The following is a 144,179-nucleotide window of genomic DNA, read 5'->3' as shown; positions in this document are numbered from 1 at the left end:
GAAAGAAAAATTGAAAACATCGGGTTGCTATTATAATTACTCAAGTTTGATTGACGAAAATTTTCGACCATGATAACACAGGCCCACAAATAAAAAAAATAAAAAAAATAATCCGAATATGAAATCAGAATGGGGGATTTTTCCGGGGCGATTTTCACTAAATGGCTCTTGAAAGTAAGAAAATATTGATACGCAGTCGTATGAGTTTTCGAAATTGCAATCATTGTAACTATACGTTTTTGGGGTCGCTGAATCCGAATCTGGTGAATTTAAATTTAAATTACAGATTAGGTGTTTACATCTGATTTTCGGAATTTTGTCGCATTTTCGTATAGATACGTTTTTGGGGTCGCTGAATCCGAATCTGGGGTCGGTTTGACCCTGTCAGGTTGAAATCAAGGTCGTTTCAAGGTCAAAAGGAGAAATAACCGTTGAAGCCGAGACGATCGCCATAACTATACGTATGTGTGGGGTCGATGAATCCGAATCTGGGGTCAGAATGGGGCATCCTCAGGTTCGATTATCAATAAATGACTGTTAAAGGTGAGAAAATTCCAACAATCAGATGTAAACACCTGATATGTAATTTAAATTCAAATTCCCCAGATTCGGATTCATCGATATTTTTTTTATTTGTCCTCGTGCACCCGTGCAATGGATTTGCGCCTCTGGATCTTTTGTCCGACGGGAATATTTCCTCTAAGCTGTACTCACTCGGCACGTGAATATAATTCACTTCTCGGTACCGAAGGCGACAAGGTTAAGGCGGGACTTAAACTTGGATTTGCTCGTCAACGGTGCGAGAACTCGGAACCTCAAGCGTCTGCATCCCCGCAGAGACGTCAAAGTATGACTTGCGTATGACGCCAGTTATACGGCTGTATATACCTATGTATCACGCCATGTATTATGTATACTGGTAACGGGTGGTGGAAATTGTCAGGTCGAGAGTCGCGCAACAAGACGAGTGAGCTGCTCCTAATCCCCTTGCGGGTCTGGTAACCGAGACTAATAAGCAACGAAGCCGAAAGCGCTTTGCCTGCGGCGAAACTGTCTATTTCGATCAATAATAGGTACTAATAGTCCAGTCACCAGGTGAGTCTATCCTACGATAATAGATAACCAAGCGTATATATACTACAATCCTATTCGCCAGCCTACTAAAGAATTTATAGAGGTAATATGCGAAATAGCTGGGAAAATTAATGATTGTTCCGCAGTGAATCGTTGGATATGGCAGTTGAAGAAAAAATGGATTCACCAGCTGGGAAGCTTATGAAATTTTAAACAATCTCGTTTCTTCAATCACATCTCTACGGCCAATGGTTTAAGAAACATTCAGGTTTCCAACTAACGCAAGAGAGTGGAGGGAGCGTATTGTGCAACTAGTACGTAAAATACGATTTTACGCACGGTATCGAAAAGTGCCCATTCACGCAGTAATAACACTGCACGGATCGTTTGAACGCTGCCTAACCCGAATGTTGTGGCATTTGTTGGTTTTTTTTTCTGTGCAAAAAAATTCCCTGGGGTCTCAATATTGGCAATGTTTTTTTTTTTTTTGTTTTCAATCGTACAAACGAGTTATTCTGTCTTGCGCGTCGAGTTTTGGAAATTGAATGGTGTTTTGAAGAAAATTCTTTTTCTGACATTTGCCTTCGAGGTTGAAAGAAATCTTGGAATTATATCGTTCCTTCCCTAAATTGCGTTAAGAAGACTGATACGGAATTTTGATCGATTGAATCAAATTTACTATGTAAGTTCATTCTAGTTCAATAAAATATCTTTCAAGCCGCCAAATTTTTTCATTGCAATTCAGTTGAATAAATTCTTAAACGATTCGAAATATACATCCGTTCACCCTTTTTCTATGTAACCTAAACAAATCTGCATTTTGTTCAGCAATACGGATTATTATAATCAAGCTTGCATCGTAAAAAAAAAAATAACTGTTTTTCAGGTAAGATTTTCACTCGATAGTTGAATCCGAAAATTATTTTCTACGTCCAATAAATTTTTGAAAATAACACTTTTATCAGACACGACAACAAAGCTGAGATTTTTGCACGTTGTGAGATCAAACAGATCTAAGATTACTATTCAAATATATCGTCCCCTAGAGAAAAAAAAAAAAACAAAAAAAGGACGAAGGACCAACTTTTTTCTCTCGTCGTCAGTGCGTGAACCTGAGATACAAGAAGAAAATCGTTGACTTTGAGGTCTGTTTATTTTGCGTGAGTGTTCCTCACGTAAGCACAAAGGTCCTCCTCCTAGCCTTTGGTAGCACCGTTCAAATTCCGTAAGTTTGTTCATTTCCTACGAGATTACACAAGGGATGTCCCCCCGAGGAATTCAGGCCAAGCTTTGATAGCCTGAATTCGAATCCCGATAGACTGTCGCCACTATTCGCTAATGATTCCGCAATCATTGATGCGGCACGCCGTTTTGCAGTATTGATTCAAAATTACTGCGGTTATGTCGATTATTCATCGAGGGCCGATCCGTTCGTGCAGATATTAACCCACGAACCATACAAATCGGATAACAATGGACCTTGGGAAATAATTTTTTTTTAAAAAAGTAACTTCAGACGAAATGTTTATCGGTAAATAACTATTTCATAAAGTTTGAAAGACATATTTGAACGATCTATTAATTTTCAAATAATTGCTGTAATTATGCCAATGATAAAATCTCACGGTTTTGTCAAATTAATTTGATTCAATTAAATGATTGTCAGAATTCCGTGAAAATCTGGGTGAAAGTATAAGTAAGATTCTGCAGGGGGGATAAAAATGCCTGAAGTAATAACATTGCTGGAGATATTTTGACCGCGGTCATTTTGTCGAAAAGTCCTTTTCTACGGAGTCATTTTTTACGAAGTCATTTTGTCCCAAGTAATTAAGTGCGTTGACCGTAAATTGAGCACGATACTTTTGAATATGAAATGAATTTTTAGAATCTCTGACATACTCGTAAAAAAAAAATTCTTTGATTTGATAAGAATTGATTGTTGAGATTCGAGAAACTGCATTTAATTAAATCGAAGCTTGTTCAGTCGAAATAATTGTTCTTCTCTGAATGCGCGGTGATAAGAGAAGGAAAATCTGAGCTTGAGGGTATCGATTTTTCCGTGCAGTGAATGCGCGGGTAAAAAAAACGTCTTAGTTTTTGAACTAATTATCACTTGCCGAAAGGTGAAAAACCAGTTTTCAAAAAAAGATCAAATATAATCAAAAAATTTTAATCAGTGGTTTTCTTTTTAGTTTTTCTTATTTACAGCATCAATGCTCCGAGATATCGAATGGTTATATTTTTATTACAGACACGGTCGAAATGAATTTTTCATATTAAGGAATAGATTTTGCCTAATGATCTTACCTTTTTTTTTCCAACTATGACTGTGTAGTGATATTTCAATTGAAACGTTCGTGCAGACAATTAAATGTTTGAATTATTCCAAACAAAAGAATCGAAATGTACCTAGCAATAAATTAATACATTTTCAAAACATTGCTGATATCCGAAATTATGCACAGTTGATGCACTGGATTTACTCGGTAATAACAAGTATAATGAATAATTTATCTCTGCGTAAAACAAAATTCATTTACGCAACGTGAAGGAAAAACAACATCGAGAAATGGAATTTCGAACGTTGAACCGAAGATGAAATACATTTCAATTATTACCACGAAGTGAGTTTTTTTTCATCCACTCGAAACGTAACTTACACATTTAACGATTATACACTGAGATAAATTTTTAGTTCCGGTTACCGCTCAGTCCTTAACTATTTTCATTTTTTGCCACAATCGAAAAATATAGTTCTTGGTAGAAAATGAAAATTAGTTTTCTAGCCAATACCAGAAAATCTAGTATCCGCTACGATTCTTTCTCATTACGATCACAGTTACAATATTTCCTTGCAACTGTTGCGAAAATTTAATGCTTGCGCAATAATAAATTGACGTTGAAGCCTTGTTTAACTAAAAAAATAGAGTAAACCTCTGTAATGATTCAAATAGAACCGCGCAATGAACACGGCACGAGTGGATTAGGTTAGACCCAAGGAGTGGGGCACCTGGTCGCAAATTTAAGGAGAAAATTAAGAGGCTTGGTCTACATCTCTCCAGGAAAAAGGAGGTGCGGAGGTTTTCCTCTCTGAAAAGAACTCGTAATTGATCCAAAATCGACCATTTCAAAATAATAAAGTAAATCTAAACTACGAGGACATACATATTAAATTAAAAATTAAACACTCCAAAACCCAAGCCCAAATTTAAAAAGAGACGATATAGAAGGAGAAATAATAAAAGTGTAATAAACAAATATAGTGCCTTGACGAAAGACGGTCATTGACAATTATTTATAATCTCAAGAATATCCACCAGTTTCAACCATATACACTGTTTTAAACCATATACACCTGGAATGAATGAATTGTGGAATGGATGAATGAATGAATTTTAAACCTAATGACGGCTCAGGTGTGGATATATTTATGAATAAATTAAAAGTTTTCACTCTACTACTCATAGTTTATAAAAGATTTTCAATATTGATTTGGCACAATTTTTAATTTTCAAATAAACTTATAAGTTTCTACTGAATTTTTCTAGTTACCGTAGCAAATGAAACTTTCCTCGGTGTAGAGAATTGATTCGTCGTGAATGTATTATCGAACCGAGTCCATGGTACAAGGCAATTCGAACTATCTCTATCCGCAGGGCGAATGTTGTTTACCAAAGTTGATAAATTTTATCTCCGCATGTATAAGCAACGATAGCTATAAGGAAAAAGGAAAAGCTTTTTCTCCGCAGCGGTACCTGCAATGTTTTCTGGTTTCAACTGCAGGCAAGTCGGGTAGGCATAAAACTCCTGAGAGATATGATCCCCGGTACGTGCAGCACGTATCGTCAAAGGACCTCTTATTTTCAGGTACGGATAAAACTCGCCGTCTCTCAACTGCCGAGCCGATTTTTTTTTCTATGTGGATAGCTACAACGTCTGGTCGGGTTCAGGTCCGTGTTTCGGTACAATTAGATCGATAATTTTGGCGATACAACGATATTTGTAAACCAAGTCAAAACGGAATTACACGCTCGAGCGAACGCCGAATGAAGTCTCCGGGATTTATAAAGGAGTAGGATGTCCGTTATTTTCCAAGTCGATTTGTTTTTTAGCAATCGCGCCCTGAATCTTTAGTTTATGTCCTAAAAAAAAAAAAAAATATCGACCCCAAACAAGCCCTTAGTTTTCACTTTAAACCGTGCCGAAACCGTGATACATTTCCCATTTAAGTAACATGGGATTTTGCAACTTTTTTCATTTAATTTTTTTCCGCTACGAAATAAGTTAAAGTACGACAATGAACGCCACAAATTTTTGTAGGAATTTTATTACCCTACAAAAAAAGGTCTCTTATAATTTTTTGATAAAATTACTCTTTCGAATGTTATTCAACGTTAAACTTGGGTTTATAATTAATTTTATAATATTTTCAACTTTATTTCTATTTTTACCTTTCCTAACTGTAAACTTGTCAAAAATATGAAAATAATTGTTATCACTGGAGCACTGATGGCCATTTGCGTTTATTCTATGAGTAAAACTAGAATTTGAACAGAAAAAAAAAGAATCATTTTTCGAAGAATGAAAGATATAACATAACCCCGAATTTATAATTAGCGTGACATAAAATTTACATAGTATAAATTCCAGTTCTTAAATTGCTATTTTCTATTTACTTAATTAATTTAATGCCAATCAACTAGAGAAAATAAACAAAATTTCAATGTATATTCAATTCTTCACTATTTCACCCAAAGCCATGTATAAGAACTTCAATGAAATGTGTCACAGCTTCGTCACGGTTAAAAGTGAAAATTAAGGGCTTGTTTAGGGTCGTTATTTTTTTTTAAGATGTAAACTAAAGACTCAGGGAGCGATTGGTAGAAAAAAAAATCGATTTGGGAAATAACGGACACCCTAATAAAGATGTATGTTCGAAAGTTTTTGAGATCTCGATGAGTTCGCAAAAAATTCCAAAAGATCTTGTGATCGTGTATAACAGCTTCGCCGCGAATAGCATTTGAAAATATTATCGAGCATAGCTGCAATGGGCTTCCAGTTACACGTACTCGAAATGAGAAAAGTTTATTTGACGGATTTTAGTCAAATGCGGCTAACAGAATAATTAACTTGATTAAACAAAATACTTTTGTCGGGCGAAATACTTGTGACGACTTAATGTAGAATGATCATGCTTATTATCAATTCATTCAAGACAACACGGCGTGACGTTGTTTACAATAATCTGAATTTTTTTATCAAAAAAATGTGCGATTGAAATGACTAATCGCTTGATTGAACGCACCTCAAATCGTTTTTTTTTTTCTTTAAGAAATATGAAATTCTTGTACCAAAGCAAATCAAGTTCGCTCTCTTTTATGTATTGTCGAGTGAACAGTTCAACGGTTGAAATCATGTAACGAAATTTGTTGTTACAAAATTTTTTCTCATCGACCGAACATCAGAGTTATTCAAGCTCGCAAAACTTATTCTTCGAATTATATCATTTATCATTCTGTTAACTGAATATTTTGTGGTATTTACTCGATATTTAATGGACGAAAATTTGAGAATCTGGCGATTTTCGGCTTGAAGACCCATTTTCAAAAATTCGTACCTCCGGTTGTAATTGAGCTAGGAACTTCTGTTCTTTTTCTATCTTGAAGCCAAAAAAATGAATTTTAATATAAAAATTGTCTGATTAAAAATTATTAACAAATTCATATTGTTATAAACAATTCAAATGTTTAAATCGATTTTTAACAATTGCCCCCAACTCTTAGCGAGTTTTTATTATAACCATCGTATTCTACGTTAAATTTCCTATCGAAAACGTATTTTTAATCAATGGGCATATCATTATTACTAATGGAAAAAAAAATTTATTTATCTAGCGCGGCGCGTGGGTTTCATTGCACGCCTCATTTTCGTGCCTCGTATCGTTTTCCTCTGTAATACAAGTAATTATTCTATATTTTTAATAAAATAATATTATTTGTTAGCAAACAAGACTTTATAAAAAATCCAACGAAAAAATAAATAAACAAAAAATATTACTGCATCGAATCAAAAATTAATTTACGAAGATTTCAATATATTATATTATTGGTTAACAAGTACCTGGTATGCGCGGTATTTTTCATTTAAAAATTTTCACATCACTTTCGATGACTCGAAACTTGGTATTAATGCTTTTTTTTATTGCTTTCAAAGTCGGAATTAATGTCATAGAAAAAAAATAAAAAATAAACACATTGTTCCATTTAAAAAAGTGACGTTGGCCTCGACGTAGCTTCAGCGCCTCCACCGAAAAAGAACAACGTAACTTTCATCTGAAACTTTTTTGACTTTCGTCAATAGTTCGAGTACCATTGTTCTGTCACACTTTAAATGCCCCGCCCTTTGTACTAAATCAATGCATATTAGACTGGGCCAAAAAAATTGACTATTTTTTTTTTTGAAAAATATATTGAGAATATCATTCAGTATGGCAAAAAAAAAATTTCACGAAATTTTAAGCCCTTAATATTAACTTTAAGAGGTCTATCATCGCTATTTTTGATTTTTAGTCATAATTTGATGTTTCACGTCAGAACTGTCGAAATATTGAAGTGAAAAAATTTATGTTCACTTATCCCTTTATAAAATTAAATTCCCTACAAAAAAGGTCTGATTATAGATTTTTGTCAGACAAGCCGTTTCCGAGTAATTAAGCTTAATAAATTGATATAATTTCTCGATTTGACTTTTTTAATTTGGAATTTCGTGACTAACGAATCAATGAATGTATAAAAAAGATCATGACAGATTCTTAAAGGAAATTTAATGTTCTAGAAAAAAGATCTCTTAATATTTTTGCCTCAGTTTAATTTTTCAAAAGTTATTCTCAATTAAAATTGAAGAAAAACTTGAAATTTCAATTTTTTTTTGCCATACTGAATGATATTCTCAATATATTTTTCAAAAAAAAAAAAATAGTCAATTTTTTTGGCCCAGTCTAATGCATATACCCGGAGGTATGATATGTAGTAACTACACGAAATTTTGTCATTTCGAATATTCGCCAGAGTTCCCACGTGCGAAATAACTCCGCGAATTCAATTCACCTCTCGAATTCCTCCCGGCGTGTATGGAAAGCGAGCTTTTCGCTCTGTTTTTTTTTTTTTTCTCTCCGTTTAGTTACAACACCGCACCGACTGCCTACTCAACCTCTGCACGAGCTATCTATCCCGCAACAAATCGTTTCATTTCCGCTCACTCGGACGCGTATCCGTTCGACTTTTTTTCTCCCTCTGGTTCTTTGTTTTCTTGTTACTTTTTGAAAACGCTGCTCCTTGTCGCGAAATCGGGTCTTATCGAATCTCTTGCGAAATAATCGATCGATCTAACAGGTTTTTCATTTCGTTTCAGGTTTCTATGGATTCGAAATTTTTGCACTGTCGCTAGTTCCGAGGGGAAAAAACAACGCTGTTCAAGGATTTTATTCATTTCTTCTGCGGAAAATCTTGCAGATCAATGAAACAATGTATCATATATCGAAGTACATGTATACACATATATATATATATATATATATATATATATATATATATAGATACGTTAGGGTGATCCAAAGAAAAAAAAAAATTTTTTTTTCTCCCAAACAGGCTCAAAAATTTCGTTTGGATGTAAAAATTTACTGTGAAAAAATGAGCCCTTAATATTAATATTAAGATAGTCCTCGTCGCATTTTTTTAATTCCCATAAGAATAATACGAGAAAAATTATTTTCGCTTCTTCTGATTTTTATACTTTTTAAACGACCAGTCGAATAAAAAAGCGCCATTCTGATCTTTGTAGAGAATTGAACGTTCTACAAAAAAGGTCTGAAAACATTTTTTGATTAGTCCACTCGTTAAAAAGTGATTCAAGATCAAAGTTCAATTTTTTTTTCTTCTTTCTTTTAAAAATTAACATCGGTTTTTTTTAGCCCACTTTGGTCTTAATTATTGTTTTCTTCGTATTGTTCGTCAAATTTGAGATATCCCACGTTATTACCAGGCAATCTCCTTTCAATTATATCGGCACAAGTTGACTTTGTTAATCTCATAATTCTCTGTACAATATTAATTTTAAGCAATTCACTCCTGTTACCAATTATTCTATTCTCGTGTCAAATATACAATCGTTTCGAGGACGGGCCCGAAATGTAAACAATTTTTTCTGGATGTCGTTACCGACCTTCATTTCCAAGGAAAATATTTACTTCAACATTATCGAGGTCAAGAAACTACGATTCGTTATGTTATAAAGACGACTTGAAGCTCGAAAGGGTCATATAAATAAATTCTATACATTTTTGTCATTTTTCTCGTGTAATTTTTTTTTTTAGAGAGTCAAAATATAAGACACAGTAAATTAGATATGTGTATATTTATATGAAAAAAGAAAAAATATGTCACAAGGCCTCGCCCTGCTAGCTCAGAGTCAAGGGTTCGACCGCGCCTGAAATTTCCCTACAAGTGGCTTTTATGGCGGAAAGCGAGCTTGCACTTTTTACATTTTAGAGTAGTCTTGGCCGTGCTCTCGCAACATACCCATCAATTATTTAGCTTCATTCGTTTCTCTTCACTATCGTTATTCATTCGTCTAGATTAGAGTACTGTAACTGTTGTTCCGTGGCTTTTCTCTTTCAACGAATCATCTATTTATTGTTCGTTATCGTTAACTATAATTTCTACCGTCAATCATTTCACTAATCACCCCTATAAACTCCACGATCGTTATTTTTAATCTTGAAATCAGAGGTGCCAGGTCAATTTTTTGAAAATATTTCAAATGTTGATACGGTGGAACGAATGATTTGAAATTTGATCAATTCTGAATTTTAATATAATTCTTTTGCTCTATACTTGTTGAATTCTTAAAAAAAAAAATATCTTCAACTCAGGGTAATCAATAAGGCATTTACCACTAATCCGATGACAGAAAATCGCATTACCAAATTTCATACCTAATCTCCAGCTGCGATGAACTTACAAAAACTTGAGTCACGGTATGCAAAATAAACAAAAATTTATTTTCTAACGTGAGAGAAGCGCTTTATTTTTTTTTTTTTATGAAATCCGCGATGTTTTTGCGTCTAATAATAAAAATATCCTCAATCCAGCATCATTCCAGTAACTGAGTACATTGTTTTACGTTTTTCGAAATCTCTCGCAGCAATAAATAAGCTTCACACAGCATGTGAAATTTTTATTAAAGTAAGTGTCAAAAAATCTAACTCATTGTCAGTCCAGTTTCCCCGAAGTATTTAGCAAAATAATCGTGACTACGTTTTTTTTTTTTTTTTTTTTTGTTTTTTGTTTTTTTTTTTTTTGTTCTTTTTATGATGACGGACTGAAGCGTGCCTACGAAACGATCTCCGAAAACAAAATATGTTATCATTCATATTGAAACGTAGCTAATCCAATTGTTAATAATTTAAATAATTGTCAATAAATAAAATTGTCTCTCTGACGGAATCTTCCAGATCTATATGTCACTCAAATGTGTCGTCATCTTGTACGGGATGTTAGAAAAAAAACAAGAGGAAAAACAAAGTAGGCAAAAAGAAACAAGAGAAAAATTGTTCGATCGAGCGTCAAAACGGATCATTTCTTCCAAACCGTCGACGTGAAAATCGTTGCAAGCTCGCAATTTATTGTATTCATCTTTTTGTTTCGTTTCGTTTGGTCACGTCACATCTTTCTTTCATTTTATTCCATCCCTTTTGTTTTGTATCCAGAATTACTTTACAAGGTCGAAAAAAAAAATGTGCGATGTGAATTCGATAGATCGTTTTCACATACGAGAGTCAGTTTTGAATCGCATTAGAGAATCTAAAATCATATCAACAATCACGCTTCTAATGCGTTAAATTTTGAGCGAATTATTCGTTACTCGATACACAATAAAATTTGAATTTAGAATATTTCAACTCTTTTGAAACCAATTTCTTTACTCATCACTGGTTTACGGTAGAGCGATTTTCTGGAAAATAAAAAAAACCGAATGTAAAAAAGAACGATAAACTTGTTAAACTTGGTTTTTTATTTTTGAAGGCGTCAATTTCCTGATAATCCATCATCGTAAAAATATCGGTTCATGTTTTTCGGGTACGAAACACTTACTAAAAAGCTGGCCAAAGTTTTGAAATAACTTTTCAGATTATACAGTCACGTATAAATGTCGATAAATCTAATTTTCCTTGCATAAATGCAGAGATTATGAGTCAAGAAAAAATATTGAATCGCAATTATGAGAAGGAAAAACGTCAAGTAGGTTCAATTAGGCACGTTTAATAGTTTTTTCATCCGTAATAAATTCTTTCGTAAAAAATCCTGAATCATTATTTATTGAAAGGTCGTAAAGTGTAATGTATCGCACACTGAGAAAAATTTTATTTCTATAGTGATTAGAAAAATTCAGTAAAACAGGTATCGTTGAAAAAATATTTGAATATTGTTGGAGTTAAGAAAAACGAGGTAGGCGTAACCATTTTGTGCTACTGTCGATTCTTTTTTGGTAATTGCAACGGAAAATCAGTTTCACAGGTTTACTATGCTTTTTTAGTTAAACAAGGCTTTGACGTGAATTTATTTTTGCACAAGGATTAAATATTTGCAACAGTTACAAGAAAATATAGCAACAGTGATCGTAATGAGAAAGAATAGTAACGGATACTAGACTTTTCGGTAACAGCTAGAAAACTAATTTTCATTTTCTACCTAGAATTGTATTTTTAAATTGTGGTAAAAAATAAAAATCGTTAAGGACTGAGCGGTGAGTGGAACTAAAAATTTCTCTCAGTGAATGTTTAATGGCATAAAGGACGTACGCTGTATTATACAACCTTCTACCACACGTGAGGGTGAAAGAAAATATTTTTTTCCCTCTGTATTTACGTGAAAAACATCGAAGCCACATTCAACAACGTTATTATCTTTTTTTGAGAAATAGAAAAGATTTAAACTTTCTTCCCAAAATCAACGAATCTCCACGTTTCAAAGATTTGCAAAGCGTTTGCGAAAAAGAAACAAAAATTGGTGGAAACGATCTGATACAGTTACGTGGGATATCATTTTTTCTTACCTTGTACCATTTCTAAATGTAACAAATAAATTAAAAAAAAAAAAATAATTCCACCGCTTTTCACCGTCAAATTCATATTTTCGACGCGTACGTCGTTTTACCATCAGACACGCGATATGTTACTGAAAATTAACTCTAAGCATGGATTAATCGGGAGTTAGATTCGGCTGAACAAAGGATCGACAGAACCTCTCAGTCTTCGCATGAGATTATCTAGACTTACCGTTGTACTTTGAGCATAACTCGAAAGTTTTCTCGGTTCAGGCGGCTCATCCACTGCAGACATCTGTTCGAGATTTGGAGGTAAAAATAGGGAAATGGTGAAATAATACGCGACCAGTTGAACGAGTGCAAGGCCTTGCGAGTCGTTTCATTGTAGGTAGATTCCATTCGCTAATCTCGGTGATTCTGAGTCGACTAACTTAATTCTTCGACTAAAAGGTTACGTTGGCAATGCTGAACCAGCACGCAGCGCCACTGGCGGCTAACAGTGAAACAGGTTCAATCTATGTGAACATAACATAACCTATAACCTATGAGCTTCGAATTTGATATTTTTGGGTTAGATTCTACGGTCTTGAATTATTTTTATCGACCTATTATGTTTACTAGAGCGGTCCTTACAAAGGTTATGTTTTAATTTTGACCGGCTCACCTCCCAGTTTATCAGTTCCAAATAATTCAAAAATAATCTTCTAATTTCTTCAGATTTTCATCTAAACTCTAACCCGTGCCTGTAAGAGGGTGGATTTCACCGTTTAACCCATTCAGGGGTACGTTTAATCCACCGAACGATCAAATTCGGTGCAAATGGGTTTCGGGGATCGCTGACTACGAATCTGAACTCGAAATTTGAAAATTCCAAATGGCGGATCCGATATGGCGAACCAAAATCCAAAAAGTCATTCGATTCCGCTAAAATTCAGTGCCTAGCGGTTTTTGAGGTCGCTGAATACAAATACGAACTTAAAATTACAAAATTTAAAATCTTGGATCCAATATGGAGGCATTGGTCCACCATATTCGATTCGCCATTTTGAATTTTCAACTTTTGAAATCAGATGAGCAGTCAGCGACCCAAGAAACCCGTCTGTTTCAAATTTCATGGAAATGCGTTTAGTAGATTTAATGTCCCCTTGAAGGGTTAAATGGGGATATCCACCCTCTTGCGGGCAGGGATTGGAGTAGAGATAAGAATCTAAAAAATAAGGGAATTATTTGTAAATTATTTGTAGCCGATTCAGGAGGTAAGTTGGTCAAATTTCAAAAATTACCATTTTAAGGACCACCCTGTTATACACACATACACACACCACAGTATGTTGACAAAGATTAAGTTTGTTTGAAAGCTGACCGGTGGTGGCGCTGCGGTCTGATCGGTATTGCCAACGTAACCGACTCACCGTGAAAATTAACCATTTCAGAAGCACTGCGGCCAAGTGTACGTGAAAAAAAAATTTGCCCGCAGCGAATGGTTATCTTCTCTTCACGGTTCAATGCCGGCACGATTCCGACCTGAACAAAATCAAACCTTGCTGATATAACTATGCTGGTTGGTGATCGTGTCCGTCCAATGTGTGTTTACATCGTCAAGATCACTCGGAAGCATTGATTAGATGATGGAGATAAATAATAATTGGTAAGCACAAGTCTTGTCGCGGAAGCGGCTGCGCTGTGAAAAATTTAATTTTTTATGTTTGGTCAAAAATTTTAGTAAAAAAGGGTATCGTTGCGATAACGGTTAAAAAATTGTTGGAATTGCGAGAAAACTGTAAAGTTTCTGGCATACAGCTATGAAATTCTTTCGAATTTCGTACCCCGAATTATATTTATTTTCGTTTTGGTGAAAAATTGAACTAGATCAGGATTAAAATCCTGTAATCATGTTGTTCAAATATTTGTACAAATTCCAGTAGAGAAGATGGAAAATTGTTATAAAATCTAATTCGATTCAGTGTTGTTCGAAAAAATTCTGATGTTTAGAGACTTTCGAAATAATGAATGAAGATTTCAGTAGAAATAAATGCGCTTCGATAATTTCTCAAAAATTTAAAACTCGCTAAATCAAGTGAAAAAAATTGCAATTAACAAGCTTTTCTGAAACAACCAGGGTTTTCTTGAATACTTCTAAGCCTCGTTTCGACCACCTCGTTTTCTTTTCTTTTGTTTTTTCTTTTTTTTTTTCAACGATTAACGTGTTCATCTGAAAATTTTTCCAAAATCCATCGTTGTAGGATTTCTCGAAACGAATTAGCGTATTTCAAAGTAGTGAATTGTACACCATGAACCAAATACTTTACAATACTTTAGAAAAATCCTCGGTAATATTTCCTATAACTGATCTGTTGTATCAAAGATTTTTCAGAGATTTTCGAATATTTTTTTAAAACCCTGGAATATTCCGAAATATTCAAAATCATGAGGTCTTCATGTTACGTCCGATATTAAATTCTTTGACAACGATTTTTCTTCAAATGTTTTCGCGTCAGGCCGAAAGTTTACTGCGAGCTTCCTCAAAGCTGAAATATGTTGTAAGCCGAATTATACGTAAACGTGCATACCTGTGTTCCACTTTGATGCCGCGCTTCATATAATTATATTAATTACCCTCCATTCTAACGGTAAATTCTTCGACTTTAATTAATTTTCACAGCGCATAATAATTATACATTCATAACATACCGTCGAGGTTACGGTACGCGCGTAAACAATTATGCGTGTATAAATACGTTGTTTATGTTTTTTGGGGTTTCCATGCGCGACTCTCATTTATAATACTCGTTCGTAACAATGAAAAAAAAAAAAAAAAAATTTCACGCCCCGTATATCATTGCGAGGTATAGTAACAGGACTTATTCAATTGTTTTTGTAATATTTCACTAAATTTTCAACATATTCCTTGGAAAATTGATATTTATTTTTTCGGACCAAAACACATTCGGTACAAAAGGTCAGGTTATTTTCGATAAAACTGTTCAGATACCGCGATATTCTCTCACCTCTGACGTTCGTTTAATTTTAAATTTGAAAAATTTTATTCGCAGATTACTGTGCTGCAAATTGAAATTCCTCGGTTCACTGTGCAATTTTCATCAAAATAACCACTGCTAGTTTTTGTGATAATTGTTGCTTCAAGTATCGTTTTTCAAGATACTTTCGCAAGGACACGAACGAACAGTCACGGTCTAGTTTATGCGCAATCTACATCAAAGCTCCATAAAATTCTCGTCAATAAACCTGCGTGGTTCGACTATGGGTAATATGTCACGTAATATGAGAGAACCGTGTGCAAGGAGCGTTTTATTTTCATTGATAAAATTCCTTTCAAAATTGATCGGTATTCATATTTCGAGGGGCGCGCTCGTTGAAACAATTTGAATTTTATCTCTGTTCGACGGATTTTATATATTATATATTGTATAAACCATGTACCTAATATTATGCATAATGTGAATAATGCCGCGGGTTTGATTTATAATAAGATTTATCGTATAACACCTGTAATGTATTGCACTGATTGCGGCTTTGTACATTTCGCGAATTTTGCACACAATGGAGTATCGATTACGCTCGAAGCTGATAAGGGAAGACCGAAAATCTATCCTCCCTCGATTCGGACTACATTCGCCCCTTTTTGCGCCCTTGTTACTGACAGAGGGTCGAATGGATACCGTCGCCCTATTTTCGTATACACAATACGGATAAATGGCGCTCGGTTTTCACCAAATATACCAAAAAACGAAACTATTTGTCTCTAGTAATAATTCGGGTATTAGACTCGAACAATGGCTTTACTGCTCTCAGTTTTGACGTTTAGTTAAAGGTGAAACGATATTTTACAAACAGTGAACTTTGCCGAATATTCAGGCTGTAGATTATTCCCAATATCAACGTAACTTTTCAACCAATATGAGAGCAATTTTTTAGATTTTCTTCAATCTCGTTTGGAGAGTTTTCTGCGAAAGTTCAAAAATATAAGCTTCGTATAGTCATAAATTTTTTATTGACACCCGTAGCTCGATGAACGTATGGATTTTATTGACACTCGATAACTCGAAATTCTCGGTCACCTTTCAGGAAAATAAAAAGCCGCACGGCCGTTTGATTTCTAATTCATTTTTCCGTTCGCTGAACGAATGACCGAAAAACATGTCTGAAAAATATGAGGCGTAGTAAAAAGAGAGAAAGGCAATATTATTTGCTTGTAAATATATTTTTCACTTAAAGTGATTGACTCGAGGAGCTATTCACTCATTCAAATCAGAAGTGTCTTGCGATTACATTTGCTTGAAAATTACAATCAATCGCTTTAATTTGTTTGCAATCACTTCTGAATCCATTATAATTATTTCAAAGCGTTTGGCAGCGTTTCAAACCACTTTTAAATCGTTTAAGACTTCTTTAAATTAGTTTGAAACCATTCCTAATCATTTTAAAATCGTTTGCGATCGTTAAAAATCACTTACAAATTATTCAAAACTCCTTTGAATTAGTTTTCAACCAGTTTTCATCATTTTAAAATTATTGCCAAGCGCTTGAGATTGCTGAAAACCACTTTTGAGTTGTTCAAAACTCCTTAAAATTAGTTCGAGACAATTTGTCGTCAACCTGAAAGTGCCTGAAATCATCTCTGCATTCTTCGAACCCGTTAAAACTAGTTGAAAGGCACTTGTAACAATTTAAAAATCACTTGAAACCGTTCGAAATTACTTGGAAATTGTTCTAAGCTTCTTGGTATTACTTTCCAATCATTTTAAAACCACTAGGGGCTTCGCCCCTGCGCGCTTCGCGCGCCAACCCCATCTCGGCGCTGCGCACCTCACTATTTCCTTACGCATTGTCTAGTAGACAGGCGAATTCCTTCATGTTGATTTAATGACAGGTCCTGCACTTGCTGTCCACTTCAATTCCTTCTGTGCTTACTTTTCTTTTTTTCATCAATCTAAGCTTCCATTCGTTGGTTGAAAATTGGTGTTCCTTCTCTATTGATATCTATCTATCTCCTTGACTTGCTGAATTATTTTTGCTAACGCTCTGCCCGTTATTCTCCAAAATCACCTTCTTTATATTATTTTTTTCTCTATATTTATGTTGCTGTTCACTCCGTAAAACACATCTTTCTCTTGTGGTCAACATCGATCATGGTCGTCCTCTTGCCTGGTTATAGGAATATTTGTTTATTATTATTCTCTGGCTTATTTGGTTCTTCGCACTTAAAATTTTATTTTCCTTTTTCCTTTGTGATACTTCCGACCATCCACCATCTTCATCGCCTTGTCTGCTGGTTGAAACTCCTCCTTTCTGTTCGTTGTTTGAAAAGCCAGTATGATATTTTTTGTTCGCTTCCCTATATTTTCGCTGCTGTTCCCGTCGTCTAATTTTTCGCTCTTCTGTGTACATCACATTGGTTGGTCGTCCTCTCGATTTATTTTCCGAATCAATCATCGCAATCGATTCTTCTAATTCTTCGACACCCTTCGTTGAATTATTTTTACTGCCGCTCTGCCGGTTATTCTCCAAAATCACCTTCTTTATATTATTTTTTTCTCTATATTTGCGTTGATGTTCATTCCGCAAAACACCTCTTTCTCTTGTGGTCAACATCGATCCTGGTCGTCCTCTTTCCTGGTTATACGAATATTTGATGGATATTATTCTATGGCTTATTTGGTTCTTCGCACTTACAATTTTATTTTCCTCTTTCTTTTGTGATACTTCCGACCATCCACCATCTTTATCGCCTTGTCTGCTGCTTGAAACTCCTCCTTTCTCCACTGTCATCGTAAATCCTGGCTGTCCTTTTGACTGTTTGGTGATATATTTAGATTTACTATTATTTGATTGTTACTTTTCATACTTATTACTCACTATCTGGATTTTATTTTGGTTCTGCAAGACATCAAAGTGTCCACTCCTCCGTCGCCGGTGAAGAGTAGCGAGAATTGTGTTCCATTTTGTGATCCGATCCGGTGTGGATGAATTTGTTCTTCGCGATACACGATTAAACATATCTTAAAAATATCCGCAGCTGCATATATTGCATTTTTATTCATATGTGATTTGTAATCACCAGGTCACCTAATCACAGCACCGTTTGATTCATTACCTGTAATAAAACCCGCAAATGTAGACCAATTATCCACTATACTTGAAACGATACTCAGTCTCACCTCTGCGTGTCGATCTTGAGTGCCGTATACACAATACGCCAACGCGCGAAAATGACAATTCCTGTCGGGAATCATCTTGATAATTTTCGTTTGCATGTTCATTTTTTGCGCGTCAGAAACAGATACCTATAAAGATATTTGTCAAAGACTGTCATAAACCGCCGATGACAGCTGTCAAAGGGTTTGCTAGATGCTATTTGTTTTGTTTTCGGGATCTCACCCCACCGCCAACTTCATGCGTATATATACTATTGTTATTATAATCTTTTTTTACTATTGTTATTATAATCTTTTTCTACGTTCATTTGTTTGAAACTTTTTTATTAGATAGAGAGACTTGAAATCACTCCGAAATCCATTATAATTATTTTACACCGCTTGAAATGGGTAGAAACGATTTTTAAATCGTTTAAAATTCGTTGATATTAGCTTAAAATCACTTGTAACAATTTAAAAATCGCTTGAAATAGTTCGAAATGACTGACAAGTTGCACGAAACTCCTTGATATTAGTTTCGAACCAACATTCATCATTTTGAATCCGTTCGAAATCACTTCAAACTCGTTCCAAATCGTTTTTTTTTTTTTTTTTTTTTTATTATTATACTTGATCTGTAAGTGATCGACAGTTTTCGCGTTATAGGATTATAACAATCAACACGACTAAAAATTTCTATCTACAAAAGTCAAAGATAAAGAAATTAAAGACACAAGATCACGTTTGTGCAGCTTGAGTTTCTTAAATTTTTCTCTATCGAGACTCGAATTTCCATCGAATAATATGGATACTTGTTTCAAAAAATGAAATCAACACAGAGGCTTGACGCTTGAAAATAACTAAGCTTCAAACCCAACAAACTCGAAGCAGCACTGGTGTGTAAAAATTCTCTGATGAAAAGTTAGTCAAACAAGTTACAAGGTGCGATATATCGATGCCAGAAATGAAGGGAAGTACAAAAAAGGCGAGTTTTGCAAATGCGATGTATTTTTCATTCGTTTTTCCCGCGCGCGGCAAAGCTTCATTCAAACTTTCAAATCGCGCGCTCTTTCATACGTCAAGTGCCGTTAGGTATAAGCGGAAAAACGGGCGCTGGAGACAATTTCGAAGAGAGGTGGAGAGGGGAGGAGTGTAAGGACACTGGGTGAAAGGATGTCGCCAATACGTCGCCTCACGCGAAATTGCCGAGAGCAAGGGAGAGAGAGGTGAGTAGCGTCTAGGTGCTCGTCGACAAGATTACGTCAGATCCGGCGAGACTCCGAGCGCCAATAAACGCGCGACGCCTCAAGCCGCAAGCTTTTCGGTAGCCGCCTGCAGCTGCTTTCTAGTGGTTCGTAGTGGTTCGTAGTGGTTCGTAGTGGTTCGAGTCCGACCGGCGAACTCCTCGTTTATATATAATACTTATGCTGAGACGCACTTTAAACTCAATTTCACCCGCTCTGAGCGAACCTCGTTCACCTCGCGATTATTCCGGAAGAAGCGTTACGCGCTTGGGGAAAAATCTGGCAGATCCTCCGCTAGGAAAATATTTATCGTTAATACTTATTCACGAATATATCGAAAATTATTAACCCTCAGCGGCACAGCGTCTTGTATGTGAGACACCGTTTTTGAATTTTCTAGATATCGTTGTCATCTTTTTTTTCCGCATATTTGGACTTCTAGGATGTCAATGTTGATGTTTCGAGAGGGATCATGGTGATTCATGTTCGATCGGCTATTTTGAATTTTGAAAATTTCTCATATCTGACCTCATTTTTTACATCGGTGACATCGAAAATCCTTATATACACAGTTTTAAGAAATTTTACTGCAAGGAAAAATATACGCTTGAAAGTTTAAAAATCTGTTATGAATCCTGATTCGAAACCTTTTTATAAATTTCGACTTCGAGTTTCAATCGAGAAATTGATATGAAAATTTAAATTTCTTCAAAATATCATTCAGAATGAATGCACCAAGTTCTTTGATCCAATACCTAAAAGAAATACCTTTTTTCCTCTTGTTTTTAAACAAATATTAAGAACAATAATGATGTGTGGCACGATTTACTAACTCTGCTTAGCTCAGATTTCACAAATTTTTTTGATGGTTTAAATATCGAATTTAAAGTTGAAATTGAAATTTCATTGAAATATTTTGATCCAGAATCCAGTCAGTACACACAGCTAGATCCACGATTGATAAAAATATTTCATAGATTTTCCGGAGAAGTTCAAGGTTTTCTCTAGGTTTTTATAATATCGGGCCATGAAATTTCTATTTATAGCAATCATACAGCCCACAAGTATTTTCACTTTTCACCGTAATTCAAAAATACAATTCTGATTAAAAAATGAAAATCAGTTTCGTTATAAGTTGAATAGTACGTGTTTAATTTTTTTTTTTTTTGATTTTCATCACTTAAACTATATGTTTTCACGTCACTATTTCCATAATTGTATTTTAGTGCAACAACAATCTGATTTTAAGGCCTTATTCCAATAGTTGCAGGTTTAAAATTTTCTTGAACTCTACCGTGGATTTTTATTGTAACTCGGCCACCCAAAGGAGCGAAGAACTTACCTTGCGTATAATAATTTGGCGACCCGCGATGAAAGCTGTAAAATAGATCTTGTAAAAGATATCGCAAAATTTTGTCGGGCGTCTTACGTGATAAACACGCTTCTCTATCGTCAGCTTCTCTATTCCTCGGCTATTTTCTTCCGGCACTAAATAAGATGGGATCATTTTTTGGAGAAAAAGAACGGACGTTCATACGCTACGAAATTTAACAAAATGAAATGAAATAATATATTCTGTATTAGAATTATTACACACTAAAAAAAGAGATATTTTCCAAAAACAAAAATATCGAAAACAAAATGTCGAATAAATCTTGAAACTACTTTCCCTAGTCGCACTCTTAGTATGAAAATCAGATTAATACAACCGAAAAGAAGGAGAGTAATAAACGAAGGCGCTAATCGCCACGGATTTTGAGTCAATATTAATTACGATGCTATTTGCCAAACATAGAAATAAAAAAAAAAAAAATTAATAAAAAATAAGCATATAGAGAACAGAGTCAAATTTTATAATTATTTATGGCGCCGCTACTCGCCAAGTAAAAAGAAAAAAAAAATCAGAGAACAATGTCAAATTTAACAACTAAGTAGGCTGGAACTAGTCGATAAAGAAAAACTAATAAATGTGCTACAAGTTCTGAATGACTAACGCGTCAATAGCACAACTACTCAATATCGGAAATAAAAAATAATTCCTAATTCAACAATCTTTATTCAAAGCGGCCAACCGTGATGCAACCGAAACTTGAATATCACTCGAGCAACATCCAAGATTACACGATCGTATCGCTAACCTGAGCACTCACACACAGCCACCTAGATGAGAGGTAATCCTTCCCAAACACTCTAAAGCGACTAGACCTTGTGCAGCGGAATTTGCTGAACGCAAATTACCGAGATAAAAAATCTGACTCTCCTAAAACCCGTGACTGGACTATAAATTTCTGTAGCCTTAGGCCCTCGAAATTTTCAAAATTAAAATTTTCAAAATAGCACCTAGATTTTAAAAAATTTGGGCATGTGAACTCTTAATATCTTTAATGAAGACGATTTATCTTGACCTTGGAGATTTGTTGATTAATGTTATTCTTGGATATGAAGGTCACAAATCAAAACACTTTTTTATCGTGTTAACGTTTCGGCTCTGGTGGGGGCCCTCCTCAGAACATTTTATTTAAATATCTGTCACGAACAAAAATAAAATAATGTACAACTAGGTTTTAACAAAATTAGACATAGTGGTATAAATAATATGCAAGGATGTTTAAGCAAGTATAAAAGAGGAATTACCTAGTATGAGATGACACTTCCAATTACATAGAATGCGTGTTGGTAATTGATGAATAAATAGAAACAATAAAAAACAATAAAAACAAAAACCGAAACACACTGCGTTCGCGACACGTAATTCCCACGAATTCATATTTGTTGTTAGTTTGGTAAAATGAAATAAAACACACCGCCGTTATAGGTTGAATCCAGAGCACATAAGCACAAGTGGAACGTCCAGTGTGTAGTGGTGGGAGGTCGATCTCAATAGTTATCAGAGCAAACGCAGAGTCAACGGGTTAAAAGAAAACCAAAATTTTTTTGTTAAGGAGGTAAAATCGAGAGCAAGCTCAGTCGGTAATGGACAATTACAATGGTCGTATCACAGAGGTGTAAATATTACTTAGATGTTCTATGTCTTGTTTACGGTTGACAGAATTGGGATGTGCAACAATATTGCACATTTCTAACAGTAGCCTATTGTAATACAACGGTTCGACGTCAATAATGCTGGCTTGAGAATAATTAAAAGAGTGGTCGAAATCGATGGCATGTCTCGTCAATGCAGTATAATTATCCTCGTGTTCATGGATATTGCGTTTATGCTCGGTTATCCTGGTGTGTAGTTGCCTACTAGTTTGGCCTATGTAAGACATGTTGCATTGGTTGCAAGGTATTTTGTAAACTACACCAGAGCGTATACACAGGGGTAGAGGGTCTTTACCCGAATCAAACATCGAGGATAGATCATGTGCACATTTACCCACAAATTGAATTTTGTACTTAGAGAATGTTCTGTTGAGTGACTCAAACAACCCCGCAACGTATGGGATGGAAATATAGCTTTTTTGATTGGTTTGTGTAGTAGTAACATCGATATTATTGTTAGGGCTGGTCGATGACAAGATGGAATCGTATTTAAACTGTATATGTTTGTTGAGCAGGCGAGGTGGATAGTCGTTTTTACTTAGTACCTGCTGAATCAAGGACAAATTTTTTTTGTGATATTCCATACTTGAGAGTCGGATCGCTCTGTCAACTAAGCAATTAATCGTTCCAATTTTGTATGATCTGGGATGGTGAGAATGGTAATTTAAATACCTTTGTGACCAAGTAGCCTTATGAAACCAATCAGTTTTAATGAGCTGGTTATCATTGATGATCAGGACATCTAAAAAGCTAATTCGGTGATTAGACTCTAATTCAGAGGTAAATTGTAGTCTCGGATGGAAACTGTTGAAGACTGAAAGCATTTCTGCAACTTTATCCGAAGGGACAGCTGTAATTATGTCGTCTACATATCTGAAAAAGAATGAAGGCTTGAAGTCCAGTTTGTTGAGACAATATTGTTCAAGATCATCCAAAACCAAATCCGACAAAATTGGAGAGAGCGGTGAGCCCATCGGTAAACCATAAGTTTGAGCATATATGTTATGGTTAAATTTAAATATGGCAGCCTTAAAACATATGTGCAATGCTTTTAAGAGTTCGTTAAGTGGGACCGGAATTTTGTCCACCAACTGATGCCAGCGCTGTTTAACAGCGTTGATTGCAAGATCTTGTGGAACATTAGTGAACAATGACACAACATCCAGCGAAACTAAAATATGATCAGGTGGGAGACGAAAGTCCCTAATAGCATTCACCAGAGCAAAACTATCTCTTACACGTGACAAGGGAGGTACGATGTTGTTACCTATACATTGACTGAGGAAACGAGCCAGTTTGATAGTCGGACTATCAGTGAAAGAAACTATAATTCGTACCGGTGTATCCGGTTTGTGAATTTTCGGTAGTCCGTAGGCTTAATATCTTTACTTATAAAGGATCGGATGAATATCGATATCTCACTGCGATCAGATTCCGATAAATTTCTCGCGTAAGGTTCGAGAACTTTGCACGCAGGTGTTAAAAATATCGTAAACCCGCAAATTTTTTTCCTAGCATTACAAGAAAATCCAAATGCTTCGTCTCTGTTGAACATAAAGAGAGAAATTTTTAACATGTAAAGGATGATTTTTCCAGCGGTAAGGCGCGAATAAAAATATGAAATATAATCACCCAATATCGTATTACAAAATGTGTTTCCCTTCCAAATACAATTTTATGCAAACTTAACTTCATAATTAGTTGATTTCATTTTCTGTCACCACTTTTGAAATTTAACCCATTGAACCATGCTGCAGCCTAAGAAATCGTGCCCCTTTAATCCGCAAAAATTCTGCAGAGCTTACTGGTTCTCAAATTACGCAATTCTTAAATCCTAGCTGATCGCTAACGTCGATTTCTGCTGTCGCGGAACGCTGATTGGCTGCCGGGCTCGCTGGCGCTCCCCCATTCGGCAGTGGCGTTGTGACGTAATCGCATCCGCCTCGGTTTCTCTCGCGGCAGAGTTGTTCATTGGCGCGCTTTTCCTCGCTTTCGTCGCTCCTTCGTCGAAATTGTCCGCAACCGTTGTCCGAATTCTCCGCCGATTCCATGCCTGGTGTAGCGTATACTTGAAACAAGAATAAAAAAAAATCCTAAAACATTTCATTAGCTGACCTGTAAAGTGTCCCCTTCTCGGAGTTTCGGATGAAATTACCAGCGATTACTATACAGGGTGGGGCACTTAGAGTGTGACAGAGCAATAGTACTCGAACTATTGATGACAGTCAAAAAAGTTTCCGGTGAAAGTTACATTGTTCGAAAAGGCCGTCATACCGGAACATCTTGTTTCTTTTTCGGTGAAGGCGCTGAAGCTACGTCGAGGTCAACGCCACTTTTTTAAATGGAACGATGTGTTTTTTTTCTACGACATTTTTACCGACTTTGAGGCAAATTCAGTGATATACAACACAAGTATCGTTCTAGGCACGCGAAATATGAAAACAGTCGAGAAATCGAATAAAGTCAAGATAATTATTTGCAAAGGATTTACTAACCTCGGTTTCTGTCTACCTACGGAAGATGCTCCAAGTGATGACCCTCGACTTGTAAACAATTGTGAATTCGCTGATGAAAAGACCGTCTAACTTCAGCCAACATTTGTGGTGTAATTTCAGCACATGCTCGGTGCATTCTTTCTTTCATGTCTTGAGGCGTGGGTGGTGCTACCGCCATTACGCGCTCTGTGAAAAAACCCCGTAAAAAGTAATCAAGTGATGTTAGGTTAGGTTAGGTTAGGCATCATCGGTAGGTAGACAGAAACCAAGGTTAGTAAATCCTTTGAAAATAAATATCTTGATTTTATTCGATTTCTCGACTGTTTTCATACTCCGCATGCCCAGAACGATACTTGTGTTGTAGATCACTGAATTTCCCTCAAAGTCGGTAATAATCTCGTAGAAAAAAAAATACATTGTACCATTTAAAAAAGTGGCGTTGACCTTGACGTAGCTTCAACGCCTCCTCCGAAAAAGAAACAAGATGTTCCGGTATGACGGCCTTCTCGAACGACGTAACTTTCATCTGAAACTTTTTTGAGCATCGTCAATAGTTCGAGTACTATTGTTCTGTCACACTTTAAATGTCCCACCCTGTATATCGCAAAATTCCTACTTCAGGGTTCCGCCTAGAGTTCGAGGAGCCAATTTCAACGCGTATCAAAAATCCCACGTTACAGTTACACCTATTTACAACAATATCATATAAAGCTATCATACGAAGACGCTTATTTTACTAGAAATTTCTACCAACTGTAACGATTGAATTTTTTTCTGCCCAAGACGAAAAGGGGGAAATATTTTCAACTTCCGAGGTAGTCTAGTTTTATTTTCGATCTGGAACGTGGTTGTTAAGTGGAACCCAATTTCTCCAGCAGCGATTTTCTCAGGACACTTTTGCGAAAGGGATCAATCTATTGGGCAACCTGTGGGAGCATTAAATGGTTTTCAAGGGGGAACTTTCGCGCTATTCGAAGGAGGGCGTCGAATCTCTTGGCCCGGTGAGTCGAGTTTTGTGAGAAAATTCAGTAAACGTATTCCACCTTATTTTTAATCTACCGGCTGCAGGCTGCGCTCGAGGGCTCTCAAGGGCCCTTCCGAAATGTTTTACTCGCGAACCAATCGGTAAAAGTAATATCACACAGCCGCCCGAATCGAGAGCAAAAATATTCTCCCGATTTTTAAAACGGCGATGATTTCAAAAAAAAAAAAAAACAATATTTTGAGTGACTTAATTTTGACGGAACTCGGAGAAGTTGATTGCAAAAATAGTTATATTATTTTTTTTTTTGAGATACTTTATACGACGTCGCGAAAATTTTGACCAAACTGTTGAATCCCGTGCTGGTAAAGACTTTTGTTTTCTCGAAAACAAAGATAAACACGTTTTATTTGTTAATTTACAAAGAATGGCACACATTGAAGAAAACGTCTCTTTCTTCCTTCACATTTTCAGTATCTGATTAACGTTTGGAACAAGAAAGAATAAATTTTGAAATGCTGGTTATTGAATGAATTATTGCACAATTATCGATTCATTGAAAATGATCCAAGTTTTTAACTGAAGAAAATAAATACAAGTTCTGTGAAATAATAAAAATTCGTAAACACGAATTGCAATTTCATATTTAAACCCGATTCAACGACGAGACCCAAATTTTAACTTCCATATATTATAAATTTTAATCGGGGTAACATTCTAAATATTCACTGTCACGCAATTATCGCTTGTTCATATTTCGATTGAAAAAAAAAAGAAAAAAGCTTACGAAATTGATCAAATTTTCGCACATCTTCAACTCGCAACTGACACAGAGCGTCTATTTTGCACTTGAAATATTAATTAATTCCTCTTGAAACCTGATTATTGGAATAAAAAGTGTACCCTGTCTAATAAAAATCGTTTCGAATAATTTTAAAGTCACCGTGTGAAATATGCTGAAAAACGTTTTTCCGACTAGCTCGAATTCAGTTAAACAATTATGGACAATTTTTCAACATTCAAGCGTTACAAAACACACATAAAATTACCATCTATCAGCCGTCTCATCTTCGGTTATTTGCAAACCTTCTCCCATCAATAAGACCAAAAAAAAAAAAAATACAAACAACAACAACAATAATAAAATATATGTTTTGAAAAAAATTTCCAGACAAAAAAAATCGATATTCAGACAATAACGAAGAACGAGTTCTTTTTAACGTGAAAAATATATTGTTTCTTTTTTCGCGCCACAAAACGCCCCGCATTCAACGAAACACCGAAACACGGATCTTTTTACGATGGTCCGAAAACGCGTTGAGATTTTTCTTCGTTTCGTAGTTTAATCGATCGTACCGATATTTTTATCTCGGTTGAGGTGCATTTTTTTTTTTTGTTTTTTTTCTCACTTCGAGAAGTAAACACTCGTAGACGACGGGCGTTTTGATGACTGAATTTTTTGAAATCCATTCCCGCATCTGCAGTGCGATCGCGTATTTCCGAGATGAAACGGCCCGGTTTCCCCGCAACGAATTCCGTGGGCAGATATTGGAATAGCTGACATTTTTGAAGGGGCCGGTTTACGCGCGGCTTCCGGTCTTCGTGTTAAATTTACTAAGGGGTTACATCTGTTTGTGTGTCTGTGTCTGCGAGCGATTTTTTCATCTCGTTAATCGGTTGGAATTTTTTTTTTTTTCTTTTTTTTTTTTATTCTCACGAGAGGCAAAATGGCTATCCTAGAAAACTAGAAAAAAATCTGATGCGTACGCACAACGTTGCTCGTTATTTCCGCATAGTTCGCCGGTCGCGATGTTCTTCGCGTGAGAAATGGGGATACAGCGATGCGTGCTGGTGACATTTTTTTTACAGTGAAAAAAAATCACGACAACGTTTCATTACGCTTACCGTACACGCTGGGGTGGCAATTGATATTGGTGAAAACAAATTTTTTCTTCTCTCACCACTTATTAAGTTGACTCGAAATACTGAAAAATGATTTTTCAACGCGAAATCAACGTTAAAATCGATTAGGAGTGATTAACGAGGTGAAAAATTTGATAAAGAATAAGATTTACATAGTTTTTTTGCTGCGAAAATCAATGCCGTTATCCGTATTTCTACAGCGTTACTTTTTTGACATGAAATAAATACGAGATAATCGAAAAATAATCAGAGCAAAAAACCGCAACGTTTATAGATCGGCAATAATTGTGGTCGGAGATTTTCACATCGATTTCCGGCTCATTTTTGTAAAAGTTTCACCGTTTTTTCACGTTAAAAATTTTCCTTAAAACATTCCTTATTTCTGCTTCTTAAATTCAAATCAAATAATCTCTAATTTTATCCAATTAGAAACGATTGTTTCATACGTATTTATTAGCGATTAATAACATATCAAAAATTCAGTTTTTTATCTTTACGTTGCTCTGATGTCCGTATCACGTTAAGAAATTCAGATAAATCTGCGGAATGCGGTGAAATTACTTTTACATTAGTTCAAGTTGCCACTCAATGTTATTTCATTGTTTATACGCATATTGATCGAAAAGTTGACAAAAAAAAAACAAATCCATTTCGAATCCTTCAAAGGGCCTTTGGGGCACGGGTTAATATTAAAATTACGATCGGATTTCAATTTTAAAAATCATTTTTTTAGTATTCCGAGTCGATTTAATATTAGACTTCTATTTTATAACCAAAAAATTTCAATTAAAAAATTGCCTTCGTACTTTTTACTAACATTGAAATAAAATGCAAAATACATTCTTAATCAAGTAATTAATTCTGGTTTGCTAACAATCTTTCCAAGTGGTTAATATTTTTATTTCATCCAGTAATAATTGTTCAACGGAATCGCTTTGTTCAATGTAAAATTTCAACGACTTTACAAATTTCTACAAATCCGTTTTATACAGTTTATTTCCCCTCGAGTTATGAAAAACCGAACAAATGATTTTCCTTTGATAGCGGTTAACTCTTGCCCACGGCTTTCCACGCACATAGCTACAATAAATTTATATCCGCTTTAATTACCGTAGTGTTTAAATTTCAAATTAATTTCCAATGCGAGCGTTCAAAGTACAAAGCGAAATTTTTCCCCCAAGTAATGGGAAAATATTTGCCAAAACAGCGGCGCCGAACCGAAACGCGGGTAGTGGAGCAAAAAATGAGCACCAACGACGCGAATCGTGTTCCCCTCGTTTATCTACATGCACGCATATCTGCTTCAGAGATAATAGAAACCCACACGATATTCCCCGAATACGCGGGTGGTATTGGGAAAAAAATATATATATATATATATATATATATATATGTATGTATAAAAAAAATGAAACTCGGTTACTACGAATATGCAGGTATCATACATATATATATATATGTATATATATACATCCTTTTTATTCATTTTTTCCATATCCGAGGACAAAGAAAAAAAAACAACGACGAATGAAGCAGGTCAATAAAAAGAGTGTCTCGTTTTTTTTTTTTTGTTTTTTTTTTTTTTTTTAGTTTATATTTATGTACGTATAAATTTTTATTCTATATACATCGAATGATAACCAAAATATTCATGACTATGTCCGCCAAAAACTTCCATGTACGTATTTGTCAACGTGAAAGAAAGACGAAAGCAAGCTTCGCGAGCAATGAATCATAATTTTGGTTAACATTCGATGTCATCGAATCAAAATTTATTTATTTAAATATAAACTCGAAACAATCATTTTTTTTTTTTTGTTTTTTATTTACGTCGGCCTGTGATTAATTGTTATTTTCGAATGAAAGTTGGATTGAAATGCGAAACTGAAGTCTGTTCAATTCATTTATTTACGATAAATGTTTGAGAAAATTAATAAGTAGTTTTTCTTAAAGTCCGAAATATCGTTGTGGTTTGTAGAAAAACAAACTTTGTCTAGTTAGACGGTTTTTTCTTTTATTAGTTACGTGAATGAAATCAAAATTTGACATCTGGGACCCAGACTCGAAATTCGTGTTGACCGGTGTGATGAAACTTGTATACATATATTGATATGTTACATATGTTAATATTGAATCACGGATTCCGGTGGCAAAATTTTTGTCGATAATGTATTTAACGAATGAAAATCCCGATTCGCCTGTCAGATTTTTCTGCACGACATATCTGAACGCTTTTTTAGCACCGTTTCAAGATATTTTCCGAAAACAATTAATATCGTCAGTGTACATGTTGCCGGCTATTTTAAATATGTTTCACAGAAAAATTCGAGCGCCAATTATAGTTACTTATTTACGGACTTGAAGTTGAAAAAAACTGTGACTGCATTTAGAAAAATTAAGAAAATTGTGCTTTTTATTTTGGAGACGTTAAATGTTTTTTTTTTTTTTTGTCAATATTACGTATCGCAAATTTTTGCTAATTCACAAAGAATCAATATGCAACAACCTGGTTAAAAAATGACTCATAATCGGTTTTCTAAATGGAATTCGTTTACATTCGCGTATCGTGTGTTTGAGAAAAACATGAGAAAATAGGTCAAGAGTCTGTAATTCTTACGAATCGAAATTGACGATCGGATATCGGTGAAGTTAGTCACTTAATCCTGAGATTTAAAATAAAGACTCGAAAAAATACGTGCAAAATTATTTGCGCAAGTTATATTCTATGACGGATTTGATTTTTTAACGAAAAACTAAACTGTTTTTCGGACGAAAAATTTTGAATCTCTCTTTCTCACTTCTTAAATTTGCTTCCGTATTATTCCGGCCAAATACGTCTAAGTTCACGGTTGATTTATTAGGCACTTAATTTTGATTCCACTTCGTTCGCAATTTCCGAATGAACGCACATATATAAAAGGGATATTAAACATCATTAGTACCAACCGTAAACAAAATTAAACGATATGAGAATTTGTGTGTGTATATACAAAGCGCGCAGTGGGTAGAAATTGAGTTTTCGAACGAGACTTTTTCTCCCTGAAATTACTTCCACTGCAGGATTGTATTATTATACAAGTTGATGAACTGTAATTTCCGGTCCTTTCTTTTTTTTTTTCTTCCTTCTTTCTTATTTTCTGTTCAACCCAACAAAGGCTGCCGCGCCAGCGTAAAATTATGCTGACAAACGCGAGGCGCATCGGGAATTCTGGCCATTTAAACACAATCTCTTGTGATTCCGGTTCAGTGACGTCACGCGTCTTTTGCACATTTCCGACGTATAAATGTCGAAATTCAAAATTCCGCAGAACTAGCAAACAAATTTATAGCAAACCAAAATTGTTTTCGCGCAGCACAGTTTGCGAAATCTTATTTGTGGACCTGGAATTTGAAGGATACGAATCTTATTGAATTCTACAATTCACCGCGAAAAACGTTGATGCTTTTTTCCATTTAAAGTGTTATTCATACATTTTTTTCCTGATATCTTTTCCTCAGGTTTTGATATTTCTTCGAAAAATGTACGGTATAACTTTTCAATGCTTCATGTTTGCGAAATCTCTAACAAGATTGGCAAAACGACGGTTCTTATTAATTCTTTCAAATTTTCCATTTTTGACAAAATTACCGTCTGTATTCAACAGATTTAATCGAAAGTAGTTAGTGTATTATAATTAATTAATCACTGAATCGAATTCGACCGCGATAAATTCCAATCACGATTAAATTAGCTCGGTATCTATCTGTGTGAATTAGTCGAGAATTACCGATACGATTGAGTACACGTTGATTTTCAGTTATTATTAATATATCAGCGAATTTTCATAAATTCATATTTGTTCATCGAATATCGGGGAGTATGAAAACGTTTTGCCGGTATGAAATATTATTTGGGTGACACAAAATTAGTAATTTCAACGAATTGAATTGGAAAATTCTCATTTAGAGTCAATAAAGATATATATATATATATATAATAATATATATCGATATAAATTATTTGACAATTATACACAATTATATAAAAAGTGAAGTGAATTGACATCTCAAATTATTATTGTATACATATCTATATTAGGTTATGTTCCATATTTCGTTTGCAAAAAATTCATAAAGTTTGTTTAAACGTCGCTAGATATAATTTGGAAATTATGAAAAATTTTATTTCAATAGTTTGTCTTAAAAAAAAAAATCAGAAAACTTGAAAAAAAAAAAGAACAGTCGTCTCGCCGCCTTAAAGTTACCTCGAAATCGACTAGATATTAAATTCGATAACTGCGGTAGTTTTCGAAAATCCAAGCATCAAAATCGAACAGAGGAACATTTCTCAGCTCGAAACGAACCGGAACGTTAATTTTGTATACTCGCCGATCAAGGTGATCCAGAATATCACCGCCTTTTTGAAAAAGCGATTCATTGTCGCTCCGGGGCGGCAGAATAACAATAATAAACTTTCCGATTGGAATCGCGGGATACGTTTGCGGCCGTAGTTTTTACGGGGGGCGGGGGATGAAAACAGCGTCGCATCACGTCGCGTCGTTCCTCCTTCCAGGCTTGTAGTGCGCAGCGGCTAAGAGAACGAAGTTGGTAAAACAGGAGCTTGCGACGATTCTGACGACTGAAGGGGCGGGGGTGAATTCCTCGTGCAGAGTGGGGGGGACTCCGTCGACGGCAAGAGAGAGGGAAAGAGAGAGAGAAAGAGAGGACAGTCACCCGTCAGCTTTCGGCGTCGTCGGGTCGACGGTTCGCGATGTCGAAAGCTTCCTCGATCCTCGGGTCGTATCTCCACGCCGGAGAAAAGTAGAGAATTAAATGGCAACTAATCGCCCCTGAGACCGCGAGTTGAATAATCAAAAAGGCCAACCGACTCGAATGCAGCGTCGCAATGCACGAGAGATGACATTTGCCATTGACAGTGGTTAATGAGAGTGATTAGCAGTGAGGATTGTTTGTTTCGTCGAATTTCTTCCGCTCAATGATGGGTAATTAAGTGTTCGGCAAGCTATTGAAATTTTACCGCACAGCTTTGATAATAATTTATCATTTATTATTCGAACACAGCTGGTACGGAATTTGAGATCTTTATTCAGTCGCCTTTGTGGGGCTTGTTGTTTCTTGTATGATAATATTGACTGCGTTCCGGAGTTTACTTTTGGCTGGTGAAAACGCACGGCGTACATAGTGGGGTTCAACCACGGTGTATAAAGTTCTGTCTATTTTGTTCAGCTTTTTTGCAAGTTTCTCGACTCTTTGATATTTTTTCTTTTCCTTCTGTACCTTAGTCTTCTATTTTTTGGCTCGACTCACCGGAGGTGAATAAAAGTTTTGCTTTATCCGTAGGGATTATTATGTCGGTAGGAATGATGATACTTTTGGGAAAAGTTGTTCTTTTTTGCCCCTAGGACATTTTCAATTCTAACTCAGTTTGCAGGTTCGAAAGTTGAGAACTGACCGAAAAGAAGCTTTCAGAAATGTCAAAGTATGTATCGAGGACTCGAGACACCTTTCGAAAGACCAGCATTGTGTACCGAACGTGGAGTTTGGCTGTATTCATATCCTTGCATGTGGGACGCAATGAGAACCAAATTTTATAAGCAGAAGGTGTTCGAACTAATAGGAATAAGTGATAAATATGAAATATGAAAGGTGAATTGAAGTCGGAAAAATTCGTATTGAACGCTAAAAAATATTTCAAATTTTATGAAAAACTTTCACCGAATAAGGTTGGTCCGATCATAATGAATAAACGAAAAGCACCGATCCGTTGATTTCGGTTAATGACAGCTGATGGTTATACTTTCGTAAAAGAATTGTGTGAAAATACCCTGATTTGAGATTTTTCCATTAAAGCTTTTTAATTAATTAAAAAACTGTACGCAAAATCGATATCGGTTTGTATTAATCAAGTATCGCTTCAGCAGTAAACCTGTATCGAGGTGATTGAATATTCATTTCTGGAAATTTTTGAAGAATCAAATTACGAAAGAAATAATTAGCTTGGATCTATCAAAGTATAAAAAATACGATGTTTGTATCAAAAAAAAAAAAAAAAACGCAAGGATGATTCGATACTGATAAAGTTAACAAACACTCGAATTATTTTTTATAAGCGTAAACGCGGTTCATTTAATACAGTTAATTTATTTTTTTCAATTTCAATTATAGTTTTTGAACTTCTGATTTTCTTGGGGCATTGGATCCCACGTTATCATCAATTGTAACCTTGATGCGTTCCTATCGATATTGAAAATCTCTAAAGTTTCAGAAACTTTTCACCAAATTAGTGAGAAGAAGAGAGTCTTGAATGAGTTTTGCCTCTGATCTTTGACTTAAGGTCCAAAAAAATATACGAGATTTCAGATTAAAACACTCTGAAATAGATTTCAGTTTCACTTGGGGAGATAATAAGTTTTATATGAAAGTTCTAGGAAAAAAGAAGGAAAAATTTAACGTTTCTACCATGAATAAAATAACGTATTTCATTCTCTCGTTATTTCACCACTGCATGAATTTTCAATCCTTCTTCACAGATACTAGTCATTTTTTTCTGTCGACATTCGTCGCAGTAACGTCAGAAGCTTGATTAGAATCCAATATTCAACAGCCAACAGTGAATTCCGATGTAACAAAATATGTTCGAAAATATTCTCACGGACGAAAAATGCCCCGCATATCGTACACGATGACGCATTGAGCGGATAGAAGGAAGGTGGGTAAGAGTACCGTGAGAAAATGGAACCTGTCGACCATAGTGAGTGAATTTAAGGTGCAAGCATGTGCTGGAGAATTGCCACGATTTACATAATGGCTCACCTCTCGAGCATTCGTGCTGATATGGATTATATGGGTAAGCCTGTGAAAGTTTTATCGAGCCAAAGCTTGACGGCGGCAACTGATTTGCTTAATTATGATCAACGTAGGATAATTGGCATTAATGCGCGATGCGAAAACTTTATTCAAATTCAAAGGAATCGAAATACGACACTGCCACTAGTTCACTCGTCAGGGAGGCCACAAATTTTTTGGACAACAAATTCCATCACATTTTCCAAGTTTGCCAGCACCTGAAACCTAGTTTTCCCTCATATTTCCCCAGTTCTAGTAAAGTACTAAAGCCTAAATCGTTCGGCTTATCAACTCTGTATTCGGTTCGAATTCAATTCGAATTGACGAACAACATATTGTACAAAAAAGTCAGTATAAGCCAGTTTATTTTTGTGACAAAAAAAAAGTAAATTTGTTACCTCGAAAAATCGTTTCCAATTCCCATGATAGGAAACTGATATTTTCAGTTTTTTCCAATTCCAGGTTTTTCAGGTTTTTCACGTGTGTGGCCGCTATCTTAGTGTTGCTACGATCGTTTTGCATTTGAATTCAACAAAATGTCACTTTGTATCCGAATATACTAAAAAAAAATTATCATACGTTACAAATTTTTACAGATTTTCACTTTTGCTCTGGTCTTTATTTAAATGAGTACTTTTGTCCAAATTTTCCTGGAGAAGGATGAAAAGAATACAGAAGTTAATTTTTCTTCACTTCCTGCTGTTACCTATTTTTACGATTGAATTTTAAGCAATCAACAACATTCGTGAAAAATTGCTTTTCTGTGTCCCCGTTTGAGTAACCACAATCTAGGCTTCAGAAAGTTGTGTAGAATGAGGACGGAAGAATTGATCAAATAAAAAAATTTAGTCTCCTATTAATAAGACGAAATATGAAAAATCCAAAAAGCATTTTTTTCCAAATGGTATGCGTAATTTTTCGAAAAAAATTAAAAATACCATAGTAGGTAAATGTATTGATTAACTGGATAGGTTTTGTTTTATCTTTTTTTTTTTTTTTTTTTTACTGCGTTTTTCTATCAAACTCGTTAAGATTAAAATAAATCCGATAATGGTATTTGATACCTCAAAAATATAGAGGAGGTATAATTCCGTACAAAATAATTCTGTTTCCCAATGACCGAATACACACGAATTTCAAAATCAATGAATTATAATGAACACTCAAAGAAAATGGTAGGAAAAATTTCCGTTGAAGAATGAAAAAGGAAAGAAAAAATTATCAACAAATTCGCGTACTTTTTCTCAAATGTAACTAAATGTAAAAAAAAAAGAAAGTAATTCCATAGAATTTCAAAGAGAGGCACATTGGTGAATTTTCTTTCTTTGCGAAAGACAGATAAAGAAAAAATCATCCCTACAATTAACTTCAATTTTCGTTGACAATCACGAGTCGGTTTGAAGGAAAAAAAATCAAAAAAAAAAAAAAAAAAAATGTTCAAACACCGTCAAATCCAGAAAACAATGAATCGTCAAGGCCGAATCTTTATTCATATCACGAATTTTCATTTTCCCTTGAAGATAACGTAGCGGCAGGCTTAATAAGAGCGACAGTTTTTCTTACTCGTATATACTTTGCTTCGTTCTTGAATCGTGTCCGGACTACCGATCGGACAGGGAACGAAACCCTCGAAGGTCCCGGAGGACACAATTTCTCGTCGATTTTCAATCGAGTCACTGAAAATTCGGCCAGTTTTTCACAATGAATACGGAAAAGAAGAAATGATAATAATAAACATGAAGCCTATTCTACCTATGGAAAGAAAATTCTCCCAACTCTGAATTCACGAATGGTACCTGCGATATTTTTTTTTTTTTACACCGAACGAAAGGTAAAGCGATCATCGAATTTTTATATGGGGAATTCCATGCCAATCCAACCAGCGTCTGACCCTCATCATTTCTGATTTTGTTCGAAATTTTTTGTGCAATTTTTCCAGCCCTGAAACAGTACCCTGAATTTTTTCCGACTTTTTCATTTCACTGGTTGATTATTTACGAATATTGAGAGTGATTTTCAAATTTTTTTTACAATCTTCCAGAAATTCTGTAAGACTATATTTTCTCTTTCAAACTTTTCATATATCATTTTTCTTTATCAATTAAAACGATGTTTAAACAATCTGAAAATTTCCAAAGACTTCTATTCCTCGCTTAGAACATTTCTGGACTGGTTTCATTATGAAGTTGATAAAAAAAAGTTTGAATATGCGAAAACAAATTGACAAAAATTGCTCCATAATGAACCCGGTCTAGAAATTTTCCAAGTGAAAAATAGAAGTTTTGAGAATATATCAGGATAATCGTATAAATAATATTTTTGATGAGCGAGAAAATTAAAAGTGCGGAAGAAAATGAAAAAAAATTGGCCCATTATGGCCCGGCTTGAAATATTTGGGATAAGAAATACAGTTTTTCAGAGTTTTGCGAGAATTTTAAAAAGGTTTGCTTTAAAATCACTGTGAATATTTATACCTATCCAAGCAGTGGAATAAAAAAAAATTTTAAATTCGGAGTGCTGTTTCAGAGTTCGGAAAATTTCAGAAATTTTTTCAAACAAAATCAGAAATCACGAGGGTCAGACAAATTGGTCGACTCGGCGTGGAATTACCCATATAATGATACGCTGATTGTATAATTCAATCAGGCATTTGAAGCGGAGTACTTCAATTTAATGAATTCGTTACCAACTACAAGTTAGTAGGAAAAGGTCCTTCCATTTTTTGGTAAAATTTTGACTTTCCGGACGTTTGTTTTCATAAAATGGCAATTGAATTACTCGGTGATTTTAGAAATAAATTACACGATGAATCGGGCAAGCTAAACAGTGTTACAGAGTAGATGAATTAATCCTCGTTCTAGTAGGTATATGAGTTGAGTAAAATCTCAAAAACCAACTCAACGTTAATTAACAATGCCTCGCTTAGTCGGGCCCCCGTTAATTTAATTACTAACAGGCGCGTAACAACGAGGTGAAAATTTCTGGAATACGCGTGACGAGCTTCAAGTGAAATATGCGCGACGGAATGAATAAGTGGTTGAATTTTTCAACTCGTTTCAGTTTATTCTTTTCTCATATTTATCTCTCAACACGTCTGTGCGTCGTCACGCTCATTAATGAGATTACTAATTATAACCCGTTTGCCGAAGACTTACCCGATGAATGTACATCTGAATAATTTAGAGAGCGAAGCTCATTGAAGTTGATCGGTCATTTTTAGAAAAATCATTACTTCGCAAATGTAGGATCGTCTCGAAACGACTGATCTATTTTTAACAAGCAAAGTCTATTCAGAGTTTGGAAAGTGAACTCCTTCAAAGTCGTTCTCAACTACCGAAACAATGATTTTAGTTTCAATATCCCGTTACATTAACGTTACTAACTTCATCTGGTGAATTTAGTAACCTTTAAATTTCTTTCATGTATATTCAAGAATAAGCACGAACGATGAGAGAAATAAACCAAAGACGCCCGGTTACAAATTTCGCTCAAAATTCAGAAGTCTCGTATAATATTGACTGGCTGGATTATTAAGGTTCGCATTGGATTGAATGGATGAAAATATGTATTACGAATGAATAGAAGCAACGAACCAGCGTAATTTTTAAAACAGGATATCGGTATTCCGGTTTTTATCATGCTGTGTAGTGGTGAGATAATAATAATGTTACTGTATATTGACAATAATAGTTTTTGTAGTTTGTTGAAGCTATTCGACTCTGCAGGCGTAGTTGAAACGCGATATTTGATAGCGAAACTGTTTCAGGTGAGAAAAGATAATAATTAACGAGCAGGGTAATTAAACCGGACTAGCCTGCGGCATAAAAAGTGCGTTCGCTGTACAACCGGGGTAAATCATAACTGTGGAAAATTAACGGGGTGAAAGAAAGCTCTAAGCTCACTGCAAACGATCGTCAATCAACGTTACGAGGGTTTGTAATGCCAGTCTACTTGAAGATTATACAGAGATAGACAAAAAGATTGCTGAATCGAGGTTTAGAAGAGGCGGCTGAAATTTATTGAGTCGCACTTAATTCGACATGGTTTGTTTGAGTTATCATTTCTATTTCTCGAGTGAATTGCACTGATTTTCTTTATTTTTCTGTACGTACGAGAAGTTCGAGATGATGTGAAAATTTTACAAATTTAAGGTGAATGAAACACGGATTCAAGAGAAGAATTAGAAAATTCTTAACTAATCAAGTGTAAATTTTCGCCCAAGAATTCCGTGATTTTATGAAGGAATTGCGCGAATTACAAATTTATTTCAATTGACTGATGTAGAGAAATGAATTTAATCGCTTCGTGCAGAAATTTTTCCTTACATGCGATTCACTCGAAATTTTGCACTAATGGACTTTTGGAGTCGCTGATTACGAATCTGAACTCGAAATTCAAAAAATCGGAATGCTGGATCAAATATGACGAACAAACTAAAACAACGAGAAGAAAAATTTTATGACACGTATGAAGTTTGTGTCAAAACTGGCATTCGGATTTTAATGGCAGATTAGCAGAAAGCGCTTTTTTCATAGAAAAGTACAAATTTCGACTCATTGTTCACATGTGCTAATTTTTAAATACATAATTAAAAATAAATTTCGTATTCTCTTTAGACTTGGAAATATTTCAGGGACCATGTGAAACCAAAAAATTCTGCAGTTGTTACCAAAAAAGTAGTTCAATAAGTAAAAAGCTCCAAAAAAAAGGTGGAACCCTAATCGTTTCAGTGTGAATTGAAGGGTTCAAAGAGAAAACAATTCAAAATACCGCGAAACCGAAACATCAGCTCGAAGTTGTATTTCGTAAATCTGTAGTAAAAAAAAAAAAAAAATGGAAGAACGCCGGTGAATTCGCAGAAAGGAAAGTGTAAAAAATCGTTCTCATTAGAACTCTGTCTGACTAATTATATCGTTGAAAATTAATGAAAACCTCCGAAAAATATCCGGGCAAAAGTTGGGGATAAAAAAAAAAAAATCGTCCACGAAAGGAAATGTGAGATTCATATAATTTGAATAACAATTTCCCTCGGGGCAATATTCGCTCAGAATCAATGTCAAAAATGGTAATCGTAATAAAATTTCAAGCCGCACGGTTATATCGAGAACTTTACGTTGGCTCTTCAAGCTTGCGCTCAACCCCCACACCCATTCGACAAATTACCGTCTTTCGAAAACGGAGCAGAAATGACAAAACGAGGGGCAAAGTTGAAATTTCGAATTCGAAGGTTAAAGTAAAGAAATCAAGCTCTGACGAAACATGAAAGTTTTGAAAGGTCAGAAACCAGACGCTCAAAATTCCGAAAAAGCAAAATTTCGAAAGTGCAAAAATGAGAAAATTCAGAAAAACCGAAACATCGAAATTCTGCATAATCGTAGATTTTCAGTTCTGTGAATTTCTGGCTTGGTAAAATTTTACCACTTTGACATTTCTGTTTTGGATTTTCGATATTTTTACGATCGGAGTCCCGGTCATTCTGATTGTCAGGTTTTTTGATTATCTACAGCCACTCGTAAATTTTAATTTCTGGAATTTCACTCGGTCGAAAGTTTATTTTTCAGAATTTTTCCTCCATCAGAACTTCACTTTTCGGAACTTTGCTGCATCGTAACTTGAATTTTCGGAACTTTGATCCGTCTGGTTTCCGATCCTTCGATACTTTGTTGTTTCTCCAAAGTTCGACTTCTTCACTTCAAGTTTCACCACCAAATAATTGGGAATTGGCCGCTTTCGGAACTTTTTAATTTCGGAACTTCAACCCCGCCTCCAAAACGAAAATAAATACACGCGTGTGATTCGGTAACTAGAAAGCGCCGAGCGATTTGCTCCGCGGTATGTAAAAAGCAATTTGATCGTTTGATTGATGCCCTGCGGAATTGTACGTACGAGGATGTAATATTAAACTGCGCACCTGGGGAGCTTTTTCCATCCCTCGTTTACTGAAAATTCTGAATCATCGCAACCAAACACAGTTCGGCTAATTTGACACCGCGTCGAATAACGATGGAAAAATACATTTCGCATATGACGGAAGAAAATCGCTTCCGCGGTAAAGCGAGTGTTTCGATTTTTGGTCAATCAACTCTCCTAATATTTATCAGAGACTTTCAAGAATCTAGTTTCGGAGAACAAACAGGGTGTACAGAAGAGACTTCGCTTCTGTCGCTTTGTTCTTACATTTTTTAAAATTAACAAAGAATTAGGAAAATTTTTCATGAATTATCTGCACATTTCGATCGACGGAAGTGATTTTTTTTTTTTTTTCTCCCAAATATCACGAATACTGATTTATCCAACCTTGAGAACATTATTTCGAAACTTGACTTTGCGTACGAAAATTTTCTTGTGAGAAAAACTAAGAATAAATGGTAAATGTTTACTTGACGCAAAGAATAACATTTCTATCAACATTTGTCTTGGGTTTTTTTTTTTCGGGATCTTTCTAGTTTTCTGAAATATCGCAACGGATTTACATAAATTGAAAACAAAAAAAAAGGTAAAAGTCTGTCATTAAACAGTTTTAAAAGCATACAAGAAATGGAATTTATTCTTTCCACGACAGCCAAAATAAAAACAAAGAATTAAAATCTTGTTCATAGCTTGTGCAATATAAACTCGAAAGATTCTATAATACGGACTTCTCAAATTCTGCCGCGATATCAAGTTTTAAAAATAATACCAAAAAATTTACAAGGATTTACTTGGCTAAGGAACCGAAAAAAATTTTGTCTACGAGGTCAGAAAAATCACAGTTATTAAAATTTAAACGATTTTGAGGCAATTTTGAATCCAGATCTACAGATAATAAGACTATTTTATTGCTTCTAATTTTTGTTTTACGTTATATCTTTTCCGTATATTCGCGAAAGGAATTTCGTTTGGCGAATGTTACATTCTAAAAAATTTGTCACCTCACGGATGTTTAGAAAATGTGACAGACACATTTTTCAAAACTTTTTTCAGTGTAATTGATTGAAGGGGCAGTCAAACCGTTTATCCGAAATAAATGTTGATCGGAAGATTCTGTATCCCGAAATTTCGATAAATTGGTTACTCGATTCATGAAAATAAAACTAAAAATTATCACAAATTTTCAACTCGCCAAAATGATAAAACGTTATTTCTACGCCAATTAAAACCGCGATATTATCCGCGTCTTTTCCCACTTGACCTCCGTTCTGAAATTGGACGGTAAAAGTCATCGGCAGAATATTTCCCGTAGAAATAGATTGGCGTATTCAAGTGCAGATCGAGAAGCGTTGATTGGAAAGCCATAGACGACGGGTTTTCGCAGTTGTGACGAGGAGGATGATTGTTTGATTGAAAAATATGAGACGGAGGGAATTGGGACGAATTGCCGGCTCCGCGGAGCCGGCGATCGCATAAAATTTGAATATTGTTATCGGCGAAGTTTAATGATCGTATATATAATAAGGAGACGCGGTGGAAGAAGCCGGCTTATTGGAAACGGACGTTAAGGGGGATGGTCTTCGAGTCGTTGATATTGATACGCGAAGCTTCGCGAATAACCGACGATCGAAATATACCGCTTTCATCTTTCTAAACCTAACCTTGGATTCAGGAATATCATCCAATATCCCTTAGCTATGTATTCCAGGGTGGCGACAGACGGCACTGAGAAAAATGTCATTTGTTACGGTAACTAGGAAAATTCAGTAAAACAGGTATCGTTAAAAAACAAACTGTTTGAATATTGTTGGAATTAGGAAAAACGAGGTACGCCTAACCATTTTGCGACGTTGCCGATCCTTTTTCGGTTATTGCAACGCAAAATCAGTTTTTGAGGTTTACTCTACTTTTTTAGTTAAACAAGGCTTTGACGTCAATTTATTCTTGCACGAGCGTTAAATTTTCGCAACGGTTGCAAGAAAATCTAGCAACAGCGATCGTAATGAGAAAGAATAGTAACGGATACTAGACTTTTCGGTAACGGTTAGAAAACTAATTTTCATCTCGTACCTAGAACTATATTTTTCGATTGTGGTAAAAAATGAAAATAGTTGAGGACCGAGCGGTAACCGGAACTAAAAATTTTTTTATTTAACAAAAATTATCGCCACCCTGTATACTCATTCCACTTGAAATAACGTTTTTCAAAACTTTCGCACTGTAATTTCGAAACCGTTTCTACGGTTTCAATGAAACTCTGTATACACGAGGAATTCCATACGAACCCAACCAACGACCGAGCCTCGCCATTTTTGATTGTGTTCAAAAATGTTTCTGCAGTTGACCCAACTCTAAAACAGTAGTCTGAATTTTTTTCAGATTTTTTACTCAACCGCCTCACTATTTATAAATGTTGAGAGTGATTTCGAAAAAAACCTTTTTTCAAAATTCTCAAAAAATTCTCAAAAACTGTATTACCTTTTCCAAACATCTCAAGATCGGGCTCGTGACGGGCTGATTCTTTTACCATTTTGTTTTTTTTTTTTTTTTTTCTTAAAGAATTTTATTGATCTACTCAAACATTGTTTGAACGCTCTGAAGAATTCCGAAAAATTCTCAAAACGTTTATTTTTCACCGAGAACATTTCTAACGTTTGATTTACAAAGATACGGCCTGAAATGTGTCACCGTTTCCTCCTCATCGCTTAAAAAAAAAAAAAAAAACAAAGGAAGAAAAAAAAAAAAGGATCCAAACCGAGGTTTTTTATCACGGCAAGCGCATTCCTCGAAATCTCACGCGCGTCGAAGATCGAACGAGTAAATAAATTGAAATAAAACAAAAAAAAAAAAGTAAAAGAAAAAAAGAAACAAAGTAATACATGTTACACAGTGTGTAAAAGAAAAGTATATTGGCGCGGAATTCCCCCGCTTTTATTTACTCTTTTCACTTTCACGTAACGATACCGAGGCAAAAGGGATCCAACGTCGGATTGAAGGGTCCCCGGATACGTGAGATGGTCCGTTGAACGCGGATCAAGGTTTGCATGCCTTGACGGTGCAAAGAGAAAGAGGAAAAGTGGATCACTTTCTCTGCACGTGACCATCCACCACCAAGCCTAATCTCTCACCTGTCGTATCGATACCTTCGCCATTAGGGCGATTTATTCCTACTCGAGCAACGATACGTCTGGCTTGTGAGAGGAAGAAAGAGAGAGAGAGGGAGAGTGAGAGAGAGGGAGAGAGAGGGAGAGTGAGGGAGAGGGAGAGGGGATAGATAGATAGATAGATATATGTTCATTTAGCTTCCTCAGCTATTTGTTGTACATTTATAATATTATCTTGCACACAAGTGCATACATATACATTAGACTGGGCCAACAAAATTGACTATTTTTTTTTTTTTTAAATATATTGAGAATATCATTCAGTATGGCAAAAAAAAAATTTCACGAAATTTTAAGCCCTTAATATTAACTTTAAGAGGTCTATCATCGCAATTTTTGATTTTTAGTAATAATTTGATGTTTCACGTCAGAACTGTCGAAATATTGAAGTGAAAAAATTTATGTTCACTTATCCCTTTATAAAATTAAATTCCCTACAAAAAAGGTCTGATTATAGATTTTTGTCAGACAAGCCGTTGCCGAGCAATTAAGCTTAATAAATTGATATAATTTCTCGATTTGACTTTTTTAATTTGGAATTTCGTGACTAACGAATCAATGAATGTATAAAAAAGATCATGACAGATTCTTAAAGGAAATTTAATGTTCTACAAAAAAGATCTCTCAATATTTTTGCCTCAATTTAATTTTTTAAAAGTTATTCTCAATTAAAATTGAAGAAAAACTTGAAATTTTAATATTGTTTCGAAAAAATTTAACGGTTTATTATTATTATTATTATTATTATTATTATTATTATTATTATTATTGATAGAAGTTGGCACCTCGAAAAAAAAAGCGCGTGGGTGGCCCCGGTGATTTCGGCTCTTGATGTTATCTGAAATCAAAAATTCTCGACGATTCTTGATCTACAGACATGTCATTCTCGTCGGAACTACTGAGGTTAAATTTTGTGGATAAATAACGAAATGGCGGACTTTGAAAAAAAAACGACCATTCATCTTAGCGAAGAAGGGGTTGTAAAATAGAAAGTTGGGGGTGAAAAAGTTTCTCGGTAGTTCCGACAAGAATGACACATGTCTGTAGATCAAGAATTGTCGTGAATTTTTGATTTCAGACAACATCAAGAGCCAAAATAAACGGGGCCACCCACGCGCTTTTTTTTCGAGGTGCCAACTTCGATCAATAATAATAATAATAATAATAATAATAATAATAATAATAATAATAATAATAATAATAATAATAATAATAATAATAATAGTAATAATAATAATAATAATAATAATAATAATAATAATAATAATAATAATAATAATAATAATAATAATAAACCGTTCATTTTTTCAAAAAAATTTCTTTTCGTATCTTTAATATGTAAATAAAAACATCCTAAATATCCAAAACGATTAATTTTTATTTTCCTATGAAAAAAACGCCCTCCAAAAAAGAAATGAAAATCGGCTCAAGTTAGCAGACTACTACCTTAAACTGTTCCAATTTCTCACAGTCTTTTACCTCTGTCGGTAGCGCATTGTACATCCTTACTCCTTCGTAGTACGTACATACTTTTTCGGGGCATTTTTTGTCCTCCTAAATGGTAATGCTATACTCCCAACTCGACTTGTCCCTCTTCCACTTCTCGTTCCGACTATCCGCAGTCGATTTTTTATTTCTTTTGGAAGTAGGTTATTCACCGTTTTAAATGTAAATATATATATATACATACATTGTAATATAGTCTCTGTCTTATCGACGTGAAGTGTAACGCATTGGGAATTTCCTCGACGAATGAGGGAGACAGGGAGAGATGAGGAGGAGAATGTAACAAAACAGAGATATTTATTGGTTTCCTGGGACCTGCGTCCCTTGTGTAAACAATAGTTAGTATAATATAATGCGTTATACGTATATATTAAAGGGTCAGTTTCGTATTATTAGGGCGTAAAAAAGCCGGTCAATTAAGATACGAAATCGAAATAGTACTGCTGTTGCGAACTTTTGCGTCGGTGTAATTTTTGCGACTCTTTGGATTCGTTTTATACTCAATTAAATCGTGACAATGTGACATAGATTGCAGAATTTTTGTTAAAGTAGCAGTTTGAAAATCAGATGATCGAAAAAATCCTTGCTTTGCAAGTTCTTTTTTTTTTTTTTTTGTTACAAATATTACAACGGATAGGAGATCCCTGGATTTCATAGATTCATAGAAGCTTACGTTGTTTCTGCAAAATCATGAGTAACAAATAATTTTTTCCATTTTTTACCGATCTGATGGCTATTTAAAAAATTTACCCGTCACTTAAAGTTTCCATTGAAAATGACCGATTCCTGTTCCGGCTCTTTTTATACTCACTCAGAACGATCGATCGAATTCTAACGACGTTCCAGAGTCCATGATCGCCAACGTTATGGAGTATAGACTTAAAAAAATCATCATTCTCAATTTGAGAATGATTTTGTAGCATTTGTTACAAATTCTTTGTTCTACTGAAATGGTAATTTACAATTTGATACTGTATTTTCAATTTTTGAACGATTCTGCATTTCCGAATTGGCGATTCTGACATTGAAAATTCTAGCATTCATCCAACGCGAAAAACTCTTCCGATAATTCGGTCAGTTCGGATAAATCCCTAACTCTCAGCTCTCCGCAGATAAGATTCAAGTTACGGTTTACGAGTTCAAGATGTTAATCGGATTACATGCAAGGAATATAAAGACGGCAGGTATAACGAATCGGATCGCGTGTATATTCGAAGAATAAAGATTGCAGCGAGTAAGGAATACCGAATATCGGGAGGATAAACCGATCTCGCGGTGTATCAGAAGCGAAGGATCGAAACGCGAGTCGAGGAAAATACGCGAAGCTCGGCGAAATTGGCGTACGAGAGTGAAAAGGGGAGGGAAATTAAATTGGCGTACAGCAAAAGGTCGAAGGTTAAAAAATGTATACGTGCCTGCGTACATACGGGGTGTCCGTGCCAACTCGACCAAATTTTAACCGCAGCATTTTCAATTTGATCTAAGCTTTTCAGGTGCTAAATGATATTCGTGTCTTTGCAACCATAAGTTTTTGTTTTTTTATTTTTCACACTACCACGCAAAGGTTGCAGTTGGGTTGTGAACGCGTAAAAAATTTTACGACTCCGCCTATGTTTATTCTTTGAAAATCTCGAATTTGCGCGATTCGATGTTCCAAAAACGTTCCTGAATATTTTTTACCCCGTAAGAAACTTGTTAAAATTATAAGAAAGATGAATTTACCTTATTTACTATTTTTATAGCGAATAAAACGCGATATATTCCGTAATCTCAAAAAGTTTATCGTGGACTCAAAAATATCACAGAATATTTTTTAAATTCTCTAAACGATTGGACGTCGATTGTTGAAAATGAAAATTTTCCTCCAATGTTACAACGATAAGACGAAGGAAAAAAATGATTCCAACATAAAACCGATCTTGAAATAATTGAAATTAAATCTTCAAATTTCCGACCATTTCTTAATAGTTCTCCAAAAAAGGTTGAACCGCGAAAGTGTTCAAATATTCATAACCCAATAACTGTAGATTAGAAATTCGTTTGAAGAGAAACTTGCGCCACTGGATAAAACTTCAAAAATTTCAACAAAATTCAAAATGGCGGCGTAAAATCTTGGTCGGGTGACAAATCTCGATCCATCTTCCTCCGATCTCGATATTTCTTCAACATCGTATTCGGAGTGTCTCCGCCTCTTTCCTCAGAGGAAGAAGATAAGCAGCTTCCGCAAATAAACCCAGCAACGAAAGAAGAAAGTAAAACGAAGGAAGGAACGAAGAGAACATGAGTGGGAAAATGGAAGAGAAGAAAAGAAAAATCATTCGGAAACATAATACTTGTGACGTTTGCTTCGCCGTAGTTCCGAAAGCTGCGCAGCGATGCTTTGGCACAAGAAAGATCTCGGGGCGATTTAGGGTTGAAATACGGGTTCGTATATCCCGGGTGTGTATTTTAATATAAGGGTAACGCAGGGCCGTTCGAGCCCTTCGAATGGGGCGGGTATCTCCCGGCTTTCCTTTGCCTTCCCCATCCCGCAGGACTCGACAAATTTATAACGAAACACAGTATCCAAATCCGCGTAAATCCTCGCCGAATTTAATAAAATTGTTAACGGCTATCGGACACCTTCTCCGTCGGCCAATATAACCCGAAAGGATTCGAACAATTTCTAACCTCCCTCCCTCTCTCTCTCTCTCTCTCTCTCTCAATTTCAATTCCACGCTCGAATAAGGTCGTCCGACATCCAATGCGAGGGACGATTCTTATTTCGCGGATCTGACTCGAAGCGGTGGATAAGGCTATTGGCAATTAGCGAAATCCGCTTCTGACTCGGCCCTTAATGTTTCATCAGTCGGATTTTTTCGTTACAGTGAGTCTAGTTCTGGATATTTATAACCTTGTGAATATAATCGAATCAATTTTGGTAAATGCATATATTTTTTTGTGATACCCGTTTCAAACATTTAAAATTATTGAGTATTTGAAAAATATAATCAATAATAATGTGTATTTAGCAATTTGTTTTTGGAAATTGAACATTTTGTACACTCACAATTATCAAATATTAAAAAAGTATAACCAATAGTCGCGTGCATTTATATAGTAATCCGGTTTTTGAAAATCAAACAGTCTGTAGTGAGCAGTTCGGGAAGAGAATAATTTTTTTTTTTGTCTTGTGGTTAGGTGTTTGCATTGTGCGGGGCATGGTTGAAAAAACGTTTTGTTTTTTTTTTTCAGTTCAAAATTTCCGTTCGTTCGAATCGCTAATTTCGCGTACTGATTTCATACGAAAGATAATGACCGTTTTGTATTCGCTTTTCTCAAAATTGTAGGAAGAAACTTTACTTATTCTTTTCTTTCCAAGTACCCAGAAAATGATTACGATATGTAAAAATTGTCAGTACGTTCGGTGTCAAGAAGTGATCAAAATAATGCCGAATTATTAACACTGATACATTTTATAACAGCAATTGCATTTGAAAATTGTTATGTTATTGTTTTCGTTCGATATTGGGTGAGTTGATCAGTCATGTGTATGTAAAGTAATTCTACGGTATTACTTCGCTGATTTGACATTTCGCCTATTTGCGCCAGTTAGATAAGTAAATAAATAACAACACTCGAAACATATCGACATAGCTGTCACGTCGTCCTAAACGACGAGTGTGGTCGGTTCAATAATTAATAGACACTGAAGTGTAAATATACATTAAAAAACTGTAAGGTAGAAACGATTGGGATATAATAACTTTTAATTTTGTTTGTTATATTCTTACAGGTAAGAACATTTATCTAGTTTAAGTTAGTTTATAAAGTTGTGACAATTGTGAATAAAAAACTTGTATTCTTACAGAAACACAATTCAGCTGTTTGAACCAATCGTGACTAAGATAGAGATTCTCAATACATATATTTATCAAAAAAGCGTCGGTAAGTTAATTTCAATTAATTTTCATAATTTTCGTTTTCTTTTTCTTTTTTGGTTTGAAACTCGTCGTTTTTAAATATGCAAACGAAGGTTATCAAGTTGCGAAGAAATGAATTCTCCTCCAGAGTGTAATAATTTTCTGATCCCTGAGAACGGAAAACGACATGTATCAGAAAAAGAGGAAAAAAAAGTATCACGGGATAAGTAGAGTTGAGCTGAGGTGGAATGCCCCGTACATGTATATTCTTATCTCGTGGGCCAAAATCTCTCAATCACTCGGGAAGGGTCGGAGGGGGAATTGATCACGCTACATTAATCTGATTGTGAAATCGCATATAATGGCTTTGAGAAAAAATTTCCTGCAGGGGATATATTGTACGTAAGGCGTTCCGATAGTCGATTTTAATTTCTTTTTTCACACTCCAGTACGCGGATTTTCATTTTATTGGGAAGAAAAGAACGACGCAGCAGATCGAAATTAAGATACACGAATCTCAAGGATTTTCAACGCCTGACTTACTCGCCGATGCGAATCATGCATTGAGTTTGAGACTTGAACGAATAAAGTTCGTTTGAACATAATTACGTTCAAAACAAGTTGCAGGATTCTGATTGTGAATAATATGTGGCACCTTCCGTGCAAAATCAACCAATTTTCACCCTAGCCAGATTTTTCGATTTTTCAAAAACTTTTTTAAGTATCTTGAAAGAATTTCTGAAACCTGCGATTCGTGTATAGAATTTTTGTCTCTGATTGCGAAATATGAAAATTCACTAAATGTCGTTTTGAGGAGGGCCCCCACTCGGGTCGAAACGTCAACATGTGTCGTTATCATTGATCTTCGTATCCGAAAATCATTTTGTTCGTCGACGGTGAGGTCAAGAATTATTTTTACATTACGAACGATGTCGACAAAGGCAGCAATATACTGGAATGATTGAGAACTTCTTCATCTTTTCAGCAGTGGGCGATTCCACAAAATTGATCACAGCAATGTGTTGAATGTTCAGATTAGCCTTCGCACTGTCATCCGCCTCACTCACAGACAATAGCACTTGACTCTAGACTGTCGATATCAACACATTGCGTATGAGTGTTATTGGCTGGGTAACGAGCGTAAACATAATTCAAAATTTCATAATGTTCATACGTGAAGTAAAATAAACCAGTAAAGAAAAATACACAGCATAGTTGAAGAAAGTGTTAAAAAAAAACAGGTCATTCATTTATTTATAGTTACCGACGAGCCATAAGATAACATTTATAATAAAATAGGCGATTAATTCCCTTCTACACGGTGCAGCCCAGCAAATTTGACCTGATAGTTTAAATCGAACGAGAATAAAAAATAAAATGTGTACATAGTAATCATCGAATTCAATTCAAAATTGTCGTAAAAGTGACTGAAGAATAACGAAAGTGAGGATATCGGATAGCCGTTGGTGAAATTTACATGAAAACGTCAAGCGGTTGGGAGAAGTTATACAGATATCGAAGGGAGCTCGAATGTGAATACTTGAGTGTGTACGTGTTATTTTATTTAATCGCGTTATTTTATATATTTGCAATTTCAAGCCTCGTCGTGTATCGGTTTTCGGGTTATTACCTGATCAGGATTCATTTCTTTCACACTTCGCAGAGATTTCTTCACGCAATTACAAAATCAAACCGACTCTTGTCGGCAAACTGATCCGCTCCGACCTTTTATCCTCGATGTTATCCACGCGTGGTTAAATAAAAACTTTGTTGCCGTCAACTTGAGATTATCTTACGACCGTGAAAGGACAAGCGGGTTTTGAATGTCACAGCGAATAAATAGAAATAGCAGAGGGTGAGTATTGTTCGATAGACAATGTCGACCGCGTGTTTACCGTAGTTCCGAATTTTCAAGTGAAACAGAGAAAAAGCCATTTTTCGTGAAACCGAAAAATAACCGCACAGGATCTTTTACTTTTTGCTCCGTACGTAGCGGGAAGTAAGACGAACTTACTTTCTGCTGAGCGAAAATCAAGCGTGTCGGTTATCGACACCTTTAGACCCAATTATTGACACTTTTACTTTCCAAAATTATAAATTTAAAGCACAAATTGTGAATTTCTCGATAACTAAAGTCAATTGCTCGACCCTTAGACGCTACAAATTTATGATCATGTCATTTTAGAACTAAGGATCAAACAGCTGCAATCGAAAAAGGTGAATAATTGGGACAGGATTAATAAATGGTACACTCACCGTAGTTAATTATTCGTTGTGACTGCCGAACGTCTTCGCACCGTTGCCGATCAAGCTAACAAGGCTTCGGTACTGATTTGGGAAATAACAAATCGAAATTTGAGATATTTTTAAGTCATTAACGTGAACGACGTGAGAACTTGATAACGGAAGTAGCCGCCAGTGACGAACAGTACACAAGATTAATCTCGTACAGCATGTATTACGGAGTTTTATGGTCATGAATTTCGAAATTAACGTTCAACGGGAAAAGATCTCTCAAACTAATCACACATTACGGTTTCCAGTGTTATTTCTGTCACTGGAAAAAAGTGTCTTGAGATCATGCCCATACATTAGTGAACAATATCAGTTTTTGACTTTTCTAACAATGTCGGACTATCGAGAAAAATCTGAAAAAATCATGGAAAATCACATGAAACCAGATGTTCACACTGTGAAAAAAAGGTCGTAACGACTCTTCAAAATCCACCGGAAATCAGCGATCCGAATGTTGAAAGATTGTTATAAGATGGAGTTTGACATCAAAAAATCTTAAAAAAATCTTTCATATGCACACAAATTTCTGCCGGATCTATGATTTGAAAAAAATATTTTTGCAAGTGGAAATAGCGGAATTCTCGTGGTAAAACTGAAAATCACGTTTCTTTTTGCAATAATTTCGAACAAAATGGAGTTGGAAGGTTAAAATTTGGTACGAGTCAGACATTCACCAAAAGAAAACAGTTTAGCGAAAAATAAAAAAAATGCGGCATTCTCTGCTGTATAAAATGTAGGTGGAAATTACGTAGCAGTCAAAATTGATTTTTCGGAAATTTTCACGATGCGAGGTCGACTAGACATCAATCGATCATAATTATCATCAGCGAGTTTGAAAAATTATAAAAATCGTCAGGCTTCGTTTCTCGGAAAAATAAAATCTCAGACACGTTAACCATCGATTTGCAACAAAAATTTTATCAAAGAAATGTGCGAGACCAATCGCAAAATGATTGAAAGAAGAACCGAGATTCTCGATAGTGTTTGAAAATTTCCAAATTAAACAACGAACAACTCATTTCGAGACGTACGGGAAATAAAAGTCTCAAAAAAATGCTACTGCCTCTAATTTTTCCACCCCTGCGTTACAAACATAAAAATCTGAAAATAATCGATCGTGGTGTAATCAATAGTACATTATGTCACAAGGGAATAAAGTCGAAGAAATATCGCCCGAGACGTAATGATATGCTACTTTTGTCAACATCACGGTCGAGTCGGGAATAAAATGAGTATAATTGTTCGGGGTTCTTTTAATATTTTCTGGTTCCAGCTCTCCTTTCGGAAACACTGCGCACCCGTTATCTGCTCGGATGTACGGCTTCCTCTTCGGCGACATCCGTTCCCCTGACCCTTCGTTGCCCTCCCGGCACGACGATAAGCGTCACCCTTGCGCACTACACGGACAATCCGACAGCATCCCTCGGCATTCTGCAAGTTCCTCAATGTCCGCTGCCGGTTATCACACCTGACCAAGTATTCGGCCTAAATTGTACCAGCAACGTGCAGGTAGGTCCTATATCTATTCTTTTCTATTCTCATTTCGGTCCTTTTCTAAGGATCTACTGGCTATACATTCTCCACCAAACGCGAGTCTCGTCGACGGTATTGAATACTTTCTGACGAGGTGAAAATCGGAAGACATCAACCGCAATAAAGACGATAAGAAAATCAAAATTGAATCATAAAAATGCCCGGATGGTGTCAATTAATCGTACGAACAAAACGTTGTTTAACAAGTTTTTGGAGAATTTTTTTTCTCCAGGTCGAGTCGAATGAATTCGTTGATTTTTCCGAATACACTTGAATTTTCGAAAAATTTTCTCGTTGTTTTGAAATTTCCGTTTTCGAAATTTTTAATTTTGAAAAATGGAGGATAAAGTACCGAGTTTTGTAAAAACGTTGTACGTGACAAATACGAAGTTTTCGGGGAACTAGGCGAACAGTTTTGCAAATACAGCCTTTACAAATTTTTGAAAACTGAAATTTTAAACTAATAAGAAAATTCTTTAAAAATTCCTGTGCATTCAGAAAAATTAAAGAATTCATTTTACACGATATAAAAAAGCATTCCCTGAAAATTTATTGCCGAACAATGTTTTGTCTCGACAATTTATTGATAAATTTTGGGCATTATTATTATTCAAATTCAATTTTCGTATCGTCTTCATTGTAATGCATTTTTTCCGATTCTTGTCTCATCAGAAAGTATTCAAAATTGTCGACGAGACTCACTTTTTGTTGAGAATTTATAGCCAGCACATCCTTAATCCGGGCGAAAGAAGAAACCCTGAGCTACATCTTATTAGTTACGTAACAAGGGCAATGAATTATCAAGGCGGTTAAAGAATCACATAACTTTATTTCACCCTTTTAGAACTAAATTAAATCCAAGGTTGGAAAGAAAATATTTCAACGCAATTTATCTTTGTATTTTTCAATTAAGCATATCAAAAGTTGTATCAACAGGTTCCCAATTTATATATATATATATATATTTATTGTTTTCCATGTCGTTTAAAGTTATTCTAAAAACTTGAATATTGTTTTTTACCGACGAAAAATTAATTTTCAATAGACTGTAAAATTAAAAATGAGAACGAAAATTACACGCATATTTTTTCGACGAGAAAACAAGATTGAACGAAGGGACAGTCTTCGATATATTTTTTCAGATCGGTATTCGATCTGTTGACAAAAACTGTCCGTTGGAAAAGAAATCTGATTGGTGAAACTTTGGTTATGAATTTTCGAAATGTATATGTTTGTGGCTTGACGAAATTGAACTTGCCAATCATCTATTTTTGTCGAATTTTTTCCATGTAATATTTTATGCCAGTCGTTTGAACATTGAACAACAGAATTAATTGTCAATATTTCAGAAACTCGAAAAGACTTGATTTGGTTATTCAAAAATGATATCCAAACGAATCAGATGTCAAAAATGCATCGATTAAAATCGATTTTTTAGCTGCAGAAAAACTTTATTCGAAACGAATACTGATTAATTCAATCGAGTTACCGAAATCTACTAGTTATTTATTTTCTTCCCCACGTTTGAAACATTTGTTTGTCAAATTTTTATGTTCCCTTCATTTTTGCGCCGTGTAAGATATTTGCGACTACGTAAAACAAATTTGAAACAAAAGTCTGAAATATGTCAAGATATCCGGGTTCAGATATTCGGTAAAACGATAATCGAAAAATTTGAAAATTAACGCATTGATGAATTAAATTATCAAATTCTTGTCAGTCGGATAAAAATCTGGTACGAAATAATAAGACGGAAAATTTGTCTCGCTTTTTTATGAGAATTTATATTTCATTATTTTCTCATTTAAAGAACTTTATTTTACCGACGGGCACGAAATGGAATTATAACAGGCTGTTTCAAATTCGTGACAATTGTACATAAAAGCGTAGCTGATTCGTATACAGCGAAAAAATTGGGTTCACAATAATTAAGGCAGATTTCTATGTGATCAAGCTGTAGCGACATCTTGTACCGCAATTTTTACGGATGCTTCATATTGAGGTTATGTAGTACATTCCTACCCTTACCGACAGAGAAAAATCACCTTTTTTCTTCCAATATTAAATAAACGAACGAACGAAGGAAAAGGGTTTGAATTTTGACGGTGCATCGCTCTTTTCCAGCGGAAGTCAGGAAATTAATTCGTATCCCGGAAAGGGGTTAGTTTGCTCGGTCGGTAAGGGTGAGAGTACTACATGACCTTAAGCGTAGCGCCTAAAGCTGCGAGAAGAATGGGTAGGGATTTAATTTTCTGAAAGCAAGAGAACATTTAAGTAATGAGAAGACACTCGGTCTCTCAGTCTCGTTAACGTCAAAATTTAAGCTTACGATCGCCGTCTCGAGGGGAATCTAAAAACTTCGAATGAAAATTGATCGCTGCGAACAAGTGACAGTTTGAAGCTCGCATTTTCCCTCTCTAGGCAGTCGAAAAAATCCAAACAATGAAAAGGATATGAATGACAAAGGGAAATTGGGAGGATGAAAAAAAAACCACCCCAATCATAAAAACGAAACGTACAGAATTCGTTCAGCCTATCCGCTTTATACAAAGCTCGGAGAAAGGTGAAACGCAAGCTTTGAGAATGCTTTCTTATTTTTTATCATTACGACACATGTTTTTGCCGTACTTGTTGCATAATCAGCAAACTAATCAATTTTTTCGACTATGAAACTGTTGGGTAATTTATTCGCTCTGTGTGTGTGTGTGTGTGTGCGTGAAAATAATTTATATTTATGTAAAGAAAACGTATATTTATAATTAAAAAATTTGCATCGAATTTTAATGAAATCCTAAATGATTCTTTTTTTTCTTGTTTTATTTCAAACGAGTTGCGACCAAACAAACTGTGTTTTTATTTCTGTGCATATTGTCACGGTGTTGAAAAATTTTACCATTAATGCGGAAGATTTCTTCTACAAGATACCGTAAGATTGTAGAATTTCAACAGATCGGTAGAAATCACGTTGAGAGTAAAGAGTGCGAGTTCAATGTTCGGCATGAAAATACACAGCTGCATTATTTAATGTGAAAGGAGAAATTTCCGGCTCTTAGCTATCAAAAACAGAAGTAAATAAAAGAGCGTGTTACCGGAATTTTTACTCGTGCAAATTTAACGCTAGAATTCTCGACGCAACCCGTTGCAGGAATGAGTGAATGTAATTAATTCCGTTCGGAGGCGTTGAATGAAATTAAACGAAATTGGATAAGATAAGGATGGGCTCATGATGGGAATAGAAAACGAGAACTCGCGTACCAAGAAAATATTCATCCGGGCACCAGGAATTGATAATGAAATGAGAAAATGGACCGACGATACTTAATTCCGTTTAAATTACTCCCGCGGTGTTATTATGTACATATATAATATACATATATTAGGGTGAATCAGGAAAATTTTTTTTTTTTTTTTTATTCTTTCAAACAGGTTCAAAAGTTTCATTCAGGTATACAGAGACACCAGTTAAAATTTAAGATTTTAATATCAATATTAAGGGGTGGCTCATCGCACTTTTCGATTTTCCATAAGAATAACATAGAAAAAATGTTGTTTGCTTCTTCTAGTTTTTATAACTATCTAACGAAGCGTCGTACAAAAACCCTAAAGACATAGTTTTGTAGGAAATTGAATGCTCTACAAAAAAAGTCTTTTGTCAAAATTTCGTAAAACTAACTGTGTCAAAGTTACAGCCTGTCAAACGTTGAGTTACCTATAATTTGACCGTTTTTGAATATTATAGCGTAGCTACCGGTCTCATAAAAAAACTGTGCATGAGTTTTTTTTTGAAGCGTGCATTTTACTTTAAATAGATGATAACTGACAATTAATTTTTCCAACAATAAAAAAATTGTACACTTGAAAAAAATTTTTAGCAGAAATCTGCTCTGAAATTGTTTTTCTCGATTTATTATTTTTTTTTTTTAATGGTAAAAGATAGTTTTTTTTTCATTGTTGCAAAAATGATTCATCAGTTATCATCTGTTTAAAATCGAGCGTATGCTTTACAAAAAAAACTCATGTACACTTCTTTATAAGACCGGTAGCTACGCTATAATATTCGAAAAAAAAGGTCAAATTATAAGTAATTCAACTTTTGACAGGCTCTAACTTTGTCACAGTTAGTTTTACGAAATTTTGACATGAGACCTTTTTTGTAGAGCATTCAATTTCCTAGAAAAATATGTCTTCAGATTTTTCGTACGACGCTTCGTTAGCTAGTTATAAAAACTAGCAGAATCAAACAACACTTATCCTATGTTATTCTTATGGAAAATCGAAAAGTGCGACGAGCCATCCCTTAATATTAATATTAAAATCTTAAATTTTAAGTGGTGTCTTTGTATACCTAAATGAAACTTTTGAACCTGTTCGGAAGGAAAAAAAAAAAAAAAATTTCTTTCTGAATCACCCTAACATACATACACTGCCGGCCAAAAATCTGGGTACACAAGTCGAAATTTCTTATCGTACTAAAAGTTTGATAGCGGTGTCAAAAATAAAAATAATCAAACGTTCCAAGCAGAGTTTTTTCAGAAGTTTTTCAAATCTTTAATTTTGGTCAGTCGATAAAATCGTTTCGAAAAATTGTAGAAAATTCAAATTAAGTCGAAAAAAAAAGAGAGGTCAAGGGTAAAACCCAGGTTGAATTGGCATGGAATGCCCTATATATAATAAAATTATAAATAAAACTGCAATTCACTTTTGTTGGTGTAATTCCAATGTTGAAACTGCATTTGAAATTATTAATCACGATGAAAATAATAGTATTGGATCAGCTTTCTTCCCCTAGATTTTCGAATCTAACTATTTTCCAATCGATGGGGTAAAATATTCTATCCGGATTTGACAGAACAAATCCTCTGGTCCGCTTTTATTTCCATTTTATAAGCTGTTGAACGCGTGGGTTTTATTTTAATAACCTGAGGATGAAATATAAATCCTTCGCACTGAGCCCTGCTTCACGTTTCGTCAGGACTCACATTTCGAGCCGTGATATCAAATTACAAATCCCAGTGAAGAAGTTGAAAGCCGTGGAAAACATCCTCCGTCATGCGTCAGTTTTAGAGCCACTTGTGTAAAAAATTTTTTATTCAATCCTCGGTGTAAACAAAGCCACTAAAAAGAACTCTCGTAAATCGAGTTAAGAACGAAGCGGAACTTATTGTTGAAAAAAGGGCTCGAACAAATCTCCAGCAATATTACAAGATATCATCGAACGATACAAATTCAACTCGTACGAAATTTTTTTTTTTTTTTTTTTGCAAGTGATTCCTCGTCAATATTCAACACACTTCGGACCTTTGTCCCAGTTTTGTTTTATTTTTTTACTTTTTTTTTTTTCCTCCACCGAATTCTTCTTCCTTCGAGTTTGGCGAGGAAAGTTTGATCGGAGAAAAGTTTTCGTTAAAATTCAATGAAATTCCTTGAAATTCAACCAATCCTTATTCAATTTAAAATCCCTTATTTAGTAGTGTTCTTTATTCAACGTAATCGAATAGATTTTTTTCGTTTGGAAAATTATTACTTTCCCGGGATAAAAAAAATTACTCGAACGAAGAAGCGTCAAATCAGATCTTTTAAATTACTTTTATACAATGAAAGTTTGTTGTTATCTTTTGCGTTCTTTCGTTTCCTTTAAGTTTGAATAATATAATTCCTTTTTCGTGTATAAAAAAAAAAAAAAAAAAAAAAAAAAAACGAAAGGGAAACGCCTTCCTGTTGACCGATATAAGAGCGGCAACGAAACGGTGCCAAACGGTTAGATCCGAATTATATCGAGTCTCTGGGTGAATTGGGCGTGTTTTTTTCCACGCGAAAAAGAGCCACTCGTTTAACTGTATCGTCGGCAGAGCGAGATTAGGGTGATTGAGATTTCTGAGAGAAGATTAGCCAGACTTCGCGACGCTGTCATTGCAGCAGACAGAAGCGTTGACATTTCCGCGAGTTTGATGATCGCCATCAAATAAGCCCGAGGAAAGTTTCACGGATTAAATGATGCTTGCGGTGATTAATCCAAATTTGCTACGGAGGATTTCCCCCTTTATTGAATACAATTTTATACCTTAGTGGAAATGAAATTTCTCCGCGCAATTCTGCAGAACGTTTCTCTACGCAGAAATCTCTGGATTAAAACTCGTTGTCATTACCTGGATAAAAGAAAATACAGATACGTAGAAAATAATGAAATCAAATCGTGAATTTCCCCCTTTTACCTGCGACAATTTCAGCACTGAGAAAAATTTCATTTCTTACAGTATACTGGAAAAATTAAGTGAAACAGGTATCGTTAAAAAAACTGTTCGAATACTGTTGGAATTACAAATAACGAGGTACGCGTAAACATTTTGCACTATTGGCGATCCTTTTTTGGTAATTGCAACGCAAAATCAGTTTCTGAGGTTTACCCTACTTTTTTAGTTGAACAAGGCATCAACGTCAATTTATTATTGCACAAGCGTTAAATTTTCGCAACAGGTGCAAGAAAATATAGCAACAGTGATCGTAATGAGAATGAATAGTAACGGACACTAGACTTTCCGGTAACAGCTAGAAAACTAATTTTCATTTTCTACTTGGAACTATATTTTTCGATTGTGGTAAAAAATGAAAATAATTAAGGACTGTGAGCGGTAACCGGAAATAAAAATTTCTCTCAGTTAAATTATCTTTAGCCAATTTTAAAATATCTTTATAAAATTTATCTAACCTGAATTTCCGACGGGTTTTAAAAACACGGGTCTGGAAAAAAAAAAAAAAGAAACATTTTATTCAGCCGCATCGGATGTTTTTGGTAAATATTTCGTTTTCGAGTCTCCTGAATCCAAAAATTACTTCCATTTCCCTTCATCGCACACAGTATTGATGAAAAATACAAGTTGTTTGCATTAAAAAGTGTAACAATAATGAAAAAACCAACATTTCATTATAACAAACCAAACAATATTTCTCATAAAATTAAATAAACTATCTCTCCGTGAAATTTACTCAACATTCCGTGTTCATTCTTTTCAACTATGAAACCTTTTCTTCTTCTTTTTATTACTTTTCCATTTTCTGTTTCCCAGTTTGTATTTATTCCCGAGTCTCACTCTAATAAACATTAAATTGAAATGAGAAATCACTGTTGCAGACGATTTTCATAATCAATAAAACTACAGATACGAGTTCAAGAAAAAAACATCACTTGATGGAATTTTTTGAGTATTTTTCCCGGTTTCAGTGAGTAAAAATGTATTAAAAAACAGTATGAAAAAATCTCTACAGTTTTTCGGTTGAAGATCTGTTAAATCTGTAGTAAAAAAAAAAAAAAAAAAAAAAAAAAAAAAAAACGGACTTGAGTCGTTTCCTTGGGTTTTTTATGATGTTATTTCCATCCAATGTCTATGATAGCATATTGGCACGAAGGCATGAAGTTCGATTTCGAAAGGGCCATGACGATACATTGACCATGAAATGGAATCACCGCTATATTGACACAGTTTCAGTAGGCGAGTTTATAAACAACAACTTTCAACGTAGAATAAAGGATGAATTTTTTGTAAAAATATTTAAAGAAACGGTCCATATCAATACCAACTTGTAAATAAATTTTGAAATATCATCCAAAGTGAAACTTACTTGAATCTGTAAAAAAAAAAAAAAATATACGATCATTGGGCTACTGATTTTTATTATTTTGATAAGATAAAATTGAAATTCAAATTCGAAAAAAAATGTTTACTTTCACGGAAAGCAGCGTTCAACATTTAATAAGTGAAAAAAATCAAAAAAGCTCGAACTGTAACAAGTAACAGAGCTTTAAATTTTTATCGCATTATTTCACTGTATAACTTCAACAATTTCTGACTCAATTTTGTCTCAACTTTGTCGACCATGAATGCGAAAAACAAAATTTGCTCACGCACTGTTAAAATTAATTGTGAATTTACCGCACATTTACTGTACAAAAGAATTGGTAATTTACGAAATGAGGTTGTAAATTTACAAATTCAATACAGTGACGTAAATTATCATGTATTTTTCTTAAATTTATAATGAAAATCTTTGATTCCACTAAGATTTATAGGAAAAACACGAAAAAGTATTTTGAATTTATTCAATTGTTTAGTAAATTTATCGTACTTGTGAACTGAATAAACAGTAAATTTATGATTAATTCACTGTTCTGTATCCGAATAAAAGTTTTAATACAGTGTAGAAAGATTTCATACAGAAATTTTTAACAGTGCAGCTTTTACCATCGATTGTTTCTGAAGTAATGTATTTTTTTATTTTTTTTTAATTTTTTACTTCTCTTCCCTCGCCGATGTCATTTTATCCTCTATAAACCGGCGAAACTTTGACGAAATTTCATGCACAAAGCGAGGAATGCGAGGAGCTTTGATAAACGGAGTATGGCCACGTTAAATTTCATAACTTTTCTCCCGATCGATAGCGCAAGCTTTTTACAAGTACATACCGAGTTATTTATGTTCCGGCAGCGATACGCAACGAGTTTATCCTCAAGTTTTCACCCCGATGTAAAACAGGAAATAATATTCTCAAATAAATATAAAAACGGTTTTCGAAATCTCGAGGAGCAGAATTATATCATTTGGCAGCAGTTTCTGCTTTCACCTGTTCGCGAAAAATTCGAAATTTGAAATAGCTAATTCTGAAAGGAAATGGCGAAAAATTGAAAAAAAATTGCAAGACGATCAACGCGTAAGCTTTGATTGAAAAGTAAATCAAATATCGCTGAGTATTTGCAGAATTTTTGACAGAAAATACCGTTTATTTTATTTTGTTATTACTTTTCGTACGTACGACGTCTCGCGACATATTTCGCTGCTCGAGAATCCTCCCCTCGAGTGTACGAGAACAGCTCATTAATATGAAGTTGAACATACATTGAGAGCGTATAACGAGACTTTGAAATGTAAAATATTCTTGGAGAAATTTCATAGCTATGTAGGTCAAACGTTTCAAGTATATTTTCACGGTTACTTGAACGTTTATTACGAACGAATTGAATTTTCCTAAAATTTAAATAATTCCAATTCTATTACCCACGATTAATTCGTGTAATTTCAGTTTGACATTCCTGAGACGTTTCGTTAATTTTCATTCGGTTCACAATTACGTAAATAACCGTGCGACAATTGTATTAAACACGTTATATTACATGTATTTGTATATATATATTAATGCGCAACTGCGGTCTGGTATTTAGTATTTAAATTGTTCATTTCGCGCGGCTTCAGGCCTGTGTAAATTTTCGCCTATTCGCACATTCTACGCGATATGTTCATTTCAACAGGGCGGGGTTGAAACTTGGAGTTTGAAAATTGCGGAAAGGACCAAAATCCGAATTTTTTTTTTTTTTTTTTTGTTGGCGGAACTCGAAATAAAGAAATCCAAAAAAAAAAAAAACAACAGCAAACATCATAGTTTCGAAAGTCGCGAAAATGAGAAAATTTTGAAATCTGAAACATCGAAGTTTCGAATGATCGAAGATTTTCAGTTCCGGGAATTTGTGGCTTAGTGAAATTTCACCACTTTTCGATATTTTTACATTCGGAATCTTGGTTAAATTGATTTTTTATACCAACTAGTTGAGTAAATTACGCTCTGTAAGTATATTTTAATTTTCAGAATTTTACTCAACCGAAACTTTATTTTTCAGAATACTGCTCTACCGGAACTTTACTTTTCGGAACTTTGCTCCATCGTAACTTGAATTTCGGAATCTTGAGTCATCGGGTTTCCGACCATTCGAAACTTTATTGTTCCCTAAAAAGTTTGGTTTCTTTGACTTGAAGTTTCGCCACCGAATAATTCGGAATTAGGCGCTTTCGTAACTCAAACTCCGGCCCAATCCAACTACTTTGACTTGAATAATTGAATTCCTAACAGGGTTCATGATTTGAAGAAAAAACAACGTCGAAATTTTTTTTTTTTTATTTCTTGCCAAAACGAAAAGTAAAAAGAAGTTTCATATTGCGAGACAATATTCATCCGAAAAACGATGTCAAAATTGAAAATGATTGCAGTTAAAATTATATATCGTGTATTATTGAAAATCTGTGAAATTATTTCCATTTTATTTGTTAACCGATTTGAACAAATTTTTTTTTCCTTGTTTTGTTCAACTTCAATTTCGTAGTAATTTACTAGTATAACAAATCGACTTACTCGCACTTTATTTTTTATCGATTAATCGATTAGTCAAAAAAATCTGGACTGGTTTGAAGTTCGTTACTTTATTCTTTCATTCTCGTTCAAGGTTATCAAAATTCAAAACTTCATTCTGTCTTCTCAGATGATTTACGTATTTCATCTGGGTGAAATTCACAACCGAAAGCCAGATGCTCAGATTTTGTCTTCGGAAAAATTTTCAAAAATGAATTTCCAAAGGTTTTCTCGATGAAACGAAATTTCAATCGATGAGATAAACAAAATTTTTTTAGGAACAAGCGATTTTCATAATGTTTCATCAATCGTGCAAGGTATTATATTTTCTGAATTTCAGTTATAACGTTGAAAAAAAAGAGTTGTGCAAATATTTCCCAGCGTTATAATTATCGTCTCACGTAGTTGAAAGAGAAAAATACTTTGTGACACTAATTAACTCCAATCAATAACTAGCTATTTGACCAGAATCGCAAATATATATTGCAGTTGACGATTTCCCATCGAGTATGGAATTTTAAATACCGAATGTTTCATTTTACATGATTGACGGTATTCGAGTTTTTATATTTGGCATATCACAATTTTACAAAATTATACATCTTCTAATATCACCTTGAAAGTAACGACACTTTTTCCCCCTTTAGAATTAGTATCTAGGAATATATTGAATACAATACATTTGAAGGAAATGGAAAATACTTGATTTCGACGAGATTATCATCAGTAATGTTTACGTTGTTATCGTTTAATCGAAAAAGTTAAGTTGTTATATGAAAGAAAAAACATAAATACACAAATAAGTAAATTACGAAACAGGAGTTTAAGGATAGAAATCGATTGATGTTGACTGGTTACACGAATTTTATCAAAATAACATGTAATGACCACGAAGAATGCGTTTTCGCAAATTTACACGAAAGTTTTCCAATCGTTACAGCAACTCTCCGTGATATTTTCAATGCCACCTATATTTACTACGTTAAATTTACACAAAATGTAACGAAAGATAAACGTGTGTGCTTTATGATAGATAATGGAAAAAGATGGTAGTTCTTATGAAATATATGTTTTAAAAAATTTATGGAAAACCGATTAGTTCGTAGAATTTGTACAAATGCTTACTCTCTGAGCGTTGGAAGAAGCTACACTGAGAGAAAAATTTAGTTCCGGTTACCGCCCGATCCTTAACTATTTTCATTTTTTACCACAATTTGAAAATACAGTTCTAGGTAGAAAATGAAAACTAGTTTTCTAGATTTTACCAGAAAGTCTAGCATCCGTTACTATTCTTTATCATTACGATCACTGTTGCTATATTTTCTTGTAACTGTTGCGAAAATTTGATGCTTGTGCAAGAATAAATTGACGCCAAAGCCTTATTCAACAAAAAAAGTAGAGTAAACCTCAGAAACTGATTTTGCGTTGCAATAACAAAAAAAGGATCGACAATATAGCAAAATGGTTACGCGTATCTCGTTTTTCGTAATTCCAACAATATTCACAGAGTTTTTTTAACGATACCTGTTTTACTGAATTTTTCTAGTTACCGTAACAAACGAAAGTTTTCTCAGTGTAGTTGCAATTCGAGGTTGGCTGAGAATGAGAACCATTTGAATGAATAAGAATATAGCAGGCCCGAAAATAATTCAAACGACTCTGTAGTTTGTTTTTCTATGTACGAAAGTACTTTCTTATACATTTATTGTTATAATTTTCTGTATTTCGAGTTTCTGTATTTTAAAAATTCTGTTAAACAGATTATCAGCTTGTTGAAAATTCGACACTGCGACTTTTGGACATTTTTACTCCCTGCGGTCTGAAATCTAGTCCACTCCGCAATTCTCATATCCATTATTATCTCCTTCCTCCGAAAAAAAAAAACCGAGAGTGTCAATTCGTCCCGAAACCCGAAGGGATCAATTTCAGTATCGCCAAAGAGTGGGAGAGAACTGCATTATCGACGGTCGGTAAAATCATCCGTCCGGAGGATAAGATCACGATCTGCTGTAACGGTATGAAGAAGAGCGAAATATCGGAGCGAGAAAGAGGGCGGAATGGGGTAAAGGGCGAGAAATGGGGACGAAAAGGAGGGTAAAAGTGTCCGGGAAAATGGGCAGAGCAGTTTCGACGAAACCGGATGTGACCCCGTCAAGTACGGTCCATCCGTCGCGGGTCGGCGTTTTCTCCGCGGCAATTCCGCGTCAAGTGTTTGCCTCTGCGATTCCTCGTCGTACAAATCCACCCTGCATAGTTTCTTCGCCACTGGCGACGAAATACAAACACACACGTACGTAGCCGAGGGAGAAGCCTAACAACGAGGAGTTAAAATTCGGACCACGTGACGCCGTCTCCTCCTCATGTCGATTTACGATCGCTCTGCGGTCCGGGGTTCAATTTCGAGATCGAAGCTGGTTCATCTTCGAACCTACAGCCGCATGCTTTTAATTCTTCTCCGTAAACATTGTACATCCACGTCTTTCGAGAGACTCTCTCAATCCTTTTATTCTTGCTTTTCAATTTCCACCGCGGTTTTCTCAGGGAATTTCATTGATTTTTAGATTAATTAATTTCCCCCCGTTTCAACACTCGTATCTTATTTTAAACCACTGGTGCTATACGCTTCTTAGCTACAATTAAGGTCCTTTGGCATTCTACCCTTACCGACCGAGTAAACTCATCCTTTCTCTCTCTATATTGAATAAACAATCGAACGCGAAGGGTTCAAATTTCAACGGTGTATCGCTCTTTTGTAATGGAATTCAGGAATGTTACTCATATACCAATAATCGTTTAAAAAAATGTGTGCTATTGTGGTACGTGTTACTATTCCCACAACTCCAAAAAGTGCTGAGAGATTATTTTCGCAATTCGGGAAAGAATGAGGAGTGAAATGAGCCATCGTGAAAACGATTTATACAAAATTGACGTCGCTAGACGAAAACTGGGATCTATAATAATTTTGTAAATAAAATATGCTTCCACGATCAGCTGGACGCACGTTAACCAAAAAATAACTACACTCACTCAAATAAATACTTTCTTTCCACGGCACAGTATCTCCATATTTTTTTTTTTTCTTCAATATCTGTGTCTCGAGATTTGGTTGAAATTATGTCTTTCAGCGCACAATATGAGTGCTTTATAATTTTTTGAGTAGATCGATACGTTTTCCGATATTTTGTTGTCTTATGGATTTTTACTTCATTTTCAAAATTCCAAATAATTTGCCTGGAAATATCATAGTTAAAAAGTATTCCAGAATTTTTCCAACTCATTTGAATCTATATCTTCGTTTATACGCGATGACTTTTGATGTGGATTCATAAGTATGTCGTTAAAGAATTCACTGACAATCGGTATCAACTTTAAATTATAGCGCAGTGAATCTAATCGTGTTCGCGAGAATTTAGAGAACGTTTCAGCCACCTAGCGGAGAGAATATTACAACCGGTGATATTTCCACAGGCGTGGATGAGAATTTTTAACAAATTTTACCAAATTTTTCGTCATCTCGTTAAACACGTGCAAGAATTTCTGTTTTTTGATATTCACATTTGAACTGTTATTGTGGTGTTAAATAATTAGCGCTGCAGGTTTCGCGATATCAAAATTTTCACCTCGTCGCGTGTCATTTGAAATTTGCCAGGATATTCAAATTTTTCCACCCCTCCGACATTCCCGTCACCTCGACCCTGCTGTGGAAATGGAATTCGAGGCATCTCCTGAAATTCCTCAAAAGTTTCATTGCGTCTTATGAAGACGTGCAGGGAAAGTCTCGGCCCGTCCACACAGACATAATTGACATTTCTTGGAAAGGGCGAAGTAGACGGAAAACTTTACTTGAAAAGGTTGGTTTATCAAAGAACGATACATTTCGGTCATTTTATGATGAGACAGTCGTTAAGTTGCGTCATCAAATCTCATCGAGTCGTTATATTCGTAAACTACGTAGATCTCTTTAAAAACATGATGGTAGAAAATTTTTAATCCACCCACTGATTTTCCGGATAACAATTTTCAACGTGTGATTGATCCTGACCACTTTTAATACTCATGATTTTTTCAAATCATTAACTCCAGTGACCCCGAGTCGTATATCTTGAAAAAAAATTAAAAATCTAGATATTGACACTATTTTTATTTAAATTATTTGACACGTATATTCGATTTTTAAGATGTCGCTGTAATTCTTTTTTTTTTTGTGTGTAATTGGAGTTCTAGGATGTCAATTTTGATGTTTCAAGAGGGATTATGATGATTTTGCGAATATGGTGAGCGCTATAAATAAACCGACGTCCAAATTTCGAAACTCAAAATATCGGATCCAATATGGCGGACTGAAAATATAAAAACCGATCTGAGTCTCTTGAAATTTGTTACGCTAAGTTTTCGGGATCGCTGAAAATGAAACCGAAGTCGAAATTTCGAAACTCAAAATATTGGATCCAATATGGCGGATTGAAAATATGAAAATTGATCCGATTCTCTTGAAATTTATTACTCGGGGTTCCTGAGGTCGCTGAAAATGAACGTGACGTCCAAATTTTTAAACTCATAATATCGGATCCAATATGGCGGACTGAAAATATAAAAATTGGTCCGATTCGCTCGTATCAAATACAGCATTTCGAATTTTGTAAAATTCTCGGATCTGACCCCATTTTTGAAATTAGCGACCTCGACAACTCTTACATACCCAGTTCCAAGGAATTTCACCGCAAAGAAAAACGCATGGTTGAAAGGGTTAAGATGGCTGAAAATCTAGAAATATTCTACGATTTCACTGTACAAATGGCTCATTATAATATGCGGAAGACTATTTTCACAACTCTTAGAAGAAACCTTTTCTGCTGATAAACCGCCTCTTTTCGAAATCATTATACAAAGAAAGGACATTGTATTGTCGGCTATTAATTTGCCGAATTGTTTCCGAGTCTCTTTATTCGCAACAGTGCGAACGCTCCGAAAAATGGGCTAAATGCGAAGCGAGTAAACATCCGGTTACAGGAGGCTCGGTTTCAAGAACGCTGCTCTGGTTGGTCGAAGCTTTATCAAGCTTTCGTTTTCACCGCACGCCAAAGCGAGCTTACACATTTATCTTTGCCCAATTCTCCGCTGAAGCAAACACGACATCTTGCTTTTACCAGCTCATTCCTTCTGTAACAGTTCAAATAGCGCGCCAACTACGTAAACCAAATGAGAAAGTGGTCGTGTAGTGTGCGTGAATCAACGTCGAATTGATACCTCGTAGTCCACATTTCAATTTATTCTTTCACCTGTCAATTTTACAATCGTACATTTCTTTTTTACTAAACACAGTCCAGGCACATTTTCATCTAACAATAAACCTATATGAGACAAAACGTAACAAGCTTAGCAAGCTTATAATGTCGAAAAGTGAAAAACCATTTATGAAAACGAGATCTGTGCAACGAAACCACTTTGCACAACAATAGATGAGAGTAAAAGCCAAGTAAAAGAAAAAAACTGTTATTATTTGAAGAAAGAACCAATCACCGAAGAATTGTCACAAGAAACAAAAAATCGTTTGACAATGATCATTATATATATATGTAAAAGGCTTATTTTGATTTTGCAAATGAATGGAAGGACGATACAATGATTGAAAATAAGTAATATTTACAATGATAAATTTTGTTTATACCATTTATACACCCCTAATTTATTGATTTATTGAACAAAAAAAGGTTTATACAGTTTTCATAAGAAGAAGATGATTCGCTCGAAATTTCTATATGATAGAATAACATTGATTGATTTTATATCTGGGAATACAGGTTTGAACAATTTTCTTTATACATCGTCTACACCTCGTGTCTTTAATAATGAGTTTTTCGCCTTTTTTTTGCGATTGTTTTTATTTTGATAACGAAAAATTTCTTCAAATCAAAAACAAGACTGAGAAAAATTTCATTTGTTAAAGTGACTAGAAAAATTCAGTAAACAAGTATCGTTAAAAAAAAAACTGTTTGAATATTGTTGGAATTAGGAAAAACGAGGTACGCGTAACCATTTTGCGCTGTTGTCGATCCTTTTTTGGTTATTGCAACGCAAAATCGGTTTGTTCGGCTTACTCTACTTTTTTAGTTAAACAAGGCTTTAACGTTAATTTATTCTTGCACGAGCATTAAATTTCAGCAACAGTTGCAAGAAAATATAGTCAATAGTGATCGTAATGAGAAAGAATAGTAACGGATGCTAGACTTTCTGGTAAAATCTAGAAAACTAGTTTTCATTTTCTACCTAGAACTGTATTTTTAAATTGTGGTAAAAAATGAAAATAGTTAAGGATCGGGCGATAACCGGAACTAAATTTTTCTCTCAGTGTAGCTTCTTCCAACGCTCAGCGAGTAAGCATTTGTACAAATTCTACGAACTAATCGGTTTTCCATAAATTTTTTAAAACATATATTTCATAAGAATTACCACTTTTTTCCATTATCTATCATAAAGCACACAAGTTTATCTTTCGTTACATTTTGTGTAAATTTAACGTAGTAAATATAGGTGGCATTGAAAATATCACGGAGAGTTGCTGTAACGATTGGAAAACTTTCGTGTAAATTTGCGAAAACGCATTCTTCGTGGTCATTACATGTTGTTTCGATAAAATTCATGTAACCAGTCAACTTCAATCGATTTCTATCCTTAAACTCCTGTTTCGTAATTTACTTATTTGTGTATTTATGTTTTTTCTTTCATATAACAACTTAACTTTTGTGATCGTAATGAGAAAGAATAGTAACGGATACTAGACTTTTCGGTAACAGCTAGAAAACTAATTTTCATTTTCTACCTAGAATTGTATTTTTAAATTGTGGTAAAAAATGAAAATAGTTAACGACTGAGCGGTAACCGGAACTAAAAATTTCTCTCAGTGAACCGTTACATTTCGCTGTTCCTGCAGCTGTAAAACTGGCAAATTTTCATTTCGAGGATCTCGCGTATGTACCTATAAACAAATGAATCCCTTCGTGATCTTGATTATATCCCATAAACGCGGCCCTCGCTTCTCACCAATTTTTCTACCATCTTCCCGAAACCCTTTTCCCCGGATTTATCGCTCCTCCCGCATTCACCGACATTCGTATTTATCGGCTTCGTCCGTATCCCGCGGGGAACAAATGTACGCTTGTATAAGCATGTCGGAGTTGCGGTTAAAAAATGTATTTCCCTCGACCAGCTGAGTTGCCGTTATTTTTTTCAAGACTTTCCACGTATGGAATCGATTCGTGATTGATCCGGATCCTCGCTATTCCTAGCATTTTTCAACTTTACTATACTTTTACTTTACGCCGTTTGGAATTTACTAAACGTGCTGCTGAAATCACAATTTGATGTTGCGTTACGTTGAGAAATCTTTTGAGTTGAAAGATTTCCAATTAATTATCTACACATATCTCAAGTCAGGCGGTACATGAAACGATAAATCTAATCATTATATCTAATTATACAAAATATATAAACACGAATTAAAAGTATCGTAAAAATCATTTTCAGTCGTGACTGACACCTGTATTCGATTCAATTCGATTTTTCTTTTTTTTCTTATTATTTAGTATAAATCAATTATCACCTTGAATATAAATTTTCAAAAAATTTCAACATTTCCTTAAAACATGTAGACTTTATGTCATTTTCCCGCAATTGTAAAATTCAAATCACCCATTTATTTTCTCCAGCTTAAAATTACAACACACAAATGTCGATTGCAATTTGTGCACATCCGACTGGAATTGAAATATTCATTTTGTATCTTATTGTTGCTTACATCAATTATATACAAATAACATTTGTTATTTATTATCAGTAAAATATGAACTATAATTTTGTATTCTGTACGTTCGCATTTTGAAAAACAGCGGTGAAAATAATGAAAAATCCATCGACTCGATAACGAAAAATTACAACTTTCTTTGATATAGTAACTACGATTCTTATAATTCGAAGTAAGAAGAAAAGAAGAATAAAACCGTAAAAAATCGCAACACATACTTAAATATCTGCTTGATGTGCGGAATAAAATGAATAACGCCCGAAGACAGTTCGGAAAGAGGTATAAAGATGTGATAAAATAAAAAAAAAAAAAAACAAAAAAAGCAGAGAAAAAATAAAAACACTAAACCTCGCAGCTTTTCCTTAGGAAGAAATAAATCAAGGCATTCACGTCTCACTTTATTTATCCAACAGCCTCAGGATCGCCTGAGATTAGAGCCCGCGGGTTTGAACTCAGCGATACAAGTATATTCGTGAATTGGAGAATTTGAATGTCACGGTACGTAAAAGTCATGCGACGCGGGTGAAAAACCGCCGATTCATCTCGAACCCTTCGATCCTGCGGAGACTGATCTCGTATCCCAGAGAAATCATGGAAATATCGACTCGGAGTCCCGCAGGAGTCTGAAAGGCTGCGCGGATACAGCCTTAGATGTTTTTTCGTTTGCTGTCGTTTTTCTCTCTCTCTCTCTCCTCAAAGAAGAAACATTCATCCTGATAGTGGCGGTACACGAACTGTAGGAGGTGATTTTTCTTCCACTTTTCCCGGGGGCGCGGTAAGTCTTTATACATCCAACGGAATTCTGCAGAGCCACCTGATGGAAATTCTACCCATATAGACGTCGAGCTTTAAGCTCGTCGCCCAACCGCGAATCCTTTCGATGTCTCTTTCACAATCAGTAGCGGGATGCCTGTGCAGCTCGATTTGCATCCTAAATCTAATCTGAATTGAATTCAGGTATAGGTTAGGTTAGTATTGAGGCTGAAAATCTGTGCCATGAATATAAGGATTGAAAATTGGGCTTTATGGCACGTAATCTGTGCGTAATATTTTTGACTTTTACAAAATTCTACACTTATTTCCAAAAGTAGCAAAGTGATTGTACAGGGTGGGGCATCTGAAGTGACCAGGGTGATTTTCTCGAAAACGAAGCAAAATCTTAAATAAGTTTCACACGAGAGCTGTAGGGTTTTAAAGAGGAGGGAACAGCGCGTTCGAATTTTTATTAAGTGGATGCGCCAAGAAGATACGAAGTCAGCTTCGGTTTTTTAAACGGGATGGTGTATTTTTTACTTTGAAAATAAAAAGAGTATTCAATTTCGAGTATAAAAGTATAAGTACACCAGTTTCCTAAAATTGACACTCAATAGGATATTTCAAAAATAAGAAAAAGATACAACGACGAACAACATCGACGAATGACATTCGTCTACAACTTTGTATTTTAACTGATGACTCTTGGTTCGATTTCAACTTTTTACTTTACACGGGAAAAACAATGCCTCTAAGTTTTGTAAGATGTAAACAATTTTTTCAGGCATTATATGCTTAATGCTACCTTTGAAAATCGAACCAAGAGTTATCAGTCAGAACACAAAGTTGTAGACGAATGTTATTCAATGATCGTTATTGAAAGTATTCGCATCACGTCGTAGAAATTTCCTCGGTAGTAACATTCAGAATTCCTATTATCGTAATTATTATATTTGAAAAATGGATCGGTATACGGTTGCCGAGAAGATCGATATGATTTACATTTATGGGGAGACGCATAAAAACGCTAGCGCAGCTTGTAATTTACACGGAGAACGATACCCCGAAAGAAGTCAACCATCTCGCAGAACTTTTGATCGAGTCATACGGTTGTTTTCAGAAACCGGAAGTGTCGCAACGAAAAAAAGGAATCGAAGTGTAATGAAGTTAATGGCCATCATTTCGAACATTTGCTTTGATAAAATTGTAAATTAATCCGCGTAAAGTGGAGAACGGACATGTTTTTCTTATTTTCGAAACATCCTATTGAGTGTCAATTTTAGGAAACTGGTGTACTTATACTTTTATACTCGAAATTGAATACTCTTTTCATTTTCAAAATAAGAATCACACCATCCCGTTTAAACAACCGAAGCTGACCTTCGTATCTCTTTGGCGCAACCACTTAATAAAAATTCGAACGCGCTGTGTTCCATCCCCTTCAAAACCCTACAGCTCTCGTCTGATGCTTTTTTTGAGATCTTGCTTCGTTTTCGAAAAAATCGCCCTGGTCACTTTAAATGTCCCACCCTGTATACAAAAGTCGTTTCCCTTTCATCTTCAAAAATTATCCAAATCCGAGTTTTTGTCAAGTTCATTATAACATTTCTTAAATGATGAATTCGTAATTAACTAATGCAATCGACACTCACGTAAGGGATTTCAAAAGAAAATTGTAATAAATGTAGAGCAATTAAACATTAAATTGTAAGTACCTCGTAATTAGCTGGTCTTTGCATAAAAAACACCGCGTAACATGAATAAATTAACTTGTGACTGGGAAGAACGGGGCAGATTATACTTTTTGAGAAACTTAAATAACTCTAAAATTTCCAATGGTAAATAAAAAAATTGTAACCCTAATTGAATACGAAAAAAATAAAAAAAATACTTTCGAATAATTTGAAATCTATTGTGATTTTATTATAATTATTTAGCACCAAAGGCTAAACGTTCTGAGAGATTTTTACCAACTGACAAGGATTTTGACATATTCCAAGAAACTGAATACTAGACAATAATACCGATTTTGCCCCAGCAATGTTTAAATTTGTTTCATATCGCTGCTCACGTGTTTCGGGAAAAATTTTATCCTAAAAACTGAAAACTTCTCCAATTACACTTGAAAACTATTGAACCTATTAAATGCAAGAAATGGCCACAGCCAACTGTTGCACGCTAATAAATTACCCTGCATTACTGGCGGTCAAGCTTAGCTCTGGAATTCTGGTAAATTCCACGTCTATTATGATGGATTCCGGCATGATAATTTTCAGGAGAGTTAAGCACCGCGAGGTGTGTACGTTAAGTATGATTTTTAGTCACAGTCTGATTAACGATCATTGAAAAAAGGCAAATTAATTAAATTCAGATGAACTAATTCTTCGGAACTGAGTTTGCATTTTTATTTTATTTTAATTGTTTTTTTTTATTTTCTATCAATTTTCTAAGCGACTAGTCTTTTGCAGCACGAAACTGAAAGTAACGATAAATTATCGTTTCTCCTGCGGTAAAAATCATTGAAATGAATTATTTCTCCACTGCGATGAACAAATTGAGATTTGATAACTGTTGAGCTTACTTTGTTTTTTTTTTTTTTTTTTTTTTTTTTTACCACAATGGAAAATGATAACTCTGAACTTTTTCTGACTGAATGAGATATTATTTTCCCGAAAGGCCATTAGCGAAATGAGACAAATGCGATTGCTCACAAACACAAATAAATAACCTTCGGATGGATCGTAAAGTAGAATTTTCATCTATTCGAATTCATAAATGCGAAGGATCAAGAATCAGAACGGTTAGAACTCCGAGTAGTGATTTCGTAGATGGCTCGGAATATAGAATTGCAGTGTATCAGAATCGTCGGAATGAAGAATCGCAACATATCAGAAGAGTCAATAACTCATATCGTATCAGAAATCAAAAAATAGAAGTTTATGATGTCAAAAGTCGTATTCAATCTTTTAATGAGATGAAAATATTGCATAATTTGTTTGATTCTGTATATAAAACATTTTACAAGTCAAAATAGATTAGTTAGATAGACTCGGAATGTGAAATTCTGGTGGAAAGCCATCTATACGGTTAATTTCGGAATTCTGATCTTTTTGAATCGTACGATTCTGAATAATGACCCTTCTACAGTCTGGATATCTGTTTTCCGCCGTTTCTAGATGATCAAGTTCCAACTTTTATTTTCATAATATTTAGATATTTGAGAATATGAAACTTTCTACAAATTCATTCTCTGGAATATTGACTCTATACATTATTAAATTCTGCACCTCCGAATTCTTGGATTAACGTTTTCTGAAGTAAGTGGGTTCGGATAATAGAGCCCTCTATTAAATACATTTTAGGTAAACTGAAGCTTTTTGTTCGGAACCATTCGAGGCTTAAAATTTCTGATAGTATCCGTTCTCTCATATATGTTATTCGAGTTTATTAAATTCGGAATTCTGGACCTTCTGATTTTCGGTTTTTTTGATTTTTTACCCCCACCTAAGAAAGAATCGTGAGAATCTCAAGCTGCCCGACATATGTGCTCGTGTATAGATATCTAAAATTCACGTGTAACACTCTCGTTTGAATCGACACGCAAGCTTGCGGTTCGCGTACCGTTTCCCGTCTGAAATCTGGTAGTTTCGGCGCAATAATTCGTGTTTGGTGGACTATGAATGACAGAACTTTGACACACGTAATCCAACTCTTGAATCTCACGCAGTTTGCCCAGCGGAGTGTGCTAATTATACCGAAATATTAACGCCATTCACCAACTTCAATGAAGAGAAGTCCCTCGCATTCTAGAATAATACACTGCGATAATCACACGCTCGTTTCACGCCAGCTGCAGGAACGTAAACGTAAACTTTGACAAAGCCCAGAAGTTATCGTTGTTTTTAACAGTGGATCGCTGCGTTATAATGTCAGCATTAACTTTCGCATGCGGATCAAAACGCGTTTGAGGAATTTGAACCGACGAAGAATACGATTTTTTTTCCTTTTTTTTGTATTCAAAATATTAATTTGGTTGAACCACGCAGTTGTTAAATGAATTTTCATTCTAAACTAACGTGAAGTCACGTTACGTTCATTCCTTAACATTTTGTTCTAATTATTGAATAGTAGAATTTGACTTTACCCTTCTCAACTTGCAGATTCATTCGTTCTTAAGGTCATGTAGTACTCCTACCCTTACCGACCGAGAAAACTCAGCTTTTTTTTTCTCCCCGCATTAAATAAACAAACGAAAAGAAAGGTTTCACATTTCGACGTTGCATCGCGGTTTCGTAGCGGAATTCAGGAAAGTTATTCGTATCCCGAGAAAGGGACAGTTTACTCGGTCGGTAAAGGTAAGAGGACTAAATTACCTGGGTGGTGATTAGCTGCCGTTACTGTTGGCAGCCTTGGCTGCTGTTCGGCATTGAGATATTGCGAATATAGTAAGTAAGCGAATCGTGTATGGGTCCAAGTGACAAAAAGAGAGAGAAAGTCTAATGACCGAGCTATTCTTCTTTACCGAGTATGCGCAGTGTTTTATTGCTACTCTACCTCTGCGCAGTAACACACTGCGCATGCTTGGTAGAAACGGATAGCTAGTCATAAGATTTTTTCTCTCTTTTTGTCCGTCCGACCTTTCCATTTATGCTAACTCCTGTACCTTGCTTACTCTGTTTATAATATCTCTAGGTGTTCAGCATTTGCTCGTCATTCGGAAGCTCAATGCCCATATCAGCGTCCATTTCGACCCCAGTGATCACGTGGTTTGAAGAGGTTATACTGATGACTGACGTTAGAAAAGAAAAGGCAAACACTTATTTTTGCAGAAGGATTAATGCAAGAAAAGTAATAAATTTTAATATCCTTTTACCTAAACACCATCATGGGCTTCGAATTTGTTAGAATCTTATAGAGGACTAGAAATTGATACTTACGAAAGCAAGGTTTTGGAAAAATCTTATGTTTGAAGAGGTGATTGATAGGAATAGAACTTTCGAACGCAAGAATTTCAATTCAACCAATGATATATACTCAAAATTTGATTAGGTACGAAATGAAGATATTTAAAATGCATGGAAAGAGTCGAGACATAATTATTCAATATTTAAAAATGGTCAGAAGGTAAAAATCGACGTGTAGAAACGGAAAATGTCGAATTACAGTCGGATTTAAAGAACTGTATTTTCATCGTGCATCTGTTATATTCATGATTCTCTATTTCTACCCTCTTCCGATGTCTATATTATTTTCCTCAAAGTCGGTAATAATCTCGTAGAAAAAAAATACATTGTTCCATTTAAAAAAGTGGCGTTGACCTCGACGCAGCTTCAGCGCCTCCACCGAAAAAGAAACCAGATGTTGCGGTATGACGGCCTTCTCGAACAATGTAACTTTCATCTGAAACCTTTTCGACTATCATCAATGGTTCCCGTACTATTGCTATGTCACACTTTAAGTGCCCCACCCTTCATACGTCAACGTCGAAATCGACTGACGTAAAGCAACACCCTTAATCATAACAAAGATACAACATGTTTGAAATCATCGTCTCAAACCACGTCCACTTTTCATCGCGTCCTTCGATCCCTCCGGAGAACAGGCAATGTATCCTTCATTGATGGCGGCACTCAATCGCCGTCTGGCGGTGCCCGAGACAGGCAAAAACGTAACAGAGCGATTATGGGATGGCAGATCCTGGAAGAGCCACCGTCGTTCCTTGGTTGCAGATTTGGCGGCGGTAAGAGAGAGAGAGAGAGAAAGAGAGAGAGAGAGAGAAAGAGAGAGAGAGAGAGAGGGAGAGGAGGATAAGGGGGAGGGGAGGGCGATAGGGAATTCCGAGATCCTATCGCGTCCTGATGCCGCCTCTGCGGAAATAAAGAATGAAAAGGTCAATCCAGGCCGGATGTCGACCTTCCGATTCACCTTCGACCCGGCTTACGACACGTTTCATACCGTCACAGTCTGAGAAACATTTCTGACCCGAAGTGCGCATGCGTTAAATAATTTCAGTTATCATTGGCTGACTGAGACGGTTTTTCTTCTGCTCTTGCAGGTTCGGCAACTTGACAAAATTCAGATCCGAACAGTAGATTCGATTTCGCGAGGAAATTTGTTGTATCGTAATACTAAATATTTTTTGAAAAACAATGATTGGTCATTGATGTGTCGTTCATGTTTATTATCGAATTTATTGTACAAATGAAAGCATTCTTACCCATCGGATTCGGTTCGTTATATTTGGAATATGAATTTATAATTGGATAGAAAATAAATCAAGGTCTTGTTCGATTCGGATGTTCTTTTGATGTATAAATTGCAATGTTTATTGATCGATACTATCGTAGATACGATTCAACTGATCACCGCGTATGGGGCTGATCTGTTCAGATTTCAAGGCGAACGAACGATCGACATAACCTTAAATACTTACAAGTTTTTAGGTTAACTGGCTTGTCTTAGCAGACGAAAAAATCAGCGCATGCGCGTGATGTTGAAATTCGTCGAAAGGCTGGAAAATTGAACCTTGTAAGTTATACTCACCCTGCGTGTTATACACGGAAAGAATAAAAAAGCAGATTTTATACTGAGAAAATTTCATTTTTTACAGTAACAAGAAAAAAAGATATCGTTGAAAAAACTGTTTGAATATTGTTGGATTTACGAAAAACGAGGTACGCGTAACCATTTTGCGCTATTGTCGATCCTTTTTTGGTAATTGCAACGCAAAATCAGTTTGTGAAGTTTACGCTACTTGTTTTAGTTAAACAAGGCTTTAACGTCAATTTATTGTTGCACAAGCATTAAATTTTCGCAAAAGTTGCAAGAAAATATAGTCAACAGTGATAGTAATGAGAAAGAATAGTAACGGACACGAGACTTTTCGTTAACAGCTAGAAAACTGATTTTCATTTTGTACTTGCAAGTATATTTTTCGATTGTGGTAAAAAATGAAAATAGTTAAGGACTGAGCGTTAACCGGAACTAAAAATTTCTCTCAGTGTACTCAAAATATAAATGTCACTTCGTTAAATGCAGAAATTATTGTAGAATCATTGAAAACCACTGTGTACAGAGTAAAATCTGTAACATTTGTAGTGAAAAGTATAGTTGAGAAGGGTATTTTTTACTAGAAACTCTGATGTGTTCCTTTTTTCGTGCAGTTTTGAGTAAAATCTGCTCCTTTTCTTCTCTACGTGTAGAGACAAAATTACTTATACAGAGCAGTTCACTTCCGAAATTTTTTACCGTCGTGCCTCTCTTCGCTAAATTGATTTTCGTTTCTTTTCTCTTCACCCGATAACTCCCCGACTTGTTCGTTTCGATAAAAATTCATCGACAATATCTCGGATCGTTTCTTCCGTAATTTTCTCCGATTGTCTCCGGAAACGAGCGAAAGACTTTCCACGACCTTCAAACTAGCGCAGTTATTGAATTCCTTCGATCATTCGGAGCAACTTACTTCAGAGCTTTGTCTTTCAATCGTTGAAACTACTGAAAACGGCTTAAAATCTTGAATAAGATTATTTTACTGCGTATAATGTGTTGAATATTCAAGTAATATTTCTGAGAAAGATTTTCTCGTGTGTTTGAAAGACGAATACATTTTTCTCGATCAATGAATCTGAATTTCAGTTCACATTTTTCATACATTTTTCAACATTTTATCGCAAAATCTGAATTCATTCAAGTTTGAGAATAGAAAGAACAGGATTTTTCTTGAATAATTCGATTCTAAACTCATTTGAAAACCAATAATATCTACGAAAAATTTAATTTCACGGTTTGATTTGGTAAAATTATTAGCAGAGTTGTTATAGGCCGAGAAAAATAATGAATTTGCATGCCAAGGCACGAAAAAAAATCTCCCTAAGCTGATAAATTCGTAATTTTCTTACATGAAAATTCACAAGTTCGATTTGAATACATTTTTTTCATTTTTGAGTCCGAAATATATCGACCTAATAATAAATAAAACTGTAGCCAGTGCTAATATCAGTTGGTTACAAATCTCTATGAGAGAGGTATAAAATCTTTATACATAATTATACGAATTATCACTGCTGAAAAATCGAAAAATCGAACGCATCGTTGAAATTCGTCGTTTCAAACCGGAAAGCAATAAATGTCGTGTAAAAATTTCACCCGTAATTTTGTCGGAGGAATTCAAAAATTCACAGCAGTCGGTGTCACTGATGCCTCGTAAAAACTCGGCAGCCGTTATTCCTTCGGTTGTGCCAAATCGTGCGAGGCGATGTCTCCCTAATTTTGACTTTGACACACGGAATTGCATTCCAAGAAACAGGTAATCTGACGCTTTGGTAAAATTGCGTTCACGAAAAAGTCCCAAAGGGTTTATAGTTCTTCCCATGTCTGTAATACCGCATATTTATTTCTATCGAAATGAAGCGCATGACTCTGTTTTCAAAAGCTGTGAAAAACTGGAATATGTATAAATATTAGAGTGTCCCAAAAAAACCGACTATTTTTTTTTTTCAAAGAACATTGAAAAATCGTCAGAGTATCTCTAGAAAATGACCCTGTGAAAATATAAGCTCTTAATATTAATATTTAGAAGTGGCGATTTGTAATTTTCTATTTCCCATTTAAATAACATGGGAAAATTTTTTTTTGAACTTTGGAATTTTGTGATGGGATAACGAGCTACTTCATAAGTGTGACAAAATCAGGTCTTATAGGAAATTTGATGCTCTACAAAAAAGGTCTGATTGACATTTTACGTAAATCCAGCCGTTTCAAAAATATCGAGCCTCAAACTTCGGACTGTTTAAAATTATGCTTTTTTTTTCGTAAATACAACAAAAATTAATTTATATGTATTTTAAACCCAGAATCATCAACTGAACAATAAATATATGCATATATTTGACGGAATGCAGATCCGAAATTATTAATAATTTGACAAATGATAATTTTTATTGATTCTTTTTAGGTAAGTAAATATTTTTCGCTAAAAATCAATAAAAATTATCATTTGTCAAATTATTAATAATTTCACACAATGTCACACTAGGTGTGCCCCTTAAATCGTTTCTCTTTAATTTTTATATGGTTTTTGGAGTTATTACTGTGTGAGTTTTGAATGTCTATCTTTGTGGTAAATTTCCTTTTATTACACATTCGTCTGAGTCCATTTAGCGGGTACACTCGAATCGTTACGACCCGACAAAGCGAAGGATTGAAATCGAGCTTCTCACTTTGTTACCTTCGAACCGTAATCAAGGATCGTTAGCCAGAGCGTTGAATTGAACGGTGCATTTCGGTCACGATCCTCGACTTTTGACGAAGAATCTTCACGTAGCCGTATCGAGGTTGCGATATGAGGAGCTGAATTTCAAAAGGGTATCTTTTGATCAATTTTCGACTTTTTTTTTTTTTGTTTTAAGAATCTGGTAGAAAATCCTAAACTCTATCGATATTTTTCATCAAATTATATGAATTCAAACTTCTTTCAGCATAAAGAAAATAATTAAATTTACGATTGGGATCAAAAGGAGATCTTTTTGAAAAATTTAATGAATAATTCAGTATTTATCGTTATTAGTAAATTATGTAATCATCGTTTATATATTTATCATTATTATTATTATGTTTTTTATGTTTTTATATTAATTTAAAATTAAAAATTATTACGAACATTAATGTTAATATTAATCTCTTTATCATTAATATTTAATTATACACTTTGTTTTATCACCTTAAATCAAAGGGGTGCTTTTTTTATGACTTTGGATCAAACGGGTATCTTTTTGTAAATTCGGATCAAAAGGGCACTTTTTCTAATTTTGAATATTAATCACACTAAAAGTGAAAAAAATTTTTCAGTAAAAATTAACTCACGGTTTCTATCACCACAAGCACTATGCGTGCGAATAAAAAAAAAATTAATAAAAAAAGTTATAGCTTAAAGTAGACAGTTTTTTTTACTTGTATTGAAATAAACTAAAAAATAAAAAGATACCCTTTTGAAATTCAGCTCCTCATATATGGTCGATGACAAGAATTTCTCCGTAATAAATACACTGAGAAAAATTTCATTTGTCACGGTAAGTAGAAAAATTGATCAAAACAGGTATCGTTAAAAAAAACTGTTTGAATATTGTTGGAATTACGAAAAACTAGCCACGCCTAACCATTTTGCGATATTGTCGAACCTTTCTTGGTAATTGTTACGCAAAATCAGTTTCTGAGGTTTACTCTACTTTTTTAGTTAAGCAAGCCTTAACGTCAATTTATTCTTGCACAAGCATTAAATTTTCGCAACGGTTTTAACAAAATATAGTCAACAGTGATCGTAATGAGAAAGAATATCAACGGATGCTAGAATTTCCGGTAACAGCTAGAAAACTAATTTTCATTTTGTACTTGGAACTATATTTTTCTATTGTGGTAAAAAATGAAAATAGTTAAAGACTGAGCGTTAATCGGAATTAAAAGTTTCTCTCAGCGTAAATTTTCAGCACTGAATACATTTGCGGGATCGCAGAGCAGCGCTATTAACCCAGTTGTGAAGTTCGCAGTAGCAAAACTTTCCTAATATCATCCTTCATACATCTCAGAATGCGCGACACATTCAAAGAAACACGCAACACAGACGCAACTATTTTTCAACGCCTGATATGTGTGGGGAATAAGTGGTGAAAAGTATCGCCGGTGTATAAAATACATCGATGGGAAAATGATATCGATGCTTTGTTTTCTGTGCATCGTTCGTTTCGAAATTTAAGGATGAGTGAAAATAATGGATTATTTTTTAAACTCGATTAATCGAACGACTCGAATTACATTTATTAATAATCGGTTTTTGCTTTTTACTCCCACGAACGACGCAATGCAATATCAATTTATGTAATTAAAGTATCAATTATTATCATCGTTTTATTCACCGAGTACCTATTTGATGTAATAAATGAAAGATAAACGAATATTTTCAACTGAAATTGAAAATTATTTCGAACGAAACAACAAGTCATTTTTGTTTCACATGCACCGTTTAAAAAAAAAAAAAAAAACACGAAATAATCGGTTAATAGTTTAATTTTTATCGACTCAATTGAGTCGTGTTCGATTATTTTTATGGACTCGATTAATCGATGCATCGATTATTTTGTTTGTATGAAAGTGATTGTTGGAAAATGGTGAAAACACATTTCCGCACGTATTTAGTAGACCAACTAAAATCGATGCAATTATAATAGACTAAGTAAATTTCTCCTATTTACCGCATTTTCTAAAATATTTAGTTGTGTTACTTATTTGATTTGTTATTTGCTGACGTAAATTTTTAATTGATCCTCTATAATATTAGTCAATTATTCAGATCAACTTGGAAGAATAGCAGATTTTACTATCGGACAAAATCACAGCAACGATTCAAATGATCGAATCTGTTGATTAAAAAAATGTCATACCTCAAATGTAAATCAAATATTTATAATAATCTATTCAATACTTTTTTTCATTTTGCATATTGATCGTTATGCTCAATTTATTGCGATGAATACCTTTCAATACTTTTAATACTTAATACGAATACGGATAATTTAATTCAAACTTCTATTCGATACTCGATATTCGCTAAAAGCTTTAATTATAATTGTAATTATAATTGACGTCGAAGTTTGAGCAGCGTTTTTTTTTTCTCTCTTTCTTTCTTTTCTATGGCGTCCTGTAACTCAACCCTATTGTATTATTTTAGCCGACTCATAGGTCAGCGGCATTTAGAAACTCACCGGTGCAAACAACCGATGATTGATAGGACAGCCTTCGTTGGTCAATAAAAGCTCATGATACTTACAGTGATTGATTTAGCGAATGGCAAATAAGATCGTAATCTGTACAAATTGATACACCCGAATTAAAAATTTCTTTCAGTGCACCGTCACGTTATCGGAAACAAATATTTTGAAAACATTGCTAATATTCTGTAGCTTAGAGCAGCTTTTGGCAATCATTTGCTGAAATATACTGTGCGGATACATTAACAATTTTAACAAGTTTCGCAGTTATTGAAGAAAGAACGAAACTTGAAAGATTACCGTTGAATAAAAGTAGACAAAAATACGAGAATCGAAAAGATTAGATTGCACGGCTTGACAGTAGAGACATTTCAATTTCGTGAAATATTTGCCTTATCCTTGTGAAATATATCACGTGAAATTTTTGCGATTTCACGAGAAAGAGAACGGACGTCGAAATATTGTGAGATATTAGAAAAAGAGTACACGAATATTTCATTCTACGTATAGCGATGTAAGTGATAAATGACTTGGCGAAATTTAACTTTATGGGGGAGGAAATTCTATTTGTAGGGTTGTACGAAGTCGGTTGTGAAATTCCGACTAGAGGACCAAGTTAAGATGATACTTGCAGCTAGAAACGTGAATAATGAGAAACTTTGGGCACTTGCATTTTTCAGAAAGTCATGAGGATGTCGTATAAAATTTCAAAGTAATCGTGGAAACGATTTCAATGATTCTATTAACGATTGACTGAAAAGTAGACTGTACAGGTATAAGTATAAACGGATGGGAAACAGGTTTATAATAATTATATTTATAAAGAAATGAAAGTCCTGAAAATTTTCAAATCAGACCCGGACTCAAAAACACAAAAAAAAATTTCAAGACTTCTTTATCCCTGTGTACAAAATCTTGGATAATTAATTATCAAGCAAAATGAGTTTCAAGAAGCTCGAAACTTCAACGACATCATTGATTGTTATTTTATTTTATTAATTTTTTTTTATTGCGTTATTAATTACGAACCTGGTAATGAAATTGTGGGAAAAATTCAAATTTACAATCGTCTCTCGGAGCGTACCGTTGAAACTTTTATGACGTGTGGGTCAGAAAAACGAGAGGCAAAAGTTCTTTGAATGCCTGCGATGTGATTTCCGTAAAGCCTGAAATAGGGGATCATTCAACGTCGAAACGAATCATTGTTATACCTCATAGTTGTCCGAAATTCGTGTCGACCTTTGACCTGTGTCACACGCCGCGTGATAAATATTAATGCCTACGGTGTATTCTCAAATCCCTGCAAATTCGATGCAATTTTTAGTACCAATGCATGTACCTGAAAAAGGAAGAAAGAAGAAAAAAGGAAAAAACGAATATTTTTAGCGAATTTTGATTTGTATCGATTTCTGCGAAACTTTCGCCAATTTTTCTTGCCAATTATTATCGTAGAAGAAGAAATACAAAATTTCGTCATTACAAACGGTGAAAACTATTCATTCAAATTGTCTCACGATTCGGTCAAAGCAAAAGTTTCAATTTCTGTCGTTCAATTGTTTAATCGGTTGAATGTAATTTTTCGCGGTGTGTATATTTTTATAACTATGACATGTGACGAATCTTCCTTGCTTTTTTCTCTCGACATTGAATTAGTTGGAAATTTAATAGTTTAAAGCTGTTAATCTAACCATATTGGTCTGAAAACTGTGTTAAAGATGCAAACATTGTGATTTACCGTTGCGAAAGTAAATTCTCCTTAAAATATTGTGTAAAAAATGTCATGTATACAATTTGATCTTTTTTTTTTTCTTTTTTTTTTTTTTTTTCTTTCATGTAAGCTCTAAGGAAGGTCGCACTTTGGTTTGATCGAAACGACAGTCAATTTGAGTAAATAGTTTTCACCGTTTATTTATTCTACATTAATTCTATGTTGAAAAAAAAAAAAAAAAATTAGATGTATATAATTCAGCCGTTTGTTCGAAATCTTTTAAAAATGTGAGAAATTTAAAAGCTTTCAAGCTTACATTGCCCTGCTAAAAATCACTCGACAAACCATTCAACTTGTTATAACTTTGAAGCAAACAACATACGGTGTAAAAATTGTCGCGGACAAATTTAATTGACCAGTTCAAAAACGACTCCAGCTTTAAATCTGTCGATCAGCACGTAGGTGAAGGTATACAATAGTGAAAAGCTGTTGAAGAGCGGCTTCAACATTATGAATATTAATCGAAGCGATTTTGTAAATTGCGATAATTCGCCTCACCTCAAACCTGGTTTCGTCGTAGTGCAAAAAGGGAAATGCGTTGGACGATGACCTACCCCATGTTTCATACATGGGACATTCCAACTGAATTCGACCTACGCTTGACCGCATTTGTTCATATTCGGTTCTCAATTTTTTTTTTTTATATTTTATCAACCCACAAGAAGACTGTGAATTTTTTCAGAGGTTACCAGAGGATTTTATGCGTTTCTAAATAATACAAGAAAGTTTTCAAGAGTTGTCCGAGTATTCTCGAAGCTGGACGAATGTTTCAAAATATTTTCAAAATATTTTCAAATGTTACAGGATAAAAAAAAAATAAAATTGGGAATGATTTCATTCACGTTATTCGAGACGGTTTATTCAATTTTTCACCAAATATTGTCGAGTCGAGTTGAAATTGTTTTTCCTCTTCAACGAAAAGTCGGTGTAAAATTTGCCGAGTCTTGAAATATTTGTAACGAATGCGCGATTTTGTGCGAAAAATTCGGGACGATCCAATCATGACGTACTCGATGGGAAATCGATTTGTTTTGCTTCCGGAGAGAAAAAATCACTTTAGGGAGTTTTAGATTTTTTTTTTTTTTATCGAACTTCTAAACGAAGCAAGGATTTTCTTTCAATGAAACTTTACCGTCAGTTTTTTAAAAAAGATGATCAAAAAAAAAAATCATATTGCGCAAATGAGATTGGTCTTCAAAAAAATTTGAACAAAATTCAGTGTCTTCTTGCGGGCTGGTGGAATTCCGAAAAAAAAAAATTGGGAACTGAATCTGCACAAATGAGGTCGAGTTCAATTGGAATATCCCATATATGTATTATATGTATACCTATATTATTGAGATTAACGCATGCCGGCAGATGATTGCAATCCGGTAGTCTGCCAATGAATAGCGCGACAAATAACGAACGCTACCTATAATATATATTCTTGTGCGTTTGTGTCTGTGTGTCAACGATTCGCAAATGAAAGAGCGCGGCATGAATCGATGCTGGAACAATTGTGCCATAAGCTTTACGAATGGCGAGCGATAGATTACCGATGGAAAATGGTACAATACCGATTCTCTGTGCAGCCTTTAATAAACGGCGAAATACTCTTGACAATTGTTAATGGTGTTGGGAAAATGACAAAGTAAAAGGAAAAAAGATATTATACAGATGAATAAAGTTGCATTCGTTGTGACGAATTTCTTCACGTCACATCCAACTTTGTTCGGTGTGAAGTCAATGTGAGTAATCAAAGTTTTGTTTGAATTCGCAAATTGATAAAAATCAACTTTTTTCGCATATCAGATTTTTTTTTTACAATTATATATATATATTTCTAGGAAAATTGTTCATGTTGTAAAGCGAAAAAATGAAATGTATTCCGTATTCTTATATTTATTGAGTTATAATACCGTCAAGCATCACTTTTTAAAATAAGAAATATGAAGAATTATTGTGGTACCGTTTAAATAAGAAATCCAAAGAATCGTTTTGTCACCATTCAAAGAGTTCCCAGTGAACACACGACCTCCATATGACGTGATAGATAGGTCACATAGAGATCATCGACTTTTTACATAGATATGACATAAAAATGACTTTATTGATGACTCTGATATGATGTCATGTAGTATGACATCATTATGACATAGTGCTGACATAAAATTTGACTTTTATATGACGTCATGATTGTGACTTAAATATTACGTAAATATTATGTCTTATCCCCATCATATGTGTGACGTCGCATCAAAGTCATAAATTTATATATTATTTACGTAAGAAATAAATCATACAATTACATAAATTACAAGTCATATTCTGACGTCAAAAGGATATCATAATACCGTCATATTCTTACGTAAGAAACAACTCATACTTTTACGTAAAATTGACGTACGATGAACGTCATACCCCAGCATCAGCTTCCGGTCATTCTTTTGCATACGAGTGACATAATACTAATGTCACGACGGTATAAAAAAAAACGATCAACGATACTTTTCTATTTATGTTCTATGTTGTATCATGTATTGATTTAATAATTCATAAGTGGAATTTCATATGACATTTCTTAATTTTTACTTTTATATTTAGTGTCCAAATTTAACTTACCGCAAATTCTCTTTAAATGCAAACATTAAATATATTTTTAACATTGAAAATATTAGGATATTGTCATAAATAAAATATATAAACTAATTTCAAAATTAATTATTATATTGTAATAGAGGTACAGTAACAAAATAATCACTATTTATAAATGAAAAATATAAACATTTTGACTTTACAAGTTCTGTTGTAACAGTTATATTATTATAAGCATTCTTAAATACTTTTTATCACTATGACATCAGAGTTATGTCATTTTGACGCCAGTCAAGTCATAATGATGTCAATTGGAGGTCATATTTACGTCATTTATCTTACGTAAGAATCTTACGTCAGGAAGTGGGAAATTATGAGACATATGTGACTCATATATGACTCACATCTTACGTAAATCATGACGTGACATGACGTCATTCTGACATCAGTTTGACATAATTGTGTTCACTGGGTTATTCCTCTGATAGGTTGGCAACGCTGCCGAGGACGCTAATCAGCTATCCAGTTATTAGTACAGAAATCAGTGAATCTGGGACAAGAGAATAATTGCTTCCTGATCCTTCCATCTGCCCATCCATCCATCCATCCATCCATCCACGGGACCGTCCACCTCCCTTCTTCCGATCTCTCGTCGAGAGACGTCCGTTGTGTAATAATATTATAGTCATATATCTAACGCACAGCGAAGCCCGAAGTTAATTATTTCCCGTTGTTTCTTTGCTTCCAGACAAAGTGGAGGGACGTCGACCACGGATCGTGGGGAAGGGTAGATATATAAAAGCGAAAACGGTTCGGAGGGTCAAACGTTTTGTCTTCGCGCTAACGAAATAAAGTCCCTCCGTCTTTTCTGCTCTTTCTTCTCAATCGTATTTTCATTTTTTTTTTTTTTTTTTTTTTTTTTTTTTTTTTTTTTTTTTTTTTTTCACCTTTTTGTCGTTTCGTTTCGTTTCACTCGCCGTCGTTTCCTCACCTTCCGCTCTCTTCTTCCTTTTCTTGGGGATCCTGCGACAGTACTCGCTGCTGCAGACGGTCGTCGAGGCCTGCCAGAAGAAGAGACAGTGTCGAGTCTTGACGGGCGATGAAAACGAACGGGATCCTTGCCTTCTACACCACCGTCTACGTCGGCCCCGACTCGTCGAGCTCGCCTACAAATGTCGACCATGTGAGTCGAGATTCGAGTCGAATTCACTCTGGGAACCTAACTTTCGGGACAACTTGGCATTCGCCGAGGAGGCTTCTCGGACATCTTTCGCTGACGCCGGAAATTTCGCGATACCGAATTTTTTATAACCGTGAAAGTCTGTTTTATTGAATTTTTCAAACCTGAGAAGGTGAAGATTTGGGAGGCCGAACTACGGAATCGCCGGCGTTGATGCTAAGATGTTGAAAAATATGAAAATTCAAGTACGAACGTAGAATGCCAAAATGCAGAATCGTTAGGAAAGTAGTAAAAATGTAAAGAAAAATGTTATATGAATTTTTACAATAACCTATAATTCCTAAATACCAATGTTGTCCCCTTCTACGTTTTGATATTCCATGAAACAGATCTTCGTATCTGTGAACAATCGACATTGTCATTCTTCTATCACGTAACTATTCCACTTTACGACCTCCTTCCAAACGAATGGTTCAATGTCACCACCGAATATTCTTATCGTTCATTCCCGATTCCCATTGCGACCATAAATATTTTGATTTTTGCGGACTCTACGTGCAGAACATCCCATCTACCGGTCCTCTTACCTCCGATTCTTTTTCCCTCATCGTGCTCAAATTTAAGGCAAAGAGGGCGTCACGTTTTTCGATGGTAAAACTCGCCACTCAACATCTGTTTGAATTCTTGTGTCTGATCGGAATGTGTCGAACCTAATGAAAATTAAATGCCTATTCAAATTCCAGTGCCTCTCAAAAAACTTTCTGCTCAACGAAGCTTGTATAATTTCAATTCTGTGCCCGATAATCAATACCAATGTTACATCGTGGTTTTGGAAGTAATTGATCATTCGTATGAACTATGACTCGCAGAGAGTCACAATTGAGAGTATAGAAGCTATTGAAGTTGTTAAAATTTTGGCTCTCTGCTCTCAAACTTTTGAACAGAAAACTTTGAACCAACTGACAAAATCGTATCAAAAATTTGTTTCACCTGACAGTTTTTGGAGACATTTATAAGATCGTCATGGCGATATTAAAAATTCATTATTATCGTTTTTGAGACATGCCATCTACGGTATGAAATAAGTTTCCAAACATGAAATGGCCAAATTCATTAGCTATATACATATATATATATATGATTGGCATGGAATGAGATGATTTAAGCATACATCGCAAGTTTCATTTTCCAGCGAATGTTTGAAATAATGTAAAAATTCATGTTTGTATTTGAAACTGAACTCGATTCGGTTGGATGTCATTAGCATTTGTTTGACCGACCAAAGAGACAAGAAAGGATTCATCCAACGTGATTTACAAAGAATTTATTGAAACATACAACGATCATTGATTCACTCAAATTAGAGGAAGAGCACATTCTATAGTTACAAGAAAATTGATAAAATAATGTACACGTCTGGACAATGATTCTGAAAAAGCTCCTTTTTTTCCCTGGTCAAGGTTTCTGTTACGTTTAAAAATATTGCGCCGATTTCGCTGAAATTCCATTGAGTCCCTACTTTAAACACAGGGACTCTAAAATTCCAAATTGCCAACTTAAACGGCTAGGGAAAAAATGAGTTGTTTCAGTATCATTGTCCGCTCGTGTACCTAACGTCTATAAAATGCAAAATTCCGTCCAGCTTGTCAAATTGACATTCGTAGGTTTGAAAAATTTAATTTTACTTACGAAACCCTTATTGCGGATTTGTACCGTACTAAACGCGAAGGGATCGTTTCGGTGTTTCGGAGAAGGATTAAACGGAATCGCGTAATCTTTACAGCGAGTTGGGCGTCGTCGCCGGGACGCGTTTAGTCGGAGGCAAAGTTAGTTTAGGCAGAGATCGAAGCCTCCTCGACGATTCCTCAGTTAACAGGGGCATGATCGCTTTGCGTTTCGGGCACATCTCGAACCGGAGTCGGAGTGCTCGGTGAAGTGGAACTTAACGAACGGCACTGAAATCTCGTCGCTCTACCAGCTGCGGGGTTCCGAAACTAGAGATAAGCTCACGGGCTCGCTAAATCCTCCTCTCCAATAGCTAAACGTGAAATTTTCTCGCAGACGAGTTTCGGAGCAAACTGTCATGCGCCGGTGAGAGAGTCTCGTTATCCTGCAACCCCGGAAGCCGAGTTGCCGTCTACAGCGGATTTTACGGCAGGAACGAGTACGAAAACCTCCACTGCCCTCAGCCGCCTGGCGTTCCGGAGGAAAGTAAGCGAGAACTCCGTGAGATTCACGGAAATATCGACGAAAGGATATTTTTGATGAGATGTTGTGGGACGTACGTCGATATCGATCAACGTTAGTCTCGGCGAGAGTATCGAACGCTTCGCGATGAGATGAATATCTGAGAAAAGTCAAACAAAACCAAGATGATGAGATAATTAGTCTTGAATAATAATAATGCCGAAAAGTCGTTGGTCAATCGTTTGAGCAAAAATCTGTCAAACAAATCTCTAGTGACGTTGCTTCCATTCCATTTTTTTAGAATCTTTGGCGATTTTGAATAATTCCGTTTGCCAAAATTTTCTTACCCGCTATTTGTAAAACTGTCTGTTCCGTGGCTCTAAAACTTCTTCGGTGTAACGTTTGACCATTTACGAAAACTTATCCGAAAATACAGGACTTTTGATACAATTTTCAAATTCTCGAATCAGATTTTTCAAAATCACCAAGTATCCCGAAAAAATGCGCAGTCGTTCGGAAAAATCGACAAATTCATTTCGTATGAAACGAAAAAATTTCACCAAAGATTTAGTACACAAATTTTCGTCTAAACACTTGAGTAACAAATTTTTAGCATTATTATTACCGTTCAAAACGGATTATCTCATCAACTTGGTTACGATTCTTTTTCAGATTTTTGTGTTATCGCGAAGTGTTGAATATTCTGACCATGACTCACTCTTGGATGGGAATATACGTTCCGCGACGCATTGAATGTTCCTTGAATTGCACGAAGATGTTGTAAAAGTAACGTATTCGGTGTGAATGTGGTTGTCCGTACTGTATTTATCGATTACAGCAAGGTTATTTGATCTGTTTTCTCAGCTTACCGCATGTTTTTAGTTGAATTTTATATCAATGTCAAACACCCGAATTCAAATTACCGCAATGGAGAGTTAAAATATGCAGCACGAGTGACCGTAATGAAAACAAATCGTGCTACAAACTAGATTTCTAATTACAGGTACAAAAGTATTCGGTTATTCGGTTGTGGTAGAAAATGAAAATTGTTAAGGACTGTATTGTATATACTTGGCTCGCAAGTTAAACCTAAGAGTGTTCGAAATTGTCGCTTTAAAACTCATGATAATTATGTAGGATATGTAACTGTTGATTATAATTATTTAAAAGTGGAAGTAAAAAAATTTCGCAATTTTTTGCATCGGTTATACTTCTTCAACACGGACGCCAAAAGCGGTAACAAATTGAAATTTCAAGACAAGACGCATATAACGGACAACCAATCTCAAAATATTAAAATTCCATACCTAATTCTAATTTTTTTTTCCATTTGGGTATTTTTTTCCATTCCATTCAAATTCCATTCAAATTCCATTCAAATTCTACCCGCTCTTCTAAATAGTCGTGATATACAGTCTCCCATTCAATTATTTAGGATCTTAGATCGATGATTTTGAGCACCTTCAACATGACGAATAATTTATTGCAGGAAAACCGATTATCAAAATTTTGAGTTATTCACGCTTACGAGCTGTGATTTTATCAGTATATTTTGTAACACTATGATAAAAAACATTAAGGAAGATGCCGATTGACTAAAAAATACCGTGAGTCAGGATCAGTGAAAATCGATTGAAAACTGAGAATCGTCCAGTTTCGAAAATTCTTTATTTCCCGTAGAGATTAGAACGCTACCGAATTTTCGATTCTTTCCCAAGATTTTGTTCCAAGGTGCCCCGTTATTTTTCTGCAATTTAAAAAACTGACGACGATTATTTCAAAGTTCAAAAACCAGTCATTTTTCGGACAGCATCGCCGTTAATGTTTGATCGATGTTTACGACCCCTTTTCACGCCACGCAGCCTGTGTCAGCGAGGGAGGAACGAGAACTGTGATGAGAGCTTGTCACGGACGGAGAAGCTGCGTCCTGACGACGAGCCCTAAATTGTTCATTCGTCCAGCGACCTCGAATCCGTGCAAGCATTCGAACACGAAGCCTTATCTCTACGTTGTCTACACTTGCGGTAAGACGATCCCGTCTCATTTTACTTCTTTGAGTAACAAACCTTCGCTCGAGTTTGATTTTTTATCATTTGCGGAGCGAAATTGATTGCGAATAACGAGAGTGTTTGCCGAGGCAAAAAAGCTGTCAACTGCATTCAAAATTATACCAGACGCAGTGAATACCGTCGATTGTATTTCAAGATTGTAATTGGTCCGGTGAGATTCTCAACTACACTTCAAAAATGTGACCGATTCAAAGATGGTCGTCAATTATTCTCGTAATTTGCAATTGGAAACAAACTTTAGAAAAAATTACTTTTCAATTAAGTCACAATTGACACGAAGTTAATTACGGTTTAGGAAATTATTTACAAAAATAATCCGTTCTGTGATTTTTAATTCGTTTTGATTGTAATAAATTGTAAAACGTAATCGCAATAGTAATCGTTTCAGTAATTTGTGATCGCAAAAATAATCGCCTTTGTGATTTGTAACTGAAAACCAACTCTAACGAAATTCCTCCTATAACCTTCAATTGCAGCGAAACTGATTACAAATTACAAGTAATGGTAAAAGTTACTCTTGCATTTACTTTTAGAATTCTTTTACAAATTACAAAAATAATATCTTTCTTCATTATTTCCGAAATTTTGCTTTTTCCAATTAATTTCGCTTCGATAGCAAATTTATAAAGTAATTTTGTCAAGAGTTTGCTTTCGATTCGATTACTTGTTGAATAAATTACAATTTGCAGAAGCTATCGGAAAATTTCTGTAATTTGTAATAGATTTCATTTCGAATACATATTACTTTGAGGGGCCAATTTGTAAATTCAGCGGACCTTGACGTGAGATTGAGTAACACGCGTTGTACAATGACTCTGATGTTTGTGCTAAAATTTATTCATCTATCAAGATCTCAACCGTTTGTTTGCAGAGTATAAAATTTTTTTTTGTTTTTTTTTTTTTTAGCAAAATACACTTTAGACAGCCTGCGAATAATAACCGGAATATTAATATATATGTCGTTGTAAATTACTTCACCGCATTAGAATGTGTGACGTAGGAAAAGGGTACGATTAGGGACTAGTTCTCTCAACTGTCAAACAATTACTCTTACTTTACGCCTGAAGCCAGTAGTCTGTTATCCACCTTGCTTCATTATGCCAACAAAGAGGATAAAACAGTTTCTACTACGGTGTTAAAAGTACCAAAGTGCTTTTCCTTTTCTCGAACTAATTACAAACTCCACTCTAATTATGTCGGATCCCGGGGTTCAAACCCTTAGAAACAGCCTCGCAGGTGAGTTACGAACTCCATATGCAAAATCGACTCTAATCCGCGTTAATTTTGGCATAAAAATTTTATACGGTGACGAAAATTTCAACGTTTTACGCATGAAAATTATTTTTAACGGTGCTAAAGATGAAACATGAACAAGTTATTGATCCAAATTTCAATCGTACTTGCATAAATTGTTTTAAAACACCGTAGCAACATAATACATCGAATGGCGTTGATTGTTCAAGTTCAGCATCTGCGAACAGTTCAAATATGTGAAAAAAGTGTCGTGAAATCTGATTTCCCGCGGAACTGTAATTTTTCAATCCATTCCGATCTTGAATCAGATAGGTAATTTAAATTTTTCATAAATCTACTCTTCTCTTTCCTGTTTAAAACTTTATTATACTTTTGTGCACATTATTATTCATTCAGTGAGCACAAAAGATCTGAATTCTCGTATTGAAATTAGCGATACTTTGTATCACGAAGCACCAAGCATCGTTACAAAAATGACGTAAAATTAGGAATGGATCATTTCAAGATTATTCTGTCCCACGCTGCATAGATGAGGGAATATTTAACTATTATATCCCATCATATCCCACGGTGAACGTGTATGTATCGCCCATTAGCTACATTCATTCGCAAAAAGGTCAAAGAGGGAACTCGAAATGAGAACGGACAATCTATGTTGTACGCACAAGCGAGAGTGAGTAATTTGTGTTTAAACAAAGTACATCGGCGAAGAGTAAGATGAAAAAGGTGCGGAAAGGAAAGGAGGTAAAAAAGAGACACACGTGTGCGATGCTCTCATTCGCTGACCTTTCCGATTGCTTTTCCGGGGTAGGATAAACCGGAGGGAATACACAAATGCCGAGAATGGGAAAGGGTGAGAAGCGGGAATATGCTTTGGAGATGAGCCGATGATAGAGAGAGGGAGAAAAAAGGAAACGAGAATAAAGGGGATCGGGGAAAAAGTACCGCAGAAACGAAAGGGACGCGGTAAATAATAATTTTTGCCCCCTGAATGCACGGGCTCATCTTCACCGAAAATAGGACTGACCCCGGAACCCGATTGTGCCGGCCATAAATTATGCCGGCGCACATACAGCAAGTTTCCCGGAGTTCTGCGAGTCCTGAAAAGCTCGCGAAACTTCTGACCGCGTGGTGCCGTCGTTCGTGAAATATTAAGCTCGATTCAATCGCGATTCCCTCAAAGGAAAACCGAATGGAGTGCTTCGGTCCCTTCTCCGAGCCGCGTGACAAGCCGAACTGTGTCTGACCGGTTCGTCGTTCTTTCCACTGCCTCGAACTTGGCGACTTTATCGCGCTAAACGGGTCGCTCGATTTTCCTGCGGATGCTGGTCGAGATTCTTGACAGTCAACCCTTTGAGTCGAAAATTACTGCGCCGAGTCAACTTTTATCACAACAAAGTATTCTCTGCTTTTTGGCCTCCCTGATTACAAATCTAAAATCAGATTACGGAAATTCGAGACGGTCGATCCGATGCGAAGCACGAAAATTTCGAACTTGATCGAATAGGGTTAAAAAATTCTTATGCAAGGGTCTTTGGCGTCGCTGATTGTATTCGCCGTACTGAATTTGCAGAGTCTGATTCCAGATCCGTAATCAGTGATCCCGAAATCTTACAAGTGGTGTAATTTATGGGTGCGTGTCGAAAAGTTTCTTTCTCGGGAATGAATTATTCTTATTATAATATACATTCAATTTGTTTCCAGCAATAACAATAATTCACATCGTATCGCAATAATTACTCTCGAGCATTGAAAACCTACCGGTATACTGTAAGAAATATCAAAAAACCGCAAATAAATGTGTTGAAAAGTTTTCTAAATACCCAAAAAATGGATATGAAATAGGCGGGAAGAATACTTACCGCTGTGACTCAAAGGGTTCAGATCCAAATTCAAACAGTAATTTCATTCGTTTAGTTACTTGTACAGGAAGTTCTGATAAAACTGGGATAGTTACAGTAATGGTTCAGGTATTATTGATATCAAAAGAAAACTTTCCATCTTTTAATCCTTCGTTTGTTTCAATTCGTATTATACCCAGAAGTCTGTTCTTGGGTTACAGTGAATAATGAGAATAGTCAAGGTGTTTATAATGTAAACGACAACTAGAAATCACTCTCGGTTCAAATATCTGAAACATCAAAGGAAATGAACAACGAATTTTTCTAAAAAATTTATTCAATTTCGGAAAGGTCCAAATACCGAATGCAGGGGAATTTTTGTACGTTTTAAATTATCTTATGGCGTTCAAACTCTGAATCATTTTTATAAATTGAAAGAAAATCTTGCCCGGCATGTATTGAGATAATTTACACGAGAAGCTTGGGAGAATTACAACCGTTCGTAATTTTGACCCCATGAAAATTCACACCATCCGGAGTTTGACCCTTCCAACTGATGAATTTCGACGTATTAATGGTCAATCTGAATTTCGGTAGTTCGAAAGTTCGACCCGCACCCCAATTTGTATACCGTCAGGGTGGAGAGAGGTTATGGGAAAATGGCTAAATCCAATTTTCGAATAACGCGGTTTTGCAAATGTCGAAATGTTGTCAAACTAATTTGAATAAATGCTGTCAAGCAATTCGAGATTTAAACTTCTCAATGCGAGAGAAGATAATCTGATCGTTTCTCCACGATTCGATACCACTGATATACTTTGAACGTCAATGTTTGATCGGGAGAAAAAAGTGACGAATCAAATATGTCCTAACCGTTTGTACAAAACAAAAAGTATTCAAACCATCCTCGTTACTCATTTCTTTTTTTTTTTTTGTCATCGATTATTAGTAATTTTTAAACGGTTTTTCACAGTATTTGTTTTTGTTCTTTTTACAAAATAAATTTATTCCTTACAATAAATTGCCGGCAAATCTTTATATTCGAGGTTGCGCAAAATTGTGACACTTTTATGGTCGAGTTACACAAAAATCGCTCGCTCAGAAAGTTATTTCGAGAAACCTTCCGACTCGCCGTTTCTATCACTGGTTTTTCCTCTTCCTCTTCGTTTTCTTTGTTATTGGGCTATTTCGACGTATCACCGGTCATTTCTACCCCTTAATCCATCTTCCAGCCGTCGCAGGTAGTAAATTAATGTTATCGCGATATGACTCGTGAAACCGGCACTTTTGCCTCCCCTCTGATTTTCTCTCAGAGTATAAAGCAATACGGATGTACATTAGACTGGGCCAAAAAAATTGACTATTTTTTTTTTGAAAAATATATTGAAAATATCATTCAGTATGGCAAAAAAAAAAAATTTCATGAAATTTTATGCCCTTAATATTAACTTTAAGAGGTCTATCATCGCTATTTTTGATTTTTAGTAATAATTTGATGTTTTACGTCAGAACTGTCGAAATATTGAAGTGAAAAAATTTATGTTCACTTATCCCTTTATAAAATTAAATTCCCTACAAAAAAGGTCTGATTATAGATTTTTGTCAGACGAGCCGTTTCCGAGTAATTAAGCTTAATAAATTGATATAATTTCTCGAGAATTAATCGAGAATCAATAGATAATATTTATCGATCGATAATCGATAATCGACTTCAATATTTCGACAGTTCTGACGTAAAACATCAAATTATTACTAAAAATCAAAAATAGCGATGATAGACCTCTTAAAGTTAATATTAAGGGCTTAAAATTTCATGAAATTTTTTTTTTGCCATAATGAATGATATTCTCAATATATTTTTCAAAAAAAAAAATAGTCAATTTTTTTGGCCCAGTCTAATGTACATATATGTATACCGGGTTATTCCGTAAAAAATTTTCCTGCGTAATTTGAAATAACATGAAAAATCTGTCTGTAATGCAATTCAGCGCACATTTAACCTAGATTCGACTGCATTTATTCAATTTAGGGAAAATTTTACCGTTCAAGATTCGTCTCATTGTTCAGGCTTAGCCGACTCCTTATTCTCTCCAATCCCAGATTATTGAACAAATGTCGATTCGTAAACTGTTGCCTGAATCGCTCGCATAAATGCCGATGGATTTATACCATAATGTTAGACTGCACTTTATAACATTTTCACCGGATAACTCGTTACCTGTACTTTTCATTGACTCAGAACTGGCTTTCAGCTGTCGAATGTTCTGAAACGGATTTACTGTTGTTTGGGTGAAGTTTCAACTTTGATTTAAGCTCCGGCTTATTGAGTATCGAGCCTTCGTGGAAGGCTGTTTGCAACGTTGCCAAGACGACACAAGATCTGCGGAAAGGGGAATTACTTCAGGTGTAACTTGAACGTGCCGAATCGGAATTGACGAATTAAGTCTGGAAGTTCGATGGATTTCGATTTTCAAAACAAACGATTTTAGATCATGCAAAAACGTCTAGTTATCCAAAATCATACGTAGAAGATATCGAAGTATCGTTTTTATGATTTCATACACACTGTTCCTTTGAATTGATTAAAACGATGAACATTCTATTGTAAAATGATACAAAAAAATTAAATTATTTCTCGCCGAAACATACATCGCATCAAAATTATACGCGGTTAATGATTTTGAAATCATGACGCACGTGTCGCTTGTTCAAAGAACGGACAATTTCCATTTGCTCGTATAAATTAATTCCAAATTTTCTTCGCGAAATTCGGTTATTGAAAATAACCTCATACGATAATTTATCGCAGTCGGGTCGATGAAATTTACTATAAAAATACAAAGATCAAATGAACAGAAGCGTAATTACTTTGGTTCAAGTGTATTTTGTGGTTGCATTCCGGTTGCCGAACGCGAGGTATAAATTTCATTGCGAAATTTCACCCGTTCGCGTTACGGTGATTAATTCGAATCGGCCGTTTTGTATCTATACGCGTACTCCGGTATATTATTCCCGTTTTCCCCTGCATGTGATTATACCGACGTATTTTTACGGGCAGTTGTTATCCCGTGATCAATGACAGGGACGATTTCATTTCGGGTAATCGTAAATTCTCCAAATTGGGATCATTCCCTCTCTCTCTCTCCCTCCTTCTCCAACATGCAAATGGAAAAGCGAATCGGAGATCGAATCACCGCTGGCGAATCCGAAATGTCGAATGAGAAAATCTCTGATTTCCCAAAGGCCGTCGATAATTCAGACGGCAGAATCCAACGTCGGATTTCACGAGTCGATGATGCTATCGGTGTAATGTAAGGTGATCAACGTCCTCACTGTTACGTACACCGTGATATTTTTTGCAGGTCAGTAATGAGGGCCTGAATAATTGACACAACTCGAATTTGGATAATCGGGAATTGAATTGGAACAGAAGTTCATCATAGTCGTATTTAGAATGCAAATATTTTTGTTAGATTCTTGGCAGAATTTCTGTACAAAGCCCCCTGTGGCAAAATAAACAATTACGTAAACATTCTACAGGTTAGTTTAACGTTAGAAAATCATTCTCAGCAGACATTTTCAGGTGTGATTATTTTTAATTCAATTTTATCAGTCCAAGAATATTCAATTCCCTTTTTTCTGTTTCGTTATTCCTAATACGCAATCCAAAGTAAGGTCAGGCGAACTGTTATCAAATGTTTCGATGAAGCTTGAAAGCACTTAATAGTGTGTTCTTTATCGAGCAAGTTAGTTCATTTTTTTCATTCTTCGTCACTAATAAGCCGATGTCTGGAATTTACTGAAATTATGTCAAAGCATTGCTCTTTCACCGTAAAAATCGAAACTTTCGCTTCTGTCCATAAAATGGTAAAAAAAAAAAAATGGATAGTTTCGACCCCAACTTATTTCGTTCTAGGCTCCAACGTTCTTCCGATAGTCCCAAAGAAATTCGCACCCGCCACGTGCTCATGCAGAAGTCCTTTACGGCTTTGTTCTTTATTCGGGCGTATCGACGTGTATCGGTTTTAAAGCTTTATACAATTCCCAGTCTACGACCCGAATACCTAATGGCCGATGGAATAAACGCTGTAGCCGAGTTTGAACCGTAGCTATAGGTGCGGAATACCGCAAACAAAACAAGAATAAGGAGGCCGGTGTATCTGAGAGATTTTCTCCACCTTGCTAACGTAATTTCTATACATTCCTACGTATAGTTATTTACATAGGTCGCTTTTCAGACCTTTTCAGACGAAAAATAAACATTAAATTTAATTTCTCCAATATCGCTGCTGATCCGCATTTTGAACAACAAATCTCCCAAATCAACGGGCAAAGGCGATAATTATGTTCAACGTATCACGTATCAAAATCGGTCCCAGGGAAGCAAAAAAAAAAAAAATAAATATATATCGTCCAATTTTGGTGTTGGCCGAATGAATTAATTTTCGAAGGTGACTCGAGAAATTTCACTCCGAACTTCATTGCCTTCGGATTCATCGAATAAGGCATATCGATTGAATCGGAGATAAGTAGGAATGGACAGCTAATTTACTATCGAAACAGTGATTCGACGAACCGCAACTACCGCATCTATGCATTAATCGATCACGAACGACTTCGAACCCTGTACCGGACTATAAATCCGGGGTAATATCGGGTATAAACCGATCGAGTTAGGATAACCGATGAGCACACAAGGCCAACATAACGAAATGAGCCCGGGCGGGAATGGAGCGGTGATGACTGTTCCCGCATAAATCAGCGGCAGACGCGGGATTTCGGTTTGATTGGGTTGCGGTTGCGGTTCGATGTTACGATACCGAACCTGAAGCCGAGTACGAATCTCTCGGGACTCCGGAAGTCCGCGAGCTTACGTCCGAGCTTCGCGGTCGCGATGCCGCGAGCCTTTGATTACCGGGTACATACCGTGTAAATTGAAACGCTGACTTTCCCTGATTTTGACTGACGCGGAAATCGAGTTGGCCGTAAAATTCAGCTCGCCTCGTACCCTCTAATTTTCCAACGCAGTTCCCAGAAAGGTCCTCGCCGAGGAATACGAAATGCCTCTGCTGCCCGACGAGGACGAAAACCTCCAGGAGCCGGATGTCCTCGAGGAGGGGTTCGACAAGGCAGACTTCAAAGCCGCCTTCAGTCCCAGCCCGAATCTGGTCGGACCGCTTTCCGACACCGTCAACTCGACGTCGCGGACTCCGCAGCCTCGGCCACCCCTGACCAAGGGTGAGTGGGAAATCAACGTTTTACAGGGAGGCGAATCGTTTGACAATTTTTCCGCGATGAATGGTCGCAACGTGACGGCCGAAAGCTCACAGCTTTCACGCGGAAAAGGGGGCGGGGTTGAAGTTGCGAATTTGAAAAGTTTCGAAACCGCCTGATTCCGAATTATTTCATGAGGAAATTTGACGCGAAGAAATCAAACTTTTGCGAAACAACAAGTTTTCGAATCGTCGGGAACTCGGCGGGTCAAAGTTTCGAAATGCAAGATGCCGAAAATTCAAGCTACGATAGAGCAAAGTTCCGAAAAGTAACGTGCCGATAGAGCAGAAATCCGACGAATGAAATTTCGATGGAGTAAAATTCCAGATATTGAAATATGCCCACGCGGCCTAGTTTATTCAACGAGTGGGTGTAAAAATTCAGAAAAAGTGAAAATCAGAGTGATCAGGATTCCGAACGTAAAAATATCCAAAATCCAAAACAAAGAAAGATCAAAGTGGTGAAAAAATTTCACCATGCCAGAAATTCACGGTACTAAAAATCTTCGATTATTCGGAATTTTGATGCTTCAGATGTTTCAGATCTTCTCATTTTTGCACCTTCGGAACTTTGAGCATCGGATTACGGACCATTCGAAGCTTTCACTTCAAGTTTCACCGCCGAAAAATTCGGATTCAGACGCTTTCTAACTTTTAAGATTAGGAATTTCAACCCCGCCCCGTGGAAAAGTCGTTTAACGTTGAATAAATTCAGAATCTTCGACAAGCTGCTACAGTTTCTTTTCGCAACTACCTGTAGATTATAGGCGATGTTCAATTATATAATTACATTTTCCAGCCCGTCCACTAGATCACCAGGTAGTTTCCCATCTCATGGGCTACGTACAACCACTTTTAAAATTATTATAATAACGGATAGTAATGTAATAGTTATACGCCACGTATTCGTGAGAATTGAAAGAAAACGTTCAAAATGATACTGATCATGTCGCGAAATCGAATTCGCGATAGTGATTCAGAAGAATCGAAATCAGAAGCTAGTAAAAGGGAGGATCACCAACTTTGGTAACTTTTGAAGCGACTTGAAAAGTAGGAAAAATGGTTACGTAAAACGAAGCACAGACATCATCGACATCATCGGCATAGATAAGATAGCATCTACTCAAAGAATGATTGTAAGTTGAAATTTGAATCAAACCAACGATCACAGACCAGATTTTCTACAGACGAGTTCTGCGCAGGTTAGATGACAAGTTGATTATTCCCTACGGCTTCCTCCTAGACGAGTTCTTGGGTAGATTAGTCACGAGTTGTTCAACGAAGCCGATCAATTCTCAGACGAGTTCTTAAGATCGCGAGTTGATCAATAAAATAGATCAATTCTCAGACGAGTTCTGGAAAATCAGATCCTCGCAGATAAGAATTTACGTAACAGGTTACGAAGATGCGTCGTTACACTCCTTAGGACGAGATCGATTCGGATCAACTTCACGACGAGGCAGATCCGAATCAACGACATGCAGAGAATCGGATGTTGTTCTAATTCAAAACAACCTCTGTCGAAAATATGTAAAAACATATTGGAAATTCATCCGGATATTGCCTGCAGATGGGAAATGATTCCAACAAAAGAACTTTCCCCCGATTTGAAATCGGAGTTAGTTAAGAAATACTGAGCTCCGCGTAATCGCACTCTTATCGATGTCAGATTCACGTCATATTGATTCGGAAACACGAAGGTGATTCATAAGCTCTAATGTCGATACGTCAGATAAGGAAACAATGACAGGGGCTCCGATTGGAAAGTTTTTATTCGGTAATAATTTGGGAGAACAGGTAAGCTCGGCAAAATCTCTGGAAGAAATTTCTTGGAGTCTGAAAAATAACAAACCTGACTATAAGAAGCCGGATACCAACAAGAAATTACCTTTATTCCCGACTCAACCATAAAGTTAACTTTTTTTACCTCGAAAGCGGGACGAAAATGGCCTAAAACGCATTTGCCGGAAATATGAGATCGTTATCCAGTCTTAACAAGGTCCAACCAGTACTAAAACTGACAAATTTTCACGAAAACTCCAACATTTTTATAGCAATCGTATTAAAAACTTACACCGCAAAGACTAAGAATATCCATGGTACTATCAGAAGATTATTCATTACCACAAGGAGACCGCGTAATGAAATGATAACATCACAAACCCTCAGCAGATGGGTGAAAACTGTATTAGGCGGAAGTGGTTTAGACACGAACATCTTTGAGGCACATAGAACAAGGCATGCTTTCACTTTTGCCGCTTGTAGAAAGATCCTCGATTTAGAAGAAATCAGAAAATTTATTAGTTGGACTAAAAAATCAGACGGCTTTGCCAAGTTTTATAATAAACCAGTGCCAGAAGCGTGTTCATTTGCCTAAGTAGTACTTTCTGCTTGATTTTTTTTTCATGCCCAAAGTTTGTGTAGGAAGGGCTTGTTCGTTGGTTTATAGTTTGTAAATTAGTTCTAAGTTAATTCAGAGTTATTTGTAAATGTTTGATTGATAGAAAATAACTTCAAGTTTAATAAGCAACGCTCTTTTCACGGGATTGTGGTGAAAAGGGAGAAGGCATTCGGTAAAAAATGTTGTAGGAATTGAGAGTTGTTTTGTGAATAATAAATAAAGTTATTTACGAATTTCGTATCGCTGGTATCATCAAGTGCACTGGAAAAGTTTATTTCAATTCATTATTCGATTTAAGTCGTTCCACCTCTGTTGTAAAAGTTGATCAGAGAGATTCTGGCAACTTTAGTTCATCTAAAAGGAAAAGTCTTCCAGATAACTAAAGACCAGGATTTAATCAGCTAAAGATTTCAGAAATTCACAAAACTTAAAAGAAAACATCTTAAACAAATCACCAATTTATCTCGAGATAAATTATTGATGAGACTTCTCGTAACGAACTAAATAAATAAATAACCGTAATAATATAAAGTGGAAGATAGAAATTCGGGCGACAACACCTTCCCATCACAACGTTTAGAGTAAATAAAAATTATTCTAATTAATTAAAAGGTATATTTATAAAATAGAATTTCAAAAACATACGTGTACGTTTGTGTTCTCACAAGCATTGTCGTAAGATGCTTTGAACATCTACCTGATGATCTAGAGGACGGGGCAGAAAATACAATTATGATCGAACTTCACAGGTAAGTTCGTTTGATCATTTAATTATAAACTCGGTTCAATATGATCGTCATACTTTTTAGTGTTTATTATATCTGGAGATAAATATTAAGAGAAAAGAGAAGAAAAATAAACTTCAGTCAAAACCTCATGCTCTCAATTTTGCAGTAGAATTTCTTTAATCGAATAACATACAGGATTTTTGGCAGTTCGTGCAGGTTAATTTCTTTACTATATCCACGTATTGCCTGAATATAATGTGAAATTTGGCAAATTTTTCACCTTCAGCCGTGGCTATGCGATAAAAATTTTGGAGTTTTGAGAGAGAAAGGAAACTTAACTATGAACTCCCTGTAATCCTGTTGTTCAAATGAAAAAATTCGAAAGCTATGCAGACGAATTTAGAATTGAGAATTACTTGAACATGCGATCAAATATACGTAAGGTTATAATATATTACATTATTTTATCATGTGATTATACTTGGCATAACTTCCATTGTAACGCGACGATATTTTTTTTCTCTGACGATAAAAATAAACCATGTTCTTTGCAACATGTCCCGAAGGAACTAGTTTCGGGTCATGGAAAGCTCCTAGCATTTTATGAATCGACGTCATTGGATATTCGAGCAAAATTAATTCTCGAATCGAGTAAATACGCTCTATTAGCACAATTCAATTTCACGTTGTCTTGATTCGACTGAATTTTTCTGTTTGCAATAAAAGCACTAAGTCTCGATAACAGCAGCTGCTATGATCCCACCTGCAGAGCACTGTGTACCATATCTAGCTATCTGGTAAAAATTTTCGCCGTAGATTTCACCACGTAACTCCGCGGAATATCTTTCCGGACGTCTTTGTAAAGTGCTCAGTAAAATGCACAGAGAATTCCTGAGTTTCCTCGATGCGTTCTCCACATCTTTTTCAAATCCCTCGCGATTTATTTGCATCTTTCAACAGCTGCATTCTGATCTGCTCTGACACGTTTATCAGTGGTACTGAAATTCTTTTCACGTACATACCGGTAGGATTCATTCATTTCTGTGGAATATATTAAAAATACTCGTTTATTTTTAAGATCAAACTCATCTGATGCTATTCATGCTTATTTGCGTAAGTAAATGCTAAGAAAGTTTCTCAGGAAACACGGTAAAACTTTGATGGAAAAGAGTATCATGTTTCATGGGATACTAGATAGCCAGTTTTTACCGATCGCGAAAAGTGTACTCATTTTAACCAGTGACTCCATTAATTTTTCAACAGTAACTGGATCAATTTTCTTTTAATAAAGTCAAAATAACGCAGTGTCGCTTTACGATGTTGGTAAAGACAGACCAAAGAATCATCTCCCCATTATAAATGTAACAATTCCGATTGCGACCAGAAAAAATTTCCGCGTTCACCATTTTTACACTCGAGCATTTGACGGCAACGACGCAACCGTTGATGAAAAGTGAGGCATGTTTTGCTGGTTACATTTACAGAGGGTGCGGGTTTCGAGGGCTCGAAAGACGAAGGCATGTTCTACGTCTGGATCGGCCTCTGCTCGGGCGTTCTGCTGACGCTGAGTGCTGTTCTGGCGAGGGTTGTCGTTCAGCAGTTGAACTCCGGCCGTCCCCTCACCCCCGACACACCGCCGAGGACAAAATTCCCCGCCGACTTGGCCGCGATCGAGGCTGAGGTCGACCTGACAACGACGACGCTTTCGATAACGAAGAAAAAAAGGTAGGCTATCACGGGTGTTTTCAAGTACAGTCTGCAGTATGTGGGATTGCCTACCACTAAGGTGAACAAATATCGGTAATACAGACCCACCGAGTTATCGTTAGGTAGCGCGTGTAAAGTCCTCGCCAGTGAGCTGGAACTGCTCCTGTAGCAGTTGTTTCAGCGATGAATGATTCAGAACTTGTGGTTATGAGACAGAAAAATTATGCCGTATTTCCGTAGCTGTCGATTTACTTTGTAAGGGGATAGATAGCAGAGAAAGAATGACAATCTTACACATGGTAATTTCGCTTTATTAGAGACAACTTGACGTACAGAACCGAAGCTCCTAATTACATGCAATTAAACGTATACGTCATACAAGCGCCTCATCACAGACAATTTTTTAGGCACAAAAATGTCTTTTAGATATGAAGATAAGACTGAGTTAAAATAACCGCTCACGACCACACAAAGCACTTGAAAGTTGAGGGATGGAAAAATGCACAGCTGTGTTGTAACACTCTTCGGTTGTTGCTACACATTTAAATTTCATGCACACAATTTTGATGAATCTAAAAGCGATACAATCGAAAAATAAGTTATACTATTATATTCTGTGATATTTTTTACCGTGTGTTATGACAAAATTTTCTTCATTTTACATGTAAAGCGTGCCTCACGTCGTAGAAGACACCATGACGTTTACTGCGGCGGAAAATCGGTACCCGCTGCGACCTGTTTCGACAACGCATCGGGGACTCATGGAGACGTCTCTGGTGACGACGAATGACCTGGTCGAAGCTTCCCTCCGGAATGGTCAGAACCTCTGTTGTCCTGCGTGACGTCAGGGCGGTGGTCGCCAATCCGATTTTCGCGTGACCGCCTCGCCATCACCATCGACTCTGGGCAGTACTCGTTGTCATTTGGAAGACGGCCGCCACTCGGCTGGAATCGGGAGCCCCGAGAACAACAAACCAAGGCCAAAGGCCCGGTCGTCTGACGTCATTGGTCAACCGAAATCGTGCACGAGGATGTACTGTTTCTAAAAGTGCATTGATCAATCTCCACGATTCGGAACGGACTATATTGAAATTTGAAATGTTTTTATATAACGCGAACATGTTTTACGCGTTTTTCCATGTCTGTTTTCCGTACTTAAAGTACTCGTTTCCATGCCGGTCGAATTGCTCTGCGAATGCGCGTGCGCGGAGTACTGAAAAGACCACTTTTAAGTTCTTGGAGTTAAAAGTGGTCTTTTTTGTACTGCGCGCATGCGTTTTCGTGTTTAGTGAAGAACGCGGAACATACTCTTGTTATATAAAGAATGGTGTGCAACAAGAAGGCAACGGTTTTTTTCGCATCGCGTATTTGCGTATTATCGTCTTCGGTTCGCCTACAACTCATATTGCAAACTTACGCTCGCCCCGAAATGACCGATTTTGCCTCCCTGTTACCACAATATACTATAGTTTGATATGAACGGGAATTGGAATCGGAATTATTGGTTATGATTTCGAAAAGTGTACCAGCCACAACACAAAAACGCATGTCAATCCGAACTGGAAGTCGTACAGCATATTTGGCAATCTGATAATTGCGTTTCAGTGACATTATAGGTACGATAAAATTCTATACGATGATATTAATCTTTTTTCATTTTTAAATAACTCAAATTTTGTTAAAGCTCTTAAAAACCCGTTTGCAATACTCGCCGATTTTTTTTTACAGCTGGAACCCTCTACAGCTCTTCAAATTCGGTTTCAAAATATGATCTTTAGTTATGAATAATGTCTGAATGATTCCGGGATCATCGAGTATTCTTTCATTTATAAAATAGTATGTTGAAAAAGAACATTCTAGTCGAAAACCTGCCGAGAAGGTTTTACAACAACGATAAAGTATTTTCGCATGGAAAATCAGTTACACATTATTATGACTGTTCATGTCATTGATCATACTTTTTTAATGTAAGAGGCAGCACGTTGTAGAGACTTTTATTTGTCGACTGAGTAAGTCCTGTGGTTTATACAAATTTCGCGAATGACACGCCTTTTTTGTTCGAGAAATGATTGAATAGTGTTATCTCTCAAGTTTCAGATGATGGGACTGTGGTAGTTGATTTTTGTGATCTAACCAAATTTTTTAGAGGCTTATTGGCAGTTTCTCAACCAAAATTCAACTCTATCAACATCAGTTACGTTATAAGTCAACTTGATGTTTAACGGAATCTTACAAAATTTACGAGTTCTTCAACTGGCTTTATGATAATTGATTCATGGAGGTCTGACTAGATCTGCTCAGCATTTAGAGTTTCTAAAGTGAAAGTTTGACCGATCCAAACTGTCGTCCTTCAGACTGTAATTCTCGCAATTTTGTACTTTTGCACAGTAAATTTCCACCGAATAATTGTAAATACAGGTATATGTGACTGGAAAATTCTTCAAGCTTGGTGAATGTAGGGTATTATAAATACTGTCTACTGAAAATTTCATGAAATTCTATGGAATTTTTATTACTTCGATGTCAAAATTACTGTCATTCTCCAAGTCTTGGATATACACCTTTGATTATTATGTTTATAAATGTACTTTACGAACCAAGTTGACAGTGAAATATATAATATTCTAAATTATTGTTTGTGAACTATCTGTACATAATACATTATACCTTTGTTTGTTGTGTAACATCTTTATGCTGTATAATCAATAAATCCTATAACTATGTTTCAAAAACAAAACAAAGAAACTTTCATTTCCAAAGATTTTAACATGCAGCAGTCATTAGTATCATTTCCCACCTGAATAAGAGTGAGTATGTGCAAATTTCTATCGCAAAAATTCAAGGCAAATGAATCATCGCTTAGAAAATTACCAAGGAAAACAAACGAAAAGTCAGTCTATCATAGGCTTTTGTCGTGAGTTAACATTTCAAAACTCGAACTGAGAAATATTAGTCTTTCTGATGAGAATTGGCAAGTGTTATTGTCTATTTCGACAGACATTCTAGTGAAATAGCAGAAGCTGACCACTTTTTCTTGCTGATTGTGCGAAACTGATATATACGTGTTGCATGCCAGTGAATAAATTAATCTTGACCAGCTTGTGCGTTCGGCTCAAATATTTTCCTGATACCAGGAGCAATTTTTCGCTGAAATTTGTCCGATTTCCCTGATTTTAAAAAGAGGCACAAAATTGAGCGATTAAATGCCCTCTCAAGCAAGCAGGCATGCCTTCAGTCACACAGCGTCGACATCACATGCAGTCAATCAATCAATCAATGTGTCCCTGTTATTAGAAGAGCTCCTCGGTTCTCCTGCGCTCCTGATACCAGGAGTAATTTTTGGCTGAAATTTCTCCGAATTGCTTAGTTTCAATGAGAAATGGCGGGAAAATTAGCGATCTCATGCCCACTCAATCAAGCAGGCATGCCTTCAGTCACATAGCGTCGACATGACATGCAGTCAATCAATGTGTCCCTGTTTTCAGAAGAGCTCCTCGGGTCTCCTGTGCTCCTGATACCAGGAGTCATTTTTAGCTGAAATTTCTCCGAATCACTTAGGTCTGAGAGAAAATGGCGGGAAAATTAGCGATCACATGCCCTCTTAATCAAGCAGGCATGCCTTCAGTCACACAGCGTCGACATGATATGCAGTCAATCAATGTGTCCCTGTTTTTAGAAGAGCTCCTCGGTTTTTCTGCGCTCCTGATACTCGAAGCATGCATGCCATCAGTCACACAGCGACGATATCACATGCCGTTAATCAAAGTTTCCCTATTTTCAGAGGAGCACCTCGGCTCAGATGCGCTTTTGCTACCAGAAGCGGTTGTACGCTGAAATTCCTCAGATTGTCCTACCTATTACTCGATTCACCAAATGGATAGTCCGATCGTGGAATTATTGTCAATCCATTGTATTTTATTTCTCTCAATTTTGCGAGATCTTCAAAATTGCTCAATTCTGCCATCTTTGGCTGTTCATTCACGCAAGGTTGCGAGAGAATCTGGTCCCACACAGTCCAGTTGCTGCGAGCAACGTATGAAAGTAGACGCCCGAAAAACTCCACTAGATTCACAAAGAGGTGAGGAAAAAAAACAACGAGACCCAAAGTTTTAGTTTCGGTCTATTCAATATACCTGAATTTCAGTACAAGTGTTTTGTCGTCAGTGTATTGTAGTATAACAAGTTGCCAAATAATATTAAAGTACAAAACAATATCTAGAAAGACAATTGCTATGTACATTAGTTTCAGTCGAATATGAAAAATGTTATGTAAGATAGTTATATTTGCAGTTTATTAGTATAGCTTAAGTTATGTCCTGCAAAGAGGTGCAATCATCGCCGATGTTCGCGTAGGGCGCGGTCGGGCGATCACCCATGTCGCCAAATCTATGGGGGCGCCACTGCCTGGTGCAGTCCGCATAGTGATAATTAGATAAAAGAGAAGCAGTGCTGAAAGTGTACAGTATTAAGCCTTCAAAGGGTTAAAAAAAGGAGGTTCAAAACTTTCTACGTCGAATTCGTTAGCTCTGGGTAAAGCTGAAGGAGAGTGTTAAAAATTCTCACATGGGTTCCATTAATTTGAATCCGCCCGAACGGATCAAACAGCAAGCTGCCAATTTCCCATTTTGGAAAGGGGCGCCACATAATCTTGAACCGGGGCGCCAGTTGTGCTAAAACCGGCACTGCTCATAAGTTGACCTACCCCAGCTAAGGAATACTACCCACATGAAAAATGTTACAGAACATAGTATATGCAAGCATATCTTAAGATAATTAATTATTCGAGATTTTATTCAATTAATTCCATTAAAGATAAACCATACAAATAGTTCGAAGTAATTTCAGCAACGTGATCCTAGTATCAGAGATCCATACTTAATAAACCACAATTATATTCCATAATCAATCACTATTCTACTTTAATGAAGCATATAGAATATTACTCGTCTAAAATAATAACCAAAAGCAAACGCTATTGTATCTTAGTTAAACAAATTAATCCATTGTTGTAATATTCTGTAGTACAGTAACAGCATATTCTAGAAGTAAAACTACGCTTAAAATATAACGTCCCGTAACCTCAAGAACGCTGATGCTACTACTAAATCAAAACCCGACGGCCACCTGATATACACAAACACGGCCTTACATACAGGCCTTGCAATGAACGTGGTGGGGGGTGGTCAGTTCACGTCCAAAACAAAAGCACAACTTATGGCCACAAGAGCGGCGCTACGAGTTATTCATAAGCTTATTATTATTATTTGGCGGAACCCTAACCTATCTTTTTGATACTCATATACAGATAACCTTACGTTGTAACATGGAGACCAGCCCCCTGACACTCACCACTTCTCGTATACTAAAAAATTGTACGCGTTTTGTCCCCGTTTTTTATTTCCTCTACGTAGCACTAGTAGACTTCTGACACACTCGCTGCCTTCGCTGATGGCGCGCAAGCTTGTCAGACAACTACTAGCGCCACTAGTGGTGCGGATTGGCGGCAGAATCGAGGGACATTTTGCGAACCACTTTTAGCAGCGTGTGTCAGGGGGCTGGCCTATACGATGCATACGTGAGAATCGGTTTTGGTAGCACTGCCAGGCGGGTAAAATCCGCGAATCGTTCATCACTTTCACAGTCCATTTTGCCAGCATTGCGTTCCGCCTCCTTACCTCTAGTCTCCAGAGAGGTTTCTCTCTGTAGTCTCCATGGACTTAGCGCCATCCATGTCGAGCTTCGATGTTCGAGTATCGACTATCGCATATCGTAACGTATATCGAATCTCGAATGTCGTCGTATGATTTGAATTATAACCGACTAACTTTGTTGATAATAACCTTAAATATATCACCGAGTGTCAGAAGTACTTTTGATGTTTGTATAGGATACTATTAATCAAAGTAATGGTCAATTTGAGAACATAATAAATTTTTCAACGTTAAAATAAGCCATGGCGGAATTGCAAACTGCGTTAACCGCAATCAGATTACTGCGAATAAGTGTCCGGCAGCTTTTTAATCCTGTGGGAAGCGACCTGGAAGTCGACGGTGGTGAAGATAACTCGATGACAAATTTTCCTCGGGAGCTCCAGGAATTTCTAAGTACTATTGCTAGCCGTGTAAGGTAAATTACACATTACTCACACTTCACCAGATAATAATTACTACATGCCTGTGATTATTTAAATTTTCACGCTTCTGAAGTTTCTATCGATCGATCAATCTTTCATGTCTGGAAAAATGAATTACTGACTGAATGTTTGCAGAGATGTAGAACAGGCGGTGAACACTCTGGAACCAACTCCGGAACCGTTCGATCTTCCAAGTATGATGTACCTGGGCCAGCACACGACACAGGAAGGACAAGCGTTCCACGACACATTGGTAAACACTTATAGATGGATAAAGGATGTTGAGGAGAAAAGCGACGTCGCCCAAACACTACTTACTCAGAACTCAATGACGCGTTCGTACCTAACTGCGGGCAGACCAGTGAAAAAAAGATTGCGAACGGCCAGTCATAACGTTCCTCCGGAGTAAGTACTCCAGTACTTGCTGTCATAAATTGTGACACGTGGAATCGACGGCAAGCTTTTTTAACAAATGATATCAACAGGCAAGTCGACTCTGTCATAATGACAATAAACAGACTGTACGACGACATGACGATAACCATTTCACGACAGCTCTCCTCCAATGCCGTGCTCCACGTCACTCTTGGTCACATTTTGAAAGCAGTGATTGCATGCAAGGGGTTGTTGATCGAGAGCGTGGTCATAAAAGGGTACGGAGAGTCGACGGATTTGTGGACAGAATCGCGACACGAGGTGTTCAAAAAACTTACAGAGAATGCATACGCGGCTATGCTTCAGTTTGATTCACCCACTTCACCTGAATGCTCTGTTATATCGTTCATGGTTCGTTTAATTATTCGTTTTGTTTTGGGCGACGGAATAATGCATCCTCCGAGAAAACTTGATGAAATCTTTGCATATTCTCCAGGACTGGTTCCACAGCTTCACTAATCTGTTCAGTGTACCTTGCAAACGATGCGGATTGTATCTTCACAACTTCCTGCCGCCTACTTGGCGAGATTTTGACACCTTGGAGCCTTATCATCAAGAGTGCAGAGCCTCGTAATTGAAATCCCGTAACTTATTACGACTGGTAATAAACTAGAAAAGTATGTACACACAACTTGGTCTTCTCAGTTTGTATTAACAAAAAGGCGCGACTTCTCTTCAATCGTTCTTATTCAATGAATCGCAGAAATAAAGAATGATTGGAATCAAATTTCGACGAATGGTAAGTTTTTCTAAGCAACCAATCATCGCATTGACCTTATATAAATTATGCATGGTCGTAATTGAGTGTTCTATTATTTACCGTATTGTTCCGAGCATAAGACGACCCCCAATTCTGAAGAGTGTTTTTCTTAATTATGACGTAAGACGAGTTTGCATAGTCCGTTTGGAGGGTGCTGTCAACGACGAAAAACCTCGGCGAATATTCGGAACAATACGGTATTTCGTATATTTGCTAAATATACCTGGTATGTATAGAATAAATGAAGGAATACATATGTCAGCAATTACTACAATACTTCAATTATTACCAATAAAGCTTCTAACGACCTGAATGATCAAATAAAAGCTTTTCATCATTTAACAATTGATTAATAATATCAGTATTGACAGCTTGAGAATGGCATAAGTACTTTCAATCGGTTTATTCGATGATAAACAAAAAACATTCTGTCGCTAGTGTTTGAACCGTGTAGCTCGCCCATTGCCGATAAGAATCCAACTTTTGTCATTTGATCTGTACAATTGTCCTTTGTTTTGTCAACTTCGCTTAAAATATCAATACCTGTGTTTATGTTTATGTGTGTTTGCAGAGCTGATCAAGAAACACCAAAGGGGCAAACCATTTTGTGATACTAAAAAGAGATTTATCTACAAACTGATAGGGAGCTGTGAAAGTCTCCGTTAGATTAGGTTATTACGCACTGTAAATAATTGATTCTACAAGTTTATGTAAGTAGGTTTTTTTTTCCTTTTTCTTTATTTATAATACGCTAATTGTATATTATTGTGTTTAACTGCTACTAGCATGAGTTTCAATCACAGAGCTCTATAACGACTGAAAATGTGCGAAAGCGTTATTTAATTGAACAAATTGCAATTTATACCTCCTTTTTTCATCTGTGGATGTTTATTTCAATCGAAATACTGCGTCCAACGTCCCACGGACGTAAACTCCGGTTGCAAGTGATCTACAGATATTTTTTCGTTTTGGTGAAGCCATCTTTTGAGTTCTGATCACTGGACCCGTATTATCGATATTATTATGAATTTCCATACTTGCTAGTTTGATCGCAACATCATTTATTAATTTTTTCCAATTTTCGCAACAAAACTGTACTTTTCATGGGATAATTATTCATTTTTATTCGGTATATAACAGGTGTGCAGTTGATTTATCTTTATTCTAAATCTGTATATCATTCTTAATATCACCATATCGTAATTAATTCTATGTATAATGACAATCATAATCATAATAGTATCGTTATAATGTAATTATAATTATGGTGTAATTGTTATCTTCACAGAACTGTACACATCCATAATTGGAACATTGGCGCTTTAACGAGGGCGCAAGTCATTGTTTTTTTCATTTTTGTTTTTTATTTGTGTGGTAATGAACACATTGTTACTGTAATCACGGGCTCGATGGACTCTGGGTCCCAACTTTGTAAGGCTCTATCTACTTTGCGTCAAATGAGCTTACCGTGATTTTATTTATTCACTCAAAACATTTTCTGCAAATTAGCTACCCTTTTTAAAATAAAATATATGAAATGCTGTATTTTATATTCATCGATACATATAATTCAGTGTGTCGTAAAATACTTTTGAAATTTGTAGAATTGTTATCGTTATTATACTCAGGCTGCACCATATAGTATGAACTTGGAATCATGGTAGAAACCGTAAAAACTATTGGAAAAGCTTACAACTTGCCTGATTAATCTCGTCGGTTATTACTATATGTTTACTAATAATAACGCCTGTGTACTTAACACGCATTTATAGTTCTGAGTCAAAAGAATTGCTTCTATTTTACCAGTTATCGTATTGAGTTCATAAGCTTATAACATTTAAAAAATGGATATGCTAGCTTTACTCGGTCCGCAACTATAACTTCAGTCTTAACTTAAATTATTGTTAATAATATAGTATCGTAAAGTCTGATAGTACCACAATGCGAGGAAACCTACTTTAGCATATTCTCAGTTCAATAGCTTTATTGCCTTTCTCACTGATTCTGTATGTTTTGGACAGCTTATAATTAGAAGTTCTTTTTTTTTCAATTACGTTTATATGGTGCGCAGCACTGATAATGAAATTATTCAAGTAGCATTTCACGAGATGCGAATAAACGATTTGAAAAATCGTCTTTCATTAAATTCATATTTAATTAACACGATAATAGAATTCTTTCTCATAAGTAGCACTTTGATAACTTTTGAGAGAAAATAACGTGTTTTTTATAGTATACATCAATTTTCAAATCAAACCAATTTTTCGGTCAAGTGATTGAAGAAATTTGAGTCACGCGTTCCATGAAGAAATGAAACTAGTCTGCGAATGAATGCAATTTTCTGTGATAAAAATGCCTATAAAATTTATTACAATGTTATATATATTTATAAATTGAGGTATACTGCCTTGTCAGACTTATAGTGAATGATTAATATATATTTTTTAGCCAAGGAGTCTTTGACTTAGTGAATGTAAAAGCCTCAAAGTGTACGAGGAATAATAATGTCGAAATAGTAAACAGTGATAAATGCATTTGTATACATATACAGTTGACATTTTGTTTTTTTGTGAAGATGAAAATTGTTGTATTGATAATAAAAGTGCAATGTACTTATTATTAGTCACAGTTGTTGATTCGAAGTTGCAATGCAGAACAATTGTTCATACAGTTTTGATGTATAAAATTATTTCTACCCAAATACCATATATTTCCAACTAAACACCGCAGTTTATTGGGTTGTCTACCACTGAGGGAAACATATATCGGTAATCCAGACCTACCGAATTATCGGTAGGCAGCGCATTTAAAGTCCTCGCCTAGTGACTTACAAAGAACTGCCCGTGTTACTGATTTGTACGGATTTGGCTGGTCAATAATTTCGTTGGATATAACCTATGCTGAAGGTGTCAGTGATCACGCTTCGGAGTCACGTTAGAATGATCAAATGACTTGACTTGACTTGACTGAAGTGATTATGACTCGGTAACTCTGTTTTACCGATATTTGTTCCCCTCATTAGTAGGCAACCCAACGTACTACGGCGCTTAATTATAAACAACCGGTATCATTTTTAAGTGATAAGCTTTCACGTAACGATAATTATATTACTTTCATAATCGGCAAGTAATTAGGATTACCATATTATACTCTTGTCATTCATTGACTTATCGATATGCAGGTGGGAAAAAATAGCGTGATATGTGCCAATAAATAAACTTACACGCGTGCGAGGGTGTGTGAAATTCTAGAATTTCGATCGCAACTCTGATAAAATTTTAAATCTCAACATCGAGAGATAGATCAATGGATTGTGCATACATTTTAATGGTCGAAAAGTAATTCAGTGATTCAATAGTCGTTGAAAAATGATATGATTTCATGAAAGTTTGCTTCCTTTTGCCTTTCAATATGCGCTTCCAAACAAATCGAATAAATATGGATAGAAAAAATGTTTTTGAATGATTTGACGAAATGACATCAGTTAAATCAGAATAGTTTGTCGTTCATGTACCATGCAATGGTGTTGAAGCAATTCTACTCCTGCCAAAATATTAATGCAGTTCAGGAACAGTCGTATATGATTACGTTCTGAAAACTTTGATCAACAGTTTCATGGCGGATTGAAAATTTTTCAAAGATTTCACAAGTCAACCACAATTCCGCGAATTAACTTGAAGACGAATCAAATCATTGATAGCATGAACCAAGAATGTTCTGAAGCCTCTCAATTTCATATTTTCAACAATGATCTCGTAGTTATAACATTTCGTATGAGACGTGTTTCAAATGCACGTTATACGGTGAATTGTTCCAGGATCGATGAACAAGGCGTAAATATGAATTTACCTTTATTAAGAATGAAATGATGATGTAGATCGAGAAAATGAACATCCCGCCCAGACCGTACAAGTGGAGGGTACGTCGTTCTGCCCTTTCCATCAGGAGATTCCAATGGTTGCAAACTTCGCACTCTCTTCAGTCAATTCAGAACTCACGAATAGATCTGTAGAATAGTAAAAAACCTAGAAGAAGAAAATTTTTCTCAATGTTTGCGTTACAGTCCATAAGTGGCAAGTTCAAGTTCTTACATAACATAAGTAATTGCACTGTTAGAACTCTTGCAATCAGTTCCGAAGTAAGATACTCACTGCGTTAATACCGGACAGCTGTTGTGACAACTGCATAACAACCCCAATAACCAGAGCAGCCCTTAATGTTGGACTGCATCTGAGTTGTGTCATTGAAATGGAAGCTTCTGTATGTTGAGCACGTTCCTCTGCTCTCATCTCTTTAATGTCTGCTTCCACTTGATTACTAGCTCTCAGTCTTCTTAAGGCTTTCCTTGCTTCCTCTTCCCGTTGCTTTGTTATGAGCAAGTATCCGAAGTAAGATAATCTGACTACAGTTACCGAAGGATTGTCACTTCTGTCGTCAAAGAAATTAAACCATACCTGTAAATTTGTTCTCTCAGAGGAAACTCAATTCGGTTCCCAAGAAGCAAAATGTTATTTAACCCATTTCTAGAAACGGGAAGCGGTTTTCACTTCTAGCAAACCTCCGGGTTCGGTCGGAGACTATAGCTGGCAAGAGTTAAGAAAAAATTGAAGTGTTAGTACAGTATTAAACGATCGGTAATTCCTAAATTTAGGGAATTTAACATACTGGGTGAATCCTGCTGCATTTATACAATCCAAAATACATTCTATCGAAATAGCCTGTACTTTAATAATTTCAATTTGTTTTAGTACACTGAGCTGCATAAATGTAGACAGGATCCAGTAAATAAATTAGGACAAATTTCGGTAGAATGTGCACCAAATTCTATTAATGTGATCGAATTCGTACTGTTTTGAATTGCCGATGAGGCATTACCGCGAAATAACCAGGTGTGTGTTCAATTGAAATCATAAATGGTACTAAACATTGTTTCATTTGAATATATAATAGATGAATTTACCTGGGAGATTCTGGACAAAATGGTAATAATAATAGCTGCAGGATGGCAGGGCAGATGGCCAAACCTAAAAGAACCGGCCAGCGATCTCTTGTGCCAAGAATCTGCTCGATGCCCAACACCTGGGAGACCAGGAGGCCCACCGTAACAGCGAGCTGGTTCACCGTGCCCAGGCCGCCTCTCAAGTTCAGTGGTGCTATTTCCGATATGTACATGGGAACCAAGGAGGTGTTTAAGCCACAATTAACACCGATGATGAACCGGCCGAGGAACAGGATTTCATACGAGTTGGCAATTTTGGTGCAACCCATAAGGCATGCCCCGACGATGCCCAGCACGTTGTTTAGCAGTAAGCCCCCCTTTCTGAAAGACAACCAGACGTCACGTTAACATCAACCTTCAATCACGCTCAATTCGCGCACTAGATGCATAGAAATCACTGAAAGCACTCCTACATATCGTGACTTCTGTTTTAACACAATTTCTAAGTGAAATTCGTTGCATTCTTCTGTTTAAAATAAATTATGCGAGTGCTTTCGAACGAAATTATTGCGAAACTATAGCCAGGTATAGCTGCTCAATTATCATTTGGCTAATTTTATTTACTCGCAAGATTCGTGCTTTGTCACTAGTGATAGTAATTAAATTGGATCAAAAAAATATTGTAACAAGTAGTTGAAAACTTTTGCAACGAAAGTAAATTATAGCTACTAAAATACATTTTTTTATTATTCATGTACACGTAGTAACGAAATAGTTATAGTAGAAATTACTCGACGAATTTTTTTATATGACTCGTAATTTTTCCGATGTGAATTTATGATATCTTGTTAAATTTTACTAAATTCCAACACTAACTCTGAATTTGCACAAAATACTGCTAATTCCTTATGCATTGTTTCCCATTCATTGTAGGATCACTCCCGATGAATATGTAATTTAATCCTATAGTCTGAGTGTCTACTTTGCATCAACGTTAGTGAATAATTTTCAACACCTATTACGCTTTCTACTAGCTTTTTTCAAAAGTCTTCAACAATTGATTACTATTATGAATTATATAAAAACAACCTCTCTCAACTTTCATATCTGTAATTTAGATTTTCTGTGACTAATCTTTCCCGCCAAGGACATGACAGTCCTATTCGAAATTAGGACATTTGAAATACAAGCAAAAGCTTGTTCAAAAACTATTATTACACTTGACATCTCAAATCCGTGCGATTCTTGTAATGTAAGATATTAGCTACTGATTGAACCGTCAAAAGTGTACCACCAGTTGTCCATGTATAAATGTGGATGATTCTTTCGACATCTGACATGCTTTTGGCTTCGTGACCGCAGGTTTTTTCATAACTTTGGGATGTCATAAGATACTTGACCCATACTCTACATAACGGCTTTAGATGATCAAACTCACCTGTTTAACTTAAATGCTCCAGCTTATGAGTTTTAAGAATGTTTACAACATAGCAATCCAAGGTTTTTTCAACCAATTAGTACAATCCAAAATGAAAATTATCAAAAATACACTCCTATAGCCGAGAAAAGTTCATCCTTCCAATGAAGGTATCGATCATCTATGTGGAATTTAAAATGATAAATATTCTTAAAACTGTGAAAAATCACAACATTTCGATTTCGAAATATGCGTTCTTATAAGTTAAAAACGAATTTGTCATTTTTTGATCAATGAACAAATTGAGAAGTATTTTCACACAAAAATTATGTATCGTCAACGATATTTTTATAACTTTACTTGATTGGAAAAAAGTACTTTTAAAACTATTCGAAAAGAATTGTAGAGCGCTACAGGCGGCGAACGCGTTTTAAAAGCTTACATAATCATGATGGGTACACTTTTATGTGCTTGTGTATTAGAAGTTAATAACCATGTAGGTCAGAAGACTGGCGGATATTAAAAGAGCCACCGTGCAATACATGTGCCGAAACTTACCTGCCAAATCTGGTGGCAATCATCCCTCCACTAAAACCGCCAAGCATGCCGCCAATAGCGAATATACTGACCGCAACTGAGTACAACCTCTTAACTGCGCTCTCTTTAATGTCTTCCCCATACCTATTTTTGTACACATCTTTCATGAAGTTCTCAATATTCTGTCGAAAGAATGGAGAAATACTATGAATGGCCAATGATTAGTATAACATCAAAAGTCACTGGGTGTATTGTTTCCGAGTAAACGCTGCAGTATGTTGGTTCCCTACCACTGAGAGAAACAAATATCGGTAAAACAGGGCTCCCGAGTCATTATAACTTTAGTCAAGTTAAGTCATATAATAATCACTTCAACGTGACTGCAAACGCGATGATTTACCGTTTCAGCATAATTTATAAGCAACGAATTAAGCGTGCTACCTACTGATAACTCGGTGGGTCTGTATTACCGATATTTGTTCACCTTAGTGGTAGGCAATCCCACATACTGCAGACTATACTTGAGAACACCCGTGATAGCCTACCTTTTTTTCTTTGTTATCGAAAGCGTCGTCGTTGTCAGGTCGACCTCAGCCTCGATCGCGGCCAAGTCGGCGGGGAATTTTGTCCTCGGCGGTGTGTCGGGGGTGAGGGGACGGCCGGAGTTCAACTGCTGAACGACAACCCTCGCCAGAACAGCACTCAGCGTCAGCAGAACGCCCGAGCAGAGGCCGATCCAGACGTAGAACATGCCTTCGTCTTTCGAGCCCTCGAAACCCGCACCCTCTGTAAATGTAACCAGCAAAACATGCCTCACTTTTCATCAACGGTTGCGTCGTTGCCGTCAAATGCTCGAGTGTAAAAATGGTGAACGCGGAAATTTTTTCTGGTCGCAATCGGAATTGTTACATTTATAATGGGGAGATGATTCTTTGGTCTGTCTTTACCAACATCGTAAAGCGACACTGCGTTATTTTGACTTTATTAGCAAAGCCAGCCACGCGTCGGTGATGCAAAAAATTGATCCAGTTACTGTTGAAAAATTAATGGAGTCACTGGTTAAAATGAGTACACTTTTCGCGATCGGTAAAAACTGGCTATCTAGTATCCCATGAAACATGATACTCTTTTCCATCAAAGTTTTACCGTGTTTCCTGAGAAACTTTCCGAGCATTCACTTACGCAAATAAGCATGAATAGCATCAGATGAGTTTGATCTTAAAAATAAACGAGAATTTTTAATATATTCCACAGAAATAAATGAATCCTACCGGTATGTACGTGAAAAGAATTTCAGTACCACTGATAAACGTGTCAGAGCAGATCAGAATGCAGCTGTTGAAAAATGCAAATAAATCGCGAGGGATTTGAAAAAGATGTGGAGAACGCATCGAGGAAACTCAGGAATTCTCTGTGCATTTTACTGAGCACTTTACAAAGACGTCCGGAAAGATATTCCGCGGAGTTACGTGGTGAAATCTACGGCGAAAATTTTTACCAGATAGCTAGATATGGTACACAGTGCTCTGCAGGTGGGATCATAGCAGCTGCTGTTATCGAGACTTAGTGCTTTTATTGCAAACAGAAAAATTCAGTCGAATCAAGACAACGTGAAATTGAATTGTGCTAATAGAGCGTATTTACTCGATTCGAGAATTAATTTTGCTCGAATATCCAATGACGTCGATTCATAAAATGCTAGGAGCTTTCCATGACCCGAAACTAGTTCCTCCGGGACATGTTTCAAAGAACATGGTTTACTTTTATCGTCTGAGAGAAAAAAAAAATATCGTCGCGTTACAATGGAAGTTATGCCAAGTATAATCACATGATAAAATAATGTAATATAATATAACCTTACGTATATTTACGTATATTACGCATGTTTAAGTAATGTAAGAGCAAGTGTATCGATTTATACGGTATTATTTTCGAGAGAGTCGGTTGTATTTTTTTTCTGTGGTATTGTTAGAATCATCCGTTTCTTACACATTCTGAATTTTGAAAAAAGCTTATATGGTATAGTGAGACATTGTTATTTCATTTTTATTTTCCTACAGAAAAATGCCCTCCAAAAAAGACACGAAAATCGGCTTAAGTTACCAAACTACTACCTTAATCCTTCTCCGAAAAACCGTCGAACTGTTCCAATCCAGCGGCGAAGCGATCCGTTCGCGTTTAGTACGGTACAAATCCGCAAAAAGGGTTTCGTAAGAAAAATAAAATTTTTCAAACCTACGAATTTTAACTTGACAAGCTGGATGGAATTTTGCAATTCATAGAGGTACACATGTGGACAATGATACTGAAACAACTCATTTTTTCCCTAGCCGTTCAAGTTGGCAATTTGGAATTTTAGGGTCCCTGTGTTTAAAGTAGGGACTCAAGAGAATTTCAGCGGAACCGGCTCAATCTTTGCAAGCGTAACATAATCCTTGACTTGGCTAGGGAAAAAATGAGCTGTTTCAGAATCATTGTCCAGTTGTGTATATTATTTTATCAATTTTTTTGTAACCATATAATGAATATTTGATTTCTTTGGATAACGGTCAGGGTTGAAACGAGCCTAATTAAGCGCCCAATTTTATTGTTCCATACGACGTTTCGACAAGCCCCGCCTATCCTCATCAGGTTTCTGTAATATCTAAAAAGTCACGAATCGTTATATGAATTACATTTGATCACCAACTGTCATGTTAAAAACATTGCACAGCTAGCAATTGTTTATCTCTATCGTATCAAACTATTTTTCAGTGTTTTCAATTTTAATATTGTACATAAATGCCACGTGTGATAATTGATCATATTGTTTAAACTACAATTGATAATCAAATTATTTGTCGCTTACATAAATCGACATTCCTTGACACCTGCGTTGATTATTGCACGGTGTTCAAGAAGGAAATAAATACCAACTTACATTTAGTAATCAAACCGTTCTCTTGATATTTAAATTAACAACAATCTTTGAATGTCACCTGCCTGTTTACATATTCGTTGGTATATTAGCCCAATTGTTTACATAACAGTCTATGCCTATTTATATAGAGAATTTTAAATGATGTCAGAATAGAGGTGACTCAGGTTCTGAATGTCAGTTCTTCTGTTAACAGTATTGTTTTTAGATAATGTGTATCATTTCTTTGATAAGCCTCTTATGCCAGTTATTTTGTTTTTCAATTATTTTTTCATTTTCAAAGTCGAAACTGTGCCCTTCAACCAATGATTGCTCAGCCAGAGCAGATCTATCAGGATCACGCGTTTCGAGATCACAGTTATGATTTGTTATTCTTTTTTTGAAATGCTGTGACGATTGGCCAATGTAACACTTGTCAAAGTCTTTACATTCAATTTTGTATACAATGTTGGTTTCTTCTAGTATGGCAGTTTTCGACTTTAAATATGTAAATATATTATTCAAAGTGTTAGTAATTTTATACGAAACATTAATCCTCATTTCGAAATTCATGACCATAAAACTCCGTAACATAATACATGCTGTACGAGATTAATCTTGTGTACTGTTCGTCACTGGCGGCTACTTCCGTTATCAAGTTCTCACGTCGTTCACGTTAATGACTTAAAAATATCTCAAATTTCGATTTGTTATTTCCCAAATCAGTACCGAAGCCTTGTTAGCTTGATCGGCAACGGTGCGAAGACGTTCGGCAGTCACAACGAATAATTAACTACGGTGAGTGTACCATTTAATAATCCTGTCCCAATTATTCACCTTTTTCGATTGCAGCTGTTTGATCCTTAGTTCTAAAATGACATGATCATAAATTTGTAGCGTCTAAGGGTCGAGCAATTGACTTTAGTAATCGAGAAATTTACAATTTGAGCTTTAAATTTATAATTATGGAAAGTAAAAGTGTCAATAATTGGGTCTAAAGGTGTCGATAACTGACACGCTTGATTTCCGCTCTGCAGAAAGTAAGTTCGTCTTACTTCCCGCTACGTACGGAGCAAAGAGTGAAAGATCCAGTGCGGTTATTTTTCGGTTTCACGAAAAATGGCTTTTTCTCTGTTTCACTTGAAAATTCGGAACTACGGTAAACACGCGGTCGACATTGTCTATCGAACAATACTCACCCTCTGCTATTTCTATTTATTCACTGTGACATTCAAAACCCGCTTGTCCTTTCACGGTCGTAAGATAATCTCAAGTTGATGGCAACAAAGTTTGTATTTAATCACGCGTCGAATTTGTGACGATGTGATCCATTCGAAGTAAACATCGAGGATAAGAGGTTGGAGCGGATCAGTTTGCCGAGAAGAGTCGGAGGCAACAGTTTGATTTTGAAATTGCGTGAAGAAATCTCTGCGAAGTGTGAAAGAAATGAATCCTGATCAGGTAATAAACCGAGAACCGATACACGACGAGGCTTGAAATTGCAAATATATAAAATAACGCGATTAAATAAAATAACACGTACACACTCAAGTATTCACATTCGAGCTCCCTTCGATATCTGTATAACTTCTCCCAACCGCTTGACGTTTTCATGTAAATTTCACCAACGGCTATCCGATATCCTCACTTTCGTTATTCTTCAGTCACTTTTACGACAATTTTGAATTGAATTCGATGATTACTATGTACACATTTTATTTTTTATTCTCGTTCGATTTAAACTATCAGGTCAAATTTTCTGAGCTGCGCCGTGTACAAGGGAATTAATCGTCTATTTTATTATAAATGTTATCTTATGGCTCGTCGGTAACTATAAATAAATGAAAAATCTTTTTTTTCAACACTATCTTCAACTATGCTGTGTATTTTTCTTTACTGGTTTATTTTACTTCGTATCGTCGGGTTAGTGGAATACAGAGACGCGTGATTTTTAATTTCGAAAAAGAGACACGCAGATTTTGAAGTTCAAAAAAGTGACACGTCGGTTTTGAGCTCCAAAAACGTGACACCTCGGGTTCGAAGTGAAAAACAGGACAACTCGCTTTTAAATTTGAAAAACGGGACACGTCATTTTGATTTTCAAAAACAGGACATGTCGTAGATTTTTCTAATAAATTCATTTTTCATTTCAAATTATAATTTCTTTGTTTGCTGAGTTGTTTTTTAAAGTGGAAAATTTTTAATTTTTAAAAATTATAATGCAGGTATATTATCATGTGCAATAAAAGTTGCAAAATAATAACGTCATAACGACGCTACTTGTTTCCATCATAATTTCCTTAAATTGCATATTATTCATAGTCTTGTATATAATATTGTATATATTGCATTAATCGCGTACGTACTTTGCCTCTGAAAGAAAAAAAGACTTCCTATTCATTTCACGCAGTTACCACTTTCAAAATAATAAAAATTTTATCTTTAATACAAGCGACATGACTGAACAAGTTTACAAGTGATAAATAATGAACCTTATTTTTCAATACTTTACATAATGAATACAATTTTTCACGTAGAATATAATTAATAAATTGTAATCAAAATTCGAGATTAAATTCCTCCGTTATTGAAAATAAAAAAGTTAATTATTTTGAATAAATTATTCAAAATTACAAAAAATAAATCTTATCAGAAAATAGGCTGTAAAGTGGACACACACATATATATATATATATATATATATATATATGTGTGTATATATATGTTATATTATAATTTAATGTCTTTTTTTTCTCAACGCACAGATCTAATTTCTTTTGATAATATTTGTGTAGCTTGAATTGAACCCTTGGAGCTTTCAACATTATTACAATATTAATATTATGAAATTAAAATTTGTGATACGAAAATTTATTTGTGACGTGTCCCGTTTTTGAAAATCAAAACGACGTGTCCCGTTTTTCAACTTTAAAAGCGAGTCATCCTGTTTTTCGCTTCAAAACCAAGGTGGCTCTTTTTTTCCAGCTCAAAACGATGTGTCACGTTTTTCACCCTCAAAACCGAGGTGGCTCTTTATTCCACTAACCCAACGATATATGAACGTTACGAAATTTTGAATTATGTTTACGTTCGTTACCCAGCCAATAACACTCATACGCAATGTGTTGATATCGACAGTCTAGAGCCAAGTGCTATTGTCTGTGAGTAAGGCGGATACAGTGCGAAGGCTAATCTTAATATTCGAAACACTGCTGTGATCAATTTTGTGGAATCGCCGACTGCTGAAAAGATAACGAAGTTCTCAATCATTCCAGTATATTGCTGCCTTTGTCGACGTCGTTCGTAATGTAAAAATAATTCTTGACCTCACCGTCGACGAACAAAATGATTTTCGGATACGAAGATCAATGATAACGACACATGTTGACGTTTCGACCCGAGTGGGGGCCCTCCTCAAAACGACATTTAGTGAATTTTCATATTTCGCAATCAGAGACAAAAATTCTATACACGAATCGCAGGTTTCAGAAATTCTTTCAAGATACTTAAAAAAGTTTTTGAAAAATCGAAAAATCTGGCTAGGGTGAAAATTGGGTGATTTTGCACGGAAGGTGCCACATATTATTCACAAACAGAATCCTGGAACTTGTTTTGAACGTAATTATGTTCGAACAAACTTTATTCGTTCAAGTCTCAAACTCAATGCATGATTCGCATAAAAAACCTTGTGATTCGTGTATCTTAATTTCGATCTGCTGCGTCGTTCTTTTCTTCCCAATAAAATGAAAATCCGCGTACTGGAGTGTGAAAAAAGAAATTAAAATCGATTATCGGAACGCCTTACGTACAATATATCCCCTGTAGGAAATTTTTTCTCAAAGCCATTATATGCGATTTCACAATCAGATTAATGTAGCGTGATCAATTCCCCCTCCGACCCTTCCCGAGTGATTGAGAGATTTTGGCCCACGAGATAAGAATATACATGTACGGGGCATTCCACCTCAGCTCAACTCTACTTATCCCGTGATACTTTTTTTTCCTCTTTTTCTGATACATGTCGTTTTCCGTTCTCAGGGATCAGAAAATTATTGCACTCTGGAGGAGAATTCATTTCTTCGCAACTTGATAACCTTCGTTTGCATATTTAAAAACGACGAGTTTCAAACGAAAAAAGAAAAAGAAAACGAAAATTATGAAAATTAATTGAAATTAACTTACCGACGCTTTTTTGATAAATATATGTATTGAGAATCTCTATCTTAGTCACGATTGGTTTAAACAGCTAAATTGTCTTTCTGTAAGAATACAAGTTTTTTATTCACAATTGTCACAACTTTATAAACTAACTTAAACTAGATAAATGTTCTTACCTGTAAGAATATAACAAACAAAATTAAAAGTTATTATATCCCAATCGTTTCTACCTTACAGTTTTTTAATGTATATTTACACTTCAGTGTCTATTAATTATTGAACCGACCACACTTGTCGTTTAGGACGACGTGACAGCTATGTCGATATGTTTCGAGTGTTGTTATTTATTTACTTATCTAACTGGCGCAAATAGGCGAAATGTCAAATCAGCGAAGTAATACCGTAGAATTACTTTACATACACATGACTGATCAACTCACCCAATATCGAACGAAAACAATAACTTAACAATTTTCAAATGCAATTGCTGTTACAAAATGTATCAGTGTTAATAATTCGGCATTATTTTGATCACTTCTTGACAGCGAACGTACTGACAATTTTTTAAATATCGTAATTATTTTCTGGGTACTTGGAAAGAAAAGAATAAGTAAAGTTTCTTCCTACAATTTTGAGAAAAGCGAATACAAAACGGTCATTATCTTTCGCATGAAATCAGTACGCGAAATTAGCGATTCGAACGAACGGAAATTTTGAACTGAAAAAAAAAAAAAAAACGTTTTTTCAACCATGCCCCGCACAATGCAAACACCTAACCACAAGACAAAAAAAAAAATTATTCTCTTCCCTAACTGCTCACTACAGACTGTTTGATTTTCAAAAACCGGATGACGATATAAATGCACGCGACTATTGGTTATACTTTTCTAATACTTGATAACACAGGCCAACACGAATTTTGACTTTGATAAGAGGGTATGAAATTTCGATAGATTTATCGACAGTTGGATGAAAAAAATGTATATGCCCCGAAAAAGTTTGCTTTTCTATCCAGGAGAAAGGTTGAAGAGTATTTTAGAAAATTCATAGTTAAAATTTTTATTTATTGATGACTCGAAATAAATATATTTATATGTAATTTTTATCAACTTTTACTATCATATCAAATTACAAAATAGTGGAAAAAAGTTCGAAAGTGAACCCTATTACTTTTTCTTTCATGTTCATAAGTATTTTTTCACTAAACCCCAAATGTAGTCACCCATCATATTTTCGTTGTATTGGCCCGGATAACGTCGTTCGAAGTTCATAATATCTTGATGAAAAACTTCTCCTTGTTCTTCTGAGCACGCCTCCATGTTGTTGTCGAATTTATCTAAATGAGCATGCAGCATATGTACTTTTAGAGACATTCTGCAACCCATCGTTATAAAGTTTTTTAACATATTTTCAACCAGATCTTGGTAATTTTCATCTTTGTTATTCCCTAAAAATCCAGAGACTACTGCTTTAAAACTAGTCCAACCTTTTTTTTTTTTTTTGCAGTATTTTTAAATGTACCAGAACTATTTAATATTTCTACGATAACTGAAAAGAATGTCTTATTATCAAAACTACTACAAAAGCAAACTGTATATGGAATATGAGTACTTTTCCTATATTTTGGAGCATAATGAAAAGAAAAATCATAAAATAAATTTTAGGAAACGGACGAAAAATTTTTATGTAGAGTCGTGTAATGGCGAGTGTACAAAATGTTCAATTTCCAAAACCGAATTGCTAAATACACGTTATTATTGATTATATTTTTCAAATACTCAATAATTTTAAATGTTGAAACGGGTATCACAAAAAATATATGCATTTACCAAAATTGATTCGATTATATTCACAAGGTTATAAATATCCAAAACTAGACTCACTGTAACGAAAAAATCCGACTGATGCAACATTAAGCTTGAACATTAAGGCCGAGTAAGAAGCGGATTTCGCTAATTGCCAATAGCCTTATCCACCGCTTAATTCGAGTCAGATCCGCGAAAAAAATGTACCTATTATATAATATGCGAATGTACCTAACGAGATTTGTCAGTCTGTATGAGCCAACCCGACTAAGTTTTTACGCCACCATTTTCAATTTTGTTGAAATTTTTTAAGTTTGTGGTGAGCTTATAGCTTTCTTTCACCCCGTTAATTTTCCACAGTTATTAGTTACCCCGGTTCTACAGCGAATGCACTTTTCATACCGCAGGCTAGTCTTGTTTAATTACCCTGCTCGTTAATTATAATCTTTTCCCACCTGAAACAGTTTCGCTATCAAATATCGCGTTTCAACTACGCCTGCAGAGTCGAATAGCTTCAACAAACTACAAAAACTATTATTGTCAATATATAATAACATTATTATTATCTCACCACTACACAGCATGATAAAAATCGGAATACCGATATCCTGTTTTAGAAATTACGCTGGTTCGTTGCTTCTATTCATTCGTAATACATATTTTCATCCATTCAATCCAATGCGAACCTTAATAATCCAGCCAGTCAATATTATACGAGACTTCTGAATTTTGAGCGAAATTTGTAACCGGGCGTCTTTGGTTTATTTCTCTGATCGTTCGTGCTTATTCTTGAATATACATGAAAGAAATTTAAAGGTTACTAAATTCACCAGATGAAGTTAGTAACGTTAATGTAACGGGATATTGAAACTAAAATCATTGTTTCGATAGTTGAGATTTTACTCAACTCATATACCTACTAGAACGAGGATTAATTCATCTACTCTGTAACATTGTTTAGCTTGCCCGATTCATCGTGTAATTTATTTCTAAAATCACCGAGTAATTCAATTGCCATTTTATGAAAACAAACGTCCGGAAAGTCAAAATTTTATTTCTTCTGGAAAATTTTCACAAACGTACTGATTTAAATAAAAACAAGAGCAAAATTGAAAATCTGTAAAAATTAGTAACGTGTGATAATTTTTCTTTTCAGTATATTCAGAAGCAAAGTTACATTTTGCTGGAATCGAATGCAATACGATCGTAGCAACACTAAGACACACTTGGAAAACCTGAAAAACCTGAAAAACCTGAAAAACCTGGAAAACCTGAAAAACCTGAAAAACCTGGAAAACCTGGAAAACCTGGAAAACCTGGAAAACCTGGAAACCCTGGAAACCCTGGAAAACCTGGAAAAACTGGAATTGGAAAAAAACTGAAAATATCAGTTTCCTATCGTGGGAATTGGAAACGATTTTTCGAGGTAACAAATTTACTTTTTTTTTGTCACAAAAATAAACTGGCTTATACTGACTTTTTTGTACAATATGTTGTTCGTCAATTCGAATTGAATTCGAACCGAATACAGAGTTGATAAGCCGAACGATTTAGGCTTTAGTACTTTACTAGAACTGGGGAAATATGAGGGAAAACTAGGTTTCAGGTGCTGGCAAACTTGGAAAATGTGATGGAATTTGTTGTCCAAAAAATTTGTGGCCACCCTGACTAGTGAACTAGTGGCAGTGTCGTATTTCGATTCCTTTGAATTTGAATAAAGTTTTTGCATCGCGCATTAATGCCAATTATCCTACGTTGATCATAATTAAGCAAATCAGTTGCCGCCGTCAAGCTTTGGCTCGATAAAACTTTCACAGGCTTACCCATATAATCCATATCAGCACGAATGCTCGAGAGGTGAGCCATTATGTAAATCGTGGCAATTCTCCAGCACATGCTTGCACCTTAAATTCACTCACTATGGTCGACAGGTTCCATTTTCTCACGGTACTCTTACCCACCTTCCTTCTATCCGCTCAATGCGTCATCGTGTACGATATGCGGGGCATTTTTCGTCCGTGAGAATATTTTCGAACATATTTTGTTACATCGGAATTCACTGTTGGCTGTTGAATATTGGATTCTAATCAAGCTTCTGACGTTACTGCGACGAATGTCGACAGAAAAAAATGACTAGTATCTGTGAAGAAGGATTGAAAATTCATGCAGTGGTGAAATAACGAGAGAATGAAATACGTTATTTTATTCATGGTAGAAACGTTAAATTTTTCCTTCTTTTTTCCTAGAACTTTCACATAAAACTTATTATCTCCCCAAGTGAAACTGAAATCTATTTCAGAGTGTTTTAATCTGAAATCTCGTATATTTTTTTGGACCTTAAGTCAAAGATCAGAGGCAAAACTCATTCAAGACTCTCTTCTTCTCACTAATTTGGTGAAAAGTTTCTGAAACTTTAGAGATTTTTAATATCGATAGGAACGCATCAAGGTTACAATTGATGATAACGTGGGATCCAATGCCCCAAGAAAATCAGAAGTTCAAAAACTATAATTGAAATTGAAGAAAATAAATTAACTGTATTAAATGAACCGCGTTTACGCTTATAAAAAATAATCCGAGTGGAGAATCTTTAGTGTTTGTTAACTTTATCAGTATCGAATCATCCTTGCGTTTTTTTTTTTTTTTTTGATACAAACATCGTATTTTTTATACTTTGATAGATCCAAGCTAATTATTTCTTTTGTAATTTGATTCTTCAAAAATTTCCAGAAATGAATATTCAATCACCTCGGTACAGGTTTATTGCTGAAGCGATACTTGATTAATACAAACCGATATCGATTTTGCGTACAGTTTTTTAATTAATTAAAAAGCTTTAATGGAAAAATCTCAAATCAGGGTATTTTCACACAATTCTTTTACGAAAGTATAACCATCAGCTGTCATTAATCGAAATCAACGGATCGGTGCTTTTCGTTTATTCATTATGATCGGACCAACCTTATTCGGTGAAAGTTTTTCATAAAATTTGAAATATTTTTTAGCGTTCAATACGAATTTTTCCGACTTCAATTCACCTTTCATATTTCATAATTATCACTTATTCCTATTAGTTCGAACACCTTCTGCTTATAAAATTTGGTTCTCATTGCGTCCCACATGCAAGGATATGAATACAGCCAAACTCCACGTTCGGTACACAATGCTGGTCTTTCGAAAGGTGTCTCGAGTCCTCGATACATACTTTGACATTTCTGAAAGCTTCTTTTCGGTCAGTTCTCAACTTTCGAACCTGCAAACTGAGTTAGAATTGAAAATGTCCTAGGGGCAAAAAAGAACAACTTTTCCCAAAAGTATCATCATTCCTACCGACATAATAATCCCTACGGATAAAGCAAAACTTTTATTCACCTCCGGTGAGTCGAGCCAATAAGTAGAAGACTAAGGTACAAAAGGACAAGAAAAAATATCAAAGAGTCGAGAAACTTGCAGAAAAGCTGAAAAAAATAGACAGAACTTTATACACCGTGGTTGAACTCCACTATGTACGCCGTGCGTTTTCACCAGCCAAAAGTAAACTCCGGAACGCAGTCAATATTATCATACAAGAAACAACAAGCCCCACAAAGGCGACTGAATAAAGATCTCAAATTCCATACCAGCTGTGTTCGAATAATAAATGATAAATTATTATCAAAGCTGTGTGGTAAAATTTCAATAACTTGCCGAACATTTAAGTACCCATCATTGAGCGGAAGAAAGTCGACGAAACAAACAATCCTCACTGCTAATCACTCTCATTAACCACTGTCAATGGCAAATGTCATTTCGGGTGCATTGCGACGCTGCATTCGAGTCGGTTGGCTTTTTTGATTATTCAACTCGCGGTCTCAGGGGCGATCAGTTACCATTTAATTCTCTACTTTTCTCCGGCGTGGAGATACGGCCCGAGGATCGAGGAAGCTCTTGAAATCGCGAACCGTCGACCCGACGCGCGACGGCGCCGAAAGCTGACGGGTGACTGTCCTCTCTCTCTTTTCCTCTCTCTTGCCGTCGACGGAGTCCCCCCCACTCTGCGTGAGGAATACACCCCCTCCCCTTCAGTCGTCAGAATAGTCGCAAGCTCCTGTTTTACCGCACTACATACAAGCTTGGAAAGAGGAACCAAAGAGGATGGGGTAGAGTAGAAACTGCCATAAGGCGTCAATGTATTTTTTGCAACACCTGCATGGAAAGTCCATTTTTATGCACCATTTACAAGCACCGAAAGTAGTCTTTCATACACATGTGCGGGAAAAACTTTCACGCATCGCTAGCGGTGGGAGAAAAAAACCTTCGCACATTGCTAGCGGTGTGCGAAAAAGACGGTCGCGCTTTTATCCACAGTTGCGCATTTCGCAAACAGCTGCACTAGCGCCACCGATGGAATAGTTTGTCACTCTTTGCCGTGCTCGACATCGCCGCATCGTCACTGAACAGACGTCGTGCTGTGGTTTCGTGTAAAAATAATCGTGTATGTCGGACTTTCCATTTTTGTTTTTGCGGGTAAAAGGACTACGTATACGGTATTTAGACCTCGAGCTACAGATTTATTGCACAGTATAAATACCTATAGCCAGATATATTATAGGATATTAAAGTATGAAAAATAGATTCAAGTCGAGAATTCATCCTGTGTACAAGATACATTATAGGATGTCGCAGTATTGAAAATAGATTTGACGTGTTAACTTTTCCGCCAAGTTTTCCAAATGCATTTCGGGTTGAAATGATCCAAACAGATTTGGAAATGCGTTTCTTCGTCGGAGATGTTTGCGAATTCCAGCCGTTTTTCTCGCCTGTAAAACAGCATACGAATTCAAATAATACGTCTGATTGATGTACAGCAGTTTTTACGATAGACATACACGAAATATTCGTTTAGTAAACTAGGTTATGTTTGAATATTATTGCTCTTGGTTTACACTTGCTCTTGAGCGTCGTGTGGATTGTGATAAAAAGTATGGCCTTTTTGCATTCGAGCATTTTTTCCACAACCTTTCACTTCACACTCCAACACCATTCCAGAAAATAATAATTTCCCATAAGGAAACACAGCCGCGCTCGCGTTGCTTTTCGTCGGTTGGAATGTTTTGAAACTTGAACGTTTTCACCCCCCCAGGTCGCCAAATAAAATTTCACAAACTGCGCCGTAAAAACAATTTTGGTTTGCCATAAATTTGTTTGATAGTTATGCGGAATTTTGAATTTCGACACCTATACGTCAGAAATGTATATGAAAAGGCGCGTGAAGTCACTGAACTGGAATCGTAAGAGATTGTGTTTGAATGGCACGACTTCCCGATGCGCCTCGCGTTTGTCAGCATAATTTTACTGAGTTCAACAAAAAAAAAAAAAAACGCACCGGAAATTACAGTTCATCAACTTGTGTAATAATACAATCCTGCAGTAGAAGTGATTTCAGGGAAAAAAATTCATGTTCGAAAACTCAATTTCTACCCACTGCGCGCTTTGTATACGCACACGAATTCTTATATCGTTTAATTTTGTTTACGGTTGGTACTAACGATGTTTAATATGCTTCTTACGTATGTGTGTTCATTCAAAAATTGCAAACGAAGTGGAACGAAAATTAGGTACATAATAAATCAATCGTGGATTACACATCTTTGGCCGGAATAATACGGAAGCAAATTTTAGAAGTGAGAAAGAGATTCAAAATTTTTCATCCGAAAAACAGTTTAGTTTTTCGTTAAGAAATCTAATCCGTCATAGAATATAACTGGCGCTAATAATTTTGCGTGTACTTTTTCGAGTCTTAATTTTATATCTCAGGATTAAGTAACTAACTTCACCGGTATCCGATCGTCAATTTCGATTCGTAAGAATTACAGACTCTTGACCTATTTTCTCATGTTTTTCTCAAACACACGATACGCGAATGTAAACGAATTCCATTTAGAAAACCGATTATGAGTCATTTTTTAACTAGGTTGTTGTATGTTGATTCTTTTTGAATTAGCAAAAATTTGTGATACGTAATATTGACAAAAAAAAAAAAAACATTTAACGTCTCCAAAATAAAAAGCACGATTTTCTTAATTTTTCTAAATGCAGTCACAGTTTTTTTCAACTTCAAGTCCGTCAATAAGTAACTATAATTAGCGCTCAAATTTTCCTGTGAAATATATTTAAAATAGCCACTAACATGTACACTGACGAAATTAATTGTTTTCGTAAAATATCTTGAAATGATGCTAAAAAAGCGTTCAGATATGTCGTGCAGAAAAATCTGACAGGCGAATTAGGATTTTCATTCGTTAAATACATTATCGAAAAAAATTTTGCCACCGGAATCCGTGATTTAATATTAATATATGTTACATATTAATATATGTATACAAGTTTCATTACACCGGTCAACACGAACTTCGAGTCCGGGTTCTAGATGTCAAGTTTTGATTTCTTCCATGTCACTGATGAAAAAAAAACTGGTATTTTAAATAAAGTTTGTCTATGTAAATACGAATGATATTTCGGTTTTTAAGAGGAATTACTTAAATTCAATTGAACTGTGATCCGAAAATAATAATTAATCACAGGTCAATATAAAAAAAAATCATTTTGAGTTTATACTTGAACAAATAAATTTTGATTCAATCCATCGGATATTAACCAAAATCTTTATTTACTGCTGATAAAGTTTACTTTCATCTTTTTAGCGTTAATAAATAAATCTTGAAGTTTTTGGTCATAGCTATCATACACGTGCGGTTATCGTGCATGCGTTGTAGAAAATGAAAAAAAAATTTGAATTGAAATTTTTGGTTCCAGATTGCAAGATTGAAAAAAAAGAGAAGGAATGAAGTGTGAAATCGTACCGCAGCGTTCCCGTGGCACACTCTGGAGTCGTGGTTATATTTATCACCAGCTCAGAACGGAGGTGACAGTCATAGTGAAATACTGTAAGTCAATCGATACCATCATATTTAATCCAGCATTTCGTATTTTTGAATTTGAACTTAAAAATTGATACAAACTCAACTCCCTTTTCTATGTTGCAATGAAAAGGAGGGTTATACTGAGTAAGGCAGCTCAACATTCAATGAGAGTAAGTGAGTTGCGTAGGGAATAAACAATCAATTTTATTTTGAAGTGCAAAGCAAATGGCTAGATTATCGGTTGGCGACATCCTCGCCCCTCGGTACAGGACGCGCGTTAGTTATATAAAAAATGAAAAATGTATTGCGTTTTTGTGAAATAATTACACTCGGGACTTTTACTGTAGGATATAGCTTTATTTCACAGATGAGTCACTGAGTCACACACACACAAAAACTGACTTTCAGGTCGTGTTTCATGCAAAACTAAAAATATAGTGCCTTTTTCGTAATAATCAAATGCTCATGAATTTTTTGAGAAAAAGATGATGAACCATAAACGTTAGCTCTTTTGGTCTGCGCCGAAGCAAACTTGGTTATTATATTTTCGAATGGGATGGAACGAAGCAAATCTGCATTGGCCACGAAGGAAGTTAGAGGAGTAAGTCCTTGATCAGCAAGAGAGTTCCTTAAAAGACTGATGACTCTCTTCAGAACTGAAAAGGAGCGTTCACCGCTAGCATTTTTAGGTAAAATACATATAAATACGAGTATTCTAAGCAGCGTGTTCACGCGTTTGACGATCAATACAGTTCAAAATATAGCTCAGCTTGATAAGTTTCAGTGCGTAGAACCAGAGGGCAGGCGGTTGCGACTTGATGTCCTGATAACCGTGAGCGCGCAAATTTCGGTAAATAAGTTTCGGTCCTGAGTGACTACTAAAAAATTAAAAATTTCATTTCAACAATATAAAAATTCTAGTGATCTTCCTTCTTTCATCTAAATTCAGGAACCACTATCAATTTAATCTAATTTTGATCGGGACGGATCTAAGCAAATCCTCATCCAAGATTCTTGAATGAAAAGTGTTCGAAAATTCTCCGGAGACGACACTAAGTATCGGATTATTCGCAAAACTTTCCTACAATCACGGATCATGCCACCGTAACGCTCATTCAAACCCACATTTAACATGTTAACAACTTCCTCATCAAGTAATGAACGCAAATTATCCGCACAGGAAACTCTATACTCGATATACGAGCGTATGTACGAGCGTAGCTTTGCGCATATTTCATAAACCGCCTTATCCTCAATTGGTATCCCTGTATTGGGTCCACTCTCCATTACGGGCTCGCCTCTTAGAGCCACTAGCCAATTCTTCGACTCGTTCATCAAGCCACTCAGGGGGCATCAGCTGGACGAGTCACATGATGTGCTCGGTTGGGGTCGCGTTGCACGCTTAGGTGGGGGGTGTGCTTTCCACAATTCTCTGGATTGGTTCGAGTGTTCTTTCGCTTACTGTTAATACTGTCCCTCCTACGATGATTCGACTAAAATAAGAGAGCTCTCTTAGGTAGCGATAATTCTACTAGAACTTAAGGTTGACCTTTGGAGACCCTCATCTTTGTGTAATTGGGTCTGATGTTACTTCGGTCAATGAACTCAATTGCACTATCCGTATTGCTCGGGCTTTTTCCTCTACTCCGGAAGGGTTTTTACGCCCGAGCATGTTGCAATTAACTAAATTACCTGCGGAACGACTGCGTTATTAATTAAAACCCCGACTATCAAATCCTCCTCGAATTATCCTTTTATGACACAAATCACAGTTGTGACACAGTATCCAAATTTGGGTAGAATCCGATGAGCCCTTTATTGCGAATAATTTTCAAGAGATCTCCAGATAAATTTGTCTCCGATGAGAACTCTTTCAGAAAATTCTGAAAATGTGCAAATTCATCTATTAATCCCTCCTCGAGATCATCAGAATATATTTTAGTAATTTCAATAGCCTACATTCTGATGCTACTAACTGAAAGCGAGGACAATTTACGTGAGAAATCGAAATCTCCAGTCGATCTCAGAATAGGTAACAATCCTGCGCGATAGTTTTGCGACCAATTTGTCGATTACGAGCAAATAGGTATTGATTCCCATGTTACTGCGAGCATTAAATGTTGTTTCGTTTGCTCCACTCTCGTCACACCTGAGCTTTCGTCTCTTAGATCTATCAATTTGACCCTGAATACTCGTCAGATCCAGATAACTTTTTGCCTTGTGCTTCGTTGTGATCGTATAGCTCTCGAAGCCTTCGATATAATTTTTGAGGGAATTGTAATAACGCTCAATGTCATCTAAATTAGCGGAGACCCGCTGCAGTGATTTATTCACTCATTCGACGCTTGCCAAGATGTTTGCCCAAAACTTCACGAGAAGTCTCTAGAAGTTGAAATTGGTGACTCAAGCCCTCAGCCTCAGCTCGGATCTCTGGCTTCTCATAGCAATCATTTAATATTTTGTTAATAGCTGAATGAAATGCATCGTACATCTCTTTTAACACGAATCTTGATCACGCTGACCATTCGACGCAAAACTCGATGCAAGTAGTCACTTCTTTTGCATATTGCTCGTGAACCTTCGTGTCTATTTTACCTAAAACACTTGCTCGCTTTATCATAGCTGTTAGATTAGCTCGGTACTCTCGGCTTTTTTCACGTTCCGCAATGCGATTTTCGTGTTTCCAATCATTGAAACCCGTTGAAAAAACATTCGGATGCAGGTTACTAGAAAAAAGTTTGCGTGAAATGCTGAAAAATTTTCCTTTCGACTAAGAGTATCTAAGCCATACCGTCTTATTAGTCTGGCTACTTTTAATTTTAGTGAAAAACATAGACTTTCATGCTGACCATGTTTGGATATCATGAACGCGATTGGATTTCGCAAAATTGGTATCATCCAAGCTGCTCAAGGGTGTTATATATTTCTAATATCCTTGTTATATATTTCTAATATCCAATATCCTTGGTCTCCTCAGTCAACAGGGGCCACTTGGCGGGATCTGAAAGGTCGATCTCGGGGACATCATCGACTTTGCACTCTGAAAATTTTGCATGATGCTTTTCAAAAGCAGGAAAATCAGCATTATGTCGGTAATTGTACCCGAATCGAATTTCTCATCGTCAGGATTAGCGGCAAGTGTAACATTGGATTTGACTCGTTTTCTTTCTCGAGCTCGGGCGAAGCAGCGCCCCCAACTTGGAGGAGTCCCTGGGCTATAGCCCTGCTAGCCCATGCCTACAGATGGCACTGCAGCCCTTGGACGTTGCTGTTGAGCTCGGTCTTCTTGCGGTGGTCGGGAGCCGCGCATGGAAGGTTCTCAACAACGTTCCACCACGTGTTAAGGAAGTTTTGCGCGTCGCCGAGGTTTAAGTCCCTCCTAGGTTCGGCCGCGTTCCTCGTCCAGACGTGGCCGAGGTACGTACTTCACGCGTAGATGGCCAGCTTTTAACTGGACTCACGGTCCGATGAAACCGACCAGTAGGTTTCACATTCTCAAGATATCTCGCTTCAGTCGCTTTGCGACGCTCTGCTCACAAGCTGTTGATCCCGTGAGACGGATGCACAGTGGTTCCAAATCCCGAATCGCTGGCCAAATATAGAAGGTATTATCGAGGCGCTATCAGATTTATTACTCGGGGGTTTTTGGGGTCGCTGAACACCATTCTGAAATCAAATTTCCAAAAAACAAAATCGTGGCCCGAAAATGGCGGATAATTTTATTTAAACTTGAATCAATCTCTATGGAATTAGGTACCAAGGGGTTTTGAATAGAAATAATTTATTATTACGTACATGTGTAGGAAATAGTAGAGTGGGAAAGTATGTAAATGTAAATACGAATTTGAATACAAATACTTATTTATTAAGAAATTACATTAAATATTACATTCATATATTAAAATGACGTAAAGGCACTTAAACTTGACGGCTCCAATTGCTATCCGAATCGCTATTGTTTTTGTCGCTAGAGTTGCTGCAGTCAGACATTGCAACTACTCTTGGATTGTTTGCAGTTGGCGATTCCAACAAAGCCATGACTTCACGCGATAATGATTTACTTCACTTAGCTGGTAGTTTACGCAAACTTGAGATAACAGGATCAGATGCGATCAAAAGCCGCGCAAAAACATCCTCCATATTTTGTTTCCTACTAAATTTTCTAGCAAAGTCTAGTCTAAATGATTTTATATATTTATTGCAAGATTCCTGGGCTTCCTCGGACATGTGTCCTATCGGCAACATGGAAGCCCCTATTGTTTTTGCGCCGTGAATTAAAAGTTTGTGCACAGTAGTCGGCATGTAATGCCAAGGATATAGTAGCAACAGTATAATCGACAATGACCATTGTCAACAATAAATTGATGGCACATTTTATTAATCGTAAAATGTTTTCCTTCACAGTTATAAAAAATTACTTCAAATAAAAGTTGTGGATAATATTTTTCCTTACAAAACTAAAAAAACCATAGTCCAACCAATAGTAGTCGATTCATCGAGGATTCGCAGTTTCTCATGTTTTTCAAGATGGCGGACCCAACACAAGGAAATTTTGTTGGATTTTGGTGGTTTTAGGCATCTCTAATGATCCTCCACTTGTCCTAAAAAATTTAAGAATTAAGTTCTATTTGCCATTTTCAAACCTAATTATCTTGCACTATTAGACAATAATAGAAAATTTTTAAGAATCAGTAATGATTTGTTATTGAAAATGATAGTCGAATCCAGTACAATAACAATTACATTTATGAGAAACAAATCACTCAAATTCGCACCCTACTGTGGTGCACTTCACACAGTATAGTATGCCGCGCCAGCACGCGCCGTGCCTGGATTCCCGCGTCCATTTATTAAAAAACTCAGTGCACCTAATTTTTTGGTGAGGTATTACTCAAGAATGTATACAATAACGTGGCACTCAACCAGTATTAGAATTATTTAGAATTATTAACTTGTGAACATAACTTTTTTCCGCAGCGAGCACGAGAATTTACGGTAGATGTTCACAATTTTTGTTGCTCGGTGGATGATTAATATAAGCAATCGCAATGATATGATAAGTGTAATTACATCCAGGAAGAGACTCCATTTTGTAAAATTAAAATAACTCAATTCTACTTGAAGATGTATCATTTTGAATCACTTTCTAGCGCAGCGTACGACCATACTATACCAGCTCGAGCGCTTCGTTACGAATAAGATCCCGCCGGGTGAATCCAGCACCTGCAACTTACCGACCCTTGAAAGGCTTCCCCGAAATACCCCTCTACCCGACCCCACAGGTAAAATTCCTTGAATATAAACTTCATTTTTCGGTTTTTGGCCAGCGATTTGGGATTTGGAACCACTGTGGGATGGGGCTAATCGACCCGAGGTCGGCTGGGGTCCCGTTTTGAAACCTGATGGATGTTGGGCTTTGTTCCAATTTCACGTCGGTCGCCAGCCATTCAGTCCATGTAACTCTCATTCCTCAAAGAATCATCACCAACTGTACTTCTCGCTCGTTTGCCAGTTGTAAAATATAATAATACTGGCGTCAAGCTGTGCTGTAATCAGGTACCTACCGATATTTTACCCGCGGATAAAATTCCGGCGCTCTACAGTATGGGGCAGAGTGCATGTATAACGACATTTTTTTGGGGTTGTACAAAAGTTCCAAAACCCGCGTATGGGATACCGTAAGCACGATCCTAGAGCCACTTGTGTCAATTGTACGCAAGCTCACGTGCAGTTAATATCCCGAATTTAATGACAGCTTTATCTGATTGTTGGAAGGTAGGTTTTTATTTCAATATCGGACGCGTATTTTTCAGAAAAATATCGCGATTTACAGATCAGCTCTTCGATTGGATCGGTCAGGCCTCGGTACGTTCAATTTTGCATGCCGTGATATTCTACACAGATTTTGGTTACGGTCAAAAATTTGTACGGGTGATTGAAGCCAGAAAATTGAAAAAAAACGTCAAATTGTGTTCAAAGTCTTTCATTGACCATCATTTTAATAAGAAACGAATCGCCTTTAATAGAAAAAATAATCAATCTTTCTCTGCATTCAAAAACTGTTGAAATAAAAGTTTCACGTGGTTTATTGCGCATTAGAGAATACGAGAAAGTATGAAATTGTGAAAAACGGGTAGGTATATAGAGAAGTCTGTCTGTCGAACAGTTTCAGACAATCGTCGAGCAGATAACTTTACACCTGCACTCTATAAGTCTGTTATTACAAGTAAAACAACAAGCGGCAATGAGTCACAAATGTTTGGTAGCCTTAGGTAATAAAGGGGTGGAATCGGTGAGTGGTTCGATGGTTTTTCTAGAATATTATTTCCGAGGAAGAAGTTGAAAATTTTTTGGTTCCATTGCTTGTACATCCTGATCAAAAATGTAATAAAACAGTTAACGATTAAGGTCATGTGGTACTCCTAACTTTAGTGGCTAAGAAAACTCGCGATATGGCCTCGTAAAGTGATTTAATGTTTTTTGTGTATCAGGTGAAATTCATTCTTAAAAACGTGTGTTTCAAGTATCTTTGAGATCAACTAACTTACTTAACTTATCAAGGTATCCGGTTCGACCGTAAAAATTTATTTTTTATGCACATTTATACTTCTCTGAGCCCTCGAAGTTGATGAATTTTAATCAGTTTCTCAAATAGCGTCCATAGAAAAAACTATGATTTTCATTTTTCGGGATGAATTTTACTTTTGAATAACATTGACTGATACTATCTTTGAGTCTAAATATGCATTTTCAAGAATCACCGAGAAGTTTTGACGGTAACATTTTTCACCAGTTTACCTAATGTGGGTTGTATTATTTCGAAATTCATGCTTATTATCATTCTTATTTTTCCGTATCGGGAATAAATATGGGGAAGTGGTTTAGCAATATGGCAGCAAGAACTGGGATATTAGCAAATTTTTTTAGGACACTCAAAAATCACATCCCAGCTTTTCTGGTTATCGCTGCAAAACTCGTTCCTATTTTATAGCCAGAATTATATTCGTCCGTTATGGTTGATAAACAAAAATTCTTATAACCGTATAGTAGTCGCAATTATAAATTCTTCTGGGAATAGGGAAAAGAGATTTTTCATTTTTTGATAGTTCGAAATCTAAGTTTCAAACTTCATAAAATAAATTGAAAAATAAAACTCAGATTTTATGTTATAGCACATGAGAATTGTAAAGATTCTTTTTATTTTCATATTCATCATTATCATATAATTTATAGCAATAGCCGAAAAACATATTATATATTCATTCAGTCATCCTTTTACAAAGTACATAAATTATCGAGCAACAGATGGAACAGATTAAATTTTCAAATAGAAATCGTATTTTTTCATTACAACTGTTTATCGAACTTATATTTATACCTTGTCAAATATTTTCTTCTCTTTAGTTCATTTTCAAATAGTCTCTGACTTTAATTTGTAATTGTTTCATTGAGATTTTGTCGTTTTAATGTCTTGAATAGTTTTGTCAAAAATTATTCACTTATCTTTTATTGCCAGTAGAGCAGATCAATCGGTGTTATTCGATACAGTGGTTGG

At 35.8% G+C, this 144,179-nt stretch overlaps 3 protein-coding genes and 1 long non-coding RNA gene across 8 annotated transcripts; 3 read left to right on the top strand and 1 right to left on the bottom strand.

The window, feature by feature from the left end:
* The first annotated feature begins 32,744 nt into the window (after nt 1-32,744).
* On the top strand, nt 32,745-109,274 carry LOC124223145 (uncharacterized). The gene is made up of 11 exons (XM_046634877.2): nt 32,745-33,000; nt 33,245-34,865; nt 52,915-53,150; nt 76,591-76,746; nt 88,751-88,789; nt 89,035-89,185; nt 91,244-91,393; nt 93,232-93,393; nt 101,562-101,771; nt 106,420-106,660; nt 107,313-109,274. Exons 2-11 carry the CDS (start codon nt 34,793-34,795, stop codon nt 107,482-107,484), a joined length of 1,590 nt encoding a protein of 529 aa, XP_046490833.1. The 5' UTR covers nt 32,745-33,000; nt 33,245-34,792; the 3' UTR covers nt 107,485-109,274.
* Nucleotides 109,275-112,307: 3,033 nt separating this feature from the next.
* LOC124222684 (mediator of RNA polymerase II transcription subunit 27-like) lies at nt 112,308-116,089 on the top strand. Of its 3 annotated transcripts, XR_006884086.2 has the most exons (6): nt 112,308-112,768; nt 112,911-113,180; nt 113,261-113,561; nt 113,647-113,949; nt 114,051-114,196; nt 114,542-116,089. XR_006884086.2 is itself a non-coding variant. In XM_046633915.2 (5 exons), exons 1-4 carry the CDS (start codon nt 112,596-112,598, stop codon nt 113,782-113,784), a joined length of 882 nt encoding a protein of 293 aa, XP_046489871.1. In that variant the 5' UTR covers nt 112,308-112,595; the 3' UTR covers nt 113,785-113,827; nt 114,542-116,089. The 3 variants fall into 3 exon arrangements, 1 of the variants encoding a protein (XP_046489871.1); XR_006884085.2 differs by lacking the exon at nt 114,051-114,196; XM_046633915.2 differs by lacking the exon at nt 114,051-114,196 and having other exon boundaries at nt 113,647-113,827.
* A 154-nt stretch (nt 116,090-116,243) lies between these two features.
* LOC124222685 (glucose transporter type 1-like) lies at nt 116,244-133,629 on the bottom strand. Of its 3 annotated transcripts, XM_069137687.1 has the most exons (7): nt 133,415-133,629; nt 131,546-131,862; nt 121,409-121,649; nt 120,885-121,045; nt 118,931-119,290; nt 118,122-118,398; nt 116,244-117,995 (listed from the first exon to the last, which is right to left on the bottom strand). In XM_069137687.1, exons 4-7 carry the CDS (start codon nt 121,028-121,030, stop codon nt 117,912-117,914), a joined length of 867 nt encoding a protein of 288 aa, XP_068993788.1. In that variant the 5' UTR covers nt 121,031-121,045; nt 121,409-121,649; nt 131,546-131,862; nt 133,415-133,629; the 3' UTR covers nt 116,244-117,911. The 3 variants fall into 3 exon arrangements, with proteins under 3 accessions (XP_068993788.1, XP_046489872.1, XP_068993789.1); XM_046633916.2 differs by lacking the exon at nt 133,415-133,629 and having other exon boundaries at nt 131,546-133,219; XM_069137688.1 differs by lacking the exons at nt 131,546-131,862; nt 133,415-133,629 and adding an exon at nt 122,978-122,996.
* On the top strand, nt 125,081-140,423 carry LOC138190317 (uncharacterized). Its single transcript, XR_006884088.2, has 3 exons — nt 125,081-125,220; nt 130,879-131,148; nt 136,518-140,423. It is a non-coding gene; the product is annotated as an uncharacterized lncRNA (long non-coding RNA).
* Nucleotides 140,424-144,179: the final 3,756 nt, after the last annotated feature.

The sequence above is a fragment of the Neodiprion pinetum genome, chromosome 7 (assembly GCF_021155775.2).
Source record: "Neodiprion pinetum isolate iyNeoPine1 chromosome 7, iyNeoPine1.2, whole genome shotgun sequence".
NCBI classification, from domain to species: Eukaryota; Metazoa; Arthropoda; class Insecta; order Hymenoptera; family Diprionidae; genus Neodiprion; species Neodiprion pinetum.
This window is presented reverse-complemented; position numbering and strand designations above follow the sequence as displayed.

Excerpts from the sequence above, each read along its gene's own strand:
- LOC124223145 (XM_046634877.2), top strand. The coding sequence starts at position 34,793 with ATGTGCTGGAGAATTGCCACGATTTACATAATGGCTCACCTCTCGAGC. Across the intron at positions 88,790-89,034 it reads ACCACGGATCGTGGGGAAGG|TACTCGCTGCTGCAGACGGT; the intron begins GTAGATATATAA and ends ATCCTGCGACAG. Across the intron at positions 93,394-101,561 it reads CTACGTTGTCTACACTTGCG|TTCCCAGAAAGGTCCTCGCC; the intron begins GTAAGACGATCC and ends TTTCCAACGCAG.
- LOC124222684 (XM_046633915.2), top strand. The coding sequence starts at position 112,596 with ATGGCGGAATTGCAAACTGCGTTAACCGCAATCAGATTACTGCGAATA. Across the intron at positions 112,769-112,910 it reads ACTATTGCTAGCCGTGTAAG|AGATGTAGAACAGGCGGTGA; the intron begins GTAAATTACACA and ends GAATGTTTGCAG. Across the intron at positions 113,181-113,260 it reads AGTCATAACGTTCCTCCGGA|GCAAGTCGACTCTGTCATAA; the intron begins GTAAGTACTCCA and ends TGATATCAACAG.
- LOC124222685 (XM_069137687.1), bottom strand. The coding sequence starts at position 121,030 with ATGAAAGATGTGTACAAAAATAGGTATGGGGAAGACATTAAAGAGAGC. Across the intron at positions 118,399-118,930 it reads TTTTGTCCAGAATCTCCCAG|AAGTGACAATCCTTCGGTAA; the intron begins GTAAATTCATCT and ends CTTTGACGACAG. Across the intron at positions 117,996-118,121 it reads AGCTGTCCGGTATTAACGCA|GTTTTTTACTATTCTACAGA; the intron begins GTGAGTATCTTA and ends TTCTTCTTCTAG.